Genomic DNA, 122,787 nt, shown 5'->3' on the forward strand with positions numbered 1-122,787 from the left:
TATTCAGACAACACTAGCCGCGTTTTATTCCCACTTCTTTTTCTCTCACTGCACCATCTCCTTTCTGTGAAGTGGTGTTAAAAAAAAGACGTTGAAAGACAGCCTGCAAAAATGAAGAGCATGGTAACAGACATGTTATATACATCATGCATGGGGTTTTTTTTTTTGCTGTTAACAGTAAGCAGTGAGAGTGAGAGAAGGACCATGAGACAAAATGTTGTTATGTCTGGAAATGAGAGGAGGAGAGAAAAACAGAGAGAAAATGATAGCACTTGGGAGGGAAGTTAATAGTGATAAAGCACTCCGCTTGAGAAGAGTACACTTCAATCCACACAGCTGTAGCTGCTCAACTGCAACCAAGACAAGGTAATCTAAACAGTTATTTTGTGACGGTTTTTTGAAAACAGCCTACAGTGAGTGCTTGAAGACATAAATATAGACTCTCTTTCTCTCACATTCACACAAAGCACCGTAAGATAAGTTACCATTAGGTCAAATTACATTTTTTTACTGGCAGAACTCAGCTTTTCTGTCCGACAGCGTTGAGCAGAGACAATATAAATGTCCCCACACTTTGCAGCATTTACGTCTTTGCTGGTAAATGTATTTTGTTCACTGGTGTAATAAAGAGCAACAAAATCATTAAACAAACAAGGAAATGTGAAAGTCCAAACAAAGCATTGGAACTGCTTAATTGAAAGCATTATATGAGGGACCTTAAAATGAACTTAGTTTAATTTCATAGTCCATTTGTGTTTAATATGTAACAATAAAAAACTATGTACTTTTTGTGTGGTATTTTCAGTTGGTTATGACACACACACACACACACACACACACACACACACACACACACACACACACACACACACACACACACACACACACACACACACACACACACACACACAAAAGTGGTAAATGTCAATAAAATAAACATGTCCTGTCTTGTTCTTCAGTTAGAGATGTAATGATATGTGTAATTGTCCCAAACCATTTGGGACACACGGGATGTTTGAATCAAGGCTCCTGTAAGAAATTTTGTTTGTAGCACAGAATGTCTCGATGCCAACACTCCTTCCCTCTACCCGTTATTGTCCATCAGCCAAAGTCTTTTTAGCCGTGAAAGAAGAGCGGACACATTTTTCTTGGTGTTTTTTTGCAAATGTAATATGATATCCAACAAAAAAAATCCAACAAACACAACAACAAACAAGGAAAACAACTGTGGAGTATTACAGATGTCTTGACACAAGGCATAGTGAAGACTGAACTAATAATACACTATTAATCATGGAAAAGGCGCAGCTGGGGGAATGAGGCACAAGTACAGATATTCAGGACAATCAAGAGACAGGAAGTAAAATATAAATCAAGACATAAGAAAACAAGAAATAAAACTGGCTATTAGAATAAAACAGGAAATTACTCTTTTAGTGAAAGATGGATGTAAACTTGCATTAGATGTAAACTAATGCAAAGGGAACGCTGTGGAAACTTAGCACTAGAGCTGGGAGATAAAATGACAAAGATAAATATTGAGAATGAACTTTACCTTGATAGAAATATGAGACAAGATAAATATAAAGTCAACAGATCCATATTTAACAACATAAAAGACCAATGGCAATGAGAGTAGTGCTGCACCGAACCAATCAAGTGGTGGGAACAGAGCCAGCTCGACATGGCTGCTCCTCCTCCACAGAGAGTAGAGTAGCAGCCGTACATACCAGCAGCAGGAGGTTAAGAGTGTAAGTGAGATAAAAGACAAACTGTCAGTGGAAATTGTGAACAAAAACTTGAAAAACAGCAGTCCTGAACACGACACCCCAATGGCCACTGCCCAAGGCTCAAAAGACAAGGACACTGCTGAAAAGAAGGGTTTATGTGGGATTCTGCAGCGTGGGTATATTTGGCTATTTAAACTCTGACAAAGAATCAGAGTAGCATACACTGCAAACTGTGTCAAAAGTATGTTTCCACAAAGACAAGTAACACCACGAAACATTTTTGCCATTTGAAGCAGTGCAATTATTGCACAATGCACAGTTGAAAGCTTACCTGTAAAATGCAATGCATGCACAAAGTAAGATTTTATACTCTGCTCTCCTCTATAATGCCTTATGATGAAAATGAAGAGACACAGCAAAATCACAAATGCAGCAGCCTACTTTATAGCAAAGTTATGATGCAAGTAAGCACAGTGAAAAATGTCAGCTGGTAAAGCAGCTGACCCTCGTTACCAGTTTCCCTCGCCGTAAGCATTAAACAAGACGGCACTTTCCCAGCTATACAGGAGTGTGGCGAGAATTGGTCAAGTTGCACATCTGATCCCTACATGAGCCTCATTTCTCACTTCACTTTTTATGCCTTTTTACATTTTTGCTGGGACAGAGAGCATAACAAAGATGCGAACACTGTTTTACAGTTTTTTCTGAATGCTTAAACCCTAACTGTGATTCCTGTAGCACAATCTCTAAAACTATTCAGACTTATAGCAAAACCACTCACTGAGTTTGCAAAACTAAAAGCACAAAAACTGCTTTGCACTCAGTTTGCAATTTTGTAACACACACTTTGCAAAACTGTAGGCACAATTCACTGCACAACACTCAATTACCAAATTTCCAACACACTCCTAGCAAAAGTATACACATGTATGGCTATCATTAACACTAATTTTCCAACTGTCTGGCACACTTTCACATGTGAAAACTTTTTTAGATAATTAGTTCACTTTGCAATCTGCCTAAGCACTATAATACAGGTAAGCTGTGTGTGCGGAGTACAATGGAGGGAGCAGAAAGAGTGAGAAGTAGAGGAGGCCGAGGAAGAGGACGTGGAGGTGAAGAAGTAGGATGAAGAGGACGACAAGGACAAGGAGGAGCAAGAGGAAGACGAGGAGGGGGGAGAGGAAGATGAGGAGGGGGGAGAGGAAGGGTAGGAAGAGTAAGAAATAGAATTGCTGATGACATCAGAGCTACAATAGTGGACCATGTAATCAACCGTGGAATGACCCTGAGGGTAGCTGGCCAACAGGTCCAGCCTAACTCGAGCCGCTACACTGTAGCAAGCACCATAAGGACATCTTGAAATGAGAATTGGTTAGTACAGTCACTTCGCACAAAGATTTGTAGCACTGCCATATGCCAATGAGAAACACACCAATACCATTGATGTAAAAATACTGAAATTGTACTTTACAGAACTGCTAGATGACCAGATGCTGGGGGCAGAGGAAGCATGTTCACTGCAGACCAAGTAACCCATAGAGTCATTATGGCGATTGCAAATAATCCTATACTTGGAAATAAACACTTGTGTTTGTTTTGATGTGTTTGAATAAACACCAGTACTTGAAGTTTGGATCCCTCCATGCTTATGGATCTATGACAGAAGTATGAGCTCAAACTGACATAGCCTACCTTGTGCACAGAGAAAGCAAAAGCCAGATGTGTTTTGTATTCATACCATCAGTGTGCAGTTGGCGCATTGTGTGCTTAGTAGATGATAGCTTGTGTGTACTGTTTGATACGGAAACACCATTTTTACGAAGGTGTGAAGAGTTAATCTAGCTGTGTTCGCTTTTGCAAGAGAACTACAATGTTTTGATGATTGGGTGACAGGTTTTCTTATTTGTGTGAAGAGTTTTGCAAAATTAGCCAATAGTTACAAAAAATGTGCTTAAGCAATCAGAAAAAACTGTAAAACCATATGTACAGAAAATATTTAAACCAATGTATATCTTCACTTAAGAGTAAAAGGGAACTTTTAAGCTTGACAGATGTAGTGCTTTAATTTATTTCACTGTGCATTGTGATATTTATGATTTTTTCCCTATATTGTTCACCCTTACATGAGAAACAAAATCAAAATAAAAACTAAAGCCAGCCAGACAGACAGACAGAATTTCAACAATCTAGTAAGACTAGACAACAATGACGTCATGAACAAAAACACAGGATTACAAAGCAGAACATCTGACTAGCAAAATCATTGTCCAGTCCAATGGAGTGATTGAAGTTAATACGCAGGAGTCTGAAGAAAAGTTCACAGGTTTAATTACACACACAGTTAGTCACAGAGCTAGAGGCAAAAAGGTTTAGAGTTAGTGAAATTCAAGATCTGAAAACAGGTTGTTTCCTCCACAATATTCTCGCTCTCAGATTCACATAAAGGCCAAAGCACAGACGGGAAAAAAAGGTGAGCAAAACTCACATGGGATATTGTATTCGTTTTAAATGTTATATACCTATGTGGTATGTGACTTTTGTTGCCATGATGCCAGGTCTCTCTTGGAAATGAGATTTTTTACCTGGATAAATAAAGGATTAATAAAGTAAAAACGTACAAACAAGCCAGCTTCACCAACAGTGTTAGTTTAACAAGCAGGGATCAACTGAACGTCTTCCTCAACCTTAAATTGCAGTAAGGGGGATGAGATGATTGGGAACAGGTGAGCTCGTTACCTAGGTGAAGATCCCGCCCCTTAAAGCCAAAAGTGGGGTTACCTTGATCACACACAAACACACTCACACAGATGGAGAGAGAGTAGAGAGAGTAGGAGACCATGAAGAGAGAAATCAAAGATTCAAATTATATATAGATATCATGAGGAAAAAAAGGTAACTTTAAGGAGAGCTCAAAATTTAATAAATACTAAACTTTGTCTAGAAGTGACAACAAAACACAGAGTAATCACCAAGATGTAGGATAATAATGAAATCTAAACAGGAGTCCAAACTTTAGCCTTTGAATAATCACAAAAATTAGAAACTTAAAGCGCTAGAACGACCATGAGAACATCCAAAAACCAAAACCAAAAATAGTGTGAGCAAAGCAAAGTAAAATACAAGGGCAGTGAACCTTTTATCCCCATTTTTAGTCTTCAATTAAAAAAGATGTATTTAAAACATTAATCTAGACAGTTTCCACCAATTTGATGTACAGTTTTAAATTAGTTTCAAATTAGTGTCAAATTAGTCAGCATGTCTAATCAACAGTCACTGAGCTGAAAGCTAAATGGTAAAACAAATGGGACTTAACTAGATTTCTACATTTTAATGTAACCAATTTCTGATAAGTTCTGTGATAAAGCAAACGTAAAATCGTCTTTTTATGGTGATTTTCTTATTGAAATGATTCTCTCAGGCCTTAGTAATGAGATTTGTCAAAGGCAGCTATCTCAGTTAGAAAAACAGCTGAGAAATAACTTCCGGCTGACAAACTGATCTGGTTTCTGTCTGACCACATGTATCACATCAGTCTAGCAGAAGTTGATTTACTATTGATTTTCTTTTAAGCTTGAGTTTTCCCTTTAATTTTCATTTTACTGATCTGATTTTATGATTTGAAAAGCTGTTTTTTTAAAAATAAATAAATAATGTTATTTCTAGGCTACCTACCTATATACAAATGTTGGCTCTCTGTTTAGTTATGTTGCTGTTGTTGATTTCAAAAGTCACCCACGTTCAAGACATTTGATTGTGGTGTGATGTGTGGCTGAAATTACAGACGCGATATCACAAATTGTGAGGTCTACAGTCAGACTATCACAAGTGTAGTGTAATTCCCAATGATGATCACACCTGTCAGCGACGCCATCTGGAGCCTCGACATTCTGCTCTCACATTCACTGCTTTCTTGTATTCCTGCCTCTCTTTGCATGTGGCTGTGTCCACAAACCTGACCTAGACTGGTTATGTGTGCTTTTGATAAATCATTTATCAGCCGAGTCAACCAGGTTATGCATCATAGCCTTCTCTGATGGTGGAGACACTACATATTTCTTCTGGAAAATATCCAACCAGTGTGTGCTGATCGAATTGCAGTGGAGCAGAAATGAAGTTGCTATGCAGGTCCAGCATTACTATTCATTTAAACAAACAAAGGTCTATGCACATCGCCTGAGTAAATGTCTAGCCCCGAAGACTGTGAACTAACTAAAAGAAATGTTGTTTTATTTAGGCCCATTAGCAGAGCATTAGAAAATGCAGAAGAGAATTGGGCCGTGTTGTATGATGGCTCATCTCTGGAGACCGTGCTGTGGTTGTACACACCTCATTAAAATGAGTAGCGATAATGGGAACAAGCTTGATTATCTAGCTAATGACATGTCTCATAATGAAACCAAGGAACTACAGCACAGGCATTAACTAGTGTAGAACACTGCATTCTAGTGTGCAAACATATTTTAGCTTGGAACGTCATTGTTTTACTGCTGGTAGAGAACTGATGTGACAATATGATAAGGGAACAAAAGGCAGGATCAAGGCTGTTTTTGCTAGAGTACGTTTATTTTCTTTTGAGTGCTATCTATCCATGCACTAGTCATCCAATCCAATGAATCCATTTGTCTTTTCTGTTGTCAAAGACTTGAAAAGTGAGTAGGTCAGTGAAGCTTTTCATTTAGCGGTACTTGGAGGCAAATGCTTGGCCTGGAAAGTGAAACCAACTTAGAATCGACTTAAATGTTCATTCATTTTAATGGCACCAAGAAGGTGTTATCAAAATACTTCCAGACCTATAGAAGTCAATGGCAAAATGTCTGATCTGCATGTATACTAAGTCTGATGAGATTATGGGCTCTGTCACTTGTTTTGGGTCAAATTTAATAAAATATTTATTCCATTTTGCAAAAATTATGATTCAGAAAGGTGTCAGAAAGGATGCTTTAAATGAAATAAGCTGTTAGCCATTGAGGGGGTACTTTTTATAGTCTGATCAACCCCTTGCTGATTATCACTAAGAGTTACAGATCATGCCAGTGTACTTTAATCCCTGGTGGAAGTAGTCGTAGTATTACCTTTTCTCTCCTCATCAGAGGAAAAATATCAAATGCTGAGGAAAACATTTTGGAATCACATTGTAATCTCCATTCCTGAAACAAATTCTTACACAAAATAATTTGGATTTAAAAGAGAGAGCTTGCAGACATTAATGAGCTGTTGCACCTGGCAGATTAAAAGGAAGGAAACAATGAGAAGAACTATATGACAACTTTGAGAATGAAATCCAACAGCAAAAAATGATGGCTGAACTTGTAGGATGTGCCAAAAAATCTGAGCAAGTAAAATAAAAAGTAAAAAGTCCGACTGACTGGATGAAAGTTCAGTGATGATTCAGAAATCTGCACTATGTTTCCAGTGAAACACATTAAGACAACTCCCTGACGAAACAACCATATTTCACCACTTATATGACATGGTGTTGGATGCCAGGTAAAAGCCTAGAGGAAATGGCAACCATTACTTCAACGGTAAAAGCACAGGATTACACTCAAATTTCGGACACTTTTCTGATTCCATTGATAGAAAGTAAGATTGATGATGATGATGATGCCATTTTTCAGAATGATAATGTATCTTGCTACAGAGGTAAGAGTATTCAAGCTTTTCTTCAGGGAAGGAATATCAGCTAAAGGACATGATCAACAAATAGTCCCAATCCAACTGAAAGTTTCTGCTGAAAATTGGTAAAAAATAGTCCACAACTATGCACCAAAATGGGATGCTACCTGTGTAAAAGTCAGGTTGTGAAATAATCACGGGTCACTGGTGCATTCTAACAAAGTGAAAGTGACTGAAACAGTAACAACTCAGCCATGAAGTGGTAGGCCATGTAAAATCACAGAGTGGGATCAGAGGATGTTGAGGCAGATAGTGTGCAAAGGTCACCAACTTTCTGCTGATTCAGTTGCTACATACAGTGGGGCAAAAAAGTATTTAGTCAGCCACCGATTGTGCAAGTTCCCCCACCTAAAATGATGACAGAGGTCAGTAATTTGCACCAGAGGTACACTTCAACTGTGAGAGACAGAATGTGAAAAAAAAAAATCCATGAATCCACATGGTAGGATTTGTAAAGAATTTATTCGTAAATCAGGGTGGAAAATAAGTATTTGGTCAATAACAAAAATACAACTCAATACTTTGTAACATAACCTTTGTTGGCAATAACAGAGGTCAAACGTTTACTATAGGTCTTTACCAGGTTTGCACACACAGTAGCTGGTATTTTGGCCCATTCCTCCATGCAGATCTTCTCAAGAGCAGTGATGTTTTGGGGCTGTCGCCGAGCAACACGGACTTTCAACTCCCGCCACAGATTTTCTATGGGGTTGAGGTCTGGAGACTGGCTAGGCCACTCCAGGACTTTCAAATGCTTCTTACGGAGCCACTCCTTTGTTGCCCGGGCGGTGTGTTTTGGATCATTGTCATGTTGGAAGACCCAGCCTCGTTTCATCTTCAAAGTTCTCACTGATGGAAGGAGGTTTTGGCTCAAAATCTCACGATACATGGCCCCATTCATTCTGTCCTTAACACGGATCAGTCGTCCTGTCCCCTTGGCAGAAAAACAGCCCCATAGCATGATGTTTCCACCCCCATGCTTCACAGTAGGTATGGTGTTCTTGGGATGCAACTCAGTATTCTTCCTCCTCCAAACACGACGAGTTGAGTTGATACCAAAAAGTTCTACTTTGGTTTCATCTGACCACATGACATTCTCCCAATCCTCTGCTGTATCATCCATGTGCTCTCTGGCAAACTTCAGACGGGCCTGGACATGCACTGGCTTCAGCAGCGGAACACGTCTGGCACTGCGGGATTTGATTCCCTGCCGTTGTAGTGTGTTACTGATGGTGACCTTTGTTACTTTGGTCCCAGCTCTCTGCAGGTCATTCACCAGGTCCCCCCGTGTGGTTCTGGGATCTTTGCTCACCGTTCTCATGATCATTTTGACCCCACGGGATGAGATCTTGCGTGGAGCCCCAGATCGAGGGAGATTATCAGTGGTCTTGTATGTCTTCCATTTTCTGATGATTGCTCCCAAAGTTGATTTTTTCACACCAAGCTGCTTGCCTATTGTAGATTCACTCTTCCCAGTCTGGTGCAGGTCTACAATACTTTTCCTGGTGTCCTTCGAAAGCTCTTTGGTCTTGGCCATGGCGGAGTTTGGAGTCTGACTGTTTGAGGCTGTGGACAGGTGTCTTTTATACAGATGATGAGTTCAAACAGGTGCCATTCATACAGGTAACGAGTGGGGGACAGAAAAGCTTCTTACAGAAGACGTTACAGGTCTGTGAGAGCCAGAGATTTTCCATGTTTGAGGTGACCAAATACTTATTTTCCACCCTGATTTACAAATAAATTCTTTACAAATCCTACCATGTGGATTCATGGATTTTTTTTTTCACATTCTGTCTCTCACAGTTGAAGTGTACCTCTGGTGCAAATTACTGACCTCTGTCATCATTTTAAGTGGGGGAACTTGCACAATCGGTGGCTGACTAAATACTTTTTTGCCCCACTGTACCTCCAAATTTCATGTGGCTTTCAGATTAGCTCAAGAACAGTATGTAGTGAGCTTTATGGAATTGGTTTCCATGGCCAAGCAGCTACATAAAGCCTTACATCACCAAGGGCAATGCAAAGTGTCAGATGCAGTGGTGTAAAGCATGTTGCCACTGGACTGTAGATCACGGGAGACATGTTCTCTGGAGTGCCAAATCACACTTCTTCGTCTGGCAATCCGATGGACGAGTTTGGGTTTGTTGGTTGCCAGAGGAACGGTTGTTGTCTGACTGCACTGTGCCAAGTGTGTCGTTTGTTGGAGGGGGATTATGGAGTGGGGTTCCAGTGAAAGGAACTCTTAATGCTTCAGCAAACCAAGACATTTTGGACAACTTTATGGGAACAGTTTGGGGATGGCCTCTTTCTGTTCCAACATGACTGCACACAAGTGCACAAACAAGGTACATAAAGACATGGATGTGCGGGTTTGGTGTGGAAGAACTCAATATGTATGAATATGTATTTTAGACTAAAAAAGTTGTGCAAATTATTTGAAGTTTTATTTTTTATAATATATTGACTAATCAAATAGTTGAAAGTCATGCCCATCCTTACTGAACCCCTTCACTTTCAGTGGTCTCCATTTTGGCTACATAGCGGATAGGGAGAAACCACCCTGGCTAGCTAGAAGTAAGAGTATGAGTGAGTTTCTAAAGCATTACTGCATTGTGGTATCATTCATTATTTTATGCAAACGTGTTGCCATGTGTGGTCAGAGGTCTGACAAGCTCCAAATGATACTGCTATAGCCTCTTTCATCACTCATTTGTCTTTCTGGTAAGAAACTTTCCATGTATTTCGAGACAACACTAATCTGTCAAAGTAAATGCATGAAAAACAGAGTATGTGTTTTATAGTACTGCAAAGAAAACACCAACAGCCATATCTGAATTTAAACACAATGAATTATCACTTTTAAAATCCCCAAAGCTTCTTGCCTTTGGAAAAACTCTATGAGAAAACATAAACTGTTGACACACAATGTGTGTTTTTTTTTTTTTTTTTTGGTGTATGTAGTTTGGATGATCTGTAAAACAAAAATAAAAGTGCAAACACACTACAGATGAGCTTACCTTTTTTCAATTCTGTGCTAGCCTGCATACAGCACAGTAACAGGTTTCTGCTGCAGATTCCTGCTAAAGGAAGCACAATAAACACCTATTGACAGAGGGGCTGCACTGGGTCAGTGGCTGTCTGCCCAGGAGCAGAGGGATGTTTTTGTGTGTGTGTGTGCACCCATTTGGTCTTTTCCTTGCACAGAGGCTCTATTGTGATGTTTCTGGCATGCTGCAGTAACATTTGACTGGGGGCGTTTGCCAGTTCCCCTGCCTGGCTCTCTCTTAAAACTTCAAGAAGAAAGACAGGTGAAAGATTGCATCCTGAATTAGATTTCATATGAAACGTGTGAATCGGAGTGGTATTCTGGAAAGGGCAAAATGCCAAATAAAATGTAAGGATTTATTGAAAGCATAACTTTTCATTAAAAACACATTTTTTTATTCATCCAATTGCACCGCTTTCAAGCTTTCTGCGTTTAAGACAGATTAATGACCCATCATTTCCGATGTGAATATAGATGGAACCTTATCTGAAAGTCTCAAAATGTCTTTTAAATGTCAGATTATTCCACTTGCTTTTGAACTGCAGCATCAGTAGTAGAAGTATAAGGTCTCATCATCATCATCATCATCATCATCATCATCATCATCATCATCATCACATCTCTGGTGTGATAGAACTGTTGACATTTGCGATGTTTCAGCTGTCAGTCTGCTTTGTTTGGAGAGCGACATGCTGTGGAATCAGGTGTCAGCCCAGGTGACTGCCTCCCCTTTCTTCACAGAGTTCACCCATCTTCTGGCCTACACCAGAGCCCTCCTCCCCTGGTAGACATCCTCCTTCCTGATGAGTGACAGCTCTGTCAGCTATTGGGGAGAATGTGGAGACTGAGCGAGTCCAGTCACATCTGTTGTTTTACAGGCTGCCTGCGTTCAGCCCCAGGGATCTCATTATACCCTGGCCTGTCGAGAGAATCCTTCATAAAGCACTCAGCCACGCAGCGATACAGCACATAAACAAGACTGCATGCTTTCAGACAAAAAAACAACAACAAAAAACATGTAGTCATGTTCATATCTTGCACACCTACACAAACTTGGAGACAAATGAGATATGTAGATGAAAACATTGATGATTGCGATGATGCAAAGATAATCTGTGGAACGCCATGCAAAACAGTGTGACTGCTCTCTGTATTTACTGCTTGTATTCTGCTGTGTAGTTGTTAATCTAAACTTTGCATACAAACAGTCACAGAAGGTGTGCGAGCATAGCCTTTAAAGTGAAAAAGGCAGCAGTCAGGAGGCAGCGAGGTGCTGGGTTGGACTACCCAGCCTCAGTGTTACTTCTTCATGAAACAAAGTAGAGAGATTTGCATCGACTGCTGATCTCTCTGGCATGACAGGCACCGTATTAAATGCATATTGCTTGTCTGTGTGTGTGTGTGTGTGTCTGTGTCTGTGTGAGAGAGAGTAAATTCAAGCTAAGAGAATGTAGGTGAATAAGGGGTGAATGGAAATAGGGTGGAAGGTATGAATAAAAACACCATGCATGTTAGAATATGTGATGGTGTCAGGTGTTGATGCAAAACCCTGTTGTATCCCAGGGACAGGTGGTCAGATTCTTTAAAGGACATGTTGCAAAGCTTTAAAGAAAAGAAAGTAGGCAATCCCCTCCTGCAATTAGCAACAACATTTGACAAACCAAACAATCCAAGTATCTAAAATGTTATTATAGTAGATCATCATCTTGTAGTCCATCCTTGGAACACTGTAGACCCAGATTAAGAATATACCATACATGTAAAAATATGTACGTTCAAATAAATGTAGTTTTTTTATTCTTCTAAATTCTTGTGAATTCTCCTTCACGTCCTTCCTTTCACAAACCAGGAGGCACAGTCATGAGAAGGAGAGATGCACACAAACACCAATTAAAAGAAATGAGAAAAGAACTTAAACTAAAAATGATGTGTGAGTCAGTACAATCAGTGCTGTAAATGAGTGCATGTTGTATGCAGTGTTGTGCTGAAAATTAAATCTAATCCCAAAAAGTGTTTCAGGGAGGAGAGCAACCAAATTTGTCATAGTCTGGCACAAAGGCCATGATGAATAATGGGAAACCATAACTCACCAATTTATTTACCAACTAAAGCAGAAACGCTTTGTACTCCATGAGGTGTGCTAATCAGTGTGTTCAGTGTGTCAGCAGTAGGATGGGTGACTAACCAAAGCCAACCACACAAATAGGAGAGAAGGGACAGGAACTGCGACAGCCAGCTCTTTAATGCTCCAGGGAGACTGGTCAGGCGCTCCCAGCTGCACTGGTTAACCAGGAACCTGCAAGACTACAGGACAAACAGGGGAAAACACAACAGGCCCTGGCCAAAGCAGAGGGCCATCACAACAAAAATATTTTTTTTTCTTTTGCTGTGTCAGTATACTCTGTCAGTGACCTCTCAACCTGAATTTTATTTTCAGGAACAGAGCTAACAAGGCAAACAGGGCAGGTGGTGAGCGATGATTGCGTTGGTGTGGCAAAAACACTTGTGGGAGTTGGGCAGCGTGTTTCTTGCCTCAGTACTGAGAATTTGAACCACTGTGAACCATCTAGTAAACATCAGAGGCCAGAGGCATGGTCTTTCTGATGCTCTCCTGACCCGAAGCAGTTTTTTAGGGTTTGGAGACTTTAAGCTGATCAAAAAAAAAAAAGAAAAGAAAAGAAAAAAAAAGCTGCAGACTGTCTTTGGTTCATAGCTGGAGACCAGTCATTAAAATCAGTGACTATCTTAAAATAATCAGCATATCAGGATGAGCTTGACAAGAATTTGTCTGCATAAATTTGAGGTCTATCTAGTTCATATTTGAATTATTGCGTACAATAAAATATAACTGTTTTTATTGTTGTAGATCTGGCAAAACTCTCAAAATTAGTAGACAAGCAGAAATATTTTAAGTGAAATAATAGGTACGCAAAATAAAGGATAATGGTATAAATTCTAATCAGAATTGTACAATGTAACCATCATTTCAATTTTACAGAACAGGTTTGTCTCATAATTACTGTAACAGTGCAAGAAAACAATGAAAATACAACTTTTCTCTGGAACATCTCTGGGTTTTTACTGGAAATCCTTTAATCTGATTTTTTTTTTTTTTTTATAAATGAGAAACAAATGCCAAAACTGCACTAAAACCAACATAAACATTATTTAAACATAGTTACTGTTTATTTTGTGTAGCCAGCAAACTCCCAACATATATAATTTCTATTTTCCTCCTCACTTTTTTGTGTCGACTGCAAACATGTGCTTAGTTTTGTTGGGACACGATGTGCATGCTGGGAATGAATGTCAGTGTTGTTATCATGTAAGATTTTCAGCTCTGCCAGACGATCAAGTTCAGGAGTGTACATTAATATTCATTATGATGTGGTGCTTAAAACTTGAAGTCATGTTAGAGCGGAGAGAAGAGATGAGATGATAAACGTGTAAGCCTAAGGTCAACTTGCGTAGACAACAACCCTCGGGCCAAAGCAAAGCCGCTGCCTTTTCAGTGAATTCGCCCGTGCTCGCCGCTGGCATTTATGTCCACACAGAATAGCTGAACTACCTTGCAAAGAGTATCTGGAATTGAACATTAGATCTCACAGCATTAAAGCTTTTCCAGTAATTCAAGAGGACACTGACAATACTAATCTTGGTTCGGATGGTTCAGTAGCTTTATACAACTCTTCTGGTCCAGCTTTATCCTCCCTCGAAAGGGTTGAGAGTGGTTTTCTGATGGCTACTGTGCTCTAGCTGCAGCAGATTAGCCTGATTGTCCAAGTGGAGCGGAGAAGAAACTTTAAGCACACCAAAATCCGACTTTAAAAGAATTTTAATCCTAAAAAGTATCTTAATAGTGTACAAGCTGAAAATGTCCTTGATCTGATGCATGGCTGCAAGGCAAGCTCCACCACAGTTTCCTATTTATAATATAATCTCTTCCCAAAGGCTACACACCAACTTAGACAATCCTTTTTAAACAGCTTCTTATCCAGCCTCTTGTCCACCCTGTGACAGTCATTTAAGCGCCTTCTCGTTACACCTCTCAGAGACATTTCACCCTGCCACTGAAAATTTTTCTTTAGGGGCAATATTACCTTCATTTCCAAGGGCAGAGACAAACACTGTTTATATGCAGAATATAAAGCTTTAGTCTGCTAGACAAATAAATGGATGGAGCAGGAGCTTGAAATAAAAATAGTTCTACTGGAGCAGAAGGGTATAGAAATGGTAACACACATATATAACTTTATAGCACTTCAAAATTTGTATGGAAAAGATGCATGCAAGTGGTGAAAGATGAGCCAATTTCTTACATAAGTTCAACTAGGGCTAAGGAGGAAAATGTATTAGGTGCAACCTTCCATGCACTCTGAGGAGTTTTTATGTCTCAGCATCATCCCCTGTAGCCATCCTCTTGTTCCATGTGGTTATCTGATGGGTGGCAGGGCATACAGCTTGAATCCATGGGTGTTATTCCAGCCACCGAGCTGGCTTCTTCTCAGCACCTAAACTCTGGAGGTGTTTGGCTGTAGCTGAAATCCTTGGAATCTTATCAATTTGCTTGTAGATCTTCTGGTAGCTCTCTAAAGCCATACCACAAATTCAGATATGAGGAACATTGAAATTAAATAGTACTATGACACCATGCTCGTGCTCAGTGACAGAAATTAAATTCAGTAGTGTTTGTTGAAACTATGGCTGAGTCAGAGTTAGAAATTAAGATGCAGTGACTCATACTTACAATGAGCTGACCCTAGTAGAGGAGCGCAGTGTTAATGAACTGCATGGAATTAAACCACCTGTAATAACAGATGCATTCATTGAACAGAGAATAAAGATTGTGGCTGGACTCAAGATAGTCACAAAAGTATGAGAGTATGATCACTCTCATGGCTCACTGACAAAGTCCCATCAGAAAAGATGTTGGCACACATTAACATAGCTTTACTTACCATCCTCCAGTACCAAACATTACATAAATCAGTGCCAGAGTAACCCTGAAAATGCTTGCGTATGAAATCAAGAACAAATGTTTTTGAGGCATCTGGAAGTTTAACAACAACTCAAACTGTGATTAGCTAAAAAGAGGAAACTGAAGGTACAGTTTTCACAGGCTCACCAAAACTAAAAGGACTGATCTGTTTGGATGAGTCTGTTTCTGCTGTGACATTCGACCCAGCCCAAACCAGAGTGATTATAGATTTGTGTTTACTAATTCATTTTTATTTTTATTTTAGTTGACTTAAATGTTTCTTTCCCCTTGCTAGTTTTACTTTTTTGTTTAAGTTAACTATTATAACCTTGCCTCAAACCATTTGGATGCTTTAGGCTGGTGGTGGTGTAATGTGGTGGGTGATATTTCCTTAGCACATTTTTAGTCACTAATTGAGCATTGTTAAAATGCCACAGCCTAACTACCTGGATATTATTGCAATTCCTTTGTGACCTCAGTGCACCCAACCATTGTTTGTCAAATCATGTCAAACTTGTTCCTTGAACCAGCTGAACCAGTTGAAGTGGCCACTGAGTGTATATATGTACAATACTGATCATAATTTATACTGTCCTCCTATTTTGTGCACCAAATATGTTGCTTAAAATATCTTTGTTTGCTGGTACTTTGCTGGAATTTATATTGTGTATGGTATTACAATCAATAGAAAAGGTCTTCACAAAAATGAAAGCAAAAACTAGATGGTATAAGAAATAATACTTCTTCAATATTTGCTGCTGACAGAACCTTGCATTTGCATGGAATATATGAATATAGCTGCTATATGTCACTGGATATATGGATCTTCCTCATCAATATATTTGTTCAGCAGACAAAAGCAAAATGATTGATAGTAAAGCAGAATCTCTGACACATAAAAAGCACTAAAACAAAAGGCATAATAAGAGAATTAAAGCAACTCATTTGAAAGTATTTTTCTTGATAATAACAAGCTGGCAGCAGAGACTTTATGCTATAGAAAACATCTGTGCATATGAATGACCTTTGTGTCTTATCACATTTATTCAAAGTGAAGCTTTAGATAACATCACCATTTGCACACAAGCAAAGCAGGCTGTTCCTTTTATAAAAAAAAATCTAGATGGAGAAGACAGATTAACGTAAAATATGGTACTCAGTGTGTGCTGTAATTAACTATGAAGGGGGGAAAAAGCAGAAACATATGTAATGTCAAGTCTTCTATTATACTAATGTAATGTGAAACATATGGTCCAGGTACAGATAATACTTCAGAGCATGGAAATGTGAACCTGGTTTAATGCTTTTGTTCTGTGATCTTTCTGTGGGGCAGATACTGTACAGAGACAGTGAATATTTTATGTTGATGTGGTACTGTGAAGAAGGCTGAAAGGCTGTAGTTTGATTCATATTCACCCTTTATTCTAACATTTTCTTCATAGAAAATGCCCTATCCACAGACCTAAACAAGCTATTCAATTGAAAATGTCTGCTTCATTCAAAACCCAAACCAAAACCTTCACCTTTCTCTTACACAGTCTGCTTTTGAAAGTTTTAATAGCTCATGAATCAATCTCTCCTGCTCTGAACAGCGCAGAAGGATCAAATAAGTTGAGAAATAAGCCAAGCACTTTGGTGCAGCATGAGGCAGGACTGTAGAGAAATTACCTTTATTAAGTCTACAACGACCCTATTGATTTTATGGTGCACGTCTCCCATAATAATGAAGGCAGCAGATGTCAGAACAGCCACAGTGTAATCTGTGTATGTTCTGACAGCCTTTCTCTGGGTGATGAAAACGAGAAAGGCCAAGGTGTGACACAAAGGTGCCGGGGAATGGGGAAATTCAATTCAAGATGTCATCAGTCTTTAAAGTGTGTCTGTATATAGCGGTATTAAAGGTTAAAGACCGTATTTGTAAACATATTAAATGTTTAAACAATCATCTTATTTCAAGAGTTTGCCTTATTTTCACTTTTTATAACAAATGACTTGTCTTACTTATTCACACCGATTAATCAATGTCACAGGATTTGTGTTCTTATGTATCACTAATGTAGTTTTGTATTTTCCTTATTATTATTTTTTTCAGTTTCCTTCATAGGATTGCTTTTTTTTATTTTTAGTTTAAATTTAGAGTATTATTTTACATGCTAATTTTAGTTTTTAGTCAGAATACAGGGGGTATTTGTCAAAAAAGCAACATGTACATTTGTTCAGAATAAAATCTGACCAGGCTAAGGCAAAAAAAACTAAAAGATTTTCTGAATTAATAATACCCACTCTTACTTTCAGCTTTTAGTTTGGTTTTGGTGAGGCATAATAACCTTGCTGAACTCTTGACTGGTCATCCAACATAAGGTCCAAGGGGAGCTGTAACCTACCTCACCATAGAGGAAGAAGCAAACCAATATGCTTCAGGGCAAAAGCAAAACACTTTTTGAAATGTTTGCAATCATCTCTAACTGCACACCTGGTAATTACTACTGTAAGTTCAGATAAAAGGTTATCTGGAAACTGATAGGTGTGTGGGCCAAAGGGTTGACCTTTTGAAACTTCTCCTTCAGGGCTCTGCTTTACTTGCTGGCTGTGAGTTAAGTATGCAGCACATCTGAGCAGGCTAAGCTTAGGAAACTATAAAGAAACCTTACCAGAACCTTATCACCCTGTGTATATAACAGAATTGTTTTCTCTTTTTGTTTTGCTTGCACAAAAGTCCTCATACACATACCAAAATACCAAAAGGTTGTGGTAAAAATGGAGGCTGCTCCGGGATTTAGACCTAGGACTTCTTGCAAGAATATACCCCTACTGTTTATTTTACTTGTCTGAGCAGCCACAGATATGGGACAGCATTATTGATTCTACCCACAGTAAAGTGATGCACAGTCTGAGAAGCTGTAAGGCTTGTCAGTGCTTTCAGAGTAATAAAGTTGAGTAAGGTTTATTAAAGGAGGTAGGAGGTGGGTTTCTATCTTAAAGTAGACACAAAGCCAGAGTCAACTCAACTCAGTCCCACATCACTGCGTCACATAGCTAACACATTTAGCTTGACTTGCTTTTTTACTGCTGCTTGAGGCCACTTCCTCAGGTTGTCCTCTCACCCCCTGGTAGTAGATGGAAGAGGCATGATCCTATTATCTTGTTAAAACTGAGCATCATGGGGCTGGAAATAATGGAGAAAGGGAAAAAAAAGAACATTTAAGACTAAAAAAAGTGATGTAGTGAGAAAAGTAGCTTTAAGACTGGTTCAGCAATCCCCTCTAAGTCTCTTACATGTGTATGGCACAAACACACACTCAATACCCAAACCAGCATAAAGCATACACAGATACATGCCCACACAATCCCAAATTGCAGACTCTGAATTGATTCCTTACACATTCATATTGAGGGCCATTTCTATGTAAATTTCCCAGCTCTTCTGCATCCCTTGACATTGTCATTCACTGCTCCAGCAACACAAGCCACAGGATAAATTTTAAAGAAGCTGAGGACACTTTGATCCTGCTGAATACAAATGATGACATGGCTCAACAAAGAGGCCTTTCACACGGACGCCTCGGTCACACCAGGCCAGTGCCTTCAAGGCATGAGGTGATCAGATTAGCTATACTTGCACCTGAGATGCGTGGCCATGGAAAGATAGAAAGACACCGTTTTACCCTATTTCTCTAGCAACAAAAAGAAAAGACAACAATCTGACAACTCGTTAACTTAAAAATGCTAAAAATGTGTTTGTTTCAGGATTTAAATGTAGGATTTCGCTACTTTCCTTCATTAAAAGCAGCTGTGAATTGTACATATTTTGCTTTTAGAATGCTGAAATCAAGTTAAATTTTTGAAGATGTAAAATACTTTTCTGAAGAAATGCCATGACAAATTGTATTTTCTTACATGAAAGCAATTTATATTAATTTCTGAGAGATTAATTTACACCATAAATACTTAAAATAACTCTCAGAAGAAAGCTCAGACAAGGAAAATACTAAAAAAAGAGAAAGTTCCTCTTCTAAATTCACTGAAGAGAGAGGATGAGAAGAATAAGGCCAGGCATAGGGTCCCACTTGAATCTGTGCATGAAGTTTCAGAGACGATTGATACATATTCACAGACATGTTGGAGCTGTCTGACTTATTGCTCCTCTAAAGTATTTTTATATAGTGAGAAATCCTCAAGTCTTCTATCTTGATGTGCAGAGTGGTGAGGCTGTGGGAGATGATGGACAGTCAGTCTGTGAACTACAGGCAGTCCGCTCTGTTCTGTCTCAGCTTCTCTCCGTTTTGTGGTTCATCTTTTCTGTGCTTCTAGTCTCTGCAAGACAGAAGCAACATTGCTTTTCATTGTTACCTCACTCGCTGTAGCTGGATGCAGCTGGGAATGTGCAATGCTTTTGAGGTTGTTTTCTGTGTTTTATGCAGTCAAGCTTCTACAAATTCATCTTTCTTTGGTAAGGATGTTATGCACTTTGTTTTCTGCCGTGTTTTATCATCTTTTGCTAAATGAACATTGAAAAAATTTGTTATTTTGCATTGGGATTGTTGCATGGTTTTGCATAGCTTAACAGAACTGTTAAGCTCAGCAGGAAGGATAACCTTGTTACAACTGCAACAGCTGTAACAGCCTGAAACATAAAATCCAAAAGGGAACAAAAATAATACATGATATACATTAACCAGTGGCGCATAGGTAGACAGTCACAAAAGAGGGATCAGGGAACAGTGTGTCAAAATAAAACAGGAATTAAAATAACAGGGATAGCCCTAACACAAAGATGAAGATACAAGGAGACACAGGGGAGGCTAGACGCACAGGTTATACTGATCACAAAAAAACAGAAATGGATTACGCCAAATAAATGCTAAGACTAAACACAGAGGCATATTATAATTATAAAAGTTAAGAAAACCCTGAAATCTATAAACCAAAGATTTCAAAACACGGGGATTATAAAGAAAATAGAGAACACTTAATAACAAACCACAATTTAGAGTCCCAAAAAACATAAAACTTTATTACTTTTTGACAAATTCCCCTGTTACAATATATTTACATACTATTAGCACCAACTTGAAAAAAAATATTGTGAAGCTTCCTCTCTTCCACTAAAGCTCAAGCACAATAACAGATCACCTCTGCCATCCAGGCATACAATTGCAATGAAAAGGAGTACACATTATCTATTCTCCAAGTAAGTCACAAGCACATATACCCGGTGTGATCTATTAGACATCACCATCATCACTTCTGGATCCAAGTCTGATGCTCACACACACATTTTAAGTGCTTTTGTATAGGCATCACCATGGGTACTCCACGATTAGTCTGCAGCTCCACTGCAATTCATTGTGTGTCCTGGTAATGAATTTCAGACCAGTTTTTGTAAGCACCAACCACTGTATATACAAGTTTAGTCAAAATCATTCTGATCCATCTTTTGAGCTTCGGAAACGTGCAGCTTCTGTCAGTGATTTTAAATTGATTAATTGCTTTACTCATCGTAGTGTAGTGTACAGTGAGTTTTCAGAGCTATGTCCCTGAAAACTGCTGCCTGCAGCAGGGATAAAAGCAAGAATAATCCAAAACAGTGACGTTAAGAATCAACAAACTGAAAGTCACTAGAAAGCTTGAGAGAAATTCCAGAAAGAGTAACTGATCTGTTATTTCATTACCAAAATAAACAACTTCTACAGTCAGGTAGACTTTCGTGAAGAGTAACATGTGGTAACATTAGTGGAGGAGGGTTAACTTAATGAAATCTGCATATTAAAGAAAATAATAATTTCCTGTTTAATAATATTAAAACAATGATTGATTAGTTTGATATTTGTATTATTAAACACAAATGACTCAGTTGCCTGCTAAGCTTATACTATTTATGACAACTATTTCAGCCCTTGGGTAATTGTATTCGCCACTTCTGAATTAATATATATTTAATGATCTGTTCAGTGATTTAAAAAGTACTAGGAGAGTGAATCTGTTATGAAAAATTATTGTGAGAAACTGATCTATGTCTCACGTTTCACATACTAAGGCAAGCTGTTTCATTAAGCAATGCAAAAACAGTTCCCCTCATGAAATAATATCTTCTGCCAGATCTTCACTTCTTACCTCTATAAACACCTTGGCTACTTTCTGTGCCTACAGCTGTCTTCACCAACATTGCCAGTATCCCACATTTCTTCTCTTGCTCATTCTCCTATCCACTTCATGGCCCGGCCCACTCCTCACAGTCAGACAGAAAAACTCATTATAGCTAAGGATTAGATTGATCAGTACGAGGGGGGAGATGCCCGGTGGAGAGGCAGCATGCATGGGCCAAGCAATTTATACCAACAATGGAGCTCATCTCTGCATATCCTGAGTGCTTCACGGAGAAAATCACTCAGCAGCAAACCACTGGGTGAAAACACACACACACACACGGGATGCACACATACGTGCACAGATTTCCACAGAAAGGCAGAGTTATTTAACTTTCAGTTCATTTTTAAGCAGGAATAGAAATATACCCATCAGAACAAGCTGTAGAAATTTTATTGTGATAGCTAAGACCAGACAATGTGACATAATAATAATGATAATAATAATCAAACTGTAATGACTGCTTCAATCTCAATGATACAAGATTTGTAACGTCTATGGCATCTATGTGGTGATTGATTGGTCGATTGATTGATAAAAATGACTTCAAATAAAAGTATTGGTGCTTTTTTGTGTATTTGTACAAAGAAACTGAGTGATCATTAAACATTTTAATGCTCACCATGGGGTTTCAGTTTTAAGAACGGGCAAGATTTTATTTCCTATCTGCTATGCCTTTACCATTCACCACCATTAACTGAGAGTAAAAGATCGGCAACAAAAATGGCTGAGGGGAATGTTTCTGGATATTTCCATTCTACATCCAAACAACCATGATCAACACAAAAGTACGTGTATACACATATATGTATACTATATAACAATCAGTATAGACGGCTGACTGTAACACGAGCCTTACATTGGGGCTGTTGCCATTATGTCTTTTCTTCTAAGTTATAAATTCTTATTGCATTTCTAATGTTTTTAACTTGTTAGTCATTAAATATGTTTCCACAATTCTCAGCTGTAACTGATGCAGACAAAACCCACCCATAGGGCAGGTTTTTTGTTATATAAGAAGAAAAAGAAGAAGAAGGATAAATGGAAGATTTGTTATGCTTTTCCAACATGGCCAAAGTTTCCAGAAGTAAAGGGCTTCAGACTGCTTTGAACTCTTCATTTCAGCTACTCTTTTGCTGCACACTGCTTCCATATGATGCCAATGAGAGTATGGCACCATAATATGATTATCTCAGGCACAAGTTGCTCTAGTAGCAGAGAAGAAGAACACAAATATTTAGTTTGAAATTGGCATAATGGAAATCCTTTAGGCGTACCATTTCTTGTAATGTGAAATTTCTTCTTGTTTTGTTGTTTGCAGCAAACATTAAAGCACACACTACACACTTTCTCAAGCACACAAACACATTTATACAGCTCCACGCTGGGAAATCAGCTGCACAAAGACAAAAGGTTCCCAGTAATGGAACATTTTCCCTCTCAACACGTTCTCAAGGCCAAAAATCTCTCCTCTAAGTGCATTTGCCTCAACAGGAAGGCAGAGCCTTCTGCCATTACCCTGGAAACCAGCAAGAGCAAACACAAGCAGGATTGGGCTGATATTCTGCAGCATGTCCTCCGAGTAGCCTCATCTCCCTCCTTTTGCACCCACAGCCTATCTTTATTTCCCTGAGGGGTAATATTGCTCTCAGTACTCAGTTGCCCTGACTCAGCTGCTCAAGGTGTGCATGCATGAGTGAGTATCCCCACACATACATGTGCATGCGTGTATGTGTAATACTGTGGAGGTTAATAACGGATTAAGCATCAAAGTGGTAAGCAGTGATGCAGCCATGGCTTTCCATAAATTAACTTCACCTTTTGTCTCTATTTTTCCCTTATTTGTGCCTTATTATTATTTGGGGGTTGAAATACATGCAAATGAGTACGCGTCTAATCCTGTCCCTGGTTGGGGGTGATAATAGCACCTTTTGTTGTTTACAGTAAGGACTCGTCATCAGGCAGGTGGAGGAGTGGGCATCTTCTGAAGTGATTCTGTCACTGCTATTTCACTGTGCTTTATTTTGTGGTTTCAGCTTTAACAAAAGATAGTTCCTGTTGAAGCAAGAGCCTGAAAATATTCTAACAAATTGTGTCTCAGGGGGAGAAAATGGGAACAGAATAGAGAAATCAATAATCTTAAAATGTTGTGAAGAGAAAAAAAGAGTTATTATTCTGTCTCAGGGCACTGAGATACTTTTCTTGGCTAAATCTCAGCACTCGTATTGATTTATCATCTGAGTGTAAAAGAGGTTGCTTATGAAATTAGAACATACTTTGTTGACTCTAAACGGGCCAATTAAGTGTGCTAATTACATACCTGAAAATGGTCAATAAACAAGTTCAGACCCCAACATCCCCTGAAAACAGTGTCCCCCATAATCCCTTTAACCACACTGCTACTATCCTTGGCCTGAGAAAGAGCAGCATCCCGCAGGCAATGAAGTGTTCCCATCTGCAGAGAGGAGATAAGTGCACCACACCCAGCCTCCAGCCCCCACCGTCACCAACCTGCCTCTATACACCATCCATCCTCTTGGCCCTTTAAGTTTTCTCTTCTACAACTGTCCATCAAACACACAAACACACCCACTCAAACTAAAGCACAATGCCACTACAAACTCACTGAAAAGATGAGCAGGGAGAAGAAAGACAGGAGTTAAAATGAGCTTGGAGTGCAAAGCGAAAGCAAAGCATTTTTTTTCCTCCCTTCTGCTCTGGTGTTGGCGCTCTGTGGGTATCTGTGCTGATCCAGCCACTTTGAAGCATGGAGCCTTTGATTTGGACAAAGATTAGGGAATTTGATCCCCTCTTCCTTAAGAGGTGGCACACTGGGGTTGTTTTCATGGTCATAAAAAATCATTTTGACTAAAAATCAATGGACGATTCCAGATGGGGTTTTTACTGCTGGGGGTGAAGTGCATCTTTTCTGGGTGTGTCTCTGTGCCTCCAGAGTGCTTATCAGACAAACCACTGGCCAAAGAGATTATTATATTGACTCAGGGGCAGCAGCAGTGACAACAGGTGGATGGAGTGATCTCATAATCACAATGACAGTTATGAGCCAGGATTCATAAGTCTTCCTAAAGAAGTAGGAAGACTCATGACAGTAGGATCCTGTTTTTCTGATAGTTTTACTACTACTACTATATGCTCCTCTTGTATAAAAATTCAGTACTGAAATATCAGCACCTCTTCACCAAAATTAAAATACTCCTCTGCTGTCCCTATCAGGCCAGTTGGATAAAGTTTAGCATCAACACTCCAGTATCGTAAGGCAGTGGCTTCCAGTGGGTTTTTATAATTGACAATAGCTAATGGTAACATTGTGTTCTATTCAACTTTCAGCCTAACACAATCTGAATGACTTTAATGCAAAGCAATTTACACCTATTGTGAAAAAATTGTATTCAAACTCATGCAGTAGTAATTTCAGCTCCTTTTCATAATTCACCTGAGCTTTAATGGGCTTGTTTGTCTTCCATAAGCGTTAAACAGTGGGATAACAGCTGTTAGCAGGCTGTTCTCCACATGCAGCCTGTTTCTCTGTTTGGTTTTAAAGGGAGCCAAAGCTGAGAAGGTCACTTAACTGTTATGTGTGTGTTCAAAAGAGGACCCAATTGCAGACACACAAGACGGGAATCCTAAACAAAATGCGAGCTTTCATGCAAAGCTCATTAAACTTACATAAAGACCCAGAAAACACAAGTCTCATAAGGCTGGTTCAAATAAAACAGAAGTCCAAGAAAGAAAGACAATATAAGAAGCGTAAGGAAAACTGGTGGATGAACAAGCCAGGACAGAAGACAAACAAGAAGGAAAAGGGAGGACTGTAAATAGATGAGAACAAAGTGCATGGGAAACACTAATGACTAATGGAGCAGACAATCACAAAAGAGGGAGAAACAATTGAAGAACTACAATTAAATAAGGGGGAAAAACATAGGAGACATGTGGTAAATGGAAAAGAAATAACAGACACTTAAGTAGATCCAATAGGCAAAAGTTCATTCCATGTATGTATGTATCCAAGTTCCACTCTAAACATCCCACAAATATTTGTCAGTCATTTTTCATCAAGTGCAATCTTAATTTAGACCGATTTCCTTCTTTTATTTACAAGGAACAGGTTCCAAACCCAAGCCAGCTTTTCAACTTGGGTTCAGAATCGTGGAAATCCAGATTGAAATGATTGTTAAGATTGCTGAGTCCGACCAGATGTTCTTTTGCAAACCTGACCATCTCTTTCAATTCATTCACTTTGTCATACATGTTATGTATATGTATTTGGTGAACACTAGTGAAAAAGACACTAAACCATCATGGGGATCTGCCCCTGGGGTCTTTAAAACAGCAGCGATGTGATGATTCACGATGAACTCCATGGCTAAGTGTAAGATCTGATTCAAGAACACAGTAAATGACAAGCTTTCCTTTTGCTTTGTCATGCACTTATTCTCTGTTAACGAGCAATATTGTTTATATGATGTAATTGTTGATATTTTATATAGAAATAAACAGCATTTTGATAACTTCACATTGAGTGTCGAGTCTCTGTGTCTTTCCAGATTTCCCAATGAAACACTGAAAGCAGGGGAGAGGATTTGGGTACAGGGTCAAAGTCTCAGGGATTGGAGAGGGTGAAGGAAGAAGGTTGCAGCTCCCAAAGCGCACCTTCTTGATGTTATAGTTAAAAAAAACTTTTTATTTATGTATATATATATATATATTCTTTGAATTAACAATTTCCAATCCACCTTTTCTCACTCGATGTGTATTTTTGTCTTTCTCTTCTGTATCTCTGTGTCTTTCTCCCCTCTGCTGCCAGCCCAACAGCTGCTTCTCCTTTGGCTGGGCTCCAAATGGATGACTGAGGAGAGTGAATGGGTTTTTAATTTCACTTGTTAATGGCGCTTTCTCTCTTGTTCCCCTCCCTGAATTTGCATTGCCAAAACTGACAAATAGGAAGAAAACATGGAGTGGGAGGAGGAGGAATAAACAGCAGTTTGTGAACAACACAAGAGCAAGATCTGAACACCAAACCTTCAAATTAAGAGGATATTGATTAGGCAAGAGCTCAGCTATTTGAAGAATTTCAGTCTCTTTTCTGCCGATTTTTGTGAGTTAATTAAAGCAAGGAGTGTTTTACTCAAGCATCTCAGAGGAAGCGAGGGCCAGTAAAGAGTAAAAATGTTGTGCTATAGTTCCAGAGGAGAGACCTCTCCCTTTGCTACCTACCTTTGAACTTCTATTTCCCAGGCAGGTGTATTCAAAAACCCTTAGGCAAGATGGCTGCTGTGTTTCCAGTGGCTGCAGTTAAGAAATGCCCATTGGCCACTGTGATGATTAGGATTTCATCCTTCTCACCTAAGAGTGACAGCTTTATACTCTCCACATAACCTGTATTCAAGAAATGAGGAGTTTATCTCAAAAAGGTTTTTTTTTTCAGAATTCAAAAAGGTAGACTTTGTATATTCTATATTTATTACATATAAATATTACATGAAATGTAAAATTGCATGAAAATATCTCAGGTTATTTGAATTTATCATATCAAGTTTAAGTAAATTGTAATTGAAATACTATATGTAGACTGTATCTCTTGGTCTTGTCCAGTACATACAAACATATTCATGTTAAAGATTGCTGACTTGAAAGTTCTCCATATGATAATCATCAAAAAGCTCCACAAAAAAGGGCAAGCCACAATCATTGTTGAAAAGGCTAGCTGTTCACAGAGTGTATGGAACTGAATTAATGGAAAGATGACTGGAATTAAAAGTATGGTACGCTCAAGCAAAAGGAATGATTAGTGCCTTGAGAAAATTCTTAAGAGCGTGCAAGAGCTTCACAAAGAGTGGAGTGTGGCTGGTGTCAGTGGATCAAGAGTCATCATGCACAGATGTCTTCAGGAAAGGGTCTACAACTGTTACATTTCTAAGATCAAACTACTCCAGAACCAGAGATGACATGAAAAGTGGCTTACCTGGGGCAGGGAGGAAAATAAATGGACTGTTGCACAGTGGTCCAAAGTTGTTCTTTCAGATGAAAATAAAATTTGGATTTCATTTGGAAATCAAGGTCCTAGAGTCTGGTGGGATAGCCACAGAATCTGAGGTGTTTTAAGAATAGTGTGAAGTTTCAACAGTCTGTGATGGTTTGGAGTGCTGTGTCATCTGCTGGTGTTAGAGGTAGTTGATCTACTGTGTTTTACCAAGTCCAAAGACATCACGGCTGTCCACCAGGAGACTTCAGAGGACTTCATGTTTCAATCTACTGGTAAGCTTCATGGATATACTACTTTTCTTTTACAGCAGGACTTAACACCTGTGCTAAAAAAGTGCTAAAACTACTTCCTGAACATGCCAGCTGACCACCTTATTATTGTGCTTGATTGACTATCTGCATGGTGGTGCAGTGGTCCGTGCTCTTCTGGGTTTGATTGCCCAGGCTGATAGGATCTTCCTGTGTGGAGTTTGCATGTTCTCCCCGTGCCTTTGTGGGTTCTCTCCGGGCACTCAGGTTATCAGTTTCCTACAGTTCAAGCAAATGCATCGATGTTGATTAATTGCAGATTCTAAATTAGACAGAGGTATTAATGTGAGTAAATTGGATAGTGGTGTTCTGTCTCCACGTGTTAGCCCTATGACAGATTGGTGACCTGTCCCGATTAAATTACTATCCAGAAGAGGAGCTATTAAAGCAACCTTGGGTTACAATAGCACCTCAGCAATACAACAATTTGATTGCATCCATCTTGGTATTGACTATATAAGTGAAGTTGGACAGTTTTGTAGTGCAAATGATTTTTGACTGATCTAATAATTTGAGATACTGGATTTCTGATTTTCATGATGTGTAAGACATAATTATCAAAATTAAAATGACAAAAGACTTGCCCTTATGAGTAATAATTGAAAAAGGAAATGTGCCTTTTTGACAAAATTCTTTTAAAAAAGAACTATTTCTATTTTTTAGATGCACTATTAATGAGTAAAAGCCAGAGGCAAGCTCATGCAATAAATTCTCAAAACTAATTGAGATGAAGAGCTTTTCATAACTCTGGAACAGACACACTGAAGTATGATGTGTATGTAAGATACATACAAAGCACAAAGCTTTTTAAGACGCAGCTCTTTGTTCAAGACAGATAGAGCTGAGACTGAAATTCACCGAGAAGAAACGTGTAACGTTTAAACAGTAAACAAAAAGTTTCTTGAGGATCGTTTCCGTACACCAGAGATGCATTAAAAAAGACAGGTGTCAGGACTGGAAAACTTATAAACAACTGCTGGAGTACATAACCCCTGGATGCTTTAATCTAAGTGCCTGCGGCATGCAGTTGGATGCATTGTGACATCCATCCTAAGTGAGATGGATTACACAGAGCCAGTTTGATTTGAATAACAAGCAATTCACTGGTTCAGATGTTATGCTGCAGAGGTGGAGCTCTCTCACAGGAAGAGACCACAAACTCCCAGTACACCAGGTGTTGGATTTAAAACACTTGTTGGTCTACCGGTTCGAATAATTGTCACGCTGGTGGAGCAGTACCTGTTGTACCTGGGCTTATAAAAATGTATTACCTTTTTGAGATGCAAAAGCTGCCCAACACAGGCAGAAAGCTTTAAACATTTTTTGTTCATGTTGTTCAAAATAGCACAACAAAATCATTAGATGGTCACATTTATGTCAATTTTCCTAAATTAATATAAGCTTTACCACTGTATTGACTTGCATTGTAGGGTATTAAAGTCGGCAGTGTGTCGCACTATATTAATTTGGTGCGTGTGTTTGCAGGATTTTCTTTCCTTATATGCTTTTTGCTGTCTTCATTGTTTCTTATACACTATTTTTCAATTCAAACGTACTTAATATACACTGATCGACTAGTAAGATTCACCTTGGTAATGCTTAGTTCTTTGTGGCACAGATTTAACAAGTTGGAAAGATTTGTGTCTATTTTGACAAATAACATCACACAGTTGCTTCAAATTTGTTTGTTGGACATCCCAAAGGTGCTCTGCTGAACTGAGATCTGGTGACTGTGGGGACGATGTGAATACAATGACTCCACTGTCATGTTTAGAAAATCAGTTTAAGATGATTTTAGCTTTGTGACACTTGCATTATCCTGCTGGATGCAGCCATCACTACACTGTGGCCACAAAGGGATGGAGATGGTCAGCAACAGTACTCAGGTAGGATGTGGCATTTAAATGATTCTCATTTGGTACTAAGGACCATAAAGTGTGCCAAGAAAACATCCATTGTACCACTGTATGCTTACATTATTGCCAAATTCTGACCTACCTTCTATTGTCCAATTTTGGTGAGCCTGTGTGAAATGTAGCCTCAGTTTCCTGTGACAGAAGTGGAACCGGTTGTAGTCTTCTGCTGTTGCTGCTCATCTGCTTCAAGGTTCCACTTACTGTGCATTCAGAGATGCTCTTCTGCATAGTTTAGGTGTAAACTAGGTTATTTTGAGTTACTGTTGCCTTCCTATCAGCTATAAATAGTATGGCCATTTTCCTCTGGCATCATTAAACTCACATCAGTCACCTTTGTTTTTCAATCTGATGCTGAGACTGAACTTCAGCAGATTGCCTTCATTATGCTTATGTGCTTAAATGCACTGAGTTGAGTAACTGAATCGTGCTATTGGCTAATGACTTAAAAAAATTTTTTTGAACAGGTGTTCCTAATAAAGTCTGGTTTTTCCAGAATAATTTTCAATCTCTAATTGGACTAGACACAATTAAACTGAATGTAGTAATTCCCAGCAGTAGCAGCAGCATATCAGACATAAACACCTAAGTCGCACAGAACAGCTGATCTATTAAAAGAATGAGGAAAGTGTAAGAAGTAGTTATGTCAGAAACACACAATAACCAGTTACAGACAAGTGTGGGAGTCAGATAACAACATTCAGCAGCAGAGGTCTCATACAGCAGGTGAGGTGTGCCCTCTTGTGAAAAACATCAACACTGCAGCCCACATTTTCCACATTGATGGTTGAATCCACCTCCCTGCTCGCTGCAAAAGAGTGGGACTAAGTCAGCACTTGGCCTTGACAGATAACTGGTTCCCACAGTCACAAAAGAGTTTGTTTTGGAATTAATGATAATTCACGTGAAAACAAAAGTTTTCAGAACATAGACTTTTATTCATTTCATATAAAAATGACACAAAAACTTACAAATTATCAGGTGCTTCAGGTATCTTCACAGGGACATGAGCCAACCTGCATCACACACACTGGGGATCACACCGATGCTTATCTCACTTTTACATCATCACCTCAGTAGGTTCACATCTACTGCGCATAAAGGCAAACCTTTACAGCAATCCACCAGCAGAGGACAGAGCACGCCCGGACTAAACCCCTGCACCTTTAACATTCCTTTTTCTCTACCTTCATCTCTAGCTCCTCCTTACACTCCTCCTCCTTTCCCCCTTTTCTTTACTTATTTTTTTTCCCGTTTTTTTTCTGACCTTCATGTCCCAAAGCCCTCCTTTGCTGATTGGTTCCAGACGTGCCACTGAGCTCTTCTTGCCGACTCAACATTCCACAGCTGGAAACTGCGCACACACTAAAACACACACTTCTACTTACTCCCTATCCTTCTCCCTTCCCCCTCAATCTTAGTCCGACTCACAGAGCAAAAAGGGCTGTGATTTTTTTCTTTTTCTTTTTTTTTTTTCCATAACAGCTTCAGTGAAACACCAAAAGCCTCAGACTGAAATGGCTCCAAAGCATTCCTCTAAACAGGAAGACAGAAATGCACTCAAAAGGCAAGGAAAATATTTGATGAGGCAAATGTGAAAACTTAAAACGACTGAATTTGGTTTTTAGACATTTTTTTTTGGCTCTCATATTTGCAACTGTGTCATTCACATGAACGATGTTTTCTGTTGCAGGAGAATTCGACGTTTAAGTGGCCAGCATTCCATAAAAGGGGGGTATGCGTCCAAATGTCTTTTAAGGGTTTTATATAAGTCAAACCAGCATCATTAAAAAGACAAAAAGAGAAGAGACAGACAGATATAACATAGAATGGGAAAAGTGAATAAAGGGTCATTAAAATGATTAATCAGGAAAATATCAAATTACAACTGCTTTGCATACAAAGAAACTGCTGCCCTTAAAAATGCTGAATCAGCTCCAGATGGCAGTGTGAGAAGCCAAAACAAACAAGTTGGGAGCAGTTACTGAGCCTTAAGGAGAATGACTAAAGGCAAGTGGCAACAAGTAAGACCGAATCAGATCAAGACAATGGAAGAAAGTGCGGAAATGTAGATCATAAAGTCATGGAAGCTCAAAGTCTGATCATTTGATGACAACCTTCAGACCTGCTATACCAACAAAAAGACAATGCAGTCTATTTAAAGACCAGCTTTCAATACAAACTTCTACTTATGTGCACAATTATAGTGTATGCCCTCAGACGGTTTGAGGTCACTGGTCCCTTTCACCTTCCACACATTCACATTTAGACTTCTTCCTCCTCCTCTGCTCGCCTGACAGCTGGTGCCGACGTGTCACATCAGGAAAGAGGAGGGAGGCAGGCTCACAAAACCACACATGCATTATGAGTTACACTTCTCTGCAGCTGCACAGATACTGAAAAGTCAGTGGGAAAGACACATTTACACAAGAACCAACAAAAAACAAGTTCAAGTTCAGGTTAATACTGACGTGGCAAAAAAATGAAAGAAAAAAAAACCAAAAAGCAAATCAGAAAAATGACTTTGATCCCGAACAAGACTGCAGATATTCAGATGACAGAAAAATGTTGTTGAAACTGATCCGTAGCTGTGCAATTTTCTTTTGTCAATCAAAATAGGAAGAAAATATACAATGTGAGAAAAAACCTGACTTTGGCACCAGGGAAGGCAGCAAAGAGTTTTTGCATAAAACTGGTTTTATGGTGAATATTTCCAGCTGGGACAAATTATTCCCATCTGATCCATTATGGCCTTCTTGAATTCTTTTTAGGAAAGAGCTGTGCAGATGGAGGTATCTGATTTGTGAAGGGAAAAATCACTTAAACTGTTAGATTTTGGCAAAACGGGATTTTGAAGACAGGGTTTCAATTTAAAAAATAAACATCTGCTGCGCTCCACACAGCCTTTCAGCACTTTAAAAATCTTTTATTGTTTTGTTTTTTTCTCGGTTTTTTTGGTTTCAAAAGTGGCAGCAAAAACAGATACATGCCACAACGTGTATTCAGCACTTTGAAATCAGCCTCTACTGTGTCAGGTCGGGTTCAGTCCCGGGTTGGTCCGTCAGTCCAGGGCGGCTCGGGCTACTCTGGCTGCTCATTCAACTCCATGTCAGACACCAAGATATTCTTCTCGGCCTGTTCTGCACTGTTGGAGTTGGTGCGGCTGTAGCGGGCCCCTTCATAAGAGCCCCGCGATCCAACAGTTCGGTGTCGGTAGAAGTAGATCACGCCAACAATCAGCACCACAAGCACCAGGCCCGCTACCATAACAACAATCAGCGTGGGCAGGCGGTGACTATCTACTGGGTAGAGATTGAGAAGGAGAGATGGAAATCTGGATAAGCGCACACAATTCTGGCTTCAAATGAGCTGAATAACTTAGCAGTTGTGAACAAAACTTACCGTCTGAAGTTAAGATTTCAGCACCTGCGGATGGAATATTGAACAGTCAGTAGTGTGCTAAGAATCTGCATCATAATTTAGGCATTTCCCTTAGCAAATTACTAAGAAACATAATAATGACTGGCAAATGCTGCTTAACATGACAGTTCAATTAACTTCTTTGTGCTTACTGCGAGGCCGTTTGCAGATGACTCCGTGTGTGCGATTTCTACAGGAGCCCGGCTTCCACCGACCAGTGTTGCTCTGGATCCAGAAGCAGGAGTTGATGGAGAGCACAGAAGAAACGACATCATGTCCCTCCCAGTTGGTATACAGCATCTCTGTGCCCTCAGACCACACTAGACCTCTACCTGTGGTAGGAGCATGAGCATAAACATATTCAGAGTGCAGTTTTCAAGGACTTTGTCTTTAGTTTTGCATAAAAGAAAAACACACTCTGCTTAAAAATTCGATCTTCTCACCATCTCACCAAATATGTTTTGTAGCACTTCATATAAATTATCAAATTACTCTAATAATAAGATAGTAAATGAACTTTTCTGGAATAAGGAGACTCGCTTGCATTTAGTAATTATACTAAATAAACTGAATCACAAAAGATAAACTGCAAGCATTTCCCTTCCACAAGTCTGTCAGCATGGATTTTAAATCTGCTGCTATAGAGCGACATAGAAGAGACAGGCTGAGGCAATAATGTTGGACCTTTCACGCTGACACCCAGCCAAGCTCCATGTGCCTGTTCTGCATAACTCTGGATGTGCTCCCATACAAATCCATTCTCTGTCTCATCCATGATAGAGAGAAGTTCTGCTCCGACTAGAAGAGACAAAAAAGAAAGAAACAGAGATGGAACCAAACTGAATTGATTACTAGGGAGACAGAACAGTTCTGCCCCAGGCTGAATGACAACGTTGCTAAATTTAGTATTATTGATGTATTTTGTCAATCATGTTTGCCGTGGACAAGGACAGGGCTTTTGTATTTAATTGGTTTTCAATTTAGTGTTATAAGCTGTACAAGCTGTACAATAAAGCTAGTGGAGACGTGTGGTTTCTGAGATGCTTCCATACTTTTTTTGCAGGATCTATGTGCATCATCCTGCAGTCTAAGCAGCTGCAAATTGAAGGCGTAACAGTGGTTTCTGAAAGGGACCCAAGCCCACTCTCCCAGAGACTGGGGGCACATGCCAGGGTAGATCCACTGATGAATCACAGGCTCATCTGGCAAAAACAAAACATTTGAATGTAAGTCAAAATGTTGTCAAAGAATATTCAGTCCTACTAAATTGTTATTAGCATTCTTTTTTAATGCAGTCTTATATTTGGTTGTTGATACACACATACCACTCATTTGACAGATAGCAGCATCTAGTCTCGAATCACAGGGAGTCACAGTCCATTGCCCTGTGGTGGTCATGTGACCACATCCAGCCATCAGACTAGGCTCTCCATCATTCCAGTTTGAATATGTGACATCTTCATTATTCAGCCAGGTAAAGCTCCTTCCCTGAACCAGAAAATAAAAAATTATTTCACTGCAGTTTCTCTCACACTGATAAAAAGCTTTTCAACTGATATTTGTATTTTTAATTATAATCGGCTTACTCCATAGTTGTAAAGCCCAATCCAGGCTGGCTGGTGCAAGCTGTTTATAAGCAGTGTGAGGTAACCTTGCTGGAACGGATCCTTCACCCTGGCAAGAGTCCCATTCAAAGATTCACAGAGGTGCAGAGCACCAGTCCAATCCAGGCGTTTTTTCACTACTCGATACGTCACTCCCCCCAGCTCCACGGGCTTAGACAGGGAGGCAGGAATGAGGGCCGGAGCCGGAGGGAGACCTTGTTCTGAAGTCAGATATGATAGTTAACTAACATATGTAATTCTTATTATAGCACTTCTTAATTACACTGTCATAGTAATAAGTGATTATCAGACCTTGTTGTCTTTGACAGATGAAGCCATGACTTTCCATCTCACATGCTCGAGAAGCCCACATGCCTGTTTTCTTCTGCAAGTTTTCATGATACATCACCACACAGTTTCCCTGAAGGGTGACAGTGAAATATTTAGAAGAGGAACAGACTGATGACAAAGCCATGACATAAAAAGTAATGTGAGTACCGGCGTCTTGTTCTGGTGTGGTCCGCTGTTGTCGAGAGGCTCGCCAGGTGCCCAATTTGTGTAGCTGAGCAGGCCAGCTTTGGCCCATTTGAAATTTGCTTTAGAGTCTGAAGTCAAACCCACCCAAAGTTCAGCGCTGGCGTTCTTCAGCAAAGTGGTGACAAAAGCTGTGAGGAAGAGAATAAGTTGCACGACAGTCTGATGACACACCTCGTCCACCCCCAGGTTTTGACTGTATGCCATTTGTATTCTCCTTTAATTACCTTGCTGCAAATGATTGGATATCACTGCCAGGACACCTCCCTGACTCTCACAGTTGAGCTTGGCTGCGGACCATGTGACTCGGTTTGACTGATCAAATACTCTGAAACACTACACAAGCAGACAATATCGCTGTTTTACTGTAGTCAAGTTGCATAAGGATGCCTGAAATACAGCATGTGCTCTGTTGTTATTGTAGTTCTTGTACTTTACTGGCTGCATGCAAAATTCATTTGAGTCATCATTCGTACAAATGACCATAATGCGTTATGCTGTTACACTTTTAGCTCTACCTTATGCTGAAAGGAAGACCATCCATCACGACACCCTGATGGTGGATGAGGGGATGGTGGAGTTGGAGGAGCGGTCCCTGTGACATTCACTCTCTTACAGATGTAAGGCAGGTCAGAGTGGCACTTTTGATCAGCCCAGTCCTCTGTTTGGGTTTGAGAAAGACACGCTAATGGAAATACTCTGGATTTAAATGAGCTTCTCACTATATCTCTTTCCAGCTGCTCTTACCTTTGTTGGCTGACATGCAGATGCATTTCCGATCTCTGCTGATTGGGAGCGGCCTGCCAAGGGCCCAGGCCACATAATTTAACACCGAGTGATCAGACCATCGGAAGCGGCCGTCATTTTCATAGGTGTGAAGTCCCAGCCACCAGAGGTCACCTTCCACCTTAGACATCTGAAGGTGGGACACAAACTGTGAAAAAGTGTGTCTAGGCATAAGAGGTCTGTTTATAGAAAAAAAAGAGTACTACAGATTTATACCACAGTATCACTGTAAATGTCTAATTATATAAATAACTGTAGTTATATATAGTGTAATGGTTAGATTCTGTAATGATGAAGCTGGACTTTACTTGCTTGCCAAGACAATGGCAATTAATTTCAATTTTTGGACTAAATTAGTTCCTGTAAATGATGACGAGCACCATACCTTGCGTAAAGTGTTGGCCAGGAATGTCTGCTCCTCTGCTGAGTGAACCGAGGCCAATGAGGAATCAAACCAGGAGCAAATCCTCTGGGCTTGGTCCCAGGTGCTACGGTGGTCAAAAAACTTATACTCAGCCTCCCGGAAGCCAATCCATTCAGGTGAACTGGTGCCTGAATGGAGCCAGGAAATTAAAAAACATCAACAAACGTTGACATGTAGAAGGAAGGTTTTAAAATAAAAACAAAGGTGATAAAAAGAAAGCTATGAAAATAAGACAGACCTTCAGTGATTTCTGGTACCTTCTCAACACTACCTAAAAATACAAGACAAAAGTTGTGACGACCAACAAGTATATGTTTTGACAATATGTATTGATCCAACACACGATTTATGCTTAAAGTCCACGGCTGTTTTACCTCTAGGGATCTTGCAGATCCAGTCTAACTCAGAGTCACAGTGCATGGCCAGCCAAGTCATACTACCCAAGTCTGCCGCAGCACACTGCCGTATGTTGTAGTAGTACCGACCAAAGTTCTGGTATGTTAACTGAGACACAAGCAAGGATTAAACAGATTGCATTTGAAGTATTTTTCATCACTCGACATGTAGGCTGCTTGTTATCATGACTCACAGCTAGTCCATCACTCCACTTCCAGCTTCCATTGTCCATGGGGTTCCTGCGATTCAGTCCAATCCAGAACCAGTGCTGCTCATGTTCCTCTGACTCCCTGTGGGGACACATCATCGCCATCAGCCTCACCACCACTATCCATGCCATTGTCAATGTGGCATATCATCTAAACAACAATCCACACACACCCAAAAGCCTCATGTAGGATCTGCAAAACAAACTGCTCCTCCTCAGGGCCACTGATACTCAGCAGGTTGGCTCCATGTTTCCTGCAGAAATTATGAGCCCGCATCCAAGTTAACTTCTGTTCCAGCTGGGAGAAATGAAACACCTGAACAGAGATGATGAAGATGTCATTCAGTTTAATTAATTCTGTTCTTCAAATCTTGTTGATTGCTGAAAGAATTATTTCTGTTACAAGTGGCAGATTAAAATTTCCATAAGTAAAAATTCATTTCTTTCTACTGAAACGCAAAAGAAAAAGAAAAGAAAACCTGGTGCCAGCATGGCAACACAAAATTGTGCAACCCAATTTAGAACCAATGGGAGGGTCTGCTGCAAAAAATTCACCAGTCATTGGCAGATGCCACCCATAGATGCCATCTGGCACCAAGATATAACTAACTCCATACCTGCACAAGTCTGAGCACCACACCACTTTGTTATAAAAGAAGTATAATTATTTTCTTTTCTTTTCTAATAACACTTTAATTTTGAACCTTGTAACAGTAGCGTAGGTTGCTGTTGCTCTTCCAGTCGCTGGGACAGGACCCGCTGAGGCTCGGGGTGGGCTGAGGGACGGGGAGCTCGGGGCTCACAGACGTGTTCTGGTTCTGACGGCAGATGAATTTGGCCTTTGATGATGCACACTCCCTCACATCCCACAGACCTGCTTCTGTGTCCGTCGCCATAGAAACACAGCCGCTACTAATGTTGGCTGAAATAGATACAGGGGCGATACGTAGGTGAGTGGAGAGGAAAAGAGGCTGCACTGTGGAAATGTGTGGAAATGATCTAAAGGGAAAAATGTGATTATGCATTACTCATTGGGCAATTATGGCTGTTGAATCTTGTATTTAACCTTTCTCAGTACAGACAACACGCATTAAAATAACTTGTTGCTCTATTACTCACCTCCCTTATGGTTCATCCATAAGGATGACATATTTGCTGATGGGAAGTGATAGAATGCTGCACATAGAAATTTCAAGCTCTCTTTTAATCAGGAAGAAATGTCAGGCAGAACTATGGTGCAGGCATATACTGTGCAAAGGAAAAGTGCAGAGAACGCTTCAAAGAGCACAAGCATCTGTTTTAAACTGAGTAAAGTTCAGACAGTTTACATCTTTACATCCATTAGTGACAAGTGTGCATCTGTTTGATTTAGAAATTGTTTCCATTGTAGATCTAAACTCCACAATGGTCAATATTTTACTGACAGAATTTCCTTCTCTGCTGCTCTGATGGTTGTTAAAAGTTTCCCAAGAAGTAGTCCAATTTTAAAACATTAAATTAAAAGTAGCACAAAAGCACCCTTCAGGCTAATTGCAACTGCTGCTGATTATTTTCCAAGACACGCAGATTGTCTGTTAATCAAGACTGCCTAAGAAGTAAATGCCTCTAAATGTTGTTCTAAATCTGTATTTTGGCAAAAGAATAAAACACCTGGGACCAATCTGTTTTCTTCTTTGCACATTAAATCACAAATTGGCTCTGAAACAGAATTCATTTTGATTAAGAGACTTCACTAACCTACTTTTATTTTAGGGGCTATTGTAAATGACCTGCTATTATGTAAGCATAATGCAGCTAGCAACAAAAAAGAAAACAAGAAACTTTTGCATGTTCCTCTTTTCATTTTGTTTTCTCTTTTCTGTTAATTGTAGTCAATCAAACAGGTAATTCTCCATACAAAAACTCCAGGGTGGAATGATTGTACAGCATACGTATTTAATTACCTTAAGAAACAAGAATTGGACACAAATAAAAATAAAACCAAACTGTACAACCAATTCTTGTTTTTTCAATCACCTGGAAAAAGAATTGTAAAAAAACAAAAAACAAAAACATAAAAAGGCCCAAATTGGCATAACATTCATGACTGTGAGGAGTGTATGTAAATTTCTGAACACAGCTGTATTTTATTCTTATTATTATTATAACAAAACAAGACCCCCCCCCCCCCCAATATAACAATTTAAAAATAATATAGCAAATATATGAAAAAAATAAAGCAGAGATAATTAATCAGTTAAATCCTTAAACTAATTGGCTAATGTAAGTAGTTTAGTGATAATACAGCCCTATCCCAACTATCAAAGGCAAGCACATCCTGGACAGTCTGTAGCAATGCTATCACAGAGAGACAGACAACCTTTCATGCTAACGGTCACACGTACTGTAACTGTAGAATAACCAATTAACCTTGCATGCATGTCTTTGGACTGTTGGAGGAAGCCGGAGCACTTGGAGATAACCCAAGCAAATACAAAATAATCCATGGAAACTCCCCGCAGAAAGAGCCCCAGCTAGCAGATGGATTCCATTATATTATATTTACTTGTATATTATCAGAGAAGAAAAACTCAGCACTTATTTACTGGCAAAAACTTGTTCAGTGGATGTATGGTGCTAAAGGATTTTTTTTGAAGATTGTTTAAAATCGTCAGTGGTTTACAGTATATCAATAATAACTGATTTAAAGTTGCTCTGCAATTGTTGTAACAACAGTACAGTTACCAGCAGTACAATATCAGGTCATACTGTACATGCCATTCTGCTAATTTAAATCTGAAGTGTGACCCACCTGGCTGGTCTCGATTCCAGTGGGTGTAGGACACTTCATCATTGGTAATCCACTGGAAAGCACCGTGATTTCCCTTGTTACGAAGACCAATCCAAAAGGAATCTCCAGAGCGCCCGAACACCAGGCTGCTGGCGAAGGCTTGCTCAAACCTTTAAAAGCGACGAGGTGTTTTAGGGAACTAGGACTGACTTTTAATCGGTGCAGGGTAAAATCGCTTCCCTGTCAGTGCAGTATTTACCTGTTAGTGATAGTAATAAGTGTAGCTCCTTGGTCCTCGCAGAACTTTCTGGCTCCATCAAAGGTGAGCATTTCTTCTCCCACCCAGTAACAAGCAGGACTGTGCCACTTCCAGCCCTAAGAAGAAAGGAGAGGAATTTAACAGGATGTGGAGACTTATAAAACCAAAAAAACCAAAGCCTTACAAAATAAATATACCAGTCAAAGAAAGCAAGCATCTACAAAGGTTGGGCAACTCTTCAAATTTTCTAGTTTAAAGTGTGAACGTCAAAGTGCATCAAAGCACACACGGAGACAATCATACTTATTTTTGGAAAATGTTTTCTCTCAGAATCATGACCACTGAGTTATGCAGTTTAAATTCATTGTGTTTCACCAGAAAGAGTTAGACGAACTATGTAAAATCATGCAAGACCCACCACGCTGTACTTTTTTGTAGGAAAAATACAGCATATAGTATGTTTCCATGCAAAGCATTTGAATGATATTTTTCACAAAACACAAATTAGTGTATGTAAAAACAGAAAGCTGATAATTTTCCATTTGCAGAAAGAAAAAAAACCTTTTCCTGGACTCAGTCCCTCCTGCCACCTCATGTACTGTAGCTGTGGTCATGTACAGACACAGAGTGCAGCCAACATGTAGAAGGGGTGAGATTTTGCATGAGAACGATAGAGAGAGACAGGTTATATACAGCACTGTGTGAATAAACCCAACCCTAGGCCTTTTGCACAACCACATTTGCCATCTAGGCAGAAACCCCAAAGGTTTCAGCTGCTTGAGAAGCATTATTTCCTGAAACTTACACCTCCCCAAAACCCTTTGCTAACCACCCTTTGCTTGTGTTGCATTCAAAACATTAAACAACCCGTGCTGACTGATGTTAAATTTCCAGAACGCTACATAAATGATTTATTTCTGCTAGTCTGCAGTGTTTTTATATGTAAATTATATAGAAGCATAAACAATCACCCATATGCCATCCATCATTTGACAACAAATGGTATGCTGATGTTCTGTAGATGGAAGTACACTATTCCCAGCACACTTACTCACACAAAACATGGACACAAACAATGGAGCACATTGGGATAAGTCCCTTTGATGCTGTAACAAAGCACATATATAGCTAAGAAAAAAACCCCAACAACAACTATAACTTGCCTTCCCTTCATTTCTTTAACAAGTTCCTTAATGTGTGTCTTTTATACTGAGAAGCTAGCATGAAGTTGCTTTTCCGAGCATTTTTCTTTCTAGAAAAAAGCACTATGGTAGCAGTGAAAGTAAGTTAAAACAATAATGATGTGGGCTTGACAGCTGAAAAACAAGCCGAAGCTTTTTTAAAGCAGCTGAGGGAAGCTTTGGGGGGGGGGGGGGGGGGTAATATTTTTAGCTTGCTAATGTATGGCTTGCAGGAAAATCTGTTAGTTTGAGTATATTAGTATGAGGAACGGTGGCTCTCTAAAGGTGAAAGACACAGATGACTGAAATAGTAAGCACTATTGTTGAGGCAGTTAGCTAACTATGAATGTACTGAGTTGAAACAATCCAGATCAAATGTGAGCTCAGACACACTTGGCCATCAGAGGTCGGTTCTTAAGTCCATCTCACAGGCCTGAGGGAGCTATGTGACATGAAAAAGTGTCTGGGATCACATTGTAAAGACACCTTTTCATTTTGCAGTTTGCTGTAATTCCATACACACTCAAAAAATGAAATTGGGTGGTTGTTACATGTACAAGATTCAAGCTTATAATTTGAACTAAATAATTGCATTTTTCTATGGCGAACGTAATTAAATCATGTAGCATCTGCATGAAATTCAGCAACTTAATTTGTTCTTGTTGAGATGACATGATACAATCTAGTAAGAGTGGTTAGTTGCCTGGACTCATGAAGTTCACAAGATCACATTAGATGTCAAACTGCAGGAAAAACGCTGGAGTTTTAAGAGGCAGACAACTACACCCACACCATGTGTATGCTATCGCTATTTATTGTGGTTTAACCTGTCAATGACAAAAACATACAGAAAATTCTTCATCAAGCCTTGTAATCATAGCTTTCCTAGTTTTGGTAAGCCTGGATTGACAGCTTGGTGGCATGATGGTTAGTGGTGTTGCCTCACAGCAAGAAGGACCTGGGTTCAAATCCACAATCTGGCTGGTTTGCAGTGTGTAATTAGAGTTGGGTTAATTGGTGATTCTAAATTACGAATGAATGTGCAAATGGTTGTTTGTCTCTATGAAATCATCAACCCCCATATTGGTTCATTAAGCATGACTAGCAGTAATTGCCTTGATTAACATAGTAGTTGTTCAAACAACAAGATTTCATTGCATTTTCCTAAAGTTTTTAACCTGTGTAGAATGAATTAAAACAAATTTCACTCTACATACTTCAAGTCAATGCAAGTATACTACGTTGATCCAACATAATCTGATTACATTAAACCACCAAATCCCAAATGTGTTGCTTTGACATGGTCAGAAATCTGTTATAGTACTTGGTTAAATCACGTGGAAAAAGGTGCCATGATTAAATTGTGTTCATCCAACAACAGATTTTTTGAGTGCAGGAAGGACATGTGGGGAAGTGGGGAAACACCAAGTTCAGTTTTCAATTATTTTAGGACCTCCTTTCAACACAGCCTGGTTGAAGGACCATAAGCAGTTCCAGTTGTATTACCCATCCTGCCTGTGGCATCAAATCTGATGTATTTCCTCCCTGATTATTTACACATGAAGCAAGTGTCTGTGTGGGTTCTCAGTCAAACAGGTCATTGTAGTCTTAGGAGCTGGAAAGGAAGGTGACTGGACTTCTTTAAGTTATTAAAGTCACTGTCTTGAAGCAAGTGAATTATCCAGATAATTAAAATAGTACAACTAGAAGCCAAAAAAGCAGAAAAACAACAGCTATCACAGAAAGTTACGGCTTCAGTGAGTAGGTGAAACAACAGCACAGCAGTATCCATTACATTTTCTGAAAAATGAACCCAGCACTAGATGGGGTAAATGGCTTCAGGATCAAGCAGCACAATATTGCTGAAGCAGTCAGTGGGCTTTCTGTCATTGTTGTTTCACATGTTGCATGAAGTGAGCTCATCTGCTCGAGACAAACCGCACGGCTGCAAGACCCTGCAGCACAGGCCATGCCAAATGACCCCTGTCACATTACCACCCATGATGCCTCGGTCCCCAGGGACAGGGAGGCAAGGATTCATTACACCAAACAAATGGTCCGTCCATATGCAGAGCTTTGCTGAATGTAACAGCTGAGAAGCAACACGACCCTCAACTTGAGATCATTTACATCATAAATCAGTACTTGGGAAAAATATATAGCTGAAAACACTGCTGAAGGGCATAAAGATGCACAGATATGAGCTGTAATTTCTCTTCTCGCTACAGTGATCCGCTGTGTGAAACATTAATCAAAAGGCCCGTAAATGTAGTACGTGCACAGTGAATGCTTCCAGCGATGGTCAGGTACAAGTGGTGTAAAGTCTTGTGTGGAGAGAAGTATGAGCTGTATAATCAGGGACAGATGCACAGATGCCACATCTTTTTTTTGTATTTGCTGTACACACATGTTGAAACAAAGAAACACAATTATTTTAATTTATTTAGAGTTTTTTTTGTCCGAGAGAATAGTTTATGTGCGCAGGACTCAGTCTCTGTGGTGCACCTTGTTACTTTCCAAGTTAAATTATGATTTATATTCCAGTTACAGTCTGGGGGCAGTGGAGTGGAGTTGAAGAGTGAGAGATTGAGCGGAGCACATGCAAAAGAGGCCAAAGGTGAAGGAATGGGTGAAATATTCAGAATAATAATTATCCTGTCAACAGCTAGAATTCTATGCTGAATAGCTCTGAATACATTATTTATGGTAAAAGAGAGGGAAATATAGAAAGAAAAAAGTCTGTGTCTACAGTAGGAATGAAACAATTACCAGTAATCTAAAGCATAAACAGTAAATGTCAAGGAGAAAATTAAGTATAGAGAGAAGAAAGGAGTTATACCTTTTTACACTGTTGGTGCTGTGGCTTCCCATCACTCTTTGTTCCTGGTTTTTTGCAGATGGAGGGCAGGGTCAGATTACAAGGGCTGTCATCCCAGCGGCCCTCCTGCACATCATTGGCAAGACACAAACAGAAAGAGAGAAAACAGCTGGTAAATATATACAAACGGAGTCTGGCTGATAGTCAGGGTCTGTTACTGTGGCATTCTTATGGCCCCCTGGTTAATGTGAGGGTGCAGAAGGGATCACTCACAGGTCCCCACATGGAGACGCAATCTTCCTGGGTGTTGCGGAAGTTATTGGGTTCAAAGGGATGCCAGTAGGTGAAGATAACAGGAGTGTGATCAGTCCATTGGAAGTCCATTTGCATGTCAGTGTCATGGAGCCCTACCCACAATTGCTCAGTGTCTAAAACAAAAAACAGACTGTTGGGTTAAAAAGATGATTATGGACAAAAGAAATAGGCTTAAGTTCCAACTGTGACATTTTCCATTAGGTCTGGTAATTCGTTGGAGCGGTTTCATGACTAAAAATATGATTCCACACTTTGTGTGCTGTTTTCAAGCTCAGGAAAGAATGTGAGAAGGAAGGAGAGAACTGTCTGGTTTCCTCTTTATTTAATCATGAAGATTGGAGGCATATAGAGGGTTGCTGCAATCTTTTTAAAATCAAGTTAAGGACAATTTTAGAACTTTTCAAGCAATGAAATCTAACAGTACTGGTTTCAGCAGTGTATGCTGTATCACCACTGCCACATTTGTTAACGTTCAAAACTGTGATGCAGATTTATGATGTGCAGAATGTCTTAAAAGAGGATTACTGTTCTGCAGCAACATGACTGTTTCATAAAGGCTTCAACTGCTTTCTTTTTAATAGCTCCAAACTTAAAAGTTTTCAGCACATGGCAGTAAAACAAAAAACACTAACTTGATCTTCTTTTCGCTGCTCCCATTAGGGGTCACCACAGGGATCTGCCTCCAACTCACACTATTCCTAGCACTCTGTTCTGTTACACCAACCCTCTGGATGTCCACCTTCACTGCACTCATGAACCTTCTCTGCTGTCTTCGTGTTTTCCTCCTGTGTGCAGCATTATTCAGCATCCTCTGCTCAACATATCGACTCTGCACATGTCCAAACCATCTCAGCCTTGCCTCTCTAAATTTGTCTAAAACTGCTCAATTTTGCTGAGTAAATTATTATATCCAATGATATTAATATATAACTGCATTATAAGCAGAATTTTAAAGTTTTTCATCATATAAGACATTTTAAAGATTCACTGGATTCACAGCAGGGAAATTGTAAAACAGTATTTGTTTTCTATCTATTTACTTTATTTTTAACATGGTATATTAGAGTAAATAATCAAGCTTTTAAAATGAAATTCTCTTTTAAAATTCACACCATAATCACTGCTAAAATACTAGCATGTTCTCTCCCATGTGTTTAAAACAAAACATAAAATTTCAGACATTTCGGTTAAATTTTGAGGATTTTTTTGTGAATCTACTGGGCTTTAACATCAGTTATGTAAACTCTCCTTATTGGGCAAAAATCCTGTGTCTACATTATGCCTGAAAACAAAGGTTTTATTCCCTCAACTTGGTTATTTGTAGGAAGTCTGCTGCAGAGGCACTAGGAATCTGCATTACATAGATGTCCAGTTAAAGCTGAAACCTATTTGAGAAACATTTGATGAACAAAAGTGTGGTAACATCAAGAAAAACATTAACTTTGATTCATTTTTGACTTTGAGAGGAAATAGTACAGTACTATAAAAAACAACAACAACAAAAAAAACCCCACTAAGAAACACACCTTTCTTCAGGTCACGTATGATGAACTCCAGCTCAGGTAGAGTGTGGATGCTAACCAGGTTGGCCTCCATTTTCTGGCACGTTTTCTGAGCTGTATTCCAGTCAGTTTTCTCTGAAGTAAGCTTATAGCAACCAGCCTGGAAGGCCTGCCAGCCCACATCACACTCATATTTCTCATCATCTGCCCACGAATCTGTGTAACCAGAGAGATAAAACCCATCAAAGTTGGACTTTTTCAGTGTGGTATTACTGTTTGCATTAAGAAACATAAAAAAACGAACCAGTGGTGAAGGGGTCAAGGGTGGCGTTGGGTCTTTTCTTGCAGACATACGGAAGAGCAACTGAACAATCGCGGTTTTGCCAACGACCTGATGACTCAGTTCTTATTACAGCACAGTTCTTCTCTTCAGCGTGATTTGGCTGTTCTGAAGATGAGTAAGAGAGACAAACTCTTCAGAAAATCACTGATTTCCAGGGTGTCAATCCCAAAATACTCTCAGGCTCAAATACTGTGGTTGCACCAGAGAGCTGCCAAGCAGGTGTTTGAACTGAGAACTGAACTAAAAACAAGCATGCATTTTTTCTCAGCCATCTGCAGGAAATAAACATTCAAAAAAAGAAAGATCACAGACACTTCAAGCTTTAAAAAGACAGAAAAGCTTGAACTGTTTTTACAGGCCAACCTTGCTCCCAGTTGAGATACTTGAGTGGTGAGGAGTCGGCCCACTGCCAGCCTCCACTGATGTCCAGGTCATTGAGGCCAATCCACAAAGCAGCACTGTAACCAGTGAGTAAACCTAAACAACAACAACATCTTCTTAAAATAAGTAAAAAGATAAATGAAAATGGTTTTGCTATGTGAAAGTAAAAAGTTACTCAACTCTGTCAGATTAGCTGTGACTTTAACAATCACCACTGCACCAGGCAGATTACACAATAGTTATGTAACAACAGTCTAAGTGTAGCCTAATATTGGCAGGACAGTCACATCACCCCCAAAATTCAATATTCCTGTTGGCAGAGTGAATCTGCAAACCAAATATTCTGTTTGCCAATATGTTACACAGCCTGAGGTACTGAGTCCAGTGGGATCACACCAGGCACATCTGCATATTGCTTTTATTTTTATGGTCACTATACAAAGCAAAGCCTGTTTTTGTCCATCCATCCTTCCATCCATCCATCCATCCATCCATCCATCCATCAACATATCCAGTAAAATGTCTCAGTTGGGTTGGAACCAATCCTAGCTGTCCCTGGGCGAAAAATGGGGTACACCCTGGACAAGTGGCCAATCTATCACATGTCACCAGAACTGTAAGGTTTTTATAGTCACTGATTGTGGAGTTGAGAAGGTGAAAGCACATCTAACAGAAGTGCAAGAAACACCCAGAATCTCCCAGAAAACCCAAATTCTAATAGATTTTACTTTTCCACTGTGATCAATTGTTATGTTGTGAATCACAGCATAAAAATGTAATGGCATAGAACTGTAAAGATAGGGTTTCACTTTATATAATTGCATTAAAGAATCAAGAATAAAGCATATTTCAAACAGCAGTGAACCTCTGCACATTACCATTAATGTAGGTCTGCTCATGCAGCTTGGTGATGCTTAGCAGGTCTGCCCCCTGCTGCCGGCAACTGATCCGAGCCTCGCTCCATGATAGGGTTGCCTGGAAGTTAAACTGGTAACAGCTGTCTGTGACCGGGTCAGTATCCCAGAAAGTTTCACAGCCATTACCTGACAGGGCAAAGAAATTAACAAAAAAATTAGAGGAAAGTGAAAGAATCACTTTAATGTTGAGGACTGAGAAATATAAATGTAAGACTACAGTATCTTGTAACATCAACATATAAGACTATAACTTACTCTTGACAGGACAGAATCCCCAAAGCTCGTCTTTGCCATAGTCATAGGTGGTGGCACACCAAAGATGGCCATCTTCACGGCCAGTGCTGGTACAAGTGTGGAACCACTGGCCATCATAAAGGAAGGGCAGGTAGCAGGGGCGACCATTAGAGTTCCCCTGAATTGTATAGATCTCTGCAGAGTAAACACAAGAGAGACTTTAAAATCCTGCATGGAGCAGCAGAGAAAGTCTGTGTTTGTTTTCTTCTGGAGCTATGCTTGTGAACTTTTCTGAACTCAAATACTTTATATGTTTTCTCAGCAGCTTTTATAATCAAACTCAGGGTAAAAAACAGAGGATGAGCTTACAGTCAAGACAGTAAAGTCAAATAGTGGTCAGCGGAAGGAAGAGTAAACAGGCGGGGTTTCCAGAAAGCCAAGAGTCTTTTATCATGAACATCAAGCAAAAAGAGTTCAGAAATTCCTATGATATTAGAAACGATTAGCCCCAACTAATTATATTCCAAAGCAAAATCGTAAATTATACATTAACAAGAAATTATGTCTGATTTCTACTTTTTTTTTCATCCTAAACTCGCCATTTTAGTCTCCACATTCCACAAGTATAGTACAGTGTGAAAAACAGGGTGAAAGCGAGGGAGTGTGAGAGGGAGAGGCTGGATCTGCGGTGCTACCAAAACAAGTCACGCCAATGGAAAGTGAGGCAGACATGTTAAATGAGAGAGGAAAGATTTCTGAAGCTCCCTCCCTGACTTTCTTCTCTGCCTTTAGCATTGACCGGCTCTTTGGCTGCAGAGGAGCCGATGCTCGGCTGACTAATATCAGAGGCATTCCTCTCCATGCGCAAGCAGACTTCATAAAGGAAGTTGTAAAGATTGCCACTTGAAAGTTAAAAATGTCAATCCTCCCAGTTTGCATGCCACAAAACAAGAAAAGGGGAGAAAAATATAAAAGGGCGACTTTTCTTTTTTGTGTTAACTGCAGCTGAGCACAGCATGTTAACTACAGATTTATATGGCTGACCGACTCTAGCTGCAAAATTTTGTCAAAGAACAACTGTGACATTTGATAATGGTAAGAATGGAACTTAAAGTGGAAATGGGGCTTGGGTACCAACCACAATGGTCAGATTTAATCTAGATAGAAAACTAAATATACGAAATACAAATATACTTTAGGTCAAGAACAACTTGTGTGTGTTTACCGGAGTTTACACACACAACACACAATGTTTTTCCTTGGATTTCCGGCTGGCAGCCAGTCCTCTAGCATTCCCTAAAAGCAACATGTTTTAAAATCCATTTGATCGGATACAGCTGTGGCATCCACAGCAGTAAGTCTATCTGCCACACAGACGCAGAAAACACGCAGAGAATGATGACCTCACTCAGTGTGATCATACAATGACCTCATATGATGTTATGTAGTCATACAGGTGAGTCTATAATTACAAACATTCAATCCAATCTACATTTTTAAAGGATAATATCTCTGATTTCATATTGTATTTTTGTGAAGCTTACATGATTTTGAAATATATATTCATCTCTATGCGAGAGCAAGAAGAAGCGAACTTGTGATTTTAAGGGTTTCTCAAAGTGCTGCCTGTTGCAGTTGCAGCCCTTTGTAACATTTTATGGGATTTTGCAAAGGCCGTAGGAAAGAATGCACCTTTGCAACATTTAATTCATCCACAGCTTATGTCATGCTATGACGCAGCCGTGCAGAAGGGTGCCAACTGTGCATTCCTCTTCAATTTATACTCTTCATTTCCAGCAATCAAAGTAGACTAATACTAACACAGAATACCAACATAATACAGCATTCTTGGCACAGACACATCATAAACACACTCTTTAGTGTGAGTATGTTTTTCTCAGTGTGTCTCTTAATCATGCTGGATTCCTAAAACATCACTCAGTCTTCAACATTTGTGAACCCCCAAACTAAATCTTGATCTAAGCTGCCTTTGAACAATCTTATTAGATAATAAACCATTTTATTGTTATTGTGCAAAAGGAATAAATTATTTGAACGTTAACAGCTTACTGCAGTTTGGAGTAAATATATGGCATGCATTGGCTTATAACATGAATATTAGAGCTACTTTAAAAACACTCTGAAATGAACATATCAGATATAAGAAGACTTACAATTAAGAATTTTTGATTTTCACCAAGGGTTTCATTATTTTCATAGCATTTTAACAACATTTCTGGAGACTGCCGAAACTCAGGAGAAGTTGTGTAATGCAGGAGGATAAATACCCTAAAAATCAGAATAACAACAAAAAATACTCATAAAAACACAAAGAAACTGTCTTCTGGAGGAGCTCCTCAGCACATAATCCAATACAAAAATACAGTAGAATAACCCGAGGAGAACAGTTCCCACCAGGCATTCTTAAGTTGAGCTGAAGGATGAATGATTTAGAATTCCTCCTGATTATTTCACAGAACTGAGCTACTGGAATCATTTGCTTTAGGTCATTTAGGCAAAAGAGGCTCAACCAACTAGAAATTAATTAGTATATGCGTGTTAAATTAATTAACTATTTGTGGCTTTTATAAAAATCAGAAAACATTATATGACTAATTAATTCAAAAGAACTGGCTCGTGTGTGTTTTCAATTGTTTTTTAATCTTTCATTAATTCTATTTAAATTTTTGCTTATCGGAATGCTAGTTTTAAAAACAAAGTTATTTCAGAGTGACAGATGTATTGGCACAAACACAGATAAAGACTATCTACCAATTAGATAAATACTGCAAATTTGAACTGATAACAATTACACCTACCCTGATTTGTTTTGGAGCACAGATCTTGCAGCCCATCATGTAGAGTCCATTTGGAACGGCCTACTGTCAGATTCCAGGGTAGATCTGATAGAGGATAGCTGTTGAAGTTGTCCAGCACTTGGCCACAGTTCCAGCTCCAGCGTACTTTGGGGGGTTCGCGATCACAGGTGTATACTCCTAAAGGAAATTTATCCAACTTCAAGCTGCTGTTATTAGCGATCACACCCAGGCACAAGGAGGAGCCCAAATTGAACAGCCGCCTCCGAGTCACCCATTTCCAGCGCTGGTTGGGTTCCTCACAAGCGGCTGACAGGGCAAGGGAGCGATCCTGCACCCCCAGGCACTTGCCCTGGCCCTCAAGGTAGAAAGCAAAATCATCAGACTTGGCAGGCGCTGCGCAAAGAGAGAGATAGAAACAACATTAGCACTCAATCTAGCTTTTGATAAAAACAATATCTTGTTAGCAACTGCTGGAGCAGCAGAGGTCAGAGGCAGGATCAATATCTAGTGTAGAACTAGTGGAAGTTGTGGACTCTGATGTCCAAGTGTGACACACTGCAGTGGAATTAATTTGCTAATAATCCTAAAGTGACCCTAAAATCCTTCATAAAAGTTATATTAGAGTCTTAGGCAGGGGGGAATTGCAAAAATGACCTGCTATAAACTGTTAAAAAATGGCTGTGAATGTCTTTAATTCAAGGCTAGTGATAGAGGTTGAATCATTTCTCCATCCTTCAGGTTTCAAGAATTTACGCCATTCCCACGCTTTAACATGGAGTTCTCATATTGTTCAGATTTCTCAGCTCTGATGTCTATATTGGTATTATGGCCCTTTTATAATGATTCTCTGAGAAGCTGCAGATGCCTGCAGACTGGTGTTGCTGCACAGAGCCTTACAGTATTCACATATTACCATTACCCCAAGTAAAATAAAACATTACCATAAAACTAAAGCTATTTAAAAAAGAACACATCCTGTGTGGTTGGATGCAAGCTTCAATGACAAAGATTTTCTGTAACAAAACCCAGCACCCTGTTTCAGAAAATGTTTGTGGTTTATTTTAAGTCTGCCTTTTCTTTTCTTTTCTTTTTTAGAACAAACCAAGAAATCAGGACAGTCAAGGCACTGCTGTGTGTCGTGGTGAAGGCAAAAAACAGACAAAAACAGGCAAGTCAGAAGCATAAAACTGACCTAAAATTAAAAGTATTTCAGAACAAATATTTCCAAAATAAACAGAAATATGTTCTCTGTGGTTCTGGGTTTAGCGATTGAGGGACAAAAGCGAGACCCTCAGCATTCCTACTCAGCAGGCTCCTGAAAGAGACCAGGAAGAAGGGTAAGAAATGGAAAAATCCCTGGGCACTGTGGTAATGGCAACATGAAGTGTCAAAGAAAGGTGTCGGGCCACCATGTCCTACCACTAATAATGAATCCATTCATCTATTGATTCTCAGAGTTTACTGAGACTCAAATCAATTACAGGGACTATCTGAAAAATAATCCTTATTGGGACAACTCAGAATAGTTCAAGTCAAAAGTCATCACTAATTCACTGTCAAGGGGTCAAGGGTTCAGATTTTTCTTTCTATATAGATACCTTAGACAAACCATTGCTCAGCTAAAACACTACAAACCTCCCGTTCTGATTTTATGGATGGCGAAACAATGAAGACTCATAATGAGTGCCATAAAAAACACATCCCTATAATCTGAAGGAGTCAACACGCCCTTCTACAGGCTCTCAGCCTCTGTGGCTGTGTTTCTCAAAAGCAATATACGCTCTGATTGCAAAAAAAATGGCCAAAGCTCAGTGGCAGAGCAGTTCAGTTTGAAGTACAATGTCATCAGATATGAGGCCAACCTGCTCTTAAGTTATAGCAACCACTCATACAGCAACAGCGAGACAATAGGCTTATTTACTACGAGCTCACTTTTCTAATCATGAGAAGAATTAGATCAGAGGGAGTAATTTGCCTGAATGGGGCACAAAAGCCATTTGCTTTTACTTCTTTTCAGGGTAAAAGCAAGTGGGAGCTTATACTTCATCGTCCAAGTTAAAAAAAAAAACATTCTGAATGCTTCTGAGGCAAAACTATCTTTCCATGTGTCTGTATTTCTACTCACTCTATTATTGCACTGCCTGGCAAACGTAAATATACTTCTGACTTTTCTGTGACCAGTGTCTTCTGTCTCTTCGGTATTTCCTTCAGCCACAAACCAAAGCATTTAATTTTATAATTAGCAGCTTCTAACTTATTTAATCTTCTGATTCTGTTTTTTTAACTGTGCTGCTTTGCCTAGAAGTTAGAAATCTACCAAACAGAGACATTTCTGGAGTAAAACCAGTAAAATGCAGGGATTTTTGCTTAAAAATGACTCACTAAGAATTCTTTCCAGCTCATATAAAATGTTCTATCATTGACTTGTTCTCAGCTCTAAACGGTAAATCATTCCTGCTTTCCAATTACAGAGTGATGTGTGCCTCAAAGAGGTTATGCTCCAGTCTTTTTCAGGATTTAGTTACATGTCTCACTGTAAATAAAAAGTTGTGTGAACACTTGAGTAGCTCAAGTTACACAGTGCTGACTTGTTAACAGGCTGAGGGATAAACTGAAGTAAATCACTTTGATGCTATTCTGAGCCTTTAACAATAGGAGTTATATAATAATAATAATAATAATAATGATAATAATAATAATGATAATAATAATAATAATAATATTAATAATAATAATGAAGTGCTTTAAGCAGAAGAGTGCCCGTGGGAAGAGTTTCACACAGTACCGTGCCAGTCAACATCTGGATTACACTGCACTGAATGAATTTCAGTGTGTGAATATATGGTTAACATTAATACAGTGACAGGATGAGACTCTCCTCTCATAAGCTTTTGAACCATTAGACAACCTGAAGCTGAAGTTCCAGACATCAAGAAGCAGACTCGCAGTTTTAATTCCAGCCTGGAGGCGACACGACTGAATGTTTGATGTGAGAAAAACTCCCGGGCAATCAGAGAGAGTGCAGAATTCCAGATTAACTTTAAGTCATTGAGCCCTGTGAAAGCTAAGCCACAACAACTCTCCTGCTGTGATCTCATCCTTTTCTTTGCCCTGTCACCCCCTTTTTCAAAGCCGAAAATGGTTTCCTACCGAAGACACAGGCTGAAACACATGGCCAAGAACAACTAGCAACAAATGCCAGGAAAGCCAGATATTCCCAGAACCTCAGATTCTTGAATGCAGTCATCTGTTGGAACAGACTAGAGAATAATACTTAGAGATACGGGCAACAAGTCAGTAGCAAGTCTTGGCTCAAAACATTGTTCAACAAATTTCTCAACATTACACTATTTTGAATGTGAATGATTGTTTCTGCCTGACAATTAAAACCAGGTGGATTGTTCATTTCCCCGTCATTTGTATTTTTAAAGTTATCTCTAAGATCTAAATCACTGTATGAGTCAAAGTCTTTTCCCCAAATAACCTTATTTTGACAGATGTATGAGATAAAACAAAAAAAGCAGATCTTTAACTGGTCAGTGTGATAAAATGACAACCAACAAACAGACAGGAAATTCCAGCTGGCTGCTTTTGCTTCATTGGCGTTTTATGGTGGTCTGGCGTTTGAAGCAACCCTGACTGTGGATGGGCTTTTACCTCATCTGAGGAGAAGGGGTTTGGAGAAAAGAGTCTATTTGCATTTTGCAGCCACACTCTGAAACAGAGCGAACAGGAACCTCTGGGAAAGTGCAGATCAAATTTAGAACCCAGAGTGAGAAAAAGTGCACCCCATTGAAACTTTCCATCACTCCCACACTTGTAATGGTGATAACAGTTTATCACAGTGTAGGTTTAGCTGTTAAATCAAGTGAGAAACAAGCCGGCTCTATTTCTGCTGTTAACTGTGAGACTTGTATAAAACATTTTTAAAATAAATTTAATGGAAGCTTGGCGTGAGAGCTTAGCGCTGGAGGATGTTACATCAATACTGAAAATGGATGTGAAACTTATTCTGAAATGGCATGCCATGCTATTTTCTGCCACTTATATAAAAAGAACAAAAACAAACAAAAAACAAAACAAAACCCAAACATATCTTAATCCCTTTTAAACCCATCATTTGTTTGAGCATCTACTAAAAATCAAACAACATCCAATGAAAGATTTAAAACAATTACAAAATGCTGGCCTATTTTAGACCAAAGATATTTTGGGGGTAAATCCGGTGGCTATGAATTGCAAAATCACCCACAAAGCAGGACATCAGGAGGCAGCATGTCATCTTTTAAAATCAGTAAACTATCATAATCTTTTCACATCTCATCCATTTGGTCTAAAAAACCTTGACAATGGCAGAGAGGTGCAAGTCAGTTCAAAACTAACAAAAAAGGATATTTATATGGCATAATCCAGTTCATGAACTAACCACGACCTTCAATATACTGACTCATGTTCTGAAGTTCTTTTGTGTTCCTCAACACAAAATATACTGCATATTGAACTATATTGATCACAAATTCAAAGGGAAAAGAAAAACACAAACGCACACACAAAAGGCTTTTTCAGGCCTATTTCACATTTTGTCATGGATTGGTGTGCAGACTGACATCCTCAAACGTCAAAGTGTTAAACAGCATAAGAAGCAATTTAATCACATGGAAAATATTAAATGAAGATTGGTCAGAATGCATTGCCTAACTTATTGAATTTCTTTGTGGTAGCTGCTTGTACACAGTATTTAATCATTCATACAAAATGAAGCAAAATAGTCACTGACAGGTTAAGCCTAGTAAGTCTGACAAACTTTTAGATGACAAGCATGAAATTGAGAGAAATTAAGCAAATCTGATTTAAAGCCAGGCGTTTAAAAGCAAACAATGATGTTATCTACCTCTTTTCTAATCTTTGGAGAATATGTGGGTTTTTAGGTGATGTGCAGACCTAACAGTTATGTAGGGCCGGACTGAATGTGTTAATTGCAGCCTGTAACAGGATGCAAAGGTCACATCTGCCCGCAGGGTGCCAAATGAAGCGTCTCTCCAAGTCGATTTTACAAAGCAGTCTAAAGATTCCCATCCGTTACCAAAATAGATCAAACAGGCCTCTCAAAAAGGTGCCTTTCTTTGTGTTTTCTGATGAACTTTACGCATAAATAAGAATCACTATACAGACACTAAGCCTGTAGCCTCTTTCCTCCTCCCCCAGTTTTTCTCCACATCTGGTTCCACTCACTGCTTGGCCTTTTTGGTTCGTGGCATACCAAAGCACTAAAGCCACAATGCGAAGCTTTTAATGTATTTTCCGCGTGGAAGTCTTTACCAAAACAAATGCATGCACAATATGGTTACTGCCTTCCTGCTTTTTCTCGACTTTACATGAATGAAATCAAGCAAGAGCTGTTTTATGCTCACCCGTTACGCTCTTCTTCAGTTCCAGACTAAAGATGAATAAATATAAAGTGCATTTGTAAAGTATAAGTTGCCGATTTGTCCATGTTGCCCCCGATTCCTTGTTTCGGTAACTGCGCTTGCTTTGCATGCTCGAAGCCGCACACGCCAGCACAAGCTGCAAAAACACCCAAATGTGGAGAAACAAAGTAACGTCGGAGCAACTCACGGCCCGACTGTTTGACTCCGAGGACGGAGGATGCAGAGCTGGTGGTGGCGAGTCTGACCGCTAGAGCTCCGTCTGCCTTTCAGTCAGAGGAGAGTGAAATGAATGGAGCAGAGTCAACACTGGGAGTGTGTGACGGTGTTGATATGGTTCCCAAAATGAGGTCCGAGCGTGTCATACAGGACGTCGAGTTGTACTTCTATAATGTAATGTCTTAATGTTTGCTTAATCATCCAGGTAAGCAAATCCCAAAAGGTTGATTCTGTTCATCTGGACGTAGCGTTTCCAATGGGAGAAACGTTTCGTCACTTACCCAAGTTACTTCTTCATTCTCAGCTGACTACAGGTTTCCCCAACACTGCACGTGACGGAACTCAGTTATTGGACAATGTACTGTCTTTGGAATCTAAAAACAATAATTTTTTAAAAAAGTAATAAGGCCGATATCTACATTTTAAATAAATTATACACATATTCAGTGTTTTTGACCGCAAAATAGTGCTAATAAAAATGTATAAATAATAATCTGAGCTTTCAATTTTATGTTTTGAAAACCCTGTTAAAAAAACCCCAACCCAATCAGCTTATTAAGCTCCTTTGTCAGAGCTGAACTCGTCAGAAAAGTTATCATGGCTTACTCGTGAGACCTGCTATAGTAGAGAGCCTTGAGTTGAAGGATATGAACATGCCAAATAACCTGTAATGCAGCATTAAAGATTTTACATTACAAGGGTTTCACACCAAGTACCACTTAAAACAACTAATTTATAAAGCTTTTTAATAACGATAGGATAAAGTCTGAATTAGAAGGAGTGAGTTGCCAACTCTGTGTACAGGGGAAAAAAAATAAATCAGATATTAGAAAATTTAACTAGGTCTGTTACGACTGAGTTCTCCAGTTGTCTTCAAATACAAAATACATCAACTATTACTCAGCTTGCCACCGCAGACACACAAATGAGAACCCACTGAGTGTGGGCTTTAAAAATAGCTGTATAAATACTGACCTTCATGCAACTGTAGAAAAGCAGAAGTCAGAAAAATCTGTAATTGTAATCAGATTTATAACTGTTGCATTGAGCTTCCCTATTAAGTAAACTTTCTTCAGACTGTTTGTGTCCATTCTTTGTTTCCTTGCCACAACTTTCATTTGCTCAATTATTGAAGAATAAATTATAAGTCCCAAAAAGTTGATTCTGTTCATCTGGACGTAGCATTTTCAGTGGGAAAAAATACTTTATGACTGCAGGTTTCCCTAACTTTATAAACAGAACATTTGCATAATGACTGGAAATAGTGACTCAACCCATCTGCAGCCAAATGGGGCTGAATGCAAATTTCATAGTCAATTAAATCGATTCTAAAGGAACATCGAAGGGACAAATAATTAAAAAGATACATATGCTCATGAATACACCTGCATTTAAAATGAAGATCGAAAGAAAGATGCAATGGTAACCCCATCACACACACAGAAAACAAGAACAACAGACACATTTTAACCAATAGTATTTAATGTTTTATGCAACTTTCTGCTAAGGCCCAATCTCCCCCAACAGTACTATAAAGTAAACCAGTCCCTTGCATTTTATTGTCCAAAAATAAATTCAAACATACCTAAATAAATATGTGTGTTTATGGTGGGGGAGTGGGGAAGGGGGCAAACAAAACATTAACAGTTCTAATTAAAGGCAACTTGAAAAACAACAGTTTTCCCCATTAAACTGGTTTAAATTGAGAAGTAAAAAAAAAAAAAAATGTTAAAAGGGATCTCCTCTCAACAGCTTCCACCCCATATCAAGTAGCACAACTCTAAAACCATTCATTATAAAAACAGAGGTGAAACACTGCCACCATCTGGAAGTTATACGCTTTGGTCACAGGAGTTTGACGAGGATATGCGAGGGAGGGGGTACATGAGACTGTCAACTCTGTCCCTCCTCGTCACAGACTATTCAGGTCTGGAATTTATTCGAGGCAAGGGTTCCCAGAACAGCAGGTTGAATGACATAGTGCCACAGATATTTAGGGTTCAATACAATAACAGCCCCCCGACTGGTTCCCTCAGTTAAGTTCAGGGAAATGAAAACAAAAATATTTGAGCTAGCGGAATTCAGACTACCTTGGACCAGAATGGCTCATGCATGGATGTATCTGTGAGTGTGTATAGGTATGAGGTCTTCCACAGTCCTTTCCATCTGGCCAAGCTGAAGCAGTTCTATACTTCATTTTATTTTCTCTTTTTTTTCCCTAAAGCAGAAAAGAAAGCTCCGGAACATTGAACCCCATTTTTCACCAACACGCTGCAAAAACTCGCCCCTTGCTATGTGAGTCATCCAGGGCTTTGACCCCTAGAACGATGTCATGTCACCCTTTTGAGAAAGCAGGACAGGTGGGCTGGGGTAGATGGATATGAGAAGGATGAAGGGTGACATGTTGTCTCCCCAAACCATCCATGACTTCTCACCCACCCCTTGCTGCCATCTGACCAGTTTCCCCTTGGGCATTTCATGGCAAGGTGGGATGCTGTTAGGAGGGGGGTGACACAGTATAGCGTCGCTCCCGCCCCACCCCACCCTTTTAAATGAATTCAGTTCACTAGTCAGTTAAGGGGCGTGGGCTCAGTTTGAGGCGCTGCTGTTGGAGGAGCTGGATGTGGAAGCCATTGCCATGCCTGAGGTGCCCGACGAGGCCACTGACTTGCGGATGTGGGGCATAAGGAAGGGGTCACTGGCCAGCTGGTGCACATCAATGCGGTCCTCCTTACGGTAGACTAGACAGCGCCTTATAAAGGCCTGGAAAGTGAACAAAAAACAGGGTGTAAGGACAGTACGTGCACTTGACTGCAGAGATTTTAAGGAGAGAAGAAAAAAAAAAAAAAAAAAAAAAGCATTACAGTTGAAGTATTTGAAAATGCAAAGCCAAAAATCATGAGTGCAATACCTTAGCTTCAGGTGTGACTACAGGTTTAGGGGGAAACTGAACTTCTGTCGCCTTCAGGATGGTGTTTTCCTGTAAAATGTCCTGCTGGGACTGATTGTGGCCAAAAGGCTGCAAAAGCAAAAAGCAGTTAAAACAAAACAAAACAAAAGGCTTTTTTTGACACAGGAGAGTGAAAACAATTTGGGAGGCATTTGCAATATATTTCTAAGGGGTTAATTTGAGGAATAAGGATGAGAAACTACCAAATGTGCAGTTTACCTTTTAAAAAGAATGGCCTACAGATATATTTGAAAGTTACAAGTGTAAATGTTTGTGCTGATATTTTTTGTGTTGTTGTTGGACAGTATGTTAGCTTTAATGAAATAAAACTTTAGGCATGCACAAACACTGCTTCTGCCTGAGCCAGGTCAGTCTCTACGTGCCATTTAGAATGTGTTAAATGTGATAAGAATCAGCTAAACTTTATTAATCCCAGAGGGAAATTGAGTTGTCATAGCAGCACACATACAACAGACAACAAAGCAAATAAAATGAAGTGTAGAACTAGAGATACAAATAGATAAACAAAGAGGCATAAATATAAACATAGAAGGGAATAACACCAATATTTCTGGGATATTAAATGGATGATGCAAACAAAACAAAAAAAACCAAACCAACAATACCAAGTTGATCTACAAAAACTGAATATAAATAATGCACATGCGCTGTTATACAGTGCAGTTACACTAAGTTTCTTTTCTCTAAAAATAAATGTGGAAAAAAAAAATCTAAAATTATCCCAACTGCAGCTCAGCTGTCTTATTAAAATGTTTATTCAGCGCGAGTTTCCTACCTTGCGGCCATACAAACACTGGTAGAAAATGACTCCCACAGACCACACGTCAACTTTATTGGAGATTTTGGGTGGTTCCTTGCCAACAACGAAGCACTCTGGGGGAAGGTACCTAAAAAAGAAGACGGGAGCTATGTTAATATTCATGAATTTCAGCAAGCCCAATTATACTGTCTGGACTTTCAAGGTGCATTCAATAGCATAGCAATTATTTAAATAAACATTGCACTCTAAATAAAAACCAGGCAATCAGAGTTAAATTGCAAGATGACCTTTACATATGCACTTATACACAAACCAGAACTGCAGAAACAGCCATTAACAAAAACCACAAAAACATTACAACTACTACCAGTAGAGGACTGCTTTAAATGCTTTTTAGCCACAACCTCACTTCAGTTTTTTGTTTTACATGCATTATCCTGATTATGTTTTCTCTCCATTTTTCTCCATTGTTATGGTATTATTCCTCGACCGTTCAACTACAATGACACAAACACTGAATATTTCTACCCTGCCAATATTAAGAAGAAATGCAGTTATTCAACATAAGTGACTGCAAGTGCCCCTTAATTTCACTCCTTTGCAATTTCATTCCCTTCAGACAATCCAGACAGTGTGCTGGACAATCTGACAAAATTCCCGTCTCCATTGACTATAAGCCTGCTCAGCTTTCATTGTGCAGCTGTGTCATATTTTAGCAACGTCCCACCTACCAGAAACACTCTATGGTTTCTCTTTACCAATCCAGTCTTTAAGTCTGACGTCATTAGCCATGTCTGGGCCCAAACTCCGCTGCAGGTCACCAAGTCAAATGATCACTGCAGCATTACTAAGAGTTGAAAAACTGTCTAAATTCTTTCATCTGTAATAAAATGATCAGCGTTGCTGCTTTACCGGGTGTAACAGTTAAATTTAACATCCAGGCATCCATGAAAACAAAATTTATGAAATTTAACAGAGTTAGAAGTTAGCAGGAAGTTAGCTCGCTAGCTTCCATCTAAATATAATATACCATGTTCTGACTGAGAGATTTCTGAAAAAAATAACACGTACAGCTCTGCTATCACCTCCAACATAAATGAAGACAGGAAAGTAAACAGCAGTGACGTTTGTAGGGTTACTGAAGTTGGACTAGCTGGTATATAATGATGTGCTACGTGATCGCTAGCGACACAGCTATGTTAGCATAATATAAACAGTGAGGCTGGAGGGCGAACGCTAACGAACAAGGACTTTTTTCCACTCGATAAACGTTAATGTGAGGGTTCCCAATGGTTAGTGGCAAATGCACTCGGATGGCAGGATGCTGTAAATGGGCCAAATTTCAGTCAGGAGAACAACTGAGATAATCCATCCACAATACGAGGTTAGTCAATATACTGCTGCATGGGCTGAGCTGTAGTTACATCGTAAGGGTTTAAAAACGTAGCTTTAAAATGATTAGCAGTAATAAAAAGCGAGAGAAGCCGACAGTGATCACTGACTGTTTTTAGGGGCTTGTTGAAATTAAATAGAACAAGATACAGAGCAGTATTCATCACGTCATCATTTAAAGACCGGATAGCTGTTGTGTGAAAATTTCTCTCCTACTTATCTGCAGAAATTCATTGGCTAATTTTTATACAAGCTTTAACAATTAACAGCAGGCTCGATAAGACTTGTTTCCCACTCATGTACATTCGTTTCTGACTTTTCTAAACACCGTTATCTTTCAGCGCAAATATTACCAGTACGTCCCTGCTCCCTGTGAAGTCAGCTCCATCCCATCCACCGAGTTGTAGCTGTCATCATCCATGATCTTTGACAGGCCAAAGTCTGTGATCTTGATCTCCCCGCAAGCAGTGCCGTTCACTAACAGAATGTTACCTGAAAAGAGAGGGGAAAAGATTCACAGGCACGAAAGAAAATATCCAATATAAAATAAGATGGTAGCTAGCACAGTGGATCTATGTTTAGCACTTCTATTCCACAAAAAGTTCAAACCCAGGCAGGGTCTTTCTCTGGAGTTTTCATGTTTCTCCTTGTGCTTGCACAGGCTCTCTCTAGAACCTCCAGTTTCTTCCAACATCAAAAAACATGCCAGGTTAATGACACCTAAGTCAACCCACAACACTCTTGTAAAACACATTGCTAATCTTAGATGGGTTTTTTTTTCTGATTAAGGTATTAAAAAAAAAAAGAAAAAGAAAGTTACTTGGTTATGAATGAATGAGGGTTTGCTCCTTGTTAATAACCAGTGCGGTGCACTCTATTAGGCAGTTTAAAAACTGCTGCAGCAGGAAGGCAAGTAGTTAATTTTACTGATGGTATTACTATTTATTGAACATAAAGAAGAAATGTGCCAAGCTCTAACAATGCAAAAGCAAAAATGAAGACTTACCGGGTTTAAGGTCGTAGTGGATAATGGGCGGTCTGATCTCATTGAGGTACTTGAGGGCATTAACGATCTGCATGATGATGGAGCGGCCCTCTTTCTCTGACATTAACTTGTGCTGCTTCAGGTAGAAGTCCAAGTCATTACCCTCACAGTATTCCAGGACTGTGCAGAACCTGTTTCAAAACAAAGAAGAAGTGTTTAAGCACCTTGGCAGAATGTGGTGCAAGTTTCAAGTATTTGTTTTAAAAGCAATGACTTACGAGTCAGTGTCAAGTGAAAAGTAGTCATAAAGTTTAACTATTCGTGGGTGGTCCAGCTCTTTATGGATTCTATATTCTCTGCAAGCATGTCTGAAAATAAAGGATTTATGCAATGAAGTTAAAATGAAGTGACTTTACAATGGCACAGAAGATCAGTCAAAGCTGTGTTAAATATACCAAAGTATTGCCTCAAAATGGCAAAGCACTCACTTGTGATAATTTTCCTTCTTCTCATCCCTCCAGTTCTTGTTTAACTGGTGAATTTTGACCGCAACGTACCTTTGCTCTGTTAGGTCAAAGGCCTGGAAAAAAGTGAATCAGTAAGCATCTGTAGCAGCCATTGCTTCATTAGGTAAAGCAGAACTTCAGATTTAAGTCCTGTTTATTAATATTTCGTTTTCGTTTCAAGTAATCGTTTACTTGAAAATGCTGTAAAGGCAGCAAAACACGGACAAAAAATATATATATATGAAAATGCAAGAAAAGAAAGAAAGACTGATCAGTCTCTTTCCTCATTACTCACTCACCTTGTAAACTTCACTGAAACCTCCCCGTCCAAGTAAATGGAGTAGCAGGTATCGGTCATTTAGCGTAGGGTGATCTTTGAATCTGCACAGAACGGAGTTTATAAAAAATAAAAAATAAAAAAAAAGTATTAGGAGCAGAAGGACACCCCAGATTATTTTGGTGGAGGAGAAAGATGAAGAAAATAAAAGAACTATCCAACACTGAGGGCATTTTACCCCAACTAAACAATTTGGTAACAAAGCAACATTACTGACCTGGAGCCAGAAACTTGTTATCCGTTTTAACATAGAACTTGGAGTGAAGCCAGTTACACTGACAAATAGGCTTTCAAACGATTAGACACCAATATAAGTAAAAAAACAAAATTCAGGAAGTGAAGTCTGAAATGGGTACAACCCTAATCAATTATTTGAACACAGCATTTTAAACCATCTAACTATCATTACTTATTTTAAGTTATAACAGTCCATCTTACCGTGCTGTCAATCCCAATGTATAATCAGATTAGATTTACAATTTTGGTCATCATAAAACATTTTATTTTTAGACAGCTTGGTTCTCCAAAACAAGGATTCCTTACTTCACTCACTCTGTGTCTGTATGCACAATAAACAAATTTTGCTCTATTCATTTTTAGTAAGAGAACAAAGGGAAAAAACTGCATATATTATCACAGGTGAAGTTCAGGAATTAATCAAATGGATTTGGAATGTATGAACACATTAAAATTAAAGACACCTTATCTAAGAATGACTAAGGTGTCACTTTAACAGCAATGCTGTGTACATTGTACCCCTGCAAAATCACAGTTCAGAGTTCATGGCCTCAGTCATTCGTGAATTTTTCCTTAGAACCTAACTAATAAGCATTCGTAGACATTCTGCAATTTTGCAGAAATGGCAAATATCCTCCACAAATTTTTATGGCCCTTTGAACGACAATAAAAAATAGGCACTTATAGGCCTTTTATTTTTATTAAATTCACAGGTACTCTAGGAACATACCCCCAGAAAATTTCAGAGCTTGACTGTACTCCATGTCTGAAATGGGACTAAGAAATCTTACTGGGAATTATCTTCATTATGGATCCTTTTCAGCTCGCGTATGTGAAGATTTCGCACTCGCTCCAATCTCTCTAGCTCTGCTTGGATCTCAGCCTCTTCCTGCAAAACAAAATATAAATGTCAGAAGCTGTGCAACAAAACAAAACAACTAACGAAAAAGTTCATAATGAGCAACTGGCATCAAAAACATGGAGGATTACCTTCTTCAGATGGCCTAATCTTAGTTTAAAGATTTCCTCCTGCTCATGGTACTCTGCCTGTGATAACCTGCAAGACCAAAAAAAAAAGAAGAAAAAATAAAAAAGGCAGCTCCAAATAAATATACAGAGGGATGATATCTGGTATAAAAGAGAAAAGAAATTAACAAAAGCATCATACGCTTCACTTTCTGCTCCATTGGCCTTGCTTTTGCGTTTGTTTTGCTCAAGGCTTGGTGGTGGAGTCTGAGCCATGGAGGGTGGCTTGCGTTTGGCTAGCAGCTTCCTCTGCCTTTCAATCTCCTCTCGCTGGGAGTTGATTCTTTCCTGTTGTCTGGAAATAGACAATACATTAGCAGGAAAAATGGACCGTGCACCTCCCATTGTTTTGTCTTTCATGTGCTGTGTATCATTTGAGTTTTCTTTCTTTCTGTCCATTTTCTTTTTCTATTCCTCTGCTTTCTTCTCCCATCGTTCACCAACCTGTCCTTCATCCCCTAGCCGCTCCAGCATAATCCCCACACAGAGAATAATATGAATAATAAAATAAACTAAAATAAATATATAATACAAAAAGATTAACAATGGGAGCCTACAGAGAGTATAAGGTGCTCCTGTTAGGAAAGCAAATGTGTTTGACACAACAAAGCATTCAAACTATGATTCTGCTTGCTACAAATGCTGGAAAAACAAAGAAAATAATTTTTACAGTTGGATTTTGACATTTAAACTAGCACAAATACTTAATGCATTAAACATGAAGAGCCTCACTTGATAAGATTTTGGAAAGCATATCCATCTGTCCACTGCTCAGTAAAAGATGCACCGTGTCTCACTGTGGTGAAATGACCCAGTCGAAGCCTATCCTGCATACTTTTATCCCGACATGCCATCTTCTCTTGTTTAGACTGAAATAAGGGGAGGGAAGAAAGGCAGGCATTAAAGCTGGAATATTTATTGTGAAGTGCCGTATTTCAGGATTTGTTCAAGTAGCTCATTAATTTAATGACTTATTCACTTTGGAAACTAATAGTTTAAAATTACATCAATGCATAAACATACCTTTTCAATCAGAAGCTTCTTGGACATGGTCACACACTTATTTAAACGTTCCTTGTATCGCTCTAGCATTCTCTGTTGTTCATCAATTTGCCTCCTCAGATCACAGTTGGCCTGGAAGAGAACATATAATAAAGCACAAAAACGTTCATATATGAAGAATGAACAAAAAGAATACTTGTTTATAAAAGCAGAAATGTCAACTCTAACATGCCTTGAGTGAAAAAAAACCAAGACAGAAAACATGATATTCTCAAAACTAATGAAAATTGCAAGCAGAGTAGCAGGGGTGAAGTGTAATGAGATTAGTACCCGCAACAAATCGTCTATGCGGCCCTCCTTCTTCTCCAGGTCAGAGTTCTTGTTGTTCTCCATTGCTGTTAGTTTCTCTATAGTAAGGTCAGACTAAAGGGTACATTGAGCACAAAAGTGTCGGTTAATGCTGGCTCAGTCTACATCACAGTGAAATGCAGTGCAACAAGTAGTTTCATCTAACAATATCTTCCATCTTATAATGACTGCTTGTGACTTGTTGGTACATATGCTGACTATTTACCAACTTACAACTCAAATAAGAGTTAAACCAGACAAACAACCAGCTGGAAGAGCGTGTCCAGTACCTGTGTGGCTTTGTGGAGCACGTGAAGAGAAGGAGGCTTCAGTGAACAAGAGGAGTGTTCTGTGTTGGAGCTGACGGATGACGGGCTTCCTTGCTGCACCTGGAAGATAGAAACACTCATCAGTCGCCTTCATCACAATAGTTGTGATAAAACATGATAGCAATCTGGAACAAGAACATTTATGGAAACCGCAATCTGAGAGTAAACGAGAAGCATATGAGATAAAATAGGCAAGTCTAAAGTTTTGGATGACAAAAAGAAGCTCAGGTGTATTAAACAATTCATTTTACTTGGAGAGATGCACGGCCTCTGGTTTACAAAAGTAGCAAATGTGCAACAGGTTTATCTAAACTCTTTTTGATTATAACATTAATAGCTGTCTTTATGTTTGACAAACGGTACTAAATAAGCCATTTCTCATTCAATACTTTTTTTTCCTTGGTTTTAACTGCTAACTGAATTGTACTGCACTAAACACAGTTTCTGTACAGGGGCATTTATAGACCACATTTGATTCTTCACATCTTCTTAATAAGACAAGTGAAAGAGACAATGGAAAGAGCTGAGATTTGAAAAATAAATAAATAAATAAATAAATAAGAGTAAAGAAAAGCACAAGAAAGACCATAGAGCAAACATGCTCACCATGACAGGGGGGTTGGACAGAGAGTGCTGTGGGGAAGAGCGGACCACTGGTGGAATTCCCCTGGCAGGGCTGGTACCAGGACCGCTACCTCCCGCAAACTGATAGACAGGTAAAGGAAGAACGAATGGAAGAAGAAAAAGAAAAAAGCAGTTCAATGGAAAAGACCAAGGTGGCTATAAGAAGGTGTTAGAAGATATGTGAAATATTATATCCCCCACACTGAAGCATTCCAGGGGATGTGAGCTTAGCTGTTCCCAGCACAAAAAAAGGGAGAACATTTTCTGCCACTCACCTCAAAATAATCACTAATTTTATGTCCTCTTGCTCCTGCTTTGGCTGGAACAGAGAATCGAGGAGTTCAGAAAAAGCTGAGGAAATGTGGGATACATGATAAAAAGAACTCAGAGACAATCCTACCTTGGCTGTCAAAGTGGTCTGCTTTGCGTTTCCTCACTCTCTGGTCATTTGCCTTTTTCTCAGGAGTCTGTGAGGAAAGTCGCATGCATCAGCCAAATGCATTACAATGTAACACCCAGAGATGGGGTTGGCATTAAAAAAACAAAAACATAAACAACAACAAAAAATAATGCTGTAAGGGTTGAGACTAACCTCTAGCTCTTTGTCACTGAGAGAGCCCACACTGCATAGACTCTGATTGGATGACTCATTTTGATTCTGACCTGAGCCCTATTAAAAATCAGGTAAAAATACATGAGAGAATTTACAGAGAGCAAATAACCACACATATGCTTAAAAGGTGCAAGAGACATGTAGAAATAAAATTTCATCCTCAAAATGCATGCCCGTGTGTGAGAGAAAGAGAGAGAGCAAGAGCGAGAGAGAACGAGTTTGAAAAGAGAGTAAAATGGGTGACAAACTGAGGGAAAGGATGCGGAGGCTTGGCTAAATACCATCACCATTAACTTCCCACAGAATGTAGACTTGCATCGGTTCTAATGCTGGTTCCCTAGGTGATGCCTGTCAATCAAGTGATTCACATCAAAATTCAGGAGGCACTGTCCAATCAGGGAGAGATACTTAGTCATTCAGAGCACACTAGAGCTCTCTCACTGAACCCTCCTAAAATGGCTGAACATTAGGCATGCTGCTGGGGATGTATTCCTCTGTCTCTCCGTCACCTTTAGATAATGTCATCTATTTTTCTCCTGTTCACTATAGTCTTAACTAGTGCCCCTCTCCAGAGAAAGACATTGAAAAGATGCCTCACATCATTTACGAATGATGGTTTCTTTTTAACCCCCTCCAAATTCATATCTTGGTTGTTTTACAAAAAAAGGGGGCACTTTTCAACAGATTCTAACCCCCCTATGCTCCATTATCAAAAGGTGCTCTACATCTTTGTCTGCAAAGGACAACAATTTTCATGCCAAGTCAGTGATAACAAATACAGTAGCAGTGCCACGAGGCTTTCCAAGGTCAAAGAAAAAACTCAAAACTTCTATGTAAGATTGAAGGCTTTTAGACCACCAACCCATATTTCTTCAGAGCGATTTGTAGAATTACTTGTCCCTCACTTTCTAAACCCCCACGCACACACACATTGCTTGTCTTGTCATACAGGGTGGTTGTGGCATGATGCCTTAGCAAGAGCCGCCATCTTCTCTGCGGCAGCAGCCATGCCATGCTCTGGGCTCTGCTCTGCCTATGGCTGGCACAGGGCCCACTCCTGGCACTGACTCTCACTCCCTAACTGTTCCAAGATCACCTTCCACAAAGACAGCTCCATCTATGTAGCAAGAAAGGGGTGTGAGGCTAAATGCTGCCTTCACTTACACCTGGTCAAGAACCATTTCTGCATTCCTCTTCTGCTTTCACTCCTCCTCCCTCTACCACCCCTGTCCCGTCTGTGGCCTTTTTGGCAGGCATCACCACTTGCATATACAGCCGCTACATCATGAGCCAGGGAGAGATGCCATATCACACCAGCCAAAAAACACAGACACAGCTCAACCTTCTCCAGAGACAGACAAAGAAAAGGAGTGGGGCCAAGCTTGTCCAGGCCAAACAGCAGAATGATACTGAGGCTGAGTTAGACAAAGAAAGGGAAGAGATTCACAAAAATGTTTAATTAAGAAAATCTGTAATTCTAATAAGCTCTCTGACTAGACTTCCGATGCTTCACCTTTGTGACATCTGCTGTAACACAAACCTTTGCCACACCGACCCCTGTGAAGCGAGCCTCCAGCAGCTCCTGCCGTCGGGGGTCCAAGCTATGCAGTTCTTCCATCATGGCTGCAGAGACAAGAGCACAGATTAAGGAAGGTGTTGAAGAGTGTGGAATATTCAAGTGGGAGTGAGGGTTCACTGTTTCAAAAGCCATCTTTTGTGATGACTCATGGCTGTTTTTAACTATATGGATGTGGAAAATTCCTGTTCTGAGTCATCAATAAGCTTGACAACAATGTTATACATCATGTGTTCAGCAAGTACCGGCCATAAAACTTTGTTACTCAATAATATATTGCAAAATCTAGCCCAACATATAGCTAATAACAGACACTTAATAGGCATTAAAGACGTGGGCCAGATGTGTGTAGTGATTGCTTGGAAATTATAGCATCATGTGATAACGCCCTGGCATTATAGGCCTAAGTTACATGGCGATGGAGTTATGAAAGGTCACTAATGGAGGGGCTGCCAAGTACACTCACAGCAATGGCCACAATAGACAATAAGGGTCCAGCTTGCTAGCTTGTGTAAAGGTTAACGTTACACGCCCAATACTGTGTTCCAAGTCAGTTATCTATGAATTGCATGGATTGAAATAAAAAGTGCAACCTGTGGTGTCCATGTCAATCCATGTCAAACAGCCCTTAATTCTACTCATTACAGGTTTGGCTGGCTCAACGTTATAATGACAACATATTGATCTAAAAGATCCCCTGTGAATAACCCGCGAAGTAATCAGCCAAGACTGAAAAATGAGCTAAATGAGCTACAAGTCTACCGATGTTGGACATCACTTAGCGTAGCATTGCAATACAGCAGCTAACAGTTAACGTTAGCTAGTAACATAAAGATTGGATTTTGACAAACAATTAATGCTCCCAGAACAGACAAACGTTGATTATTCCTGCTCGATCAAATGGCTGCTTAAGCAAATAAATAGTAAATTGAACCCCGAAACAGTAAGGGGTTTTGCGAACATATTACATGGCTAGCGTTAGGTATCCAACGGGCTAACTCAAAAAAGAAGCATCTTCTCTGTTCTGTTTTGCCAGGTGCTCGTGCCACGAAGTCTCCATTTAGCGAGAGGCATGCCCAGATATGTCATTTTGTTCGATAACCAACCGAAATACTTACTGTAATTTAATATTTTCACGGTCCTCTGAAGGGCCTGTTAACCCCGAAACTGTCTCTGTTGTTTCCCCCTGTTCTCGGCAGACCCTCCCAGGCTAGGCCGCATCCACAGCCGCGTCCCTCGCGTGCTTATTGCAACGATCAAGACACGGGAGCGCGCTGCGTAGCTCAGGGTTGACGACGGAGGATTCCCTCGGAGGCCTCGACAACTCCGGGTATCCCAAACCCGCCTTTCTATACCAGTTAGGCGGGGATCCCCATCACATCCCTCTCTCCGAGGACCATACCGTGCATCGGTCGGGTTATCTCGTTCCACACAATGGCGACCCTCGAGGTCCTGCGTTTTTCACCAGGTATAAATGATGTCTTTAAGCTAGCGTTAGTTACCCCCTATCTTTATCTCCCCCGGTGATGTGATGAATTTAGGGTCCTGGGTGTCAGCTCGACCAAAACAAAGTTCGTCTCCAGTCACCTTCCTCGCTTCAGGGAAGAAACCAATCTATTTCGGAAGTTGTGCTGTTGCAGGCGTTTCAGCTGAATCCGGATCGATTCGGTTCGGTTCTCATGTTTTTTGCAATGTAAACAATAATCAGTAAAATCTCATATTTTCTCGTGAGATTGGTCAAGTATTTTCACCTTCATCCAGTCCACGCCTGCTCCAAATCTCTTGTCTGGACCAATGGCAAATGCCTCTGTACACAATACAATTTACCAGCGCCCACCCACAGTTACTAAAAGGATCACTTATCAGAAAGTTCCCATCATGTTCACACCCACATGCTTTACGGACTTAATATAACCAATTGCTAACTGATTTGTTGTCTTTTTTCCTAACCAGCCAGTCAACCACTAAACGTGAGATGGAAAGCAAAGTAGCATCGGAAAAAAGCACAACCTTGAAATTTTCAAGGTATTTTAAATACTAAATTAAAAATAAACTTCATTTTTTAAAATTTATTTTTATTTTGCATGTACAAAAGGGAAAATCTTAAAAATCATTCAGTTTATTTCAAAACATCAGGAACAATATGTCAGAAGAGAAACATACAGGTAACCAGCACTTTCTTAAATAATTGAACTGAACAATCACTGAAAAAAATGTTTTTGTCTTTCTCAAGTCAAAGTTTTGATTTAGTACTTCGAAATTTTTGACTTATTAAAGGTGATATTTTTAAGAGATCTAGTTAGTAAATTGAAATTTTCAGCAACCCAACTTAAAACTTCGAGATAACTTGAAATTTAGACTTAGCTCTGCCTGGTAATTTTTTTTTCTTTCCAGTGGCTGAAACAGGCTTCCATAAGAAAGTGACAAGACATGACTATTGCAGCTAGGACTGCTGCACCATCAGGAAACTTACGCATAAAAAAAGTGTCCATCTGCAGTTTAGCAGCTGGGATAGTGTAAAACCTTTACAGTATGTAAATATTCTGTTGCATTCCCTTCATCACAAAGCTTTTCATGTCCACTCCATACACCCACTGGAAAAAGCAAGCACCACCTTCTCTTCACTTCCTAAATTCTGGCTGTAGTTGACAGTCAAGTCAGGTGGGTTCTCCCCACTTTCACACCCAGGTGGCTAAACTGGAGCCTGGCGGTACTTGCACTGAATCCACACCCTGTACATGGTGAGTTGCTTCCCTCTGTTCACCTGTAGCCTTCTGTCCACAAGGTTCTGCACTTTCTCCAGCTTAGCCTGAGTGAACAGCTCATGGAGCTCATCTAAAATGAGCACAGAAATATTTTTTGGATACACCATCAGAAAGCAACTCTACAAAAATAAACCCCAATAAATCTTTATTAAGACCTTTTTTGTACCTTGAGTAAAAAAATATACTTGCGTTCCATCGCCTCGGACATAAAAGTTTTCGGCGAGACACCTTCCTAAAAAAAAAACCAAACCACAAGCACATTATTTTCCAGCAACTTGTAGAAAATAACATATCATTGTCATGTAAATAATAAGCCAGAACATGGTAATATTACATAATAATATTACATCCATTAATATATCGCCCTTTCAAACCTCAAATTCGAACTTCTTGCACAGCTGGATTTACTGTTACTTTTTGCATTTTAAGCAGTTCTTAATGCATTTTAAACATATTTAAGACCATCTCTCACTCATTTTCGTAACCGCTTTTCTAATTCACTATCATGGGTTTTACAGATTTGGAATTACCTAATAAAAAAAAAAAAAAAAAAAAAAAAGCATGTTACAGCAGGTAAAAAAAAATTTTAAAGACCAAACTGTGGAAAATTTTGAACCCAGTGTCTTGCAGAACTAACCTTTCTTGAAGCGGAGCTGTGCCATATCGTAGCGTCCATAGTCCCTGAGCAGCATCACTCCACCGGGCTTCAGGAGGCGTGCTAGTCTACTGATGGATGCTTGCATCCTGAAGTTAGGGTGAAAGTATAAGAAGCAGTGACAATTTAATTACTTCCACCGAGTGAAACCAAAGGAAAGACAAAAGGGAAGAGGGAAAAAAAAAAGAAGTTCATACTTCTTGGGATGCAGAGCTGATAGAACAAAGATTAGCACTATAACATCAAGGGTTCCATCAGGGATGGGGTAATTGGCTTCTACATCGCTCAAGTCGTGAACAAAGGCATAACAACGCCCTGGGTCGTACTCTGGATTACTCTGATGACAAGAGGACAGTTTTAATTTATTAGCTAGATTACAACCTGAGAAATGATCATCCTTTCATGATCCCATCATCATTATCTCACCTTGACTAATTCCACAGCAGTGCTGGAGAAGTCACAGCAGTAAACAAAGAGTCCTGGATCACTGCAAAGGGCAAATTATTGTTTTATGGTGCACATTATACTACAAGAGAATAAATAAGATGTGTGCTTTTTAAACATAGATTGAAATGTTTTGCCAGCACTTACTTGTTGGTCTTTAGTATTGGAAAAACTGTATTTCCCACACCACATCCAACCTGTACAGAGTTTTATATAAATAAAACAGTAAAACTGTTTCATGACAACAAATCCTCTTAAAACCTTTAACTGAAAATTTAGCTAAGTTTAGCTAACTTGCTTTCGTTATGCTGTCTCACCTCCAGTATGCGATAGGTGGCAGACGAGCCAGGAAAGTCACCATCAGTGTGAGACAAAGCTGCATGTTCCCCGCTTTGCTCTCCATCCTGACTGTTCTGCTGACTTTCTACTGCACCAGGGTGCGATTCATGGTTCAGGCTGCACTGTGGGGCCAACTCTGGGAACTCTGTGAAGAGCCAGTGACGGTCTTTGAAGAAACGATTCTCGTGGATTGTGTAAAAGCCGTTCCAGTACTCATTGGCCCGGCTGTCGTATTCCTCTGCAAAGGTAAAGCAAAGCAAAGTAAAGCAAGTGTTTAAGTAATGGAGCATTATGTTGCCTTGCTTACAAATCACCACAAAACACTTTAAAGTACTTAATAAGACTATATATACAGTGTATCCACTAAGTATTCATAACATTTCATCTGTTTCACATTTTGTTATGTTACAGCCTTTAATTTTTGCCTCAAAATTCTACACATAATACTTCATAATGACAAGGTGAATAAAAGTTTGCCTGAAATTCTTGTAAGTCTATTTAAAAGCAAAATAAAAAAACAAAAACAAACTATAATATCTCATAACCTGTAAAGTTAAGCTGAAGGTGAAAAAAGTGGTTACAAATTAATGTCAGCAACAATCTTTTTGTGCTAACAGCAGCAACAGAGATCTGGTCGCTTTCACAAGAAACAAAAAATGAAAGGAAAGTGGATGCAACATTGGGGATGGCTGTCCTCCTGATTAATAAGCTATACATCTCTTACTGGTCTTTACTGTCAGTCACACTGTGCGGTTTATGTGTATAACTGCAATGATGCAACCTTGTTTCTCTGGAGGTAGCGGCTGACTGTTTTCTAAGACTTTCTTCTTAGCGGTTGCTTCTTGTTCATCGGTCCACTCCACATTGTCCCTGATGGTGAGAAACCCCAATTATCCCAAAGCAACGTGGCACACAAAAACACTCTCAGTCCTGAAATACTTAAAGATATGACACTTTCACTCAGATTGGTGATGGGTTGTAAGCAGGTGTAATAAAATCTGCAAAGTACTTTGACATGTAGCCTGAACATTTTTACACAAATCTTTGCTACATGTTAAAGATGTTTTAAATAACTCCGTATTTAGATATGAAAGGCTGACCAATCAGGTGCAGAGAAATACTTGGCAATAATTTTATGAATGTTATTCAGCAACCAGTTCAACCCATGTCCCGTGATTACATTGTAGGAGAAATCCATATTCAGTTAATGTTATTTTAAGTGTTAACATAATGTTATGTTAACATTAAATTAATGTCAATGTTAAAAAAATAACGGCTCGCAGAATTACACACAATCTATGGCAAGTCATAACAGTGTCCGAGTGAGCAGCCTTGACAGAGATGCACAGGAACATATGTCTGCTCCATTGGGGGGAGTTCTTTTAAAAGATACCGACCATGCGTTATGCTGGAAGACCTGTCGTGGGTCTGTAAGGAAACGTGTCCCGAACTGAGGTCTCTTCACATCACAGGTAGATGAATCCGACAGCGTCAACCCGGTTTCGCCGCTGCCTCCCTCCACCCCGTCCACAGCGTGGGGCGCCGCCATGTTGGAACTGACGTGCAGAAGAAGGGGCGGACGTTTAATTATGATGCATTCAAAGGCGAGAGGAAATATTACAACTAATGTGAAAAGCCCTAACAGCTGTATTTAACAAATAAAATAAAATAACAATAATGATACATATTTCAAGCTCGGATAGTAAAACTATCGGGAGATTTACGGTGTATTTTAAAAAAGAAAAGAGGCTAGTTTTAATTCTTTACACTATTTTTTCACGTTTCACTTTGTTATTTTTCTGGTAGCACTTACAGGTGTTCATACACTAGAGGGAAACATATGTTAGGAAGATTTTCGGGAGGTTAATTTAGAAAAACTTACTAAAACCCGTCTTTAAAAATACTCTTGTCTGATCGTGTAGAAAATTTTTACATTTTTACATCATGGACAATAGTTACCAGAGCAGAGTACAGTACAGTTGTTAAAATTAGCGTACAGATAGTGTGCAAACAGAGCAGGATACTGAAAGATGTTTAAATAGTTAAGAATATTTAGAATAATTAGAAAAGTGCAGATTGTGTATTGTACCTGTGCATTAAAAAGTAGACATGTAACTTACAATAAGTTAGTGTATATATAAGCTGAGAAAAAGTAATGTGCAGTTATAACAGTAGAAGTTGTTGCAGCACTGATGTAGACATCTATGTTTGTTGGGAGCAGTTCTGATTGTACAGCCTGACAGCTGCAGGGAGGAAGGACCTGCGGAAACGCTCCTTCATGCATCGAGGATGCAGCAGTCTGCCACTGAAGGAGCTCTGCAGTTCAGCAACATTTACATGCATGGGGTGGGAGACTCTGTCCATCAGAGATGTTATTTTGGCCAGAGTCCTTCTGTCTCCCACCACCTGCACTGAGTCCAGGGTGCATCCCAGAACAGAGCTGGCCTTCCTAATGAGTTTATCCAGCCTCTTCCTCTCAGCTGTCAATAAACTGTTGCTCCAACATACCACACTGTAAAAAATAACGGATGCCACCACAGAGTCATAGAAGGTCTTTAGAAGCGCTCCCTGGACTCCAAATGACCTCAGTCGCCTCAGCAGGTAGAGTCTGCTCTGACCCTTCCTGTACAGAGCATCAGTGTTGTGGCTCCAGTCCAGTTTATTATTCAGGTGAACACCCAGGTACCTATACGAGTCCACTATCTCAATGTCCACTCCCTGGATGTTCACCGGTGTCAATGTGGTGGGTCTGCATCTCCGGAAGTCCACCACCAACTCCTTGGTTCTCCCAGTGTTGATCAGCAGGTGGTTCTACTGGCACCAGTCCACAAAGTCCAGAGTCCACTGTCTGTACTCTGAGTCGTCCTCACCTGTGATGAGGCCGACTATGGCAGAGTTGTCAGAGAACTTCTGTAGGTGGCAGCGTGGGGAGTTGATGGAGAAGTCTGCAGTGTAGAGGGTGAAGAGGAACGGTGCCAGCACTGTTCCCTGTGGGGCCCCTGTACTGCAGACCAGCGTATCAGAGACACAGCCCTGTGTCCTCACATACTGTGGGCGTTCTGTGAGGTATGACACCTTTTGCCCTGAGATAATATACATTAAACAACTCTTATGTAAATCAAAATTTCCAATAAACCAGTAGTATGTCATTCTTTTATATGGCATTGTTTGGGCCCATATATGAATATTCGTTTAAAATGTTTTTTTTTCTTTTATATATATAATGTTCAAATGTTCAAAAGTTACACATGCCCAAAGTTGAGGTGTGAGCCAAAAGCTGAAGTTTTAAACTGCTGAGTAGTTATATACAGCAGAATACTTCTTGAAGTTCAGCTGCATCATGCCCACTCATCTGTTCAGTCTGACTTTCAACTGCTCTGAATAGAACTACTTATAGACTGTTATAATGAAAAGGATGTTACATCCGAGTCTGAAAAGTGCCGCCATTATAGAAGTGCCTTAAACCTGTTATCTAAGCAGGAGACAACACCTTTGGTTGCAAAAATGATGATAACGTAATAACATGATGTTCTTTTTGTAAATCATAATTCCAGTTAGATTCAAAAAGAGGAATAAAGCACATTATGCTTTAGGACGGGCCTTTGTGGCTCACTGAAAAGAAGGAAGGTTCCATTTGTTTGCATCTCTTTAAAAAAAGCACCAGACAGCCTTCACATAAAAGTCTTACCTTAGCATCACCCTTTATGAAGTTTGATTTTCAACTAAACTGGTTCTAAAAGACTAATATTATCAAGGCAATGGGAAAACATGGCATTTTTCACTATATGTCAAAGACATCTTCATCTTTGTTGTTGAGATTTGTACTGAAGTTACCTTGCTAGCCAGTTTAGCCTTTACCTATCTCATCTCAGAATCAGCCTACTACTTTGTGCCTTAAGTGTGAACACTTTCTTACATCCATTTAGAATAGAATAGAATTGAAAAGAACAGAATACAACAGCCCTTTATTGTAATTATATACAGTGGGGCAAAAAAGTATTTAGTCAGCCACCGATTGTGCAAGTTCCCCCACTTAAAATGATGACAGAGGTCAGTAATTTGCACCAGAGGTACACTTCAACTGTGAGAGACAGAATGTGAAAAAAAAAATCCATGAATCCACATGGTAGGATTTGCAAATAATTTATTCGTAAATCAGGGTGGAAAATAAGTATTTGGTCAATAACAAAAATACAACTCAATACTTTGTAACATAACCTTTGTTGGCAATAACAGAGGTCAAACGTTTACTATAGGTCTTTACCAGGTTTGCACACACAGTAGCTGGTATTTTGGCCCATTCCTCCATGCAGATCTTCTCGAGAGCAGTGATGTTTTGGGGCTGTCGCCGAGCAACACGGACTTTCAACTCCCGCCACAGATTTTCTATGGGGTTGAGGTCTGGAGACTGGCTAGGCCACTCCAGGACTTTCAAATGCTTCTTACGGAGCCACTCCTTTGTTGCCCGGGCGGTGTGTTTTGGATCATTGTCATGTTGGAAGACCCAGCCTCGTTTCATCTTCAAAGTTCTCACTGATGGAAGGAGGTTTTGGCTCAAAATCTCACGATACATGGCCCCATTCATTCTGTCCTTAACACGGATCAGTCGTCCTGTCCCCTTGGCAGAAAAACAGCCCCATAGCATGATGTTTCCACCCCCATGCTTCACAGTACGTATGGTGTTCTTGGGATGCAACTCAGTATTCTTCTTCCTCCAAACACGACGAGTTGAGTTTATACCAAAAAGTTCTACTTTGGTTTCATCTGACCACATGACATTCTCCCAATCCTCTGCTGTATCATCCATGTGCTCTCTGGCAAACTTCAGACGGGCCTGGACATGCACTGGCTTCAGCAGCGGAACACGTCTGGCACTGCGGGATTTGATTCCCTGCCGTTGTAGTGTGTTACTGATGGTGACCTTTGTTACTTTGGTCCCAGCTCTCTGCAGGTCATTCACCAGGTCCCCCCGTGTGGTTCTGGGATCTTTGCTCACCGTTCTCATGATCATTTTGACCCCACGGGATGAGATCTTGCATGGAGCCCCAGATCGAGGGAGATTATCAGTGGTCTTGTATGTCTTCCATTTTCTGATGATTGCTCCCACAGTTGATTTTTTTCACACCAAGCTGCTTGCCTATTGTAGATTCACTCTTCCCAGTCTGGTGCAGGTCTACAATACTTTTCCTGGTGTCCTTCGAAAGCTCTTTGGTCTTGGCCATGGCGGAGTTTGGAGTCTGACTGTTTGAGGCTGTGGACAGGTGTCTTTTATACAGATGATGAGTTCAAACAGGTGCCATTCATACAGGTAACGAGTGGGGGACAGAAAAGCGTCTTACAGAAGACGTTACAGGTCTGTGAGAGCCAGAGATTTTCCATGTTTGAGGTGACCAAATACTTATTTTCCACCCTGATTTACGAATAAATTCTTTACAAATCCTACCATGTGAATTCATGGATTTTTTTTTCACATTCTGTCTCTCACAGTTGAAGTGTACCTCTGGTGCAAATTACTGACCTCTGTCATCATCTTAAGTGGGGGAACTTGCACAATCGGTGGCTGACTAAATACTTTTTTGCCCCACTGTATGTTAAATTATGGGTGCTTCATGCCAACTGTGGAAAATATAAATAGTAAGACAGCAGGAATAAATAAATAAAAAAATAGGAGACATATATACAACCAAGAGAAATGTATACAAAACAAGAGAAAGGCACACAATAGAAAAGGATCACTGGAGAACAAAGTTCTTGGAGGTAGTGCAAAGGACTTGGTCTTAGTATAGATTATAGGCAGATTTCCAGAGCTAAAAGAAATGTCACTCATGTTGCTGCACACAATTTATCACAAATCTAACAAATAACCAACAGGGGGTGTCATATTATCAGAAACTGAGCTACGTTTTCTTCCCAGAATAAAAGGTCCATTCAAACAATTCAATACACTAATGGTGCAAGGAAACAGAATAATAAAGAAACATTTTTGATAACACACTCATATATCTGATAGTAGAAACAAGGCTAGACACTGCAGTGACCCTTATGTGTTAAACTACAATACTTACCTATCCTTCAAAAGCAAGGGACACTAATTAAACACTCTTGCTTGATCAAGTTAAAACAATGTTCATGTAGGTGGGTGCTCAATTACTACCCGTACAACTGTGACTGTGTGATCACCTCAGGTTCCAACATCATAGTCAAACACACTGACAACACAGCGATAGTAGGCTTGATCTCAAATAATGATGAGTCTGTCTACCAGTATGAGCTCAACCACCTAGTGAGCTGGTATAAAGGGAATAACCTTCAGCTGAATGTCTGTAAGACCAAGGAGCCAGTAGTGGACAACACTAGAAAACAGCAGAAAAGCTTTCACCCTCTAAGCATAAAATGTGCCCATGTAGAAAGGGTGGATAACTTCAGAAACTCGGTGTTTACATTTCTCAGGCCCTGTCATGGTCCTAGCACATTAATCATCATCATCATCAACTTTATTTATAAAGCACTTTAAAACAACCACAGCTGACACAAAGTGCTGTACATTGGAACTGTAAAATAAAATTACATGAGATATAAATAAAAAACAAATAAAAGAAGAGTGAAATCATTAATTAAATAACTACTGCATTAAAAAAAGAAACTAAGTCTCACTGAGGTTAAAAGCCAAGGAATAAAAGTGGGTTTTAAGACGTGATTTAAAAGTGGACAGTGAAGGGGCCTCTCTAACATGCATGGGCAAATTATTCCATAATTTTGGAGCCACAATAGAGAAGGCCCTGTCCCCTCTGAGCTTCCTCCTGGATCTCGGTACCTCCAGGAGCAGCTGGTCAGCTGACCTGAGAGACCGACAGGGTATGTGGGGATGAAGAAGCTCAGAGAGGTAAGGCGGGGCAAGACTGTGTAGGCATTTAAAAACAAACATAAGAATTTTAAAATTAACTCTAAAAGACACAGGCAGCCAGTGCAGAGAGGCCAGCACGGGGGTTATATGCTCTCTTTTTCGAGTTCCTGTTAGGAGTCGTGCAGCCGCATTTTGAACCAGCTGCAGACGTGAGAGCAATGACTGACTGACCCCCACATAAAGTGAGTTACAGTAGTCCAGGCGGGAAGAAATAAAAGCATGGATCACTGTTTCAAGGTGCTGCCTCGAAAGAAAAGATTTTAGTCTTGCCAGTCGCCTTAAATGATAAAAACTGGACTTCACCACTGCTCTGATTTGGTGGTCCAATTTAAAATCACTGTCCAACTTAAAACCAAGGTCAGTAACAACAGATTTAAAATAGACTTCCAGGGATCCTAAAACAACAGAGGAGGACTCACAGGGACCACTGGGTCCAAACACCAACACTTCTGTTTTCTTTTTATTAAAATTTAAAAAGTTTCGAGCCAACCAAGCTTTAATGTCATCTAGACATGTCAAGAGAGGTTTTATGGAGATGGCATCCTTGCGTTTTAGTGTCAAATAAATTTGGCAGTCATCGGCATAACAGTGAAATGAGATCCCATGCCTTCTAAGGATAGAACCCAGAGGCAGTAGATACAGAGAAAAGAGCAGTGGCCCTAAAATTGAGCCCTGTGGGACACCACATGACAGAGGAGCAGAAGACGATTCGTAACCGAGAAGGCTGACAGAGAAAGTTCTATCTGACAAATAAGACCTAAACCAATTGAGTGCAGTGCCACCAATACCCACTACATCATGTAATCGAGAAATTAAAATATTGTGGTCTACTGTGTCAAAGGCAGCAGTTAGGTCAAGCAAGACAAGAACAACATGGTTACCAGAATCACATGCCAGAAGGATGTCATTAAAAACCCTTAGTAATGCAGATTCTGTGCTGTGAAGGGTTTTAAAACCTGACTGAAAAACCTCAAAGATTCCATTTTCATCTAGAAAATCTTTCAGTTGACTAAAAACAATTTTCTTTCATTAACACCCTGGTAAAGATAGCCCATCAATCCCTCTATTACCTCAGACAATTACAGACTCCTGACTGCTCAGAAACACTTGCAGCATGGAGATCAGTTTGAATGCGGGCATGACCACCCGGATGGGGAGCTGCACCCGATAGCACCATTTTGCCCTTAGGATGGTAATCCATACAACCTAAGCAAATAATAAATGTGAAATTTCACAAAGAACCAGAGATTCTCGCCACCCCAGCAAAAGACTATTTCATATGCTTCCATTAGTGATACAGTACCATGTGCTGGCTAAGAATGAGAATGAGCTTTTACCCTCTGGCCATTAGGCTGCTAAATGAGACGGTGACTTTAGCCCACCTCGACCACTACCTACCTACCCTCTACACATCTATTCATCTACACTCGACTATAGTTGCCCTACTAGTTATAAAAAAAACCCCAAACCAAAACATTTATTGTTTTCCAGTCTCTATTTGTGTTTTCCTCTTATTTATGCACAGTCAGACTTTAATATCCCTTTGTGTAGGGATTTGGTTTTCTCATTGCACTTGCATAATTGTGTGTGACAAAATAAACCTAATCTTGAATCCCCTGAGTGAGTTAGGTACATTTCTATGCTTAATGATTCATAAAAGAAATGGAAATGGTCAGGTACAAGGATTGGACTGAAGAAGAAACTGAGAAAGTTTTTGAAACACTTTTAGAAGGCTTGTAGAACTATTGCTCAAGACTGCTTTAAAAAATTAACCTGGATCCTTGGAAGCAAAATCTAAAGAAATGAGGGGTGGCTCAAGAGTTTTGTACAGTACCATAATTCCACTATTTCTGAAAGCAACATGTAACACAAGTACTGAAATTCAAATGCAATCATTTCTTGTTACTTTTGATTAGCATGTAATTACTGTGGCAAACACTGAATCATTTTTAACTCATTTTCATCAATCATTTTCTGCAAGACAGCAGGGTGTTACTTCACAGCTTTTTATTCTCCTAGTTTGTAGAGAAAATTTTACTCACGCCTAGCTGTGTTGATACAGGGATCACTATTAATCCTACCGCCTGTGTGACATCACAGCTTCACTAATCCTACATTCAGGTAAATATAATACAATAGAAGCAAATAATAAACATTCAACATTTTGTAACAGCTAAAACTGCATATAATGTTAGGCCAATTGTAAAGTTTACCAATTTTGAAATAAGCCAGAAGTTAAGATATAAACCTGCACCTGCATGTGGCTGTGAACAATTAAATTACAAGTGGGATAAAGTATCTAACCCGTTTTCCTAATATATGAAAACACAGTAAATTCAAACAATATATTGTTTATGTAAGGGTAGTAATTTTGTAATGTAGTGGTTGACATATTTGTCAGGCTTACCTTTTGACGTGTATGTGCATTTTGTGTTTCCATGTTCAGACTGCTTGTAGGGGAGAGCTGCCTTTTGTTTTGTGATCCTGTTATGGTTATAGGTTGTATATTTTGTTTCCTTTGGAGTTAGGTAAGTTTCTTTTATTTTCGTATCAGGGATGTTTTGTTTGTCATGTTGCCCTTGTACCCTCAGTCTGAACCAGAACTTTAACACTAGCAGACCATAAACCTTTGTTTTTTTTTGTTTTTTAAAATAATACCATTTTGACTCCTCCTTCATTGTTTTAACTTTATGTTAGTCCCCAACCCCTGGACTAGCCTGGGGACATAACAAAGCCAGGATATTGAAATGCTGAATGCAAAGCAGTTGAAAGCAGTACTGGGTAACAATTTGGATACTTGTAGTGATGACAGCAATATGTAGATAGAAGAGAAGTATATCATATTGCATGAACTGCATACTGTAGATATGTGAAAAAATATCCTGTGTGCTTCAAAACAGGAAGTGTTGACTAACTTGATAGCAGATAAGTTGTTGCAGAATATAGTTTCCAAAACACACATCACAGTGAAACTGTGTGCATGATCATAGCTAATTCATTATTAAAGTATTGCATAAAATCAAGTGACTATAGGCTTATTTTCTATTTCTTTGTGCAGGGATTTGATTTTCTTGCAATGCCTCCATAACAAAATCATTTTATTATTTTTCTTCGTATGAATAGAGTTGGGAGAAAACAAACAAAAACAATTAGCTCCTTGCTGAAGAGTGTATGAGTGAATGTTTATTGCAATTTCAATTTTCTGTTTTAAGTCAGATCTTAATAAGCAAAAAATATATATACATTTTTCAAAGGAACACACAAGTGACACACAAAAGTTGCTTGAATATTTGTGTCTTCAACTTAACCGCTAACAACTTTAGAAGATGTGAAAAAATGCAAACATCCTGAGAGAACCACGAATGTAAAACCAAAATGTACGTCACATTTCAGAGAGGCTAAAAAGGTGTGGCACAGTGGTGGTCAGTAGAGAACTGAATCAAATCAGACTTACATTTACAAAAGCAAAGGTACAACAGAGCACAGAATAAGTTATATATTTTACAAAAGAAAAATATATATATAAAAAATCCCCAAAAGCACCAAAATAGAAGAAAATCTTTATAGAATTATGTTATAAGATTATTGAAGTGGCAATTTCTTTTTTGCATTTAACCTTCTAAGACCCAAACTTTTTCATAGCATGCATTTTTAATTGCTCTTTGCTATTTGGGCTGATTGGGACCTGATGAATGTAAAAACAAAGAATTATGTGATTTTATTTTTTACCTGATTTTTGTTTCTGGGAAAAATGAGATCCACATATGAGGACATTCACTTTAAATTTTGATAGAACAGTGGAACTATAATGTCCTCGTAAGTGGATATCAGGACCTTGTAGAGCAAAATTTAGTATTTTGGTCTAGAAAACCAAAATGTGATGTCCACATATGTGGACGTTCAGGTCCTAGGAGGTTTAAATACAACGTACATCCCAGACGTCACTATAAACTAGATCTGCAGTAGCTGCATTCTTGCAGTTTCGTTGCTGCTACTGTTATAACTGACTATTAGGAAAAAGGAGAAGTGGTAATGGGTGTACAGAAATATTCATCTTAAAAAATATTGCAGTGGTGGACACAATACCACAAAAATGAGAAACCACAGTAACAACCAATCTCCTTTTCTTAAATGCACATTTAGTATTTTAGAATACACCAGAAGTGAAACAGTGTAGAAACAGAATGACTAAGAACACAGCCATCTGTTCTTTATAACAAAACATTTTGTTTTGTTTTTTCCTTTTATATTATGTACAATCATTACATCAAGTTCTTGACCACATTAACTGCTTTTTCAGCTACAGTAGCTGGTCACATGACAGTGTACAGTATGTTCATTTGCAATCCATTTCTGTGCTGCTACATTCCCTCTTTGTCGTTGACCCCTGAGATTTTCCTCTTGGCCATTAGTCGTTAGTTTCCCCGATATGTTACATTGGTAAAGGTGGAGGTGGCTCCTTTGTACAAAGGATTGTTAGCCTATGAAAATAAAACAGTGGTGTTTACTTCAGCTCCATGGTGATATGTAACATTGCCATATGCAGGCTAGACTAGAGGGCAGATATATTCTGTTATTACAGTGTATTGGCATTACTTTACTTGTATTTAGAAAATCACTTTTCAAAACAAAGTTACAAACAAAGTAAGTGCTGAACAATAATAAAAGCAAGTAAAAAATGAATATCATGGAAACAATTTAAAATTCAAAAGAATAAATAAAAAGAAAAAAAAACCCTATACATATTCATGTTTGGGTCTTAAAATTGAAAAAAGATTTGTTAAAAGCACTAGAGGTTATAGAAAGCCAAACGATATTGCTTTTGTTGTACTCTGGTGTTTCAATGGAGTTATTTCTCACCGTATCCCATTTGGCTTTGGCTCTCTCCTCCTCAAACTTGGCAAACTCTCTGCGATCTTTGATTGTGACCAGCAGCTTCCATATGAGCAGGCCAACAAGGCCCAGTAGCAGAATGGCTCCAGCCACTGACATCAGCACCACCAAGATGTCAGCACCAGGCTGGCACTCTGACAGACATGAGAGAGGGAGAAACTGAGCTAATTCACAGTTTTTGGCACCATGTTTGCTAAGAAATGTAGTGCAATCAGAAGTTAAGCAATCAATGCAATCTGGTGAGAGACATTTCACAATTATTTGAAGCATCAATGCAATGTGTCTGAGTTTCTGTGGTGTGGGAGAGTGTGGATGTGGGTAACTGGCTGATCATGTGTTCTTTAGATAATAACACATTACAAGATGCACACACTGTTCCCCTGTTGCTATGGCTGTCCAGAAAAACAGACTGAAATGGAACTCAAGCACACACTATTCTCCCCTAATAATGTGCCTAAATTATAACGCTCAGTTCTCTGGCAGTTTAAGAATCCCATAAATGCACACAAACTTTCACAGTACCTGGTTCTTTCACGACGCTCAGAATGGATTTGCCGGCAACATCTACATAATACTGGAAGTGCTGCACGCAGTCGTTCTCATCTTTGTACGAGCAGTTTACTCCATTGCGTTTTTCCGCTTGTGTGGGACGAGATCGTGTGAAGATGAAGAACAACGTAATACATTGTTTTAAGGTATGTTTATGAGACTAAAGTATCGAGCAGTCCACAATACTCTTTGACCACAATGTTTTCATGAGGCCTCCAAATACTTTTAATTTTATTATGCTCATATGATCTGAAGCAGAAATACAACATTACCACAACAGGCCAGGATAGCAGCAATAAAGAGACTAGAAATGGTGGAGTTCTCACCCAGGTTATCCACTACTTCAATTTCATCGGTGCACATTCTATTACAACTGTTGTCTTTGATGTACTGTCCTCTCTTGAAGTGCAGACAATCGACACACTCCCTGCAAAAACAGTAAGTGGTTCACTTCGTATGCATTCAGCGGACATCACACATTACATCTCTTATACATGATAGCGTCTGCACTAAAAAATATGTAGGAGTAGTTTGTGTTATGAAATGTGGAAAACGTAAGCAAACGTGAGTTATTTGCAGAACATTATTTTGCCAACAACAGGTAGGGCCCTGAGAAGCCAAGTATGCTGTCTACACATAGGGATGATTTGATAATTGTTCAATAAGTTGATCAATCACTTACCCTAAAATTAAACAAGATATCTCACTAATCCAGTGAAATTGTTTTTAGGGTTAATCAATTTGTCCAAGGAAAATGTGTCTACATTTGGTTGAAAATTACAAGTTCTCATATGATTTTTCTGTTGTTTTTTCATCTCTGATTAACTCACTTTTTTAGCGTGCAGGCATCAGGGCAGGTGGGGCATTTCTCACAGGTGGCTCCGTAGGCACCAGGCTGAGTGCAAAGGCAAACTCCACAATCACAGATACCCCGGCTGCTGCACAGGAAACTACTGCTGGACATGCAGGTGTCTGTGCGCGTGGTGCAGTTGCAGTTTTCTCCTTTCCATCCTGCGTCACACTTGCACACCCCACAATCACATTTCCCGTGACCTGAAAGAATGAAAAAGAATGAAAAGCTAATTCTTTGTGGCAGCATGGTGATGCAGTGTCTAACATGGTAGAGGCACAGCAAAAAGATCCTGGGATTAAATATAGGTTTCAGCCTGACTGGCTAGACCTAGGTAGGTTCATTTAGGTCAAGGTGTGACTGTAAGGTGTGCACGTTTCTGTAAAAAGACAGTGTCATTTGTGGTATAAAGTGAGTTTTTGGTTAGACTATAAAAGTGCTCAAATTTATTCTGTAATACTTGAAATCAAAAATATACAGTTTAAGTGCACAACTACAAGAGGGACACAAACCTACAAAATACTACTTGCATAAATATAAATGAATCTGTGTGCACATTTGTCTGTGTGTATACTTACCTAATTAGTGTGCTTAGATAGGATGAGTGTTATTCTTCATGAAATGAATGCAAGGTCACTGTAATGTTCTTTGAAGGAAGTGGAATTAGAGAGTGAGTGTTTGAGAGAGAGATAAACCTTTATTAGACCCACTCGTGGGAAATTTGTTAGAAAAATGACCAGAACTAGCATGAAACAGTAGTACATGCAGAATCCAATTGCTAAAACTTCAGTTAAAAATTACGAGAAAATAAAGATGAAATAAGAAAGAAGCTCAGAAATGAGCAGAGCTGCTGTAACAGGCTGCTGCACATGGGGGGCCCCAGAAGTAAAGAGTGTATGTACTATGTTTTAAGTGATGTGGTTTTATTGCTTAATTGTTTTAGGTCTATATTTAGGTCTTCATTGTCATTCATTGTAAAAAATGATAACTTTGCCTCCTTTGTCATGACCTTTGCTTGAACTGTTTTGTTTAAATAATAAAAAAGACTAGTCAGCGTTTGAAAACAATCATCTGTTTCAGATTTCTTCCCACATCATTCTAATCTTCCCTTGAAAATGCTGCTGTGTTAAGCAATAACTTGGTAGCTGTTTTTGCATCTGAATTACTCAGCAATGGGAGTCACGCATTTCCCTTAATCATCCCCACTGTGAGAAGGGCAGAAAATGTTCTATTGTGAAAGTACAGTTTAATGATTCCTGATCCCATCGGGCAAGCAGGCACACACAGAGTGACACAAACATCCTCAGATGTTGTGAAGCACAGAAAGCATGGAAATACCCAGTCATTTTAGGAAGCTGTCATCCATTTCCTGAGAAGATTGGTTGGTGAGCTTTTCTTCCTGCATTACTGTGCAACACCCCACATCAGCACATTACACCACCTTGGATATTATTGCAGAGCTCCAGCGACAACAGGGTAGGAAACTAAACTGGCATTGGATGATTATGAGCCAAGCGAGTGAGTCACAGTCCATCTGGATCAGACAGGGGGAGTGACTAGTGCTGAAAGATCACAGAAGGTGTAAGGGTAACTAATTCCAGAGCTCAAAACAAATCAACAAAGCTTCGACAAACAATTCCACCGTGTTCACCCTGTCAGCTGAGGCTTTTCTTTTTAAAATGTGTTTTAAGCAGGGCCGTCCGTGTTAATGGTTAACAATTTCACATATAAAGCCCGGCGGTGGAGTTGTTGTGTAATCTTTCTCAGTAACTCTGTCAACAACATAAGAGCTGAGATATGTATAAAGGCTTTGGAAACAAGAAAAATGCTTTGAGTCACAAGTTAGTTTTTGTTTTTCTCTACACAACACTTAATAGGAGTCAGTATTTGTGCTGCTTTCATTAACTGAAAGATGATTCACAAACATGAAAAGGGGTTTTTAGTTTTACATCATGCTCATTTCTTTGTGAGCAAGCACAATAATTCAGTCAATTAAACAAATCCCAGAGCACAGGTTAATAGTGGGGCCACGATAACAGGACAAGGACAGGGACAAAGACAGAGTACTAAAACATAACCTTACATTGTTGGAGAACAAGCGGAAACAGAATCTAGTAACGTGTACTGATGAGGAAAGGTAAAAAAACAAAAATCAGCAGAGGAATGCAAACTTTGCTGTAGTCTCCTCCCTCCTATTTGTGCTCCCTGGGGCTGTGCTTGCTGGCTCCTGTTCTTGAGCCCTGAAACAGCTTCATATCAGTAGGAGATCTGCACACCCACAGGGAACGTCACAGAGATTTAACTTTTTTTATGCCCTGTGTCGTGGTAGCTTCAACTAAGATGCAGACAAGGGACACTCATGCTTTAAATACCACTTCTGCACACTGCGGTTTAGCGCTAATGCTCTATAGACTGACTTACACCAGTGCTGGCTTTGTGTCTGCAAAAGTTAATCTTCCTTAAGAAAGAACCTGTGTGAGCATTTGCCTTGTTGACACAAGTATGTCACATTTGGATATCAGCTTGGCAATGTATGTTTATTTCAGGTAAAACTTGATTCCAGAGGATGCATGCCTAATTTGGGGCTTTCGTGTCATATTTCTGCACTTTACTGAAAATTACAGTGGACTACTAACTGTCTCCAATTTAAATAATATACTTTAAAAAATGTGGGTGACTGACTAACATCTCTAAAATGGATTTTTCTTACACGTCCTGTAATGAAAGCTGACAGGATCTTTCAGGCTAACTTATTGTGTCTGAATGCACTTTCTTATAGCTCCATGAGCTTTGCTTGTAAGTACGTGATTCATGGTATTCGCGTCCTCATTACCGTAGAAAGAAGAGGTACCTCAGTAACACAAGTCCGTGTACTTGACATGTTTACTCCAAAGTTTGAGTAAACACAGAATGAGTACTAACCCTAATAGGAAAAGTTTCCTTATTTCTTTTAAAGAGCAGTTTCCTGTTCTACTATTAGTCATACTCCTTCTTACCAATCATAGAGCCAAAATGCTGCAACAATAAATTACTCAAGGACAAAGCTTACTAAAGTTTTATTATTGTAATTGAGTAACTCTGTAGTGAGTTGCACCAACTTGCATTTGGGAATGATAGAGATAGCAATTGCATATCACAAAAACATAGCAGTAAATGGGTGTGTTCTCTGACTGGCCTTCTACAGAGCACAGACATAATATTTGCAGGTCTGACAAAGCGTTGGTCATTTGATAAGTATGATTGCTTATGTTTAATAATTTTGTACTAATTTACATGTCTGTTATAAGCAAGAAAAGACTGTCTTAATGATGGCACAGGCACTTTAAGTAGCCTAGTTTTTTGGCTTATCTACCTATGTAATAGGAAAACTATGTAAACCAACTGAGATATGTTTATATACAAAGAGAGAAAGGAAGAAAGCATACAACAAAGCCTCAGAGCAAGGAAAGAAAAGGGAAGAGAAACTTCATTTTTCCTGCTCTTAGTGAAGAAAACAGCTTTTAATATGATATAATATTATCTTGTGTATCTTTAGTGCCCTGCAGGTAGTTCAATGCCCATGATTTGATATTTTCAAAAGCTGATTGAGTGAAGGGGGATTTTGTGTAAATCCCCAAATCAGCATGGAAACATAACCACAAAACTAAGAAAATATGCTTGATGTTTTAATAACCTGGACATTTTTGCAAAGTCTCTAGAATTTCTCTAGATCCTTACTACAGACTTTTTAAATGTCATGATTTTAGAATAATATACTTGCACATACCACTGCAGGTTTACTTTGATTTCAGTTTGTGCATCAGGTTTTGTGCTATTGCAAAATGTTAAACTGATGGTTTAAGATTTGACGATAAAAAAAAAAACAACAACGACAATTTACTCACCAGAACACAGAGCTCCTTTAAAGCGCAGACAATTGAAGTCATCGCATTGACAGTACTTTCCCCACACCTGACCAAACCCTCTTGTATGACACGAGCACTGTCCACACAGACAGTTGCCTCTTCCACTGCAGATTGGGCCCTCTGGTTCCCGGATGCAGTTGGCATTATCAGATGGACTGTAGTCTTCAAGTGAGCACTCACAATGCGGGCCCAGCCGACCTGGGTGACACTGACAAACACCACAGCTGAAGGTCCCGTTGCCGTTGCTACAGAGGGGGCTGTTGGCTTGTGCCTTTGCCTCACACTCACAACCACAGGCAAAATCCACCGTAACCTCAAGGGCATCTTTGAAGCCAAGAGGTTTGATGGTAAAGGTGCGACTCTTCTCCTTAGGACAGCTCCGCAACTGAGCCTCAACACTGAATGACACCTGAAGAGGAAGAAATGCCTCTTTGATAGTCTGTGTAGAAATACTGGATGCATACTGAAGATTCCTGAACCGTTACTTACTGTGTCTCCAATCTTGAGGCCAGTACAGGACTTAATTCCGGGGATGACCTCTCCATTTAGACAAGTGGCGTTGAAAGAAAGATTTAACTCCTCTGGGACATTCAACAGCTCCAGCTCCACTTTAGACCGAATTTTCTGCTCAGATTAAAGGTATAAATCACATATTGGTTCTAGTGTACCTTTACAGATCAAATAGACAACATTATTTTGCAAATTCTACTTGTCTTTCCAACCTCAAAAACTCCTTACCGCATATGCCTGCTCAATTAGGTGAATAACATTCCCAGAATCACCAGACAGAGTTCCCACGGTTGTGCCTGGAATAAGCTTACTGTATTCCTGGCAATAGAGACATGGTGGTAAGATAGTGAAAGTTTTTTACAATAGTAAATTTATCACGTGACACAAGCAGTCCATTTTCCTTACATCGTAAATTGGTATCACTTCGTTGGTCACAGCAAAAACTAAATTTATGTTGTTTGCGGTCATTTTTTCCGTTAATAGCCCCAAAGAGGGATAGTCCTGGAAGACACCAGAAGAACATAGTTTGGAAAAGCAGCACTTTGTCCAAAAACATTTAAAATTATGCATTTAACTGTCTCTCTTTACCAGCACTGTAGATTTGTTGTAAAGATTGTCACTATCAAGGTGACACTCTCCATCATTCGGTTGGACAACACCAGCTATGCGCGCATCCAGAGCAATATGAGTTTTGGCATCAGTGGTAAACACCAGAAGATGTGACGCATCCGGACGCCAGCCAATCTTATCCTAATTATGATGGATACACAAATATAATATAAAATATAATATAAAAAGTTAAATATACCATAAAAAAAAGATAAAGCATACAGCAAATGTATAATTAAGTTGAAAAAACTACCAATATGTGTTAAAAAAAACTCAAAATGAGCTGATAATAGAAAAGTATATGTTTAGAGACTTATGTGTATATAACATCAGCTAATAGGAAAAGAAAACATTCTTTTTCTTTTCCATAGGGTCATACTGTGTTGCAAAATCTCTGAGGACGTGTATCTGTAGTTGACATATTTATGCTATTTATACCTTGCACACCACCGCCTGCATGACAGCATCAAATCCACCCTCTGGAGCATCCCTGTTTCTCGATATCTGCTGTTTCCTCACCTCCTCAGTGAAACGAGATACCTTCTCTGTCAGTGACAGCACATTCTTGAAACTGAACTGAGCCTGGCATTGTACACCAATCCTGTTTATATTAAGCGTGAGATAGTGGGAAAGTGAATCAGTGAAAAAGGAAAATCAATTTCAAGTTGCTAAACACATCTGGTAGAAAAATCTCCACCAGAGCTCCTTATCTACTTTAAACCTAACAACAGCCTGCATCATACCTACCCATAGCATGGATTACTGATTGCCTGTGAAGGAAAAGTGTACATGTATGGGGACATAGTCTTGTCCACAAAGGCCCCAAACCCCATATGCAGGTTGCTTGTTTTTTTGCCCATGGCTGCAGCAAGATCATTGCCCAAGGTGACGAGGCGAGCCAAGTCATCGTTCATTGAATATGAGAGATCCATCAGATAGTAGAGGTCCACGGGATAATCCTCCACCTGTTTCACAGACACAGTGAAACGTTTGGCATCACCTGAGGGGAACAAGAAGAGGACCACAGGGTTGGACAAGGGACAGAGGATAAAACTGATTAACTACACAGCACAATTAACTCAAAAGGTGTCTACTACCAGGAGAAAAAGATGTAATATTAATATCAGTTTACATCCGTCATGCTATTTCTACATGTAGAACAATAATAATGACTCTTTATGGCTGGTTGCATAATGGTGCTGTTGCATGTATCTCCTGATCTTTATACAGATGATATCTGGTTGGGTGTTAACATACCTAGTCTTAGAGTCATCTGGAGTTTTTGAGGCTTGATCTGAGTAACATCTTTAGCTGTTCCTGATGCCTTGTCACTAAGCGGCACATCCTGCTGAATAGTGAGGGTGCTGGAGGGAAACTCCAGTGACGCTGCGCTGCATCCTTCTTTCAGTAGATTCTCTTTTAGGTCACAGCGAGATTTGCCAGATGCCCCTTTCCCAAACTCCTGAAACAATCACAGCCATTCTGTTGGGCCTTTTGCATTCATTAGTTAATTTAATGTATATAATACAACAGTAAGTGGCTCCATAGTGTAGTGGTTTATACATTTTCTTAACAAACAAAAGAACCCCAGTCTCCAGACATTATGATGAATCCCTTTAGGCATCTGGATGTTAACCCCCCCCAACAACAAAAACAAAAAACAACAACAAGAAAATTGCCAAACAAATAACCAATATCTGTGGAGGTGCCTGTCCTGGCTATTTGGACGCAGCAGGACAATTTTCTCTTAATTATGCTTGAGAGCCTAGGGTGTATATCTGTGTTGACTAGGTACCATGAAAAAGCTTTAGAGGGTGATGGAATGAAGCAAGCTGGTGGGGAATGAGATTTCAGTTCTAACTTGCTTCACTGAGGAGTGAGGGGGAGGAGTGAGCAGAAACCGTGTCTATGTGTGTGTTTTTACCTCCTGAGAACACCATGCACAGCTCGGGTGAACAGCCAGACACTGTTGACATGTTGTGACCCCTCGTGATGTGCATACATTGGAATCTGTGAAAATGACACCCAGAAAAATGTAAAAATACATGCAATACTATAGAGTATAGTGTCTTTCTAACTTTCCAACCAGTTTGTTGACTGGTTTTACACGAAGTAGCACTAAGATGCTACTTAGCTCTTTTCAGATACTATAAGATTCTAAGTGTTTGATACAGTCTAACAGGATATAATTAAATTCTTCAAATTGAGTTGAATGTGTAAAAAGTTAGAAGAATAATGAAGTCCACTCCCTTTTCAGTGCATTCTCTTGTGAGGCCTTTGGGTGTGGCTGATTGTAGATTAACACTGAAACACGGTCAGCAGTGACAAGTTTGTTAAATGTGAGTTAAAGTAAATGATCTGAGAGAATAAGCATTATATAAAAACATGACCTAAGTTCATTCAGTTCATAAATAAGTGCCAATAAGTAATTATAGTCAGACATAGTCAAAGATCATCTCATGTAAATGCACTTGCTTACTACACTCACCTGATTGTATGTTGCTTTTCATTCACAAAACTTAAGTTCATTCATTGATTGGCTTTGTTTTGTAACAAGCAAAAATGATCATCAGTGAAATCAAAAGTTAGTGTGAGTGCTAAGGTATTTAAGTTGAACTGATGACAAGTGAAAAGAAAAGAAAAGAAAAGAAAAGAAAAGAAAAGAAAAGAAAAGAAAAGAAAAGAAAAAAATATTAGTTAAGTTGAAATAATGAGCCTTATAATGTGGAGTACAGAGAAGCCAGAGCAGGTCACCTTCCAATGGGACACACATCCCGACTATTTTCACTCCCTTATAAGGAGAGGTGGCGAAAGCTACGAGGAAGCAGCGCAATTACAGATCCTAAACAGCAGCGCCTATCTAGTTAAGATATTCAGCTGCGGTTTTATTTTTCCTTTTCAGAAAATTGTAGGTTATTAAATAACTGTGATCACACGCACATGTATCGACTTTATGCTTTCAGAGACATGAGACAAAAATACACATCGGCAGGTGAAAAAAAATAGCCTAAGGCTGAATAAAATATTATTCATTAAACCATCTTACCGCAGACGTTTGATGCTGTGGACAAAAGGAGAACCAGTATAGCTAGACGGTCTGTTAAAGTCCCCATGACTGGACAGCAAATGAACCGGGATCTGAAGTGAGTCGTATGTGTCTGTGCAACTTCACGCTTCCTCATTCTGCATGTTAGGTCATAACCCACCGCCTAATACTGTAACAAACTCCCATCCACAGTGTGTACAGTATTTGTCCCGTGACATGTTTAGACTGCTCTCTTAGTTGTTTGATAACCATCGGTGCTGATGGATTACTTGCAGGGTTACAAGAGCAACGAGTGTCGTCAGAAATCAAGCACACAAATCCTTCTTCATTTCGCAGAAGTAGAGAAAGTGACTCATCGGACTGAAATTAGGAGTCTTTGTACCTTCTAGAGACATTTCTTAAGCAGGTCTGCAGAACTCTGAAAGCTGTGGCTCAAACAAGTGATGAAATGAAACCGTGATTAGATTTTGAGAACATCAGCGGTTTGGCAACGCTTCATAAGAAATAAATACATTTTTAGTTAAATATTGCTTTTGGTGGAAATGATATGAGGGACGTCAAAGAGAATTCCATCAACAGAATAAAATAGCTCTTCACTGTCGTTGTACACGTGCAACAAAATTGCGCTAATCACTAGATTATTATACTCTAAGAATGGTCAACTTTTGCAAAAATGCCTATAAAAAAGAGTTCCCACCAGAATGAATGCATTATTTTATCACTTGCGAGTGTGAGCTTACAACATAGACTACAAATGCCTATTAGTCAGAAACCTGAACTGCAGTGGCAGACTACAAGTTTAAGCTTTACAAAACAAAACTGCTTAAAGTGGCTGTTAAATCCTGTTAAATGTTATTCGCTTTGCATGCCTTCATGCCCTCTACTGGACCGACAGGAGTACAGCATATAACAGTCGCCTCAAAATGTGAAATGTGTTCTGGCAAAACTAGAAACACATGACATATCATGTGGGGTTCTATAAGATTTTATAGAATCCCTAAAAGAGAAAATAGAGTAAATGGCGATAGATTAACAGCAATAAGTAAGTGGCAACTACTTGCAGGCCTTTCCTGATTTTGTTTTAATGTCTGGCTTTGCTTCAAGCTATTATTAAAAGTTCACTAGAGACTTGAGTTTCACAGCTTCATGCCACGGAAGACCTCCTTCGATTCCAGTAAATGTTGGAGCACTTGGACATGTGCCAGCTTCTATAACAATCGAACAAGTAAGTTACTTAAATAAATACATTTTAAAAATGAGGAAGAAATTGGATAAACAATTTCCTACAGAAATCAACCCTGGGAAGTCTGTGGTGGCAGCGGTGTGTTTATGTATGGTCGTGCTTGTAGAAGCAGACAATGCTTCTTATCTGAACATTTGTCCATTTATTGAATCTTTATCCCTGTGTCCCGTTCTTAATCTCTGTCTGGTTGCTAAGATACTGCTATCAGTGTCCAAGAATTGCCACTAGAAGAAATGACAGAAATAGAGAAATGAGTAGAAAAGCTATAATAGTTAACTGTTCTACTGGTATTAAGCTGTGGGTGTGGGTGCAGTGTGCAGGTAATACACTGCAGGCAATGAAAACCAAACTTCAGTATTGACTGATTTGGATCTATTGGCTCTAGAGCCATCTGTGGAGATTTCACCCACAGATGAGTGACATATTGGGATGAGCATAGCGCCAGTTGTCCTGAATAAAAAGCTGCCGACTGGGTCAGATGGCAGCCAATTAAGACTGAACAAGAAGCAAGGAGTGGAGCAGGAGGAAGAAAGGGGGTGGAGGGGTTCTGACCTATGTTACAGATCTATCTGGAGCCCTTTAAGCTTTTCGCTGAGTCTGAAATGCTGTCACACTGGACCAATATCCAAACACAATCACACTCGGGCAAAATCAGCTTTTGGTTAACTGCACTCAGCTTACCATTTCCTGCTTTCGTGGGTTTAGCTGGCAGGTGGGAAGGTCAAATCGGGGATATGAGCTTTTAAGGTGTATTTCAGGTGTGTGGTCAGCCAGCTTATGAAATGCGCCCCACAGTCACTGACGTGGGAAAATGTGTATATGCGTTATGAAGTTTTGCTATCTGATCTTCCTCCTACACTAGCTCCTCCGGCTCTGCGGCTTACACTTGCCTCCCGGGGGATGATAGCTTATATGTGAAAAAAGTAAAAATAAATAAAAAAACATTCAACTGAGAACACACGAGGGGTGGACAAATGGAAAGGGGGATTTTCTGTTGTTGTTTTTTAAAGACTTCAGAACCGTGGGAACTCTAATGTTGCCTGCTGTTACATATAGAGACAGCTGAGGGAAAAAAGGGCTTGAAGATGACAAAGTGGCTGAACATTGAGAGTAAACAGGCAGAAATGACGAGGCACATCATGGTAGCCTGCTTACTGAGATGTGGGGTTATGACTAAGTGGAAATGAGGTTAATGGGTGGCATCTGAGAGCATGAGATGTCTGCACAGGAGAGGAAATTCTTAAATTAAATTTATAAGTTCTGCAAACTGTGTCTTAAATAAACAGCAGACAACACACATTCTTAGAGAGTCTAATATCCACTTGTATATAAACTAAAGAAGTCACTATCTTCTTAAAAATAACTTTAATGATTGTTTTGTGTAAGGTCTGTATCCATGTCATTTACGTCAATGTATAATTATTATAATATAATCATGTGTAACTGTGAGTCCTATAGGTGTTTAGCTCCTCCAGGTTTTCTGTGCAAGTGGTGTAAATCCACTGTTATTAATGACAGGCAAAGGGAGCTGCAGCTTGCAGTATGTGCGAGCAAGCTCTCATGAGCCAAGCAATGATGAGAAATAAACCACCCGAGACAGTCCTGTACTGTTATATGTATTGTTGCCTTGTTTTATGTTGTGCTTTGATTTGCCAAACACTTTGTTAGGTGCACCTATCAACTGATCATTAAGGCAAATGTCTAACTGGCCAAACACATAGGAGCCAATAACATTTAGACATTTAAGCATGGCCAAGAAAACCTGCTGAATTCCAACTGAGCATCAGAACGGGGATTCAGGTGAATTTAAACAAAATTGGGAAAATTTGCCTTGCCTGAATAGTTTGGATTTATGCTGCAATTGTTGGTGGTGTAATGGTGTGAGAAACATTTTATTTGCACATGTTGGACCCTTTAGCCTTGAGTATTGTTGCTGACGTCTCTGCATCTGACTTCACTGCAACATATACATTTTCCAGTAGCTGCTTCTGGCAGGATAACATACATTCCCACAAAGTTCAAATCATCTAAAACTGGTTTCTTGAATATGATATATGACAGTGCATTCAAAGTACTCAAATACTCTCCACAGTCCCCAGCTCTTAATCCAATAGAGCAGCCAGCATATCTTCAGCAACTCTGTGAAGCTACCTTGTCAATATGGAGTGGTGTAACATTTGGAAGATATTTTCTTGGTGCACTCTGGGTGGCTGACAAGATTTAAATTTCTGAATGTACCTGAGTATTGCTGACAAACACTCCTTTATAACCAGCATGTACCCACCTTTTGATGGGTGCAAGATAACATGCTATGTCACAAAATCAACTCAGACTGGTTTCCTGGACATGACAATGAGGTACTTAAATTATTCAAATCATCATCTCCACAGTCACCAGATTTCAAGCGATTCATGGCATGGATATGCAACTGAGAACTGCGGCTCCATAACATAGAGGTTAGCACATTTGGCTATCACATAAGAGATCCCTAAGGACTAAGAGGAGACAAAAATCCCTGGGAGGGTTGCATCAGGAAGGGAATTTGGTGTTAAAATCTCTCCCAAATCAAATATGATTATCCATCTGCTTTGTGACCACTTGTGAATGAGGGAGCAGATAAAACAAAATTATGTGCAGCTGGCATCTGTGTGATGCAATCATGTCAAAATGAACCAAAATCACAGAGGAATGTTGCTAACTCCTTGAATTCATGCCTTGAGGAATTAAAGTAGTTCTGAAGGAAAGGGGGGATGAAACTGCTGGCAAGGTGTACCTAATTAAGTTTATATTGTATACCTGATCAAGATAATAAAGTTAACTTTGATGTGACAGATCCACAAATAATACATGAGTTAATATTATGGGGCATAATTAGCTGATTAAGTAGTTTAACAAGTTAGCTGGACAGCAAGTATTTCCTCCCAGATATTAGTTTTCTTCAGGTATCAAGCTAAGGTTGGCCAAGTAGCTGTAACTTGGTTACACTGCGGGAATTTAGTTATTTCACACCAGATCAGCCCCCTGAATTTTGATGACCTGCCTGACCCCATCCACAGAAAACAAAATTTATCAGCCTGTGTTTAATCTACAAGAAATGCCGAAAACATTTTCTTCTGTGATAATGTATTTATTCATATTTAATATCAAAACACACTTTTTAAATGGAAATGGAAATTAATCCTTCCATGTGTTTTTTGATTTGCTAATAACTGGACATATTAGAAATCTCATAATTAATGGGGAGGATGTTTTGAGGAATTTTGGTTATCTTTGTGTTGGAAGGGTTTGAAAAGGTGAATGTAGGCCCTGTGTCAGCAACTCAGAGAAAAAATGATGTATGGATAAGGAACGGTAGGGATGTGGGTGGGGTCAAACACCAAATCTTTGTTGCTAGGGATGTCTTCACTTAGTTTGTGTTGCTAGGCTGCCAATTCCCTCATGTTAAGTGGAAACATTTCCCCCCTTCTGCTCCGTCCAGGCACCTCACCGCTCCCTCCCTCTCTTTCTCCTCTAAACCAAAATAACTTCACCAACCATCTGTCACTGGGCTCACAGGTCTACTGTTGCTTAGGAACAAGTCGGGCACTCACATTCATGTATGCATTCTCATATGAATATATTTTCATCTACAGTTATACTAACAATAACCTCCAGTTATGTCTCTTCCTGTGACTGGTGCATCAATGAAATCTGAGGCATTCACAGGAAAGCCTCTGACGCTCTGCTGAGTTTGAAGTTTAAATATGCAACAGGTTAATGAAGTCTAAGAAACTTCTAACGTCCAAAACTTCTTGAAAAACCACTTAATATAATGACACGACGAGCTCTTTGTACTTGTGCGTCAGAATTTGCTAATTAGTTCAGAAGAATAACTGAAGTTTCCTCCTGCTGATTTTGCAACTACTTTTTCATCATTTGCACATTCTTTGAAGTTCTGTAGTTTAAAGCCTCAAGGAAGCATTGGTACATATTGACAGAGAGATTAGGTGTTAGTACAAGCTGCTTTCTATAATCACACTAAAGTGAATAATAGAACAAAGTCAGATTGTACAGCACTGATTTATATGCTGGCAATCAATTTGCAGCAACCAAATCGAAAGGCTAATGAGATGATTTGATCTTATTGTACACAAAAAACTACTCATTGTTCTTCTGTTGTCAGCCATTAATAAATTATCTGAAAGTAAACCACCCCCAGGCTCATGGAAAGTATTTGTGATTGAGCGAATCATTGTTTGTACACATGCCTGTCAGTCGCTGGCTGAAAGCTGCTTACCCAGAAATCAGGAGCACCCCAAATTGAATTTCATGGCCTTTGTTTTTAGACAAACAGAAGATTAATCTGACAGACTCTGCACACAACTCTTGGTAAGTTTTATAATGCGTGAGGATGACTTTTCTTTTCTTTCATTAATCTGCTGAAATGTATCGCCGTTATCTCACAACCAAACAAGTGAGGTATTAGAATAAAATAGAAAAAACATTTTTTTCTTTGCTTTAAAATTTGAATGTGCTCATGCATAACTGTGTCATATATCAGCAGTTTGAGGAAGTCACAGCAGCTGTGAGATAATAAATATTAAATTGGTGCCTATTCAGCCAAGGCAGCTTAATACTCTCTACTTTGATTATAGTACTTCTTTTCAGCAATTTTTAAAGGTTAATTTCTGATTAAAACTCCTACATCGCAATAAGAAACTACACAAATACTTTCATATATTAGTCACTGACCAAAATGAAACCTCGCATTATGTGTGAACGAGTGAAGGAGGATAACATTATTAATATAGAACGATATTCCAGTATATTAAAAAATCTTTAACTGATACAATTGCATGAAAGCTCTCATTTCTGTTTCATGCCACCAACAGTTTACACCTGAACGTCAAAGTAATATTTGAGTAACACATTCCAATAAATATGAGCTCAGAAATTTAATTTCAGCAGCAGCCTGGAGGAAAACACAGAGAAGTTTATTAGCTCAAGTCTTCATTTCCAAGTTACAGCTTGCAAATACTGCTGCCTCTCTCACCTCCTAAACCATAGTCACATCTTATTCAGAAACAACAACAACTAAAAAAAAAACCCAATTAGAATCAATTAACACCTCTCATTTATTTTTCAGTGCAGGCGGTCAACTTATTTCTCACTGAACACAATGTTCATCCAGGTAAATATTTTCCCAAGAAGCCACCACAGTTAATGCCCCAATCAGTACTAGGGAGATTTATACAGCTTTTAAAATGTGCATACATGGATACTATGTTCCTCAAGGAGATCAGAATATCTTTTAATAAGCAATTTAACCCCATTTGTGGTGTACCTGAAATACATTTACATGCTTTTTAACAAACATCTTCATATTTGTTAAGCTAGAACTGTTACACTACTCAGATCCGTATAAAAACAAACAAACAAACAAACAAACAAACAAAAACAATAAAAATGAATTTGAAACAGGTGGCAGTAAAAAAACAAGTAGGGAAAACTATTTTCTTCCTTTCTTTTTTCTTTTTTCTTTCTTTCCTTCCTTCTCTCCTTTTTTGTGTATTCAGTAGCGCTTTATGGAAAGCCACCTGACCGCATTCTCTATTGAGGAGCGGTGTTGTGGTCCACGGAGAATTCATCATCACTTTAAAAGGCACGAGAGATTTGGCACAGTGGAAGAAAACGCTCGCAGGCGAGCTCGGGTGCGCAGGGAGTGTCTCTTAATACACCATCGGGGAACACCATTTTGCACCTTCCTTCCTATGCAGAAGACTCGCTAAGACTTAGAGAAACTTGGACTCTGAATTAAAGAAACTTACCATAGTTGGGTTATTACTTGATCGACACTCTCTGACTGTAGCGGTGCGGTGATGTGGATGTGGTCATTACGCACTCAAGCTTTGGCAAACCTCGATGTTTGGCTGCAGAACTGGACTTCAAAAGCTAGTTATTTCTCGATACCTTCCTCTTATTTTTTGTCTCAGTAGTCATATGACACTAAGTTTTGCTCGGTGTCGGGGTTTTATAGTGAAACTCTCTGCCTACCAGTTGGAGTCGCGTGATTTGCTGCTAACAACCCACAACAAAAGATGAATGTTTCCCTCTTCAACGTTACCCAGGACGCAATGTTTAACGGCAGTCAGAGCCTCGCTGGGACACTGGCAACATACTCCGGCAATGCAACCGACAGCGTGGTGACCGGCGACGGCGGAGGGTCCCTGGTACTGCTGCAAGACGAGCGCAAACTCTTCGTGATGCGTGTGGTGCAAATCGCAGTGCTGTGCGTGTTGTCACTCACTGTAGTGTTCGGTGTATTTTTTCTTGGGTGCAACCTGATGATTAAGTCGGAAAGTATGATTAACTTTCTGGTAAGAGACCGGAGACCCTCCAAAGACGTGGAAACTGTTATGATTGGGCTCAGCTAGTTCACCTAGATGGAGAGATGGATGGAGAACCGGTATGGAGATCTGTTGCACATTTCGAACAGCAGATCAAGATCTACATCTGCATGTACTTATCAAAGTGTGTCCTTGTGACTAAGATATGCAAAAACATGACCTACCGAAAAAAAAAAAAAGGACTACAGGAAAGTAGTCCAACGACCAATGTTTGTGCGTAAAGTCTGTGCGTAAAATAAGGGCAGCTGTTTACACGTGGGCCGATCTGTTGAATATTTTGAGTGAATTTGTCGTTGCCAACTTGAACAAAGTAAAAAACATGTTTACAAGCCGTTACCTCATTTTTGATTTGTTTTTTTTTTCTGGTAAATTTCGAATGATTATTAATATTTGGTTTAAAAAAAAAGTCCAAAAGCATGATTGTGAATTTTTATAGTTCCACGCCTGCCAGTGTACTCTGTGGACGTGATGGATGTGTATGTGTGTATTCTCTATACAAAGTTTTGTTTGTTTTTTTTCTTGTTCTTGCTTGGTACACCTTGAGTATGAAAAGCCTTTAGGGTTTTCAACAAACTTCGTTACAGCTTTATGGAGTGACTCTGGTCCTACTTGGCATGCTCGCTAACTGCTCTGTAAAGTGACTTTGGATCTGTTTTGCACTTTGAAATCATCGATGCTGCATGAATTATTTTGTACCAAAAACTTGAAACTGCGGCATGCAAGTAAAAAGTTGTAACAACTATTTTAAGCTTTGTCAACTCTTAATTAATTAGCACTTTGTATTATTTAATTGTTTTTAAACAGAACATGTTCAGAAGAAAAGGCTACAGTGGTATTTCTCTTGTAATTGCATTTTGAAGTCTTTTTAAAAAAGTATTTCTCCTTAACATTCAGTTGTGATTAATCCTGTGCTATACAGATCTCTGAAGAACCTTGTTGACCTTCTTTTAAAAAATGTGAGCCCAGATCTGACCAGACATGTGGAATAACCTTTCTGTCCTTTCACATTACATCAGATTGTTGATTATTCACAAAGTAAAAGCATTATATCAGTGATATCCTGATGTAGGGGCACTTTAAACATTCACAGGGTAATTTTTATGTGGAAAGAAAAATTACAATGACTAAATGACATAAAATTCTTATCGTAGGTGGAGTTTGAGGAGCAGTATCTGTCCAAAATACAGCTACAGACATCCAAGAACTGCTGTAATTAATTTAATACACCTTTTTCCCTTTAATAGTACATCCCTCTATTTTCTCAGCCAAAATATATCATTTTCTATTTGAGTTTTAAACAGAGAAAAAGATTTTGGGTTTCCACTGAATTCATCTCAGCATTTTGAATCAATTTATCTTCTCTTTCTTATATGTATCGGCATCGTCTCCTCTTTCTCTCTGATGTACCCCACTCTGAAGCAACCGATGTTCTCATTATTTTTTCAGTACTTGTTAGGAGAGCTCGGGTAGATGAATCCTTACAAACACACCCATGCATTCACACCTGTGTCCACTGACCATGCACACAAGACAGCGTGTTCAACAGACCATCAAACTCTGACAAAGGTATCTCAGACAAACACTATGAATTAATAAAACACATTAGATAATTAGACTTTAATGGCTAAGAACAACTCCACACACTATTTCAACACAACATGAAAACCTGTATTTAAACATCTGGATATTGATCGGTGGAATAGTTCAGATCAAGATGACCACAAAAATTGTATAATATAGCCAAGAGAAAATAATATGGAAGCATAAATGATTAAACTTTATAGGGATCAGTGTCATGTTTTCTTACAGACAGGTAACTGCAGTGTGTGGTGTATCCAGACTTTCTAAACAGGAGATCAGATGACTTCGCTGCTTTCATTTAGTAGAGAGAATTTCTATTAAAACATTTATTTTTACTTAATCTTTTCTTCCAAATCCTTTAATTTTGTCAATACTCTGAAAAAGAAAATCCAAAATTATCCTGGTATTGTTCTCATAAATGTCTACTGGATACAGGGAGGCACATGTGAATATTATTTATCATTTATATATTAACTGTCGTATAACAAGCCACACACTAAACACACGAAAACACCTCACACCACATCTCAAACCTCCCCATAGCATTAACTGTATGGTTGTTATAATTTGGAAACCACAGCAACAAGTGGGCTCTATTCAAAATGATCTTTTACTTCTTTACAGTAAAATATAGATCTATGCAATTTTTTTATGGAGTAAAATACATGCAGTTATTCAGGAAACATGCCCTATAGGTTGTAGGAGACACGTAAGGTGTTCGCTTGTACAACAAGACAACAAGAAGGTGAAGCAAATAATGTGAATAACTGGTAATATGACACTTACTTGCATAATCGGTTGGCCTGCATGTGAAAATAAGAAGTTACAAATTCTATTCATTTGCAGATATTTTCAAGCCAGTAATTGTACCGCTCAAACGATGAACAGTTCAAAGTATATCCCCTTTCTTTGAATCTTCTCTAATGTTCTCACATAAATGCTTATTCTCTTGACTTGGCTGAGTGCCAATTAAAATTACTTACCTTCTTGCCAAAGACCCACTGTGAACTGTCACATTATGAGCACTGCTAGTCGCCCATATGTTAATGTCACGGTGCGGCATGGCACACCGTGGAAGGAGTGGGGAAGGAGGACCCAGGCGCGGTGCTCTACGTATAGACAGTGTTTATTTACAGAGGGTGATATCAAACAACAATAAATCCCCGTGTTTCTCCCCAGACTCCCGTGTCGTGTCCTCCAAGTGCTCTCTGCTCCCGTGTCTGCACTCCCGGTGCTCGCTGCTCCTTAAGCCTTCCACGCTCCTCCTGCGGGAAACAATAGCGGCAGCAGTCAGGACACTGAACAATGGCAGGCATACACTACACGACCAAAACCTAAACTGGGTAACTAACGTGGAGTCCCAAGCAATGATCCCGCGTCGGTGGGAGCTCCAAGACTCTCCTAAGTAGCTCCCCCGACGAGCCCTGATCAGCGGCAGGTGTGTGGCTTCGGGTGTGGCCAGTCCTTCCGCAGGGCCACACCCCTCAGGCCTGCAGGTGGCTGAGCTCCATCCTCCAAGCATCCCCGCAGACATAAACACACACACTCACATCTACAATCATGGAGGAGAGCAGCAGCAATACCAAAATACATATAATAATAATAATAATAATAATAATAATAATAATAATAATAATAATAATAATAATAATAATAATATAATACATAACTGCTCAGGGATCCTGGGTCGCCCAGTCCCAGGACCCTGACAGTTAAAGAGTTACCACGGAGCAAAATCCGCGTGTCTACAATCTGTTGTCAGTGTGCATCTTTATAGTGATTCTCGTCATCACCTGAATGATCTGAGACAATTTTAGAATATTGTTTAGAGAAGAACATCATGTGCTGTTACTGGGCCTGCAGGTTGAACTTTACAAGGAAACATAATTATGATTGTGACTAAGACTGCGTCAGCTAAGGTTGACACATGGTTAATTAATACAAGTGCATGAAGAGGATATTAAAAGGCTAATGTAGCAGTGCAGGAACAACACATTAGCATGTTATCCCTTCACCCCAATCAAAATGTGTGCACTTGTGTCTTTGGCAAGGGTTTGTCGCGTTTCAAGATCTCTCTCCAAAAGTGTACATTTGACTGTCAAGAAGCATCACTGCTGACCTTTTACAACACAGACCTCACAAAAAAATAATGAACGGTGTACTGAACTCATGACAGAAATACAGGCGATTAAACTGGCTGTGGCATTCGACCATAACAAAGATAGCTCTCACGTGAAGCCTGCCTTTAAGCGAGAATCTTTTTGAAATCTCTGTGAAAGTGTCTTGTTCTGCCATCTATTTGTCAGCACGAGCGGCGTTGCGTAGATAGCCATTTTTAATTCCCTCGGCATTTTTGATTAGGGGGCAAGACGCACAAAAGATCTGCTCTCTATGCCGACGCAGGTCCCACAAGGATGAAGTGGCCTTTCACAGACCCATTCATTCTGTTTCTAATGGGATGTGCTGTATTCAAAGGAGGAAGTAATAATACATGCAATGAAGATGAGGAATGGAAACGGTATCTCATATCTCACACAGGTGGATGTAAACAGTCTTTTTCTCTGTCTCTCCCTTAGGTGCATGAACACAATAGAAAAAGTACGACTTGGCAGTCATTTCAAAAGATGTTGCATGACCTCTCATTTCCATCAAAATCAGTGGAATTTAAAAAAAAACGGGGGGGGGGGGGGGGGGGATTTAGTGTAAACTCATAGGCATCTGTGCACAAAGGTGCTGATATGCCCTCAAACAGACTCACTGCCTTTTCTCCACATCATCCATGCAAATTGTGCCACGTGCCATTCAGCAGGGGACCAACAGTCCTTAAATTCAAGTTCATGAATCTTTAAATCAACCTATTATGTGCAGGCAAATGAACAACAAACAACGAAACTGCCTCATTCAGTACCCACAACACCAAGAATTTGAAAAGTTTCCCACATACACACACACACACACACACACACACACACACACACACACACACACACACACACACACACACACACACACACGCACGCACACACACACACACACAAACACTTAATTAATGGGTTTCAGACCATCCACAAACTGATACACCTACAGCATTTCACACTTGGAAATGTGTTTCTATGGTGGCATATTCTCAGCTTGAATGTGAGCGTAATTTAACCGATAACACTGTGCTGTCAGATACAAGCCTAAGGCATTCCCCCCCCCCCCCCCCCCCCCCCAGTTTTTGGTCGATGTGACGGTTCACTGGGTTTTTTTGTACTTGTCCAGTCCTGAAATTCACCTGTCAGTATGTCAGTGTGTTCTCACTCCAGCAGGTCTGTCCACTCCTCCTTCTCTGATGGCTTTTATCTGTCGGTACTTTACAAAAAAACTCATCTTTCTCTATAAAGTGGCAACACCATTATTTTCACAGACACACACACAAACAAAACATGCTGTCGCGTAATAATGGAATAAATTAGGAAATAAAGAACAACAACGAGGTGACAATATTTGATTCAAGAATTAGTCAAGTGAAAGAGTGGCCCCGGGGCATAAAAGGAAAGGTAATTTGCGAGTGAAAATAGAGAGCGATAAAAGCTTTACACTTTAAAGAAATTAATTATCCCCCTTCTTATTCTCTTCTTAACCGTTGCGGACACTTATTTTATTTGCGTGCTTCTGAAAGCAGAATATTAATAGAAATGCTTACCTCAAGGAGGTTTTTACACTTTTGAAAGGTGGGACTACTCAATTCAATTTTTAGTCCATTTAGCGTGAATTGTTACAAACAAAATGCAAATGAATGCTTAGCATTCACAGGTTTAGCTCTCACATGTGCTGTTTTGTGTAAAGAGCTTAATTATATGCAAAAGGAACAGATGTTTGCAATAAAAATGAAACAAACCGAAAGTCAGTGATAGTGTGATTTTTAGCAGGCTGGGAGGTGGGTACACCTTGATTCTGCAATGCAGCTTTTAAGCACTGAGAGAAAAAGAGGCTCATTTAGTAACTCACTGTTATATAGACACCCATGTGCTTAATCTTTCATTGAGAAGACCATAAACTATTCAAAATTAAATCACCCAATGAACCTCTAACCCTAAGGAAACTTTTAAATGGAGCATAGTAAAGCTAAGGTTCACTGTCTGTGCAGACCGACCGGCAGTGGGGTTAAATCTAATTCTCATGAGGGATGGCGAGTCATACACTGCACTAAGCAATCTTTCATCTCTGTTTCTGTGTTTAGCCGAGGATCACATTTGGGTCAAATTCTGCATCTGGGTACACGTACAGGCACAGTCAGAGCGAGGAGACAGCTCTGCACAGGGGAGATCCGATCAAAACAGAAGAAGGGAGCCTGGCACAGGTTGTGTTTGATTAAGTCTGCATTCAGAGAGGAGTACTGAAGAGAGAGGGAGCTGAGGCACAAAGACACCAGCTTGGCTGCCTTAGATGGAGAAGATCATCATGGGACTAATCAAGCCCACAATAAACAAAAGTAAACATCCAACAGGATGGGAGCTCATTCTGTCTAAGGCAAATGGTCTTAATATGCTTTTCTCTAATGACTGTGTCCTCTCATGGGGACAGTGGGCGCTTCATCCTATTGATTTCCACTGCAAATCCATTGTACTGCGTGACCATTAAAACCCTTCCCATCGCCTATGACACACCTCCCCCAACCACTTAAATTGCCAAATGAAAGATAATTGGTGTCTGTGGCAAACTACTTTATTTCTTATTAATAAACTAAGAGTATGCATATAGATGTGTTAATTAGCTCAAGGTGGTGGTAAGCACAAAGCTTTCCCACAGCCAGGAGAGGAGGTGGTGGTGGTGATGCGGATTGTCTGTCAGTCAGTCCTGCTCCTTAGAGAGAAAAGAAAAAAGAAGAGTCTGAGGAGATATATTCAAAGCCTTATCTCACATTGCTTTTCTGGCTTTCTTTCTACCTTTCTTTGTACCAGACAGTGGACCACCAAAGAGAGAATAACATTCACCCTCTCTGCCCTGTCCTTCACTCTGTTTCAGCTCCAGTGTGTCACCCATGTGCTCTTGTCATCTAGATATATCTCTTTTTCTTATTCAGCATTGCAGATCAATGCTAGTGAGAAGGTGTCAAACTTGCCATGGTGACCTCAGATGGCTCCTGGTGACAAAGAAAAATGCCTTTAAAAGTCCGCTTACCCTATCAGAGATTTACGACCTACAGCATGAGGGATCAATCAGAAAGCATTGCAAACCCACAAATACTAGTACCAATGGACATGTAACACGTGAGCATTTATTTCCTAAAACTTAAAACATCTATTGCCTGTTTTTTAAGCAGTGAGTGGTATACATTTAGCAGTGACAAAGAGGAAGTGGGTGACATTAAACCTCAATAAAACTGACCATACTCTTTGATGGCATCATCTAAACTAGCCTTAGCCCACCACGAACATGCTCACACACCTACAGCCACGTGTGACTGTGAATACACACACATATGCACACTACTACTACCTCCACATAAGAGCTGCAGGGTGGTGTTGCCATAGGAACCGGGGAAGGTAATGGCCATGTTCTTGAGCTGATGCCGCAGGGGGTGAGGGGCAAAAGTGTGTGTGTGGGGGGGTTCTGTGTGTGTGTAAGTGTGAGGAGGGTTGAAAGTGAGTCAGACTTATAGGCTAATGATAAGCACTTTAACTTCAAATCATCTTTCTGTCATCATCTGATGAACTACGGGGGCAACAACCAGCACACTAATGGGATAATAAAGAAAACAAACAAACAAAACAAATGCAATAAGTTCCAAGCAGCAGTGATGCTATTTGTTTTTAATTCGTTCAACAGAGCATCCAGCTAATGTGGTTAATGCTGTTAGCTTTGAAGCAGAGGGAACTGCTGGGTGTCTCCATGCATGGCCTTCTCCAACCACCCCTGGGGTATGAATAAATGATCGCTAATAGAATGAGCTAACCCTTTGACAAACACTGACGACCATTTCTGTAAATGTGTGAGTGTGAGTGCATGAACATGATTAAATATTACTGAGAGGCGCAAATAATTTAAACATATTTAAGGAGCCTGGTGCTTTTAGGGAATTAGAGTCAGAAAGCTGCAGGGCCTGATTCATATTTGACATACCAGTTTTTTAGGTACACCTGTTCAACTGCTTATTAATGCAAATATCTAATGAGCTAATCACATGGCACTAACTCAGTCTTTTTAGATGCATAGAAATGGTTAAGATGCAATGCCAAAATTCAGAATGAGCATCTAAGTAGGGAAGAAATGTGGTTTAAGTGATTGGTGGTGTCAGACAGGCCGGTCTGAGTATTTAGAAACTGCTACTGGGCTTGCTCAACCACTGGGATACTGCACAACCATCTCAAGGGTTTAAAGAAAACAGTCTGAATAGGAAAAAAAATCCAGTAAAGGGCAGTTATCTGGGTAAAAAAAAATGCCTCGTTAATGTCAGAGGAGAATGACTAGACTGGTTTTGCACATAGTATACATATACATATACATACAGCATGATCTTTGCAGAAAAATAGGATAGAGCTTGTCAAAAGCAGTTAATTTACAACCCTCAGTGGTTAAAAAAGTTTGGGTTTTTTGTGGGTACAGTAGCTAAATACACAAAATTGGAAAATAAATATCAATCACTATCTGTTTTCTGCTGTCCATATGTAATTTTGAAAATTGTGCATGTGGGAATGGATGAGTCACGTACTGCAGACTAGATCTGCTGTGTACAAATAAAGCAGCCTGAACTGGCAATTTATTTACAACTCACTATTCTTATACTGTTATCATGGTTGTTTTTGTTGCGCTTCTTCATGGTTCCAGTTTCACCTGCCTTTGTTATTCTCGTGTCGCCTGTTGCTATTCTCCTATCACATTTGGCCATAGTCCTCGTGTCTCAGTTACTTCCTGTTTGACTTTAAAGGCAAAACTCTTCAAAGTAAAATTTCTAAAGCATGAAGGGATTTTTGAGGGGAAGTGTTTGGTTGCTTCAAACACTTTCCGTCAAAATCAGTCAACGAAAGCATAATGCTTTTGCGTTTTTCTTTGTTAAATTGTCTATTGTTTCCCTTATATCAGCCTCTTGTTTCCTGTGCTCCGGTTCTGGCTTGGCCTTCTGTATTACCAGCTTTTGTACCAGCTAATCTGTGTTTATCATTTCTTAATTTTTTAACTTGTCTCTGTGTCTTCTCATTCATTCCCTTCATCATGCCACAAGAAATATCCAACACTGACTGCTTTCTTACTGTCATTAATTTTGACATCATCACAATAACACAGTTTTAAAAAAGATTGTATCAATGTATTGCTCATCCCTTTATGCTGTTGGTGTTTTAATTAAAGTAATAGGGCAATGGATTACAATAAATGCTAGTATTTTTTACACTTTGTCACATTTATTTCTGTTAAAAATGTATCATTTAGAGTAGTTAATGTGAATGGCAGGGCTCCACAGGATAATACAATAAGAATTATCTTGAGGCCATTTCGCTAACTAAACATAGTTTGTTAGTTTTCTCATCTCTCACTATGTTGTAGATCACCTGCTGCTGTTTGCCTAGCTACCCTCTCCTCCTCCTTCTCTTTCACTGCTTGATGCCTCCCTTTGTGTCACTTTACCCACACAGTGACGAGGGGTGGGTAGGGGTTTTAAAAATAGAGACGATCCACCTAGATTACAGCGTTTTAATTACAGAGCTGGCGATGAAATGGGAGTGTGAAGGCCCCTTCTACTGACAGGGAGTGGGGAGAGTCGAGAAATGAAGGAGAGCTGGAACGCAGGAATGCACAACTATGTGTTAATTAGTGTCGTCTGCCATAATAATAAAAGTTTTCATGGTGTAACTATCTATTAAACATGCATTGTTGGCCTGAGTGTACTAATAAATATGGACTCATGGCCATATCACGGTTATTTCAAATAATGCTAAGCATCACCTGCATGGAGATGGAAGCAAGCTGCTGTATCACACTCAGTTTCTGCAAACTGGGGAAAAACTAAAGTGACGACACTTCATATCTAAACACATATTTTACAATCTTTCCCCTCATTGTATCAGGATAATGAAACTGAATACCTAACTGAACCAAATTCCAGGCTATACAGACTTTTGTCCAGAACTGAAAAATATGATCATTTACTTATTCTTATTGTTCTTACACAGGCTCTATGTAATTTTATGATTATGTTTAGGATCTGTCATAACTTCTCTCTTATTAATAATTTTGACCTCTTACTGTGAATGCCATTTTAAATATAGAGATCCTAGGACTGATGTCTCGTGTGTTCCAGGGGTCTGACTGAAAACTTCAGGTGGAAGCTCTTGCAGTCAGAGCCTCAAAGCTCTGGAAGAAGCTGCCTGAAAAAGAAATCAGGTCAACTAAATCGGTGACCTTCTGAAAGTGTCTTTTTAAAAAGCCTCTCCTTATTTCAATTGAGTTTTAAATAATTTAAACGGTCTTTTGTTTCATTTCAAGTTAAACAGGCTTAAGCAATACTCCATTTGTTTATGACACTTTTATAGTAACTGTATTTTTTTTTTTTACATCTTTTTAAGCAATACACTGACTGGACACTTTAATAGGTACAACTGTTTAACTGCTCTTTAACATAAATAACTAATCAGCTGATCAACTGGCAGCAGCTCAGTGCATATAGGCATGTAGACACTGTCAAACTGACCATCAGAATGGGGAAGAAAGTGATTTTGAATATATTATGTTTGCTGGTACCAGACAGGCTGGTCTGAATATTTCAGAAACTGCTGATCTACTGAAATTTTCTCACATAATCATCCCCGGGGTTTACAGAGAATGGCCTAAAAGAGTAAAAGTATCCAGTGAGTGACAGTTCTCTGGGAGAAAATGCCTTGTGGATGTCAGAGGAGAATGGACAGGCTGCTGTAAGCTGACAGTAACTCAAATAACCACTTGTTAGGTATGCAGAAAAGCATCTCTAAAGAGGAGATACATTACAGCATCAGATCCTGTTAGCTGAAGTTAAAGTTCACTAAGGCTCACCAAAACTGAACAAAAACTGAAAAACGTTGCCTGGTTTGATGAGTCTCAATTTCTGCTCTGACATTTTAAAGGTAGGGTCAGAATTTGGTGTAAACATCATAAAAGCACAGACCTATTATGTTTTTTGATTTGATTTGAGCTATTGCGGATGGTGTAATTGTGTGGAGGATATTTTCTTGACAAACTTTGAGCTATTTAGTGCCAATTAAGTATCATTTAAATGCTACAGCTTAGCTGCTGACAACATCCACCCATTTATGACCACACTGTATTTTTTGATTTCAGTTTCCAACAGGATACATCATGTCACAAAGCTTAAATCAAAGTGTTTTCTTGAACATGGTAATGAGTTTGCTCACATTCACAGCTCTCAGTCCAACAGGCCAAGTTTGGTATGTGGTGTAACAGGAGATTGACATCATGGATGTGCAAACAATCTGCAGCAACTGTGATGCTATCGTGTCAATATATATCTTGACATCTATATCTATCTATATATAAATAGATATACATAGATCAGTGTTGTTCCAAAGCCACAGTTTGACTGATCACTCCCATTGTTTGTGTTGTTTCCAATGACACATAACATCAACACCTATTTGCGACCTGCTGAATGCTCAAAAGCACTCTGAACTTTGCACATGTAAAAGTGATTTAAATCATAAATTTTTTTCTTATTCGGCTATATTTTTTTAAAATAAAGTCTACATCCTTCAAGTTACATTACCAAGAACATCTATACTTAGTTTTTAATATACATGTAAATGGTAGATATTTTTTACTTTGACATTTTCCCCCCTGGCAGTCAAAGTTATGAAAGTCTAAGTTATGATGAAGACTAATCATATCCACTGAGATTCACAAAAACAAGCCCAGAGAGGGTGGATGCTTTTTTCGGTTGGCATTGCAGAGTTTTATTTCTGTGAATTAGTTGCTCTGCTTTTGGTTTCCAAGTGAGCCTAATTACACAACCTGCCTGTTGCATACTGTGGGTCAGTGCAGTGATCACAGACAGAGGGTGTGTGGTATATTCTGTGTGGGTGATTGCATGTGTATATATGTATTTTGTATTTTGGCTCCTTGGCAACCTGCTACATTGGGCTTCCTTACATCAGTAAACGGGTTACAGTTACATAGTGAGGAGCTTATGAGCTCTCACATAGGGATTAGATGGATTTTTTTCAGCTGTATGATCCATGTGCTTTTTAGATGTTGCCTGTAAATTTACTTTACTGTAAATTCCTCTTTACTGTAAATTCCTAAGTTAATTTGTAAATTTTTGTAGTAAATTGTAAATATTGTAAAACTTTTCTTCTGTCATTTAATGGTCGGGCATTGTACAGCTACAAGCATTTCACCCCCATGTCATACTGTGTATGGTTGTGTGTGTGTGACAAATAAAATTTGAATTTGAATTTGAATTTGAATTTGAATTTGAAATGTGCATTATTAGAATTCAATATTTGTTACTAAAGCTCTTTATCTGTTTTTGTGCAGTTTAAACCTCAGTTACAAGCCTTGAGTCTTAAGTGTTTATGCAATAATTTCTGCTTGAAGGTCTGATGTTTGAAATGTTCATTGTTTTGGGAACAATAAACCTTCTCTCTCAATAAGTGGCGCCTCAACTCTTGTATAGGTTCATGCTGCATTTTATTCTAAGCCACTGTGCCTTCAGGCAGAGAACCTCATTACAGTCCTATCTGTCCTCCCCACGCTCTTCAGCCCACCACTGCCACCATCCCGCAGACCATGATGCCTCCTGCGATGCTCCTTCCATTAGGCCCCGGTGGTCACGTCAAGAAGGCTATGGCACACTGTCACCAAGCACAAACTAAATCTCAGGATTCCATACTCACTGCTCTTCTTGCCTGTCTGTCACATTATGGGGCTTGCTAGCAAGGACTCAAATATATTATTTATGGTCTGCTCTTGAGCTTGGACAACTGCATAAAATGTGTGCACGTATATGAGTTTATGTTCAGGTTTTGTGTTCAAGTGCTGCTGCAGTCTTACTTCTTGACAATTTACAAAGGTGTCATTCAGAATATTTAAATGAAGTTTTTTACAAAACAGCTGTAATGACAGTCAAGCCTAGATTCTGTAACTGGCACAGTGCTACTTTTTATTATGTTATAACTTGTAATCTTGTTCAACGTGTAAAGAAATGCAACAAGTAAAACATGTGTGGTGTAATTAGATGATTTGTCATCACATCACATGCCCAATCATTAGATTAGATTAGATTAAATTAGACCAGAGCAATGCTTTATTGTCACTGTGCAATGCACTGATAGAAAGCCAATTAAACGTAGTTAGCACAGAAACAGAAGTGCAAAAGAAAGAACACGTTCATACAGTAGAATTAAAGCACTGGTGTATGGAATTAAAGTGCTGCAACATGTGTAATGCTATAACTTACAGTATGTATATGTTTATATGTATATATTTGATGTGATTGTTTTTATGTGAGGTATACAAATGTCAGGTGACTTCTGCTACATGTAAATTTTCCCACGTTGACAAATCAATATATCTATCTATATAGGCTGTTTTATGTACAATGTAACTACAGTATTTGCAGTTGGATGTGCATGTGATATCATCAGAGGGCAGAATAACCTCAGAGGTTCACACAGCAAGGGCACTGGTCAATACATAGAGTTTAGCAGGGTCACAGTCTCAGGAAAAACCTCTTCCCGAGCCCGCTTGTGTTGGAGCGGCGGCTCCTGTAGAGCTCATCAGATGGAAGACAATTAAAAAGTAGATATGTGGGAAACATCCCTGATAAAGCTTTTTGCCCTGACAAGGGAGGTTTTTTTGATCAATGTTCTCAGTGGTCTGCAAATGGATGCCAGTGATCTGCTGGGCAGTTTTCACCACCCAGTGCAGTGCTTTTGCTTTTTTTTTTTTTTTTTTTTAAAGCAGTGCAATTGCTATACTACACTGAGATGCAGCTGGTGAGAATACTCTTGTTAGAACAGCAGCAGAGGTCCATTAGTATCCTAGGAGACAGATGAGCTTTCTTAAAGCTCCTCAGGAAGTGAAGACACTGATGTGCTTTTTTGATCAGAGTAGGGTAGTTCAGAGGCCAGGGGAAATCACGGGAGTTGTGGATGCCAATAAAGATTTATACACTTTCTACTGCATAAGCACTGATGTAGATATGGATGTGTGCATGGCTAATGGTTCACATGAATTCCATAATGATCACCTTTATCTACTTCTCAGCTACATGCTGAACCTCATCCCTGTAAGCAGTCTTGTTGTCTCCCTCATCAGTCATATCTCTGTGCTGTCTGAAGTTTACTATGATGTCGGAGTCATAAATAATAGTGCAATCATGGGTGAAGAGCAAGTAGACAAGAGAGCTCAGCAACCATCCTCGTGGCACCCTATTATTCGAGGTGAGAAGGGAAGAGGAGAAGTTGGCTAGCCATAGATTCAAGTTACAGACTGATGCCATATGTTGTATGTGAGGATGCAAAAGACTCTCAGGCAGACGTAGTAAAACAGAAATGTCTTATTGAGGCTGGTGACCAGAATGCAAAAACAATCAAACAAACACAGAATAAAAAGAAAAACTGAAAACTTGGGATGGTCACTATAATTCTGCACCAGTGGAGTTGGGAGACACAAAGGATAGATGAACAGACGCTCTGATAAAGGGCAATGGGCAACTGAGACGATACATACACATGGTGGTGATTAGAGGAAGTGGAAACAGCTGCGGCGAATAAGACACAAGTGAATCAAATCACAGCAGACAGGACAAAAGAGCTAAACTAAAACACACCGTGTCACAAAGCTCATGATAATGAGTTTGCTGTACTCAAATGGATAACACAATTACAGCTCTCAGTCCAACAGAACAACTTTGTAATTTGGTGCAAAAGGACTTTCACATCATGGATGTGCAAACAATCTGCAGCAACTGTGATACTATCATGTCAATATATGTATTTTATTAAAAATAAAAGCAGAAGAGTGACAGCTTAACTGGGAAAACACAAACACATGAATAAAGTTAACACAGGATACTTGACACAAGTGGATAGGACACTAATTCTGAGATAACTGAGAACTGAAAGCTAGAATAAATGCACTAAGAATGCCCAAAACATAAATAAATATTAAATAAATCAGGATTCAACATAACAGAATAATCAAATTAACACTAGAAAGTCCAAAAACACAGAAACACTGGGTCAAATGACCCATGGGAGCACGGAAATCAGCTGCTGAATTCAGATACTGAATTCTGAACTGTAATCAGTGATCAGGATTCTGACATAAATGTTGGGGCTGTGCAAATGGATAAGGGTAGAGTGAAGTGTCTAGAGGTGACACTTTCTTCTGATCTGTTGGTGAAATGGGCAAATCTATGGGGTCTAAGCAATAGGAAAAAGGATTTTAGGTATAAAAGAGAGTCTTTCAAAGCATTTTACAATGATAGGGATGAATGCAACATGACAGAAATCATTAAGGGCTGCAGAGGAGGAGTATTTTAGCATGGTGGTAGTAGATTTTAAGCTTAAGGGGATAATTAATGACAAGCCTGGGTTCGGTTTAAATGGAAATTTCATCACTGTTTTTATCTTGAAGTTTTCTGCTCATGGATCACACAATGTCTTTGGCAGAAATGAGGCATAAACTATAGACAGAGTGGTGATTATCTAAGACTGGACACACGTCTTTGTTGCATTGGAGGGATGATATAATTTTGTCAGTTCTGCCATTAACATTAGGATCACTAGTTGCCATGGTTACAGGTAATTTTGTTTAGCTCATTTTCTTTCATTTCATGTTGAGGTATAATTTGGTGTTGTTAATATGAATCTGTTATTCTGAACATGTGCTGAATATGAAACCCTCATTTTGTTTTTTAAGATAACAAAAAGTGAAAACACTGAATTTGAAACCCAAGCATACCCCCCCCCCCCCCCCCACACACACACACACACACACACTAGATGTTATATTTGAAAAAAATGACCACATGTGTGCTGAGCTCAGCCAGCCATCCTCTGTTTCACATGAGCCACGTGTTCCTTGCATGAGCAGTCCTTGGTATCATTACTACATTATTTACTGTATAAAAATATTTAATCCTCTGAAGATGGTGAGTTATCCCACAGCTTTCCAAGTTACTGAAAGTTGCATCATTGTGCTTCAGAAAAAAAAGAAAGGAACTGTATCATTTATTAAGGTGACAAATATTGCTTGAATGGATTGTCAGCACATACGTGTATCATGAGTTTTGAAATGTAGGCAACAGAGGTGTGGACTCGAGTCACATGACTTGGACTCGAGTCAGACTCGAGTCATTAATTTTATGACTTTAGACTTGACTTGAAAAAATGTTCTAAGACTTGTGACTTGACTTGGACTTTTACACCAATGACTTGGGACTTGAATTGGACTTGAACCGGTTTACTTGAAAAGACTTGATATTTTACCCCAAATATAAAATTTAACATGCATATTATATGGAGATTGAAAATGTGACGTCATTCACGGGTAGAACCGCAAAGGATTCTGGGAACTCGTGGCAAGCGGTACTAGCGCACGCAGGCTTTCAATTAAAATCAGTTACACAGCGATAAAAAGAAACACAAAAATGTCAAGAAGCTGTTGTATTATTAACTGCAATAGCCGGTCGCATGACAGCCACGGGAAGCCGACGGGTAAAGAGATCGGTTGTTATCGGATTACGTCGTTGAAGAGAAATTGTTCAGCCATGTTTCCGAAGTAACAAAGACGCGACTGGATTGCAGCCATTCTAAGACCAAATATAACGTCCCAGAACACTCCAGCTCACAGGTTAGTCTGCTCCAAGCATTTACACGAAGGTCAGTGTTTTTTAGTACTTAATACGTCATTTTCATAACATAATTAGTGATATAGGTTACAAGCAAGTCTGGCGCTGAACAGAAATTGTCGCGCTATGCTCCTTTATTTATTGTGCATAAATAGTGAATTGTCCTGACACAATATTGCGTTTCGCTTCTGTTATTATGGTACATTGACAAAAACATATACTTTTATTCACAGGATAAAACAGGTTTTTTGTATCACTAATTGCCCAGTACGATTACAGCATACAATATTGTTGTCACTGCTACATTTCTGTGATGCTACCAGAAATTATTTCCACTACTAATTAATTACCGTTGAGCTCAAAGGTCCTATTAATAAACGGTTAAGGAATGTGTATTTATGACGACAATTTGTGAGACTGGTAAACTTATGATACGTACGATGGTCTTTCGTTCTACACGGTGCATTTCAAGGTCCTGTACCCATCCGTCGGTAAACTGTACCTGGGCTTGTTGCAGTGACCTGAAGTTACTAAACTTCATGAGTGTGTGCACTCACTCCAAGAACCGTATGATTATAAATATGCATATAAATATGCTACAATGAGATAGCTGACTTCATCTAACTAGCAAATGTTGTCCAGGCTACGTTGGTGATACAGTTTTTTTTAATGTGTATGATATTTTTGTCATGCGATTTTAAAGCTGGTCCTACAACCGCATCCAAGAATAACATGCAGCTTATCTCAGAACTGTCGGTGAAAATTATTCTTGGAGCTAGGTTTAATTGAGCTGCATTTTAAAGAGGTGCAATTTCACAATTTGTGTATATTTTCTACGTTCACTTTTGTCATGTGTTGAGAAAAACACAGATTTAAAATTACATGGTCTAATATTTACATTTAGCATATAACTGCAACATTATTTTTTCGTTGTTTTTTTTTTTAAAGACTCGAAAGGACTTGAAATTCAAAGTTTCAGACTTGTGACTTGACTCGGACTTTTACACCAGTGACTTGAGACTCGACTCTGACTTGCCTGACATTACTTGAGACTTGACTTGAGACTTGAGGATAAAGACTTGAGACTTACTTGAGACTTGCAAAACAATGACTTGGTCCCACCTCTGGTAGGCAACTTCCCTTGACTCTTTGTTGCGTGCTAGGCCTTTAATAATTTAGTGGGGTGAGTCATTGCCGAACAAATCTTAAGTGACAAGACGGTGAAAAAAAATTGAGCTTGGCACTGCACAATGACCACGTCTGCTTGACACAATGTGGGTTAATCACTGAGTCACCCTGAGGGAGGCGAAACAGAATTGCAGGCAGATAAAATAGATAAGACAATTGGACAACCCTCAGATGGTGACATGTGTGTGTGTCCATGTATGAGTAGGCAATATTAATACTATACAGTGGAGCTGATGAGCACCCAGAATTCCCAAATCCACCCGATCATTATGAACAAGAGGACCGTGGGGGCTCTAATGAAACAACAGTTCTTCTTTAGTTTGGGTTCAGTTGAGTTCAGTACATTTTCTAGATCAGGTTAGATTTGATTAAACAATTTAAATTCTATTAGGAATAAAGAAGAGAATCAAAAATGAATATGAGCTTCACCATCATGAAATCCAAAACCACATTAAATTGAAGTGTCACCTTTTAAAGCCTCATCACCTTTTGATAAACACTAATAAATAGATTTTACAAAACTGAATGATTTTTACTTAATTTCACTTAAGAGTAAGAGCCTTTCAACTCAGTAAGATTATATAACTGATTCCACTCATTGTAGAAACACTGATGTTTGGGATACTTTAGACTTAATCTTAATTATTTTTAATATTGGAATGTTTCTTTAAATGTACATTGGATACACAAAAACTTTATACAGAGTTTCAGAGTAGTTAGTTACATAGACAGACAGACATGGACCAGAGTGTTGATGACTTTTACCCACTATGTTGATGACTTTTACCCACTCAGGGACCCCACACTGTAACTTTACACGGTCTGGCACTTCATGGCTGAGTTGTGGTGGTTCCCAAACATTACCACCTGTGTTACAAAGTTTCACTTGAACAAAGTGAGGTCTTTAAATTGACCAGTTTTTCCATTTTCCCCCACAAATATTGTAAAGGCAGACTGCATGGCTAGGTGCTTGATTTTATACACCTGTGGCAACGGTACCAAAACCCCCTGATGTCAAAGAACGTGGCTAGTAGTTTTGTTCATATAGAAGACAAAATCGCTTAAGACATGATTTTTAAACATTTTGTGTTGCATGGTTTGAAAAATGTATCACTGACAAGGATACCAGAAAAAGAAATCAACTGAGGTTGATGATCCATTGCAAGTGCTTTCTCTGTTCTTGGTAGTTTGCTATAAAAGTTGGTACGCAAATTTATTAGCACAAAGCATGGACTGTAATATAATCTTGTAGCAAGTCCTCTAGCATGACCATTTCATTAAAAACCCATGCTGTATCCAGTGCTAAACCTACTAAAAATCATCAACACATTTACATTGCCAGGATGTTAATTCAAGTAATGTGAGCATGTAGCACATGTACAGATCAAGGAAACAGCACGGCTGCCAACACTTGGCACTGAGGAGCCATTCACCTTTTCCTGTATAGCTTAAAAGTATCTAATTTTTTGGTATGTAATCAAAAATAGAGAGAAAGAACGTTTTTAAAAAGTGAATCGGGATGGCAATTACTAAAATGCAATGCCATAAAACAAAATAGAAATGAGTTCAGTAATTGTCAGGGTTACTGAACTGAAGTTTTAACAGTGAAAACTTTGTTATGACTAAATTCTCTCACTGAAAATTAATCTGAGCTGTTTTTCTCCTTCACTCTGTCAGGTTCCCAGAGACTAGGTTCTAATTCAAGAGAATGAGGCCGACCCACAGATGCTCATCGCTATTACCCAGTGCCCAGTACATGTCCTGCCCTGCCTCAGGCCACTCAGAACTATGAAGACAAAAACACAGACATGGGTGATGTCTATTACATTTAATATGGCAACTAATTATTGCTAGTGCACAGTATTAACTATCAGATTAAATTTTAAAACTAATCGAGACATAGAATGATCAGATTCATTTTCCTTTAGCTCTTTTTGCCTCAAATCATTATCTGCCAGCAGGTTTAGTTTTCACAGGAGGAACCGACATTTATTTTACACAGACAGAGCAAATATAAGATTTTAATTAAACTCAAAGTCATTTTTCAGACACAGCCTCACTGTGTGTATATTTATTCATGAAAATCACTACTGCGTGGCTCAAATGTACTCATAATTTGGAAATTATAGTGACCATTTCTGCTAATTTGGATGGCATATATTTAAGTAGATTTTTTTATGATGTAGTAGATTTTTTTTTTTTTAGCCTTATGCATAACAATGAAGCAAAATGAAGCAAGAATGTCTGCTAAACGTCTGTGCAAGGACATTTCTTAACCAAGCAATCATACATCAGAAAAACCAAGAAATGTTGTTTCGGGTAGCAGGTTGGATGTGCAGCTGCAGCTGGAAAATGACATCCACATATTGAAAGTCTATAGAAAGTACTTCCCTGGTACAAATTTCTGAGAATTTTCATTCCGTTTATGAAAAATTAAATGGTAAATGGCCTGCATTTGTATAGCGCTTTACTCAGTCCCTAAGGACCCCAAAGCGCTTTACACTACATTCAGTCATTCACACACTGGCAATGGAAAGCTACGTTGTAGCCACAGCTTCCCTGGGGCGCACTGACAGAGGCGAGGCTGCCGGACACTGGCGCCACCGGGCCCTCTGACCACCACCAGTAGGCAAACATGGGGTTAGTATCTTGCCCAAGGATATTTGGCATGCAGCCAGGAGGCAACCTGGGATCGAACCACCAATCTTCTGATTAGTGGCTGACCTGCTCTGCCACCTGAGCTACAGCCACCCTAATTAAAAATTAATTTGTAATAACTATAGCGGTCCAATTTTTAAATCATAAAATCTAGGAATAACATTAAGTCATGTGCCAACCATTTAAAATTTTTCTCAAATTACTGATGAGACTCAAAATTATGCACCCAATCATGTGTATACCCTTTTTTTGTCACTGGACTTTTGATCATAACTTACACTCACCAGTCATTTTGGGAGGTACACCTTTTCAGCTGCTTGTTGATGCAACTATATAATCAATTTCATGGCAGCAACTTGCATTTA

General features: G+C 39.3%; 3 protein-coding genes across 9 annotated transcripts; all 3 read right to left on the reverse strand.

The window, feature by feature from the left end:
* Positions 1 to 30,725: 30,725 nt before the first annotated feature.
* On the reverse strand, positions 30,726 to 56,571 carry mrc2 (mannose receptor, C-type 2). Of its 3 annotated transcripts, none has more exons than XM_080906203.1 (29): positions 56,131 to 56,571; positions 50,720 to 51,112; positions 47,922 to 48,095; positions 47,628 to 47,792; positions 46,732 to 46,845; positions 46,330 to 46,473; positions 46,050 to 46,241; positions 44,482 to 44,636; positions 44,230 to 44,334; positions 40,210 to 40,325; positions 39,972 to 40,120; positions 37,885 to 38,102; positions 37,354 to 37,496; positions 37,166 to 37,262; positions 36,951 to 37,080; positions 36,815 to 36,847; positions 36,538 to 36,704; positions 36,114 to 36,300; positions 35,885 to 36,027; positions 35,594 to 35,702; positions 35,331 to 35,497; positions 35,145 to 35,253; positions 34,815 to 35,053; positions 34,554 to 34,716; positions 34,281 to 34,430; positions 33,913 to 34,026; positions 33,381 to 33,560; positions 33,211 to 33,234; positions 30,726 to 33,110 (listed from the first exon to the last, which is right to left on the reverse strand). In XM_080906203.1, the coding sequence occupies exons 1-29, from the start codon at positions 56,255 to 56,257 to the stop codon at positions 32,890 to 32,892; spliced, it is 4,428 nt and encodes a 1,475-aa protein (XP_080762329.1). In that variant the 5' UTR covers positions 56,258 to 56,571; the 3' UTR covers positions 30,726 to 32,889. The 3 variants fall into 3 exon arrangements, with proteins under 3 accessions (XP_080762329.1, XP_080762331.1, XP_080762330.1); XM_080906205.1 differs by having other exon boundaries at positions 36,114 to 36,282; positions 56,131 to 56,566; XM_080906204.1 differs by having other exon boundaries at positions 30,726 to 33,107; positions 56,131 to 56,566.
* A 1,257-nt stretch (positions 56,572 to 57,828) lies between these two features.
* tlk2 (tousled-like kinase 2) lies at positions 57,829 to 74,831 on the reverse strand. Of its 5 annotated transcripts, XM_080904202.1 has the most exons (28): positions 74,671 to 74,831; positions 74,055 to 74,143; positions 73,252 to 73,511; positions 73,082 to 73,131; positions 72,917 to 72,977; positions 72,688 to 72,827; positions 72,473 to 72,579; positions 72,002 to 72,067; positions 69,035 to 69,117; positions 67,474 to 67,551; positions 67,282 to 67,348; positions 67,157 to 67,200; positions 66,864 to 66,962; positions 66,219 to 66,317; positions 65,911 to 66,003; positions 65,602 to 65,712; positions 65,311 to 65,447; positions 64,721 to 64,873; positions 64,543 to 64,609; positions 64,344 to 64,441; positions 63,278 to 63,359; positions 62,961 to 63,052; positions 62,751 to 62,840; positions 62,494 to 62,663; positions 61,841 to 61,979; positions 60,111 to 60,222; positions 59,276 to 59,383; positions 57,829 to 59,127 (listed from the first exon to the last, which is right to left on the reverse strand). In XM_080904202.1, exons 1-28 carry the CDS (start codon positions 74,820 to 74,822, stop codon positions 58,954 to 58,956), a joined length of 3,021 nt encoding a protein of 1,006 aa, XP_080760328.1. In that variant the 5' UTR covers positions 74,823 to 74,831; the 3' UTR covers positions 57,829 to 58,953. The 5 variants fall into 5 exon arrangements, with proteins under 5 accessions (XP_080760328.1, XP_080760326.1, XP_080760327.1 ...); XM_080904200.1 differs by lacking the exons at positions 72,002 to 72,067; positions 72,473 to 72,579; positions 72,688 to 72,827; ... (3 more) ...; positions 74,055 to 74,143; positions 74,671 to 74,831 and adding an exon at positions 70,189 to 70,891 and having other exon boundaries at positions 69,008 to 69,117; XM_080904201.1 differs by lacking the exons at positions 72,002 to 72,067; positions 72,473 to 72,579; positions 72,688 to 72,827; ... (3 more) ...; positions 74,055 to 74,143; positions 74,671 to 74,831 and adding an exon at positions 70,189 to 70,890.
* An 8,605-nt stretch (positions 74,832 to 83,436) lies between these two features.
* Positions 83,437 to 94,697, reverse strand: itgb3a (integrin beta 3a). Its single transcript, XM_080904841.1, is given in 16 exon segments — positions 83,437 to 84,658; positions 85,038 to 85,204; positions 85,593 to 85,709; positions 85,946 to 86,046; positions 86,450 to 86,672; positions 90,354 to 90,783; positions 90,864 to 90,998; positions 91,113 to 91,202; positions 91,290 to 91,385; positions 91,473 to 91,634; positions 91,932 to 92,094; positions 92,241 to 92,493; positions 92,751 to 92,955; positions 93,418 to 93,503; positions 94,540 to 94,663; positions 94,665 to 94,697. Coding segments are annotated over 16 exon segments (2,436 nt in total). The 5' UTR covers positions 94,683 to 94,697; the 3' UTR covers positions 83,437 to 84,592.
* Between the last annotated feature and the right edge of the window lie 28,090 nt (positions 94,698 to 122,787).

This window comes from Rhamphochromis sp. 'chilingali', assembly GCF_963969265.1.
Source record: "Rhamphochromis sp. 'chilingali' genome assembly, chromosome: 15".
Taxonomy (NCBI): Eukaryota; Metazoa; Chordata; class Actinopteri; order Cichliformes; family Cichlidae; genus Rhamphochromis; species Rhamphochromis sp. 'chilingali'.

Coding starts and splice junctions, on each gene's coding strand:
- mrc2 (XM_080906203.1), bottom strand. CDS start 56,257: ATGCAAAGCAAGCGCAGTTACCGAAACAAGGAATCGGGGGCAACATGG. Junction 47,793..47,921: donor GGGATTCTGTCCTGTCAAGA/GTAAGTTATAGT, acceptor TTGCCCTGTCAG/GTAATGGCTGTGAAACTTTC. Junction 34,717..34,814: donor TTGGGCTTTACAACTATGGA/GTAAGCCGATTA, acceptor TTTCTGGTTCAG/GGAAGGAGCTTTACCTGGCT.
- tlk2 (XM_080904202.1), bottom strand. CDS start 74,822: ATGGCGGCGCCCCACGCTGTGGACGGGGTGGAGGGAGGCAGCGGCGAA. Junction 72,580..72,687: donor TCAGCTCTGCATCCCAAGAA/GTATGAACTTCT, acceptor CCCTAACTTCAG/GATGCAAGCATCCATCAGTA. Junction 59,128..59,275: donor TAGTCACACCTGAAGCTAAG/GTATTGCACTCA, acceptor TTCACTTTCCAG/GCCTTTATAAGGCGCTGTCT.